Here is a 138,151-nt window from a genome sequence, read left to right as displayed (position 1 = left end):
CAAATTTAGACCAATTCCAAACATGATTTTCTAAAGAGGACTTCCTTGCAATAGCCTTTCTATGCACTCTTAGATGAGCTTTCAAAAGAGTTCCACTAATCCTCTGAAGGCCTTCTCAGGTGGCTCGGCGGTAAACAGTCTGCCTGCAATGCAGGAGACGTGGGTTCGATCCCTGAGTCAATCCCTGGAGAAGGAAATGGCAACCCACTCTGGTATTCTTCCAGGGAAATTCTGTCCTGGGAAATCCCATGGACAGAGGAGCCTGGCGGGCTGCAGTACATCAGGTTGTAAGAGTTGGATGTGACTTAGTGACTAGCAACAAGCAAACACTTAAATGCGAATGGAAGACGCAAAAGGAAGGAGGCCCGTGTTCCCATCATCACTCTACAGGGACATTCACTTGCTGCTCAGAGATACTCACTTGCCCACTGTGGTGAGGGGGGGTCTATGCTCTGCCCCCTCCCCTGTCCCCTAGAGCACTGAAGTCTGCCGACAGTGCTAGGTCTGCCAGGATTCATAATCCAAGGACCTAAAGGAGACCACTCGCCTAGCAAATAGGCAGTGACACTTCAATGTTTCCCTTCTTTCCTTGAGGACACTTTTGTACTTGAACATGAGCCTGTCTGGCACACTGGAAATCCACGAGTCTTCCAAATCAGCACAAAATGTGAAATCTGATTTTAGAGGGGTGTTTGATTTGGCAGAAAAGCTTTGCACCTGGAGGAGAAGTGAGTTCTGGCCGTCACTTTGCCTGAGGCTGTGGACCTTGGCTGAGTCACTTCCTGTCTTGAGTGTCCACTTCCTCACCTGTGAGAAATGGTGTGAGCCTGGCTGCAGCTTCCTGCCTTCCAAGGCTGTGGCTTCAATCAGGGGGCTAGAAACAAGACCATAGTTAAACATTTCCTGAAAAAGTAACATTGGGTATGTTTGAAAGCATATTTGTGAACATGTAATTTATGGGGTATAAGAAAACCAACTGGGGGATAGGAGGAGGAGGGATAAATTGGGAGATTGGGATTGACATTTACACTCTACTGTATATAAGTAGGAACTAATAAGGACCTACAATACGGCACAGGGAACCCTACTCAGTACTCTGTAATGACCTAAATGGGAAAAGAACCTTAAAAAGAGTGAATATATATATATGTATGTATAACTGATTCACTTTGCTGAATACCTGAAATTAACACAACATTGTAAATCAACTGTACTCCAATAAAAACGATAAAAAACAAAACTGCCACAAGCCCACAACTATGCTCGGGGACCACCTGTTCTCACAGGCCGCCTCCCCTCCCCGCCCACACTTTCCTTCTCGTGTGTAGTTTTTGCTCGTCAGAGGTGGGCCTGGCCGTGTTTCCTCACTTCACTGGTGAGACATTAAGGCTCTAATGAAAGATGAATCAATATTTCCAGTCCTTCTTCTCCTTCAAAGAAACCATTATCAAAATACCTTAATGAAAAAATACTTTGCTTAAAATTATTCAGCACATTCATATTAAAGCAAAATTATTTGGTTGTCTTGCTGAGGAATATGTAAAGCTGAATTGCACATTTCCAGTCAGTGAAAGAGGTAGAATAGATACATTGCAACAGTTTGACAATTTCTAGTTTTCTCCTTAAATCATTGAGTTTGTGGGGGGAGGGCAGATTTTTGCTAAGTATCTTCCATATGCTTTGATACTAATTTTGCAATGTTTGGAAATAAACTCTGGAAATGAACTGCTGTGCTGATGTATTTATTCAGTCTTGAAACAGATGGGATTCTGTTTGAAAGGGATAAGTGATTTTTAAGAATCTTTCTGTTTTAGTAAAAGATTAAAAAAGTCCCTGTTCATACTGAATTTTGTATAATTGTATGCAAACTATTTTCAACACTTCTGTTTAAAGATGGTTTACAACTTCCTGGGAAAATTCCTTTGCACTGATAAATAATAATACTCATTTTAGTGAGTGTTTCTGTTTTGCTATTTAATATCATTTTTCACAACAAATATCAGGGAACCCAGACTGACTTCATAATTAAAAACATATGTCACTTATACCTCTCCTATCCCCAGTAGAAATTTTAAAACACTGGTTTTAGCATTTCTCCCCCTTGTCACTTAAAAGTTGGGTGCATCAGTTCAGTTCAGTTGCTCAGTTGTGTCCGACTCTTTGTGACCCCATGAATCATAGCACGCCAGGCCTCCCTGTTCATCACCAACTCCCAGAGTTCACTCAAATCATGTCCATCGAGTCGGTGATGCCATCCAGCCATCTCATTCTCTGTCATCCCTGTCTCCTCCCACCCCCAATCCCTCCCAGCATCAGAGTCTTTTCCAGTGAGTCAACTCATCGCATGAGGTGGCCAAAGTATTGGAGTTTATATTTACTATCTTTTTTTTCCTGATCCAAGGTACTCTTTCAGAAGTTCCTGGGTTACTGTTGTTAAGTTGTGACTCTTTGGCAACACCATGGACTGTAGCCCGCCAGGCTCCTCTGTCTGGTCCATGGGATTTCCCAGACAAGAATACAGGAGTGGGTTGCCATTTCCTCTTCCAGGGGATCTTCCTGATACAGGGATGGAAACTGTGTCTCCTGCATTGCAGGCAGATTTTTTTTTTTTTTTTATCATTGAGCCACCAGGGAAGGCCTTTCTTAGCTTAACAGAACAATGGAATTCTCATATGCACAGATAAAGTGAAAAGTGAAAGTTGCTCAGTCATGTCCAACTCTTTGCAACCCTGTGGACTATACAGTCCATGAAATTTTCCAGGACAGAGTACTGGAGTGGGTAGTACTTTTCCAGGGGATTCCCTTCTCCAGGGGATCTTCCAAACCAGGGATCGAACCCAGGTCTCCCACATTGCAGGTGGATTCTTTACCAGGTGAGCCACAAGGGTACAGGGGTTAATAGCCACCTGTTGCTCTGCCTAAGCCATGAGAAAATCACCATGGGAAAAGAATAAAAGCAAAATAATAGCAGTACAGCATAACCCAAATAAAAGCACATCGGGTTGATCAGTTGGCGTTGTCATGCCCTGCTAAGCTAAGGAAAAACATAGTGTGGACCTTGGAACGTTGGGTCAGCGCAAGTTCATAACACTGCTTGTGCACACACGAAGATGTTTTCCCAAGGCAACCTCCAGCTCTGACCTCCAGCTAGGTGATAGCCCTTCTACAAGAAAATAACAAAGATAGTTTAAAGTAATCAATAACCAGAGATCAAATTGCCAACATCCATTGGATCATTGAGAAAGCAAGACAGTTCCAGAAAAACATCTACTTCTGCTTTATTGACTATGCCAAAGTCTTTGACTGTGTGGATCACAGCAAACTGTGGAAAATTCTTAAAGAGATGGGAATACCAGACCACCTGACCTGCCTCTTGGGAAACCTATATGCAGGTCAGGAAGCAACAGTTAGAACTGGACATGGAACAACAGACTGGTTCCAAATCAGGAAAGGAGTATATTGTCAAAGCTGAATATTGTCACCCTGCTTACTTAACTTCTATGCAGAGTACATCATGAGAAATGCCAGACTGGATGAAGCACAAACTGGAATCAAGATTGCCGGGAGAAATATCAATAACCTCAGATATGCAGATGACACCACCCTTACGGCAGAAAGCAAAGAACTACAGAGCCTCTTGATGAAAGTGAAAGAGGAGAGTGAAAAAGTTGGCTTAAAGCTCAACATTCAGAAAACTAAGATCATGGCATCTGGACCCATCACTTCATGGCAAATAGATGGGGAAACAGTGGAAACAGTGACAGAGTTTATTTTGGGGGCTCCAAAATCACTGCAGATGGTGACTACAGCCATGAAATTAAAAGACGACTGCTCCTTGGAAGAGAAGTTATGATCACCCTAGACAGCATATTAAAAAGCAGAGATATTACTTTGCCAACAAATGTCTGTCTAGACAAAGCTATGGTTTTTCCAATAGTCATGTATGGATGTGAGAGTTGGACTAAAGAAAGCTGAGTGCCGAAGAATTGATGCTTTTGAACTGTGGTGTTGGAGAAGACTCTTGAGAGTCCCTGGGACAGCAAAGAGATCCAACCAGTCCATCTGGATCCAACCAGATCCAACCACTGACTAAAGGAAATCAGTCCTGCATATTCATTGGAAGGACTAATGTTGAAGCTGAAACTCCAATACTTTAGCCACCTGATGTGAAGAATTCACTTATTTGAAAAGACCCTGATGCTGGGAAAGATTGAAGGCAGGAGGAGAAGGGAATGACAGAGGATGAGATGGTTGGATGGCATCACCAACTCAATGGACATGAGGTTAAGTAAACTCCAGGAGTTGGTGATGGACAGGAGGCCTGGCGTGCTGCAGTCCATGGGATCGCAAAGAATCAGACACGACTGAGCAACTGAACTGAGGTCTTGAGTCCCCTAGTCCTATCTTTAAAACTTTAATTCTGTCTCTAGGTTTTTTTTGCCAAACTGTGCATCAACCACTCTCGATCCCTACCTGCTGTGCTGGCTGCAGCACAAGGGAAGCCCAAGAATACTGGTGTGGGGAGCCTATCCCTTCTCCAGGGGATCTTCCCGACCCAGGAATCGAACCAGGGTCTCCTGCATTGCAGGTGGATTCTTTACCATCTGAGCTATCAGGGAAACCCCGCACAGATAAAAGCATTTGCTTAAAATAATGGGCTTTGGGACTTCTCTGGTGGTCCAGTGGCTAAGACTCCATGTTCCCAATGCAGGGGCTGTCCATCCCTGGTCAGGGAACTTGATCCCTGATGCCTCAACTAAAGATCCCATGTGCTGCAACTAAAAGCTAGCACAGCTAGATTAATTAATTAATTAAAGGGGAAAAAAAAACCACAGTGTCTATGGCAGAGCAGGTGCCCTGTTAGTTCTCGTGAAGTCTGGATGCTCACCTGCCTCCCCATGAAGCCAGGAGAACTCTGAGGGAAAGACCCAAGCCTGGCATTTTGCTTTCTCCTTTCCTGAAACCTGACACAGGCAGGATGAAAAGGACACGTTCAGAGCCCTGAAGCTCACCCCTGCTTGAGGCCAGATGCAGCAGAGACCCGGAAGTGGGCTGTGTTTCTTCCTGCTTTGGTGACAGGTTGCCGGGCTCTCATCCACGCAGCCATCTGGAAACCTGTTGATCTGGTTACTGCTCACTGAGCGTTTCCCCTTTGTGTGCTTTGTCACTCTGTCATGTCCAGCTCTCTGTGACCCCGTGGACTGTAGCCTGCCAGGCTCCTCTGTCCATGGGGATTCTCCAGGCTCCTCCAGGGGCTCTTCCCAACCCAGGGATTGAACCCATGTCTCCAGCATTGCAGGTGGATTCTTCATCACCTGTGCCACCAGGGAAGCCCATGAATACTGGAGTGGGTAGCCTATCCCTTCTCCAGGAGATCTTCCTGATCCAGGAATTGAACCGGGGTCTCCTGCATTGCAGGCATATTCTTTACCAGCTGAGCTACAAAGAAAGCTTTGGCCTTCTGCTGATACTCTGTCCAACTCCACTGCCTGGAAACACCTGACTTACCCTTAATGCTGCAGGAATCAAGGCACCGGGACCCCTTAGAAAAGGGGGATAAAGCCCCTCCCACGTCCTGCAGCAGCTGGCGTAGTGCAGAGCCTGAGCTGCAGCTGAGGCTGAGGAACCCCATATGAAGGGGACTGTGGGTCTTAGGAGAAGCCAGCCACCAGTCTGAGGGATCTGGACTGGGGAGAGCCCTGCAGCAGGAGGCGGGCCAGGTGATGAAGGGCTGGGACTGGCACATGTTGGAAAGAGATGGGAACATCCAGGAAAAGGATAGGGAACCCAGGCAAAGTCCTCCAGGTCTGTCCCCAGATACGACGGCACACTTGGAGCCATCCAGGCCGGGGAGGCCTTTGGGCAATAACCTGATAAAACACCTAAGGAGGATCAGCCAGATGGAGGAGACACACGAGGCAGGGTGTGGGGAGGGGTGCAGAACTGTCATGCCCTCCCTGGGTGTGCCACCCCCCAGATGCTCCCTGAACCCCTGCATTCAGGGTTTGAGTGTGAGTGACTAAAGTGAAAGTGTTAGTCACTCAGGCATGTCCGACTCTTTGCCATCCCATGAACTGTGGCCCACCAGGCTCCTCTGTCCATGGGATTCTTCAGGCAAGAATGCTGGAGTGGGTTGCCATGCCCTCCTCCAGGGGATCTTCCTGACCCAGGGATTGATTAAATAGGGATCAAAAAACAAACTCTCAGCTGCACATTAAATGCTACATTTTTCAGAGTAGAAGGTACTGGCTTTCATCAGATTCTCAAAGGGTCCCTCTCCAACACAAAGGGTAAAGAACCATAATGTGAGGGATCCTCGTATATACATTCGGAGAAAAATGCAGACAACTCATGTTTGGGGGCACATCTTGGGGGCTAGGCTGGCCTTCTTCCCCACCCCCCGCCAGTCTGCCCCGGGTACCAGGTCACAGCCGGACAATCGTCCACAGCCCTAGCTGTGGTCGGCCAGAACAAAGCATGATAGGTCATGTACCTGTGCCTGGCGCAGTTCCCAGGCCCCACTTAGCTTATCAGCCTCTCTGCCCTTGCCTTGAGGCTCAGACCTTGTGAGCTGATAGCATCCTCCCCTCCTGCCAGAGTCAACATTGCCTATGAAGCTGGTGGTGCTCCAGAGAGGGGGCTGAATGCTGTCTTGTCGCCGAGGTGCCAGGTGTGTTTGGCCTCACCTCAACAGGCCCCTTTGACTTCTCTCATCTCCCTGCTCCCGAGGTCCTGTAGTGCTTATGTGGGTCAATGGATCCAAGGATGACAATTCTTCCCTGTCTAGGGTCCCCTGGGGAGTTTGTTGTCAAGACCCACCATTTTCAAATCTCGGCCCCTTGGACGTTTTGTCTCACTGGTGGGAACCCTGGTAGAGCCTGTGCTTGCAGACACCAGAGCCGTGTGCAGAGGTGTAGCATCAGTTCCCAGGGCAGGCAGCTCTGAACCTGTGCTTAGCAAATGTCCCCAGCTTGTGATGGGACATAAGTGGAGAGGAGACGGTGATCAGTCGAGCATCTGTGGGCTCAGTAATTCTATGAGCTGTCAAAGCAGCCAAGGCCTCCATCTCGTGCCAGCCCCATGTCATACAATAGAGATTTGCAAAGATGCCACTCCAGCATTCCTGCTGTTTAACCCTGGAAGAAAGAAGCAAGTTCTGCACGTGGTTAAGACTCAGAAGGCATCTGTCGAGAAGTATGGACTGTGCATTGGGGAAACTGGGTCAGGCTGGCTGGGCCAGTTATTACAGGAGTAGTTTACGGCAAAAATTGCAGCTAAGGAACTTAGAAACATGAAAGCCCCGACTTCTCATTCTCTGTGCAATTAATTTTACAAGCAGGAAGGAGGGAAGCTATGCTGGTTGTTGTTGGGGAATGAGAACAAATAACCAGGTTGGAAGGGTGGCACCAGTACTGGGGGTAGACGCGGTGGGTGCAACCCAGCAGCCTCGGGTCAGATCAAACAGAGAGTGGGGTTACCAGCTCCTCACCTCTGATCAGAGAGCAACCTGAACCCTGAACCAGTCTGCAAGTACGCCTGTGAACAAAAACACTCGAGCAGGGCATCAGTAGAAAGTGTGGGAAAGGCGCATCCTGGAAAGGCAGGCTGAAAACCTCTACCCAGGGCTTTTCACGGGGTGCTGGTTCATAGACGGCCGTCTTCTCGTTGTGTCCTCATGTGGTGGAGGCAAGGGGTCCCTCGGGGGGTCTCTTTTATAAGGACACTAATTCCCCCCAATGATGGCTCATCCTTTTAACCTAATCACCTCCCAGAGGCCCCGCCTCCGCATCCCATCACAACCTGGGTTAGGATTCAACATGAATTTTGGGGAGACACAAACATTCAGTCCATCCAGTTTAGCTGGTGCACCCTTAAATCAGGGAGACCCCAGTGACTCCCTGGGTTACATGTATGCTTGATTCTGCCTGTTCTCCCGTCTTGCTACTCAAAGTGAGGTCCACAGGCTGCAGCATCATCCCTGGGAGCTTGTTAGAAATGCAGACTCTGAGGTCACAGACCTGTGAGTCAGAATTAACAGGAAGCCAAGCAACTCTCAGGCACGTGGACATTTTGGAGAAATGCTGGTAAGCTTGATCCCAGGAAAGGTGTGGCCAAGGGAGACACACGGTCGTGGCTGCAAATCCTGACTCCACCCTCCCACCCATGTGACCCACTGCAAGTTACTCACCTCCTCTGAGCCTCAGGGTCCTCGCCTGCAAAATTTGGACAATCACAGCCCCCAATCTGTAGGACTGGAAGACGAATTGCGTAGGCTGGTGTATGAGAAGATCCTGGTGTGTAGTAGGTGATTGGTGGGGAAGAATTCTTTTTCTGGAGCTTTCCTCCTGGCAGATTCTTCAGGAATGGAGCTGAGAAAGCAGTGTATTTCCTCAAATGGATGAATTACTCCCAGAAGAATGGATGCTTTTGAACTGAGGTGTTGGAAAAGACTCTTGACAGTCCCCTGGACGGCAAAGAGATTAAACCAGTCCATCCTAAAGGAAATCAACCCTGAATATTCATTGGAAGGACTGATGCTGAAGCTGAAGATCCAATACTTTGGCCACCTGATGTGAAGAGCCTACTTATTGGAAAAGACCCTGATGCTGGGAAAGATTGAGGGCAGGAGGAGAAGGGGGTGACAGAGGATGAGATGGTTGGATGGCATCACCGACTCAATAGACATGAGTTTGCACAAACTCAGGGAGGCAGTGAAGGACAGGGGAGCCTGGCGTGCTGCAGTCCATGGGGTCGCAAAGATGTGGACATGACTGCGTGACTGAGCAACAACAACACTGCTGTGAGACATCGCTTTGGATCATCTACAGGCCCTCGCACCTGGGATTGTGCCCGGGGAGCGCCTTCGCGCACTGGGATGAGGTTGGCTACTGTTGGGAGGTGCGCTTCCTGCGGTGGGGAAGGAGATCCGCCCCCTCCCCCTGCCCTCGACCATGCGGCCAGCGGTGGTCCAGCCCCTCAGAAGCCCAGTGGGTGATCAGAGCTGTCCAGGCGCAGCCTGACACCACGGCAGCTCAGAGAAAGGACACGGTGAGACAGGAGCTGAGGTTCACATCAGCAGTTTTAGGAGCTTGGCTGGAAAGGGAGAGAGATCTGTGATAGCTGAGAGTCAAAGGATTTTTAAGAAAGATGAGAACTGAAATGTTATGGGGGTAGGGGTAACTAAACTAGCATTTGTTCAGCACCTGATATTGTTTCTATAGCTTTATTTTTTTAATTGTTTATTTTATCAATTCTTTTTTAAAAAAATATAAATTTATTTATTTTAATTAGAGGCTAATTACTTTACATTATTGTATTGGTTTTGCCATACATTGACATGAATCTGCCCTGGGTGTACATGTGTTCCCCACCTTGAACACCCTCTCCCACCTTCCTCCCCATTCCATCCCTCTGGTTCATCCCAGTACACCAGCCCCGAGCATCCTGTATCATGCATCGAACCTGGACTGGCGATCTGCTTCACATATGATAATATACATGTTTCAATGCGATTCTCCCACATCATCCCACCCTCGCCCTCTCCCACAGAGTCCAAAAGACTGATCTATACACCTGTGTCTCCTTTGCTGTCTCACATACAGGGTTATCATTACCATCTTTCTAAATTCCATATATTTGCGTTAGTATACTGTATTGGTGTCTTTTTCTGGCTTACTTCCCTCTGTATAATAGGGGAAACTGTATGGTAGAACATATCTATAGGAAAGTGCATACAATTCAAAGTCCAGTTTAAGAAATAATTATAAAGCAAAGTCCTGTGTGGCCACCAACCAGCTCAAGAGGCAGAACCATGCTGGCGCCTGAAGCCGGTGTGGACCATGGCCTCCCAGCAGGAGACCACGCATGTCCATGGTATTTGCTTAGTGTCCCTGTTTTAGGCAGGAGGTTCAGGCAGGTTAACTACCTTCCCCAGGGTCACACAGATCGTAAGCAGTAGAGCCAGAATTCAAACCCATGCGTGTCTGACTGCAGAGTGGGACTAAGGAGCAGGGCTCCTGCATGGGAATGGGCCCAGGCCAAGGTGAGGTGGGCAGGACAAGGCAGGGACCCAGGGCCAGAACTCCCTGAGCAGGGGAGGTGAAGGGGGAGCCCGCCCCACAGGTGTCTGTCCTCAGGTCCCCCGACTGTGCCTAGAGTGGTCACCCCTCAGTAAGGCTGAGGGGGGAGCATCCTTGAGTCTTCCCGAAACACAGAGAGTTTGGCAAGCAGGTCTGGCCCATCCAGATCACCAATGAAAGAGCATCCATGGGAGTGACAGAAAGCCCAGGGGAAGGATGGACCTTCCCCCCAGAGGGAAGGGTCCCAGGAGCTTCAGGGCCCCCTGCTCTCAAAGGAGCTGGGCTGTTTCCAGAGGAAAATGCTCTGCTGGTTGGTCTGAGGTTCATGCTGGGTTTCAGGTGAGATAAGACAGATAACAAGGCACCGATCAATGGCAGGTCAAGGTAAACCCCACTAGAAAGAGTTAGCATTCATAGGCGGCCACATGGCCATTATGCAACCTTCGAATCTGATTTCTGCTTTTCCATGAGCACCTGGGAATTTCCGAGACTTGTTTATATAAAATTAGAACCTCTTATAAGATATGTGACAAGTGTCACACCCTCCTTTGCCTTCCATCTGCCCAGTTCCCACCCAAGCCCTGCAAGGTAAAGTTTATTTTTAGTTTCTTATGCATCTTTTCAGAGCTTTGAAAATGCATATCCATGCAAATAAAATACTGGAGTCTTATCCCCTCCTCCCTCCATTTAACATGAGTAACCAATTATATACTGGTTTGCACCTTGCTTTTTTCCCCTAATTAAGAAAAGGTTTTGGCAAAATACACATAACATGCAATTTGCCATCTTGACCATTTTTATGTGTATAGTTCATCGGCATCAGGTCCATTCACAATGCGCAACTGTCAGCACCATTCACTGCCCAGCTTTTTTCATCTTGCAAAACTGAAGCTAAACTATAACTCCATTCCCCGTTCCTCCCACCCCTGGCGACCCCCCTTCTACCTTCTGTCTGTATGCATTTGACTCCTCCATGTACTTCATGGAAGTGGAATCACACAGTATTCGTCCCTTTGTGGCTGGCTTATTTTGCATAGTATACGGTCTTCAGGGTTCATCCATATTGTAGTATGTGCTAGAATTCCCATTCGTTTAAAAGGCTGAATAGTATTCCGTTGTATGAGAGACCACTTTTTGATTATCTGTTCCTCCATCAATGGGCACCTGGCTTACTTCACATGGTAGCTCTCATAAATAATGCTGAGTATACAAACATCTGTTTGAGTCCCTGCTTTAAATTCTTTTAGTTTAACACCCAGAAGTGCAATTGCTGGACCATCTGGCAGTTCTATTTTCAAATTTTTGAGGAAACTCCACACTGTCTTCCACAGCAGTTGTAACTGCTGTTACATAGAATGTAACATACTATGTTACATTCCCACTAGCAATGCATGCGGAGAAGGCAATGGCAACTCACTCCAGTACTCTTGCCTGGAGAATCCCAGGAATGGTGGAGCCTGGTGGGCTGCCATCTATGGGGTCGCACAGAGTCGGACACGACTGAAGCGACTTAGCAGCAGCAGCAGCAATGCATGAGTTCCGATTTTTCCACATCCTCTCCAACACTTATCATTTCCTGTTTTTCATAATAGTTATCTTCATAGGTATGAGGTGGTGGTTCACTGCAGTTTTGATTTGCAATTTTCTAATATTTAGTGATGTTGAGCATCTTTCCATGTGCTTATTGACCATTTGTATATCTCCTTGCAGAGAAGTGTAAGCCCTATGCTCATTTTTAAAAAGGGTTGTTGTGGGTTTTGTTATTGAGTTTTAGGAGCTCTTTAAATATTCTGGATATTAATCTCTTATCAGATATGTAAATTGCAAATATTTTCTCCCATTCTCCTAGCCTCTTTCATCTGTTGATCATGTCCTTGGACTCACAAAAATCTTTACTTTAGATGAAATTTATCTTTTTTTGTTTGGTCATCTGTGCTTTTGGTGTTGTAGCCAAGAAATCATTGCCAAGTGGAAAGTCATGAACTTTAAAGAAAATCAAAATTAATACAAAAAAGTCCATGTGAAAAAATGATCAAAACCTGACCAAGATGGATATTGCATGACTTAACCTTCTTCACCTCATTGGGATCTCAGCCTTGTTCAATCCTGTCTGCACTGAAATGTTGCTATTTTCTTCATATAGAGCTTGGGGGCATTGATTTTGACCTTTAAAAATATTGTGTTAAAAATACCAGTTGTCTTGATTACTGAGGTTCCTGATGCCCCTAACATTTTGTGCCTGAGCCGAGTTCCTCCCTCCCCTCACCCTAACACAGCCCTGCTCCGGACACAGAAGCTAGCCAGGCTCTCTAGTCATCTTCACATGGGGCCAGCTCTCCTCTAAGGCTGGACACCCACCTCTGCAGAGAAGCCCTCTGCTCTGCCAGCAGTCAGTGGACAAGTGTTCACTGCACTAACTCATCCTGATCTCCACCAGGGGCGTGTTGGCCAGTGTTCAACAGCTGGCTCTTGGCAGAGCAGGGATGGGCAGGGTGAGCAGTTTTCCATGACGTAGTTTCTTCCTCGAAACGAAAGTTCAAGCCGCAAACAAAAAGATGTTGCTGAAATCAGAGCTGGGAAGAGCTGGCAACAGGCAGATCCAAGCCACAGGAGGTACTGAAGGGAAAACCCATGGCTGGTGGGAGGGGGCAGTGCCTCCCCACAGGATGTTATCACTGTGCTTTGAAATTGCAACACATCAGCCAAGGGTTAACTGGGATAGCAAAGGAGATTTAATGCAGGAAATCGGTTCCCCAGGGGATGGAGAGGTTCAGAATCACCCAGGGACAATGTAAGTCCAGGAGCAGAGGGAAAGCCCTCCATCCCTGGGCTGAGAGAGAGGAGGAGGCGATAGTAGGTACCAGAGCCAGGGGCTTGCATGGCAGTGCTGGAACTGCAGGCGAGAGGGAGTTGCTGTTGGACATGCTGCCAGAGGGAGGGATGAGAGAAACACCCTGGTTTCTCTTCTCCTGAATTTCCATCCCCACCAGCACCTCCCATTGGGCTGAACACAGCTGACAGCCGAGAAGGGGGTTTGCAGGCTGCAGGCTGCCCCTTCGATACTCAGCAGAGCAGAGAAAGGGTGAGGAACAGTTCTGAGGGCATCCAGGCCCAGAACGGGCACGTCCAGGTGCTGGGTATCTAGTGCTGGTCCATTCGCATAGTGCCCATTGCCAGAGTCAAGGGTACCGATGGTCTGGCTCTGTGATTCTGAGTATTGAGTGGTAATTAGATTATCTACAGAGGGAAAGGAGTGTGGGGCTTAAACAGCTGAGGACTTTATATTTAAATGTGAAACTTAGATAATTCCTATAGAGCAGGAAACTGAAATGGGAGTGATTAAATATTTGGGGAAAAAATTTTAAATTAGAGACTTGGCTTAAGTATCAATAAATAATATTCAAATTAGACAAATTAGAGACTTGATTCAAGTAAATAATATTCTAACTTACCTCAAAACTTTGTTTTGTTTTATAAGAAAGAATATTTCAGTTATTAAAGCTGAAAAATTATTTTGATGAATGATAGAGTTGTTACACTTATAAACCTAAATATAGAAAGTAAGAAAGAGCAGCAGAAGATAATGAGAAAAGATGAGATAATTAAAAATATAAAAGTGAAAGTCACTCAGTATAACTCTTTGCAACCCCATGACTGAATTCTCTAGGCCAGAATACTGGAGTGGGTAGCTGTTCCTTTCTCCAGGGGATCTTCCCAACCCAGGGATCAAACCCAGATCTCCCTCATTGCAGGTGGATTCTTTACCAGCTGAGCCACCAGGAAAGCCCAAGAATATCAGCATGGGTAGCCTATCTCTTCTCCAGCAGATCTTCCAGACCCAGGAGTTGAACCTGGGTCTCTTACCTTGCAGGTGGATTCTTTACCAGCTGAGCTACTAGGGAAGTCCAATGAAGATATAGGTCATATATAAATATGTATAAAGAAAAAAAATAAAGAATATTTAAAGTAATGAAACATCAATTGTAAGAGAAAATTATTCATTTTTAAATAAATTATATATAAATGCACATTTGATGACAAGAGTAAAAACCATCATGGAAGTTCCTTCCACGTGGCTGATTGATATTCACGAAACTTCATGGGTTGCAGGTGAACAAAAGTTGATAAAATTAAACCAATTATTTAATAGGACATTTTGATAAACATTTTTATGACTTAGTTGGTAACAGAAATATTGAATAAATAGAAGTATCAAGCAGTACTATAAAGGCTAAGAAATTCTTTAGTGAAATTCCTTAGTTCAGTAGAAGATTCAGCACACAAAACAAAACCATTGACACTGAGACATTTACTTAGGACTAAAGTCACCTACCAAGTATCATGGTTGAGAGTCTGATATGATTCTGTAAGTCAAATTATGGTTCAGACAATCACATTTTCATCTAGCAGGTGACAGCTTGCCAGTCAAAAAAAAAAATGGCGAAAACTTTAGAAGGTCAATACTTGAAACTGCTAAAATGATTTATTGATTTATTTTCTCAGTCATTTTATATTCCTAGATATGTCATTGTAGCAGCTCTATTAGTTTATTTTGATATTAGACAGAATACATTTTGCTGATTTGATTTGCATTTGATTTACATGCCCATTCCTACTGCTAAATAATATTTTCAGATCACGTGGGGAACTCATTTATAAAGGAGAGGCTGCAGGTGAATTTCAATTGATAAGTTGGGAGGGGGCTTCAGTCCATAAATATGAGCATAAACCTTGCCCATAAATATGAACAGGGACACGTGAAAGAGCCTGTGTGCTGTGTGCTCAGTCGTGTCTGACTCTTTGCGACCCCATGGACTGTAGCCCACCAGGCTCCTCTCTCCATGGAATTCTCCAAGGAGGAATGCTGGAGTGAGTGCCATTTCTTCCTCCAGGGAATCATCCCAACCTAGGGATCAAACCCGCATCTCCTGCATTGGCAGGCAGATTCTTTACCACTAAGCCATCTGGGAAGCTAAACAAGTTGATGCAGGGGCTCATCTGGACAACCAAACGTGGGCAGGGAAAGCTTACTCACCATCATTCATTCTACAAATGAATATGCCAAAACTTTAAAAAGGATTGAAATGCACAAAATCGAGGGGTCCTTCAGGAGAATGCTTCTCATCACGGAAAAGAAGAATAACCATCTTTGCTTTCTTTCCTCTGCCCTCAAAAGGGCAGAACATGTGTAAATAAAAGGTATGTATCACAGAAGTGCCCCTACCTACACCACCTCCTTCCCAGAGAAATGTTTATAATTGGAGGTATTTGCTATGATTTATAAAAGTTGTTTTAAAATTTGTGAAAAAAGGCAAAAAAGACCTGTGTTTGCTTGATTTATCAGATTTTATAATTAGGTTAAAAAAAAAGCATGTCAAAACTCTAACATTACCAATTCTCAAGCAGGCTAGGGCTGTCAGGCTGGAGGCTGACAGCCCTATTAAAAACGGTTCTGTGTGTTCTGGATCCCGCAAGCCAGGTCTGATTTAAATTGCTCTTTCCTACTCTGGGCATCAGCGCCCTTGTACTTGTCAGTTTCTTCCTCCATTTGACTTTGGAAAATGCCACTATACTTCCTGGAAAGCAAGGCAGTCCAGGTGTGGTGCCCTACTTTGCGCCCATTCAGTGAGTCACTAGGAGCCGATGGGATTTCTGTCGGAAGTGATAGCTGGTGTGAGGGCCACACACAGGAGAAAACAGGCCTGAGCTGAGCAGGGTTTAACACTGGCTTTTAAGTTCCTGGAAGGCCAGGACTGTGTCTTAATCCTTTCTGAATGCCACGTTCCTAACAATGCCTCAGTGTATTGTTGTATTTGTTGAAACAAAATACTCATAAATAAAGCATTGTTAAACACAACAGTAGGTGTTATAGTCATTCTATCATTCGAAAAACACGTGTGGACTGCTCTGAGCAAGAACATGAATGTTACAGCCTAGTTCTACTTCTTAGATCTGTTACTGTTGTTATTGATATGTTATTACTCACAGTGATTTCAATTAATTAACATAGTAACCCAGTTACATTTCCTGGGGCACAAAAAGTGACAGAATTCAGAAAACCAAGTTCCTTGGCACTTGAACTTGAATCCCAGGTCTATCATCTTCTCTGTGGTCCTAAAAAAAAAAAAAAATCACTGATTTCTGAGCCTCAGTCTCCTTTTCTGTGGTGATGGAGACAACAATAATATCTAAGTCAAGAGTGGATGGGAGTGCTGTGTCTGGTCACAGAGCATAAAATCCAGTGTGGATATGAAAGGCTCTCTGCAATTATTGTAACCGTGTGTAGGCACGGCTGGCACCCGATTCAGAGAAATAACCAACTGAACCTACTGGGGGCAACATATGAGTTTGCTCCACATCATCAACATTTAGTGTTACTCGTCTTTTTTAGTATTTCTCCTGGGTGTGAAGTGGTACGCGTGCGTGCTAAGTCGTTTCAGTCATGTCTGACTCTGCGACCCTATGGTTTGCAGCCTTCCCGGCTCCTCCGTCCGTGGGGATTCTCCAGGCAAGAATACTGGAGTGGGTGGCCATGCCCTCCTCCGGGGATCTTCCCAGCCCGGGGATTGAACCCACTTCCCTTCCATCTCTTGCTTTGGCAGGCGGGTTCTTTCCCACTAGCGCCACCTGGGAAGCCTGGGAGGTGGTGCACCATCGTGGTTTCAGTTTTCTTTTCCCTGATGACGGGCGGTGTTGAGCATTTCACATGCTTACTGGCCATTTGTTTTCCTGTGAAGGGTGTGTTTGAATTTTTTTGCACATTAAAAAAATTAAGTTGTCTTTTTATTACTGAGTTCTAAGAAGCTTTTTTAAAATTTTCTGGCTATAAGTTCTTGGTCAGACATATATATTGAGAATATTTTCTCCAAGTTTGTGATTTATTTTTCCATAAGCAATCTTTCCTCAAAGATCAGAAGTTTTACATTTTGATAAAATCCAAGTTGTTAAAATTTTTTGGTTTGGGTTTTTTTTTTTTGCATTTTTATATAAAAAGATCTTTGCTTATCCCAAGGTCATACAGATTTCTAAAATGGACACAAAACATGAATCTCTGTTGAGATGGCATGAATAAAACCAAAGAACCATATAAACCTTCAGCTACTAGTCACCTTGCTTTCCTAGGATTGGCATATTGCCTGGCACATAGTAAATACTAAAAAGTATTGGTAGAATTTAATTTAATTGTGACAGTGTATTCCAACTAGAGATTTCAGTTTTTTAATGATGGAAATAGCATTTGAACTTTGAATTTTCCACCAAATAAAGTGATGACAATCACAAATGAAAATATCAAGGTGTAAATTCTTGACAATGCTACAGTCTTTGGAAAACAAACCATGTATTAGTAGATTCCTCTGTTTCTCCAGCAGGGGGCATTTTAGGATTTCCTTAACTCAGTAAGTGTTAGTGGCTCAGTCCTGTTTGATTCTGCGACTCCATGGCCCACCAGGCTCCTCTGTCCATGGGATTCTCCAGGCAAGAATACCGGAGTGGGTTGCCATTCCCTTCCCCAGGGGATCTTCCCGACCCAGAGATCAAACCTGGATCTTCCACATTGCAGGTGGATTCTTCACCATCTGAACCACCAAACTCCATGTTAAAAATCTGAAAAAAAAAAATTATTTACAGTACTGGGGGAAGAACTTCTCAGATTTGTTTTCTCAGACCTCCTTCTCCGTGTGGGTCCGGAGACAAGGTTCTGCAGGGAAGAGAGAGTGCTGGGAAGAGCCAATATGAGGAGTTAGGAGGCCCTGGTGCATTCCCAGTTCTGCATCACCCAGACGGTGACAGTGGCCAGCCACTCCAGCTCTTGGACCTGCTTCTTTGTCTGCAGGACAGGAGAAAAAAGTCGCACTCAGATTGCTAAAGCCACCTGACTCTGACAGCATATGGTGTGCCCCACCTGCAGCTTGGGGTTGATATAAAGCCATACTCTTCCGACATATTATATGATTGAATTCTAGCCCCATTTCTTCAGGGCAAGTCTCTCTCCTGTCCCTTCTTCCCTAAGACTCATCACTCCCCAAGGCTGCTTCTTGCTCTCTGCTTTGTCCCTTGAAGCAGTGCTGTCACCTCCTCCTTCGGCCCAGCCCCTGGGATGCATGTCTCACTGTACATCTCTGTTCCTATGAAAGAGCCAGGCATTCAGCCTTAGAGGTCCTTTTGAAGCTGTAGAGGTGTCAAGGTCATTTTCTTCAGGAGGCTTCTTGTGTGGGTACAGTTTGCCCACCCCTCCCAGGCAGCCAACAGCACAGAGACTCCTGGCTCTCCTCCCCCAGGGGAATGGTCAGTGAGTCCCTCTGATCCACTTTTCTGAAATGGACCACTCAGGAAGACTCTGTGTCTCCTTTGCTAGAAACAGAAGTGGCTGAAAACATTTAACAGAAACCTGCTTTCAGAGCATCGCTTTTCACTTCCTGGGCACCATGCCGCATCTTTAGGATGGTATATTCAGTCTTTCCTTAGGGAGAGGTGTAGACAGCTGAGCTCAGAGGCTACTATGGTTGGGAGTGGGGGATATAGGGAACGACATTTTGTGTGTGGACAGTGTCAAAATTAAGACGTAGAACACCCAGTTGGTATCCGCAGAGAACTGAAGAATTGATAGGGGTGGGAAGCACACATCTTTTGTTGGTGGGGGGCGGGTGTTGTGTGAGTAGAAACCCAGCGTGGCAGCAGGCAGAGAGGCAGACAGAAGACCTCTTGAGAATCACCCACTCAGGTACTGCCAGAAGCCCACAAGTTTGCCTGCTGGAATCCAGAGCAGCTCTGGGAATCACGTCTTAAAACAGCCTGGCTCTTCCAATGGTTCTGTGAGCCCGGACGGCCTGGGCCAAGTCCTCTGACTTGGGATGCTGGGACAATTCCACGCCCCACCCACTCTGACTGGAAACGGGATAGGAGAGGGCACGCCCTTGTTCTACCTCAGTCTTGTTCCACCAGACGGGGCACCCTGACCATGCGAGGCTCGAGGGGCAGTGGGTGGTGCCCAGGTGCCCCTCGGGAGGGAGTTTCCTTGAGGGAAGCAGAGTCCCTTGGGTCCTTTCTCAGGCTTCAGTTGTCCCCATGTCGGGAGGAAGGGATTGGAAGAAGCATGACTGAGGGACTCCCCATCTGATAAAATGGTCTAGGAAATAAACACACTCCGGTCCAGCAGAGCTGAACCATGCCTTGGCGGATCCCTTCCCAGGGAATTTCCACCCACTATAGGCGCCTGTCCCTGCCGGTTGGGAAACATCCCCAATGGACTTATCTCCTTGCTGTGAGTATGGGTGACTACTGTCCATAGTGCTCCAATGTCTGAGGTTTCTCTTCCTGAATCAACTTCCCTCGGAGACCGCCTAGCTGTCTCCACCAATGTTTGCTTTGAGCCTGTGAACAGGGTATTTAAAAATAGCCTCGTCTGAAACCTTCCATGTGTCTCAGTGGTTCCAATCAGATTCCCGTCAGATAGGAATCAGGCTGTCCTTGGCCCGTGTATCCTGGCGGGGCCGCCACTGCTGTGCTCCCCCAGCCCTTCTTCCCCAGCCATCACAATCTCAGACCCAGGGCTGTGACAGGGAGTTAGAGTGAGAGATGCTCTGCTGTTGCAGAGAAGCCAAGGGGAATGCTGTCGACTGAGCACAAAGGCCCTTTCTAAAATAAGCCGGGTGAGGTCCACATGGGGTCTCTCAGTCTTGACCGACATCACCTGTGCATGCAGCACACACTTAGCCAGAACCACCAGGCAGCTAATGTAGCATCAGGCTGGGTCCCTGAACTGTCACTTCCACTGTCCCCACACTCTGATCGTGACCTGTCCAGCCTTTCTCCACCAGCCCTGTCACGCAGGGAGTTCCAGATGGCACCTAGACCTCCAGCTGTGGACCCAGAGCTCTGGCACTGGCGCGCCTGCACTCCAGTCCTTTATCTCCGTGTTCCCTCTTCCCTCCTTACTCAGTTGGGACTCCTCGATTCAACACTGGTTGCTCTTTTGCAAAACATTTTAACTTTTGCTTCTCTATCCTCCCGTGTACCTGCCTGGCACAGCCCCTGCCTGCTCTCTGTGTACGCTAACCATTGCTGGAGGGAAAAAACACACACATACAACCATACAACCTCATTCACAGGATTTGCATCACCCTGAAAGACCACATGCCTCACATGGGGAGCCAACACCGCCGGATGGTTCCACTACTCTTCCTAATAAATGAACACGCCCACTTGATGAGATAATTATTTCAAAACTTTCTTCCCAGACCTTCAACATTCCACCAACTCCAAGTCACCCTCCTATTTTACAAGGACAATAGGAAGGATCCAGTGGAACTCTCCTCCTCTTCCCACCAGAGATTCCTTAAGCCACTCATCTTCAATCTTCCCTCTTGTGACAATGAAAGGAGTGTCTGCTCCCCTCCCAGCCCGGCTCCCCCACTTACACGCTGACATTCCCCTCCTCTCCTCCTTAAGAACTTCATTGTTACAATTACTTTCTTCTCTCTCCTGCACCATCCATTTCTTCTTTCCTAGTAGATTACTCCCATTGTCAGCACCTTTATTATACATTTTATTATGACACACTGTTAATGTACAATTAACACTCTATTATGCATTTATTTTGTTATACACTGTTTCAAGGAAACCAAAAATTGTTTCCCTGACTTTGTGACTTTGTCCATCTCCTATTTCTCAGCTCCCTTTACAGCAAACCAACTTGAAAGAATCCATTTCCTCACTTTCCATTTTCTCCCAACCCACACAACTGGACGTCTGTGCTACCCCTGATCTGAAAGGGCTATTGTTGCTGTAATAAAGGACAAATGGGCTCTGTCTTGCTTGAAAGCACTGTTTCTCTCTGTGTACCTTTCCTTTAATTTCTCCACAGCAGTCGATACTGACGACACTCTCCTTGACACATTTTCCTCTTTAAGGGTCGCATACCTCCTTCATCTGTTTTCCCCTGTACTTCACCAGCTGGTCTTTCTAAGTCTCCTTGGACCGTTCCTTCTCTATCAGAACCCTAGACGCTGGAGTCCCTAGGGTGCTGTACTTTTGTCAACACTTGCTTCCTATATCAACCAAACACCCAAATCCAGGTTCCCGAATTTATGCATCCAACATTGGTCTTTTCCTGAAGTCCAAGTTCTTGCAGCCTACCACCTGCTCACTTCCTGCTTGGATGTCTGATAGACATTGAAATATAACAGAACTGAGATGGAACCTTTAATGTTGCCCGTCTCCTGACTTGTGCGCCCCTCAAATTTTCTCATCTCAGTAAACAGCAACCCCCATCCAGCCGCTGGCCAGAAAGTCATACTTAGTCTCCAGCTACCAATGGGCCCTGCTGGTTTTACCTCCAAAGTATCTAACAGGTGTCCCGCAGTAGGTCCCAAAGTAAATCAAGACATGCCTTCCCTGCCTGCTTTGGTCCTTTGCAGGTTTCTCTAAGTGTCTGTGGACCACCTACGCTGGTCTCACTGGGGTGTTTGTTGGAGCAGATTCCTAGGCCCTAAGCCAGAGCTGCACGCCAGGGCCCTTGAGCAGAGCCCAGGAATTTCCTGGGAATATGCCTTTGCATCGGCTGCTCCAGGTGATGCTTCATGCGGCTTCATTTTGAGGACAGCTGCTTGAGATGTTGGATGAGTTTGACACAAATTCTCCACACGGGACAGTAATGCGAGGCAAGCTACTTGGATGATGGAATTGTGATTTGAAATATACGTCCTGTGGGTCCACCATCCAGCTGTGCTCTGAGTTTGACCCAAGTATTCTGAATCCAGTCACCTTTGAAGTGTTTAACGTAGGGGAGGGGCTTCCCAGGTGGCGCTAGTGGTAAAGAACCCACCTGCCAATGCCAGTGATGCATGAGACTTGGGTTCAAGCCCTGGCTCGGGAAGATCCACTGGAGGAGGGAACGGCCCCCCGCTCCAGTGGAGACTCTCAAAGGAGCCTAGTGCACTACAGTCCATGGGGTCGCAAAGAGCCAGACAGGACTGAAGCGAGTGAGCGCAGAGCGCTGGAGGGCGTGGGTCTGCTTTGGCTCTGGCTTTGGTCACACTCAGGAACGATGCTGGGTATCTTAATTTCACAGCCTGAGCTGGGAGGCTCCTGATGGCATCCCTACCAAGCAGCCCTCCGCGAGGGAAGGCACCAGGAGGGGAGGACAGCAGATCCCGCAGCTCCTCCTCCCTCCCCTCCCGCCTCCCCACTCCCTCCTGACCTTCCTCTTTGCTTCTCTTTCTTTCAGTTCAGGGCTTGGCCCTGCGTGTGCTGAAACAGGAACAAGGTAAAAGGAAGCACATTTCTCCTCTTTATAAAGATGTCCTTTTCAAATATTTTAATTTCACTTTTGCTAACAGCAATATAGAAACAACCATAAAAAATAAAATTGTAAATTGTCCATTGATTACATAATAGCACTTGGTATTGCTGCAGGGAGGAGGCCTGGGGCAGGGGCAGGTCATCTCAAGCCTTCCCCGGGCTTCCCAGGCCTCTGGGATCACTGCTGAGTCCACGAAGCTGTCAGACATTGCCCCGCTCAGCAGTGTCGATGGAGACTCTGAGTTTTACACCCAGGGGTTCTTGGAGGTGTCAGAGAGACGGGCAGATAATGAGGAAAACTGCAGCAGTATTGTACACACGTGGTAGAGCTGGAAGTCTGCTCTGAGGCAATGAAGGTCAGGCTGTGCTGACTCAGACATCTCTTGACCACACGAGGCAGGGGCTTCACAGAGCTGAACTGACCTGGTTGGTTGTTTGCATTCACCTTGGAAACAAGGCTGCTAAAGATGCTGTACACCTGGTCTTTTCCCTGGGCTTCTCTTCCTGATCCCTCCTCCCTTACCCCGAAGGAAGATTCTCTTGGGATGAACTAAGCACAGTAGCTCAGACAGCTAACCTATTCCAGAAGGTGTGTGCCTCGATCTCAAAGAACGAATCGTGAGGTTAACTGAGCACCTCAACTGCCCAGTGGACTCCTCCACTGACTTGAGGCCATTCAGCGAGATCACTCAGCTTGGGTTGATTCCAGCTGTTTCAGCTACTGTAATGACTGGTTTCTAGAAAGAAAAATAACCAGTTTGGCACTTTTCTTCCAGAATGTGGAATGGGCTTGCCCATGTGGGTTGGGTGTGTATATGTTCACGTCTCTGTGGAGTGGGTGTGAGCGTGTGCAGGCCAGCCTGATACCCCACGACCTCAGGGTTCTTCTGGAGGAAGCCTGGCAGGCGTGCCTCCGTAGGGCTTGGCAGCATCTGTACAGAACCCCCGAGGAAAGGCATTGCTGGGTTGAGGACAGGAGTGGGGCTGCCTGGCCTTCCACCGAGGCCTTCTCCATGGACCTCGGGGCCTCAGACTTCTGCCACTGCTCAGAGTCAGCTTGAAACAGATCTTGGCTATGTGGTTGTAGCATTTTTTGAAGGAAGCATAAACCCTCCGGCTCTTAGAAATCACAAGAAAACACCAAATTATTCTCTGTCTAACCAGAGACCAATCATTTACAAACTCCTTCTCCCAGCCCACAAGAGAAAACCAACCTTTCCCCAGCGTGGGTCATGGTGTGTGTGCAAGTATGCACGGGCCTTGATAAAACCCTACAGGAGGACGAAGCATGAAAGACAGAGCAATAGAATACCTCGCTTCAATGACGGAATGCTGACGGCAAGCAGAATTTTAACTTGGGAGGTGACAGGGTTGAGTGAGGCAGAGTAGAGAGGCTGGCAGTCCGTGGTTTGCCAAAGCCTTAGTACCATCTTTGGAATTCAAGGTCATTGATACATGATCGGTGTAGGCATTATTAATAATGGTTGTAATTAACACATCCATATTCTACAGCCACTAAAGAGCTGAGGAACCTCGGGGGGGCCCTCCCCTCCATTAGCCTCTTTTACTCCTCTATGAACCAGAGGGCCTGGCTAGAAGGATCAAAGCCTTTGGGTCAAACACCCAAAGCCCCCAGGCACAGCGCATCCCTCTAGGTTAACTTCCTAAACTGTGGAGGCCTCCGTCCTCAGCTTGCCGGCTCTCCCACCCGTCCTTAGGGAGAACCTTTTAAAACCAAGCCCGGAACCTCTGTCAAACTTGACTTACCCACTGGTTTGCCATTTGGGCAAAAATCAAACAGTTATAAACAAGCTGGCCACAGGTTAGTAACAGTCTGATTCAGTTAAAGTTAGGTGTTTAAATCAGGCACAGAATCTCAGAGGAGGCTCAGGGCGAGCTTCTGCGGAGGGCACAAAGGTGACGGAGGTAACATCAGAATCCATCAGGAGGCCTCTGCTGGCCCCCTGGGGAAGCCCACCCCTAGGCCCTCCCAATCCCAGGTTGTGGGGTGACAGCAAAGGGGTTCTTTGGAGGTTGGGACTGGTGTATGTGGCCAGAGCGGGCAACAGTCTTGCCTGTTCTACCCTGGCTACACTGGCGGGACCCCACATACTGGAAACAATTGACCTGGCGCCTGTGGGGCCAAGGTCCAAGACCTTGCCCAGGGCGCTGGCGGCAGGTGGGGCCTGCTGCCCCAAGTGCCACCTGTTATTCCTTTCGATTTTCCTTTGCTGGTGGGTCCCTGTTGAGGTTGCTGAGTCAGCCACTTAGGGTGAAGCGAGCCTCAGAGCACAGTGACAGTGTCATGGGTGCCACTGACGTATCTAATCACCTCCCTTCCGGGGTTCGGTGTCCTTGGGGAAGCCTCCTGCAAGAATCACAGTTTTGGGCCCCCCCACCCTTTGGGTCCCCAGGTCATAGCACCAGTGATTCTGGGAAACAGGAATCTGGGTTACTGAGTTGGGGGATGAGAAGTGTGCGTGGGGTACCCAGGGCTCACTGAACATCGGATGGAGCAGCCCTTCTGCAGGACTCTGGGTATTAAACCAGGGTCAGGCATGGGGACACTGGGCTCCACAGCTGGGCTCCGAGAGCACCTGTCCCGGGGACACCCTGCCTCCGGAGAGACCCACCGGGGTAGCCGGGGATCAGCTCCCTTCCTACATCCCCGGTCCACCTCCCAAACCCTCGTTCTGGCTCCACCGCCCCATCCAGGGCTTCTCAGCACAGAGAAAACCTGCGGGAGTTGATGTTCATCTTGGTGACCCCGATGAGCCTGAGTGGTGCAGAGAGGCTGAAGGAGGCGGCGAGGGGAGCGTCGCAGAAGAGGTCGGACAGCTCGTCCCGCTCCTCGAGCTCGTAGGTGGCGTCGTTGAGCATGCGCCGGTGGAGGTCGCAGGTCTGCTCGATCTTCAGCTGGTGGATGTCACTGCGCAGGCGCATGAGCTGCCGCGCCAGCTGCTGGTCCTGAAGCCGCATCTCCATCTGCAGGGGGAGCGGGGAGGGGAGGCGTCAGCGCCACGCCGGAGGGGGAGCTGGGGCGCTGCGCAGCCCCGGACCGGCACAGACCCCGGCTAACAGACCTAACGAACGGCTTGCACCATCATTTGGGGTCTACCTAGGGAGAGCAGCCAGGATTCCCTGGTGGCTCAGACGGTAAACAATCCGCCCGTAATGCGGGAGACCTTGGTTCGATCCCTGGGTTGGGAAGATCCCCTGGAGGAGGAAATGGCAACTCACTCCTGTATTCTTGCCTGGAGAACCCCCATGGACAGAGGAGCCTGGCAGGCTACAGTCCATGGGGTCGCAAAGAGTCGGACACGACTGAAACGGCCAAGCACAGCACAGAGACAGTAGCCTGTTCTGAGGTCAGGGGGGTGAAAAATCAGAGACTGAGGTGACAAATGAGGACACGCTTGCCGCACAGCCCTTTGCGCTAAGCTAGAAACTGTGTCCAAATCCTTCTGGAAGGCCCGTGTGTCAGTCCTGGCTTGGAAGCATTTCCAGCTCAGTCTCATTGTTTACAAATGGAGTAAGGGTATAACGAAATGCATGGGAATGATAAATACCAAGTTGAGGAACGTGGTTACCTCTGGGCAGGAAGGAGAGACTGGGGAAGGTATTCAGGGCTTCAACTCTGCTGATGCTGTTTTATATTATATGCTGGGTGGCGGGTATGCTGTTACCTTATTTAAACATTTAAGAGTATTTGCAGTGCTTCTTATTTCAAAAGAGCCAAGCGTAAATAAATGCTAATATTTATTGAATGTTTTACTGTGAGCCAGGCACTGTTCTAAGCTTTCTGAGTAGGTATTAGTCAGCCCAGGCCGCCTTACAAAATACCATAAACTGAGCGGCTTAAACAACAGACATTTATTTCTCACGGTTCTGCAGGCTGGGAAGTCCAAGTTCAAGGCCTTGGTGTGCTGATTCAGTTCCCAATGAGGACACTCTTCCTGGCTGACAGGTTCTTCCACCTTCTGACTGTGTCCTCACGTGATGCGGAGAGAGTGCTCTGGTCTCTTTTCCTCTCTAAGGACAATAATCCCACCAAAAGGCTCTACTCCCATGACCGCAACATCTAATCATCTCCAAAGGCCCTGCCTCCCAACACTGTCACACTGGGGCCTAGGGCTTCAACATAAGAATGGGGTGGGGGGAGGCAGACACGAACTGGGTATGTTGATATGCAACACTTAATCTTCACTACAACTCTGAAAGGAATATCACCATCCTACTCACAATTTCTGAGCTTCTCAGATGGTGCTAGGGGTAGAGAACCTGCCTGCCAGTGTAGGAGAAATAAGAGACTCAGGTTCGATCCCTGGGTCGAGAAGATCACCTGGAGGAGGGCATGGCAACCCACTCCAGTATTCTTGTTGGAGAATCCCATGGACAGAACACCCTAGCGGGCTACAGTCCATAGGGTCGCAAAGAGTTGGACATGCCTGAAGTGACTTAACATGCACACATGCACTCACAATTTCTAGATGAAGAGGCAGAGGCTCAGCAAAGTCAGTCCTCATGACAAGTCACAAAGCTCACAACTGACCTAGCTGGGATGAGGCGCTCGGAAGTCAGACTCCACAGCCCAAACCTCTGACCTCTAAGTTCGACCTCTTCAGGTAGAGCTGGAGTGTGGGGCATGGGGCCCGTTTTGTGCTCATGACCTAGGAGAAGGTTCATGATGTATTTAGTGGTGTTTTTTTTTTTTTCCCTACTGAGGAAGAAATGGGATAATAACTCCTCAACTGGCCACACATTTACAGTTTCCAAAATTCACTTATAGGTTAATTTCGTTGGAACCACACAGCCAGCCCCAAGGTATCAGTGTGGCAGTTTGGTTGAATCCAGCAGAGTTTTAATGAGCTATTCAGTGTCGCGGCTTCGCTCCCGGGGTCTCCTCAGGCTCCTAGTGGAGTGTTTTCCACTAATAACACTTGGTCACTGAGGTCACCAGCTGCTCTTACTTGGCAGGAGATCTGATTCCTTCTCACTGTTTGCTCTGCTTGCAAGTGGTTAATGTTTGCGCACTTCTGTTTCTTCACACTCAGCTGTGTTGTTCAGCCAGTGCTGGGAGCCAAACTGATTTAGAAAGACCAACTGTTAGATTCCAGAGGGACTTTCCTGCTGGTTATGCAAATGAACGCTAACATTCTCACTTTTCCCTCTTCAGGCTTAAAATCAAGTGCTTTGCAGAAAAATTAGTGACTCCACCAATAAGCATTTCATTGCTCTATTTTCTCTCTTTCACTGTTTGATGTACTTCTACAGATCTCTTTTATCAAGATTTTATAGATGAGAAAAATCAAGATAAGGAAGTCTTGCATGGGGATCAGCAAAGCATTTAATGACCATCACCACCAAAGTATTTAACGGCAAGTTCATAGCATCCAGATCATCCATTTACTTCTCAATCCTTGAGGATCACAACCCAGATGCACTGCCAATCAGACTACTCTAGTAGAGCCAAATTAACGATGGCAGGCTTGCCAGAGGGTGACTGGTCATTCATTCACTTAAGCCCTTCTGAAGGAGATGGGGGTCCAATTTGTCTGAAAAATAGCCCCAGCTCACATCACTGCTTTATTTAACATGGTATTCTGGGAGTTGGCTTGAACCACTTCTTTTGGGGGTTTCCTGTAATTTGAAGATCGATCTCTTTGAAAGCTAGGTAGCCTATGGGTCAGATGTAAACCCAGAAACTGGCCTCTTTGGATCCTCAATCTGAAAACATCCTTTAAAGTTGGAGAATTTCAGTTTCGACCAGGTGTCTGCAAGTCTCTGTGAGATGTGGTGGGCGGGGATGCCTGATGGGAGAAAGGGGCTATTTTTCTATAGCAAATAGATCTGGTCAAGAGTCTGAGAACAATTTAGGGTTAAAAAACTAGCTGAAAGAGGGGTAATAGTAAGGCAGCTGTCCAGTTTCCTTGGACCAGTCCACCTTGGTGGAGCCACCTGCCACCCACTGAGCTTGGAGGTGTTCACCTCTGCCTAGAAGGAAGGAAACCGGTTCCAGTGGGGGTGGTGACCTGGTCACTCCCCTTGTTGGAGCCCCAACACTGGAAGGGGCTGGGAATTCTGTTTCTTCCACTGCCTTGGTCCTGAGGGCACATCATCACATGAGCAGCCCATCCTAGGACTCGCCTGCAAGACATATTTTGTTATGACTCCTGAATATAAATCCACTATTTCACCCGATGCTCAAAGAAATAGTGTTTGTTCCAGGGCTTCAAGGAAAAGCAGCAGTGCTGGCCCCATTCCCACCTACTCTGCAGACCACACAGGAGTTTTCCAAGGGGGACTCCACACCTTAAATCCTAAACTGAGTCCTCAATGAAGAGGTAACTTCACTGCAATCAAACCAAATCCATATAGAAACACGTTTTATGAGCCCCTAAAGAAACCTGATTCATGGGGTCGCAAAGAGTCGGACACAACTGAGCGACTGAACTGAACTGAACTGAAAGAAACCTGAGTAAAATGTGCAGAGCTAAGAGGCTCTTCCCCCTCCCCAACTAGGATTTTTTCAATTGTGTTCAAATACACAGAGCATAAAACCTTACTGTTTAAACCATTGTGAAGTGTGCAGTTCAGTGGCATTAAATACTTTTACATTGCCGTGCGACCATCACAACCAACTATCCTCAGAATTCTTTCCATCTTGCAAACTTGGAGCTCCATCTCCATTAATTAATAACTCCCCATTTCCCCTCCCTTAGCCCCTGGCAACTACCATTCTGTGAATCTGACTATCTGGTTACCTCGAGTAAGTGGAATCAGTACATTATTTACTGTTTTGTGACCGTCATATTTCATTCATTCAAGATTCATCCACACTGCAGCGCGAGTCAGATTTCCTTTCTAAAGCTGATGTATATTCCACTGAGTGTATAGCTCACATGTGCCTGATCCGCTCATCCACAGAAGAATGGGTGTCTGGGCTGCGTCCAGTTCTTGGCTCTTGTGAATAATGCTGCTGTGAACACAGGTGCACAAGGATCTGAGTCCCTGCTTTCACTTCTTTTGGGTGTAAACTAAGGAGTGGGATTGCTGGATCATGTTGTTATCCTATGTTTAAGTTTCTGAGGAACTGCCATACTGTTCTCTGCACCATTTTACTGCAGCTCTTGTTTTTATTCCTGCCAGTCCAGAGGCAGGAGTAGTTAGTTCCTCTTTTAACTCTCCAGGAAATCACTAATGACCCATGAGACTCGGACAAAGAGACCTCACAGCAAACCACTTACACACGCAGATTCTTCTGTTTCCTGAGTCTCCTTGGCCGCCACCCTCCTTGATTCTCCCTTTCTATCCCCCCACCCTGGAGCCTCACCACTCATCACACTCTCTCATCTCATCAAAGAAAACTGCAGAAATCTCCCTCCTCCTCTTGCAGTTGTTGAGTTGCTAAGTTGTATCTGACTCTTTTCTGACCCTCAGGGACTGCAGCCTGCCAGGCTCCTCTGTCCCTTGGATTGTCCAGGCAAGAATACTGGAGTGGGTTACCATTTCCTTCTTCAGGGGATCTTCCCGACCCAGGGGTCAAACTTGAGTGTCCTGCATTGGCAAGTGGATTCTTTACACCTGAGCCACCTGGGAAGCCCTTCCTCTTGCAAAGCAGCTTAATGACCACCTTTAGTTACATCTTCCCTCCCTTGGAATTTCACCTTTCACCTTAAGAAACAACCAATCTCTCCAAATAAGATCATCTATACCATTTTTCTAAATTCCACAAAACATATGGATACCAAGGAGGAAGGGGGGCCAGAATGAACGGGGAGATTGAGATAGACATTGATACACTATTGATACTATGTGTAAAATAGATAATAAGGCCCTACAGTATTTCACAGGGAACTCTACTCAACACTCTGTAATGACCTATATAGGAAAAAAATTTTTTAAAGAGTGGATATATGTAAATATATAGCTGGTTCACTTTGCTGTATACCTAACACAATATTGTAAAGCAACTCTACTCCAGTAGAAATTAATTTTAAAAATCCCCTTTCAATCAGGTTGACTTCAGATAGATAGTCAGTGGTAGCTTCTGTTGCCTGAGACCAAGTTCCATGACTGGTACAATAAAAGTTTTTCCTGCCCCCAAAAGGAAGAAAGAGAGAAAGAAACAGGCTCTCCTAAGAGCCATTCTTATCTGACTCAGAGAATCAAACGTGTGTTGCCCGCAGCCAAGCACTCAGAGCAGCACAGCTGTTGTGACAGGGCCTGGGTCTGCGGCCACCCAGCCCCCCGCTTGGCTGCTCACCCCGTGGGAACACACCCTTTCACTATGCCCTAATTATAGGATTGCTGGAGTTACAGGCCGCGCCTAAGTGTCTTTATCCTGCAGAGGCCACAGGCCACCCTGGGAGGGGGCACTACAAATCACATGTCCCACAGCTGAGCCTTTGCCACGGTGAGCGTTAGGTTTTAGGGCCAGTGTCTCTGTCTTTTTAATAAAGGCTCAAAACTGGAAGGCCCTGCCCAATCTCCATATTCCGTACCTAGAAGGACCTAGATGGTGGAACTCTTGCCTTTATTTGACCGGCATTGCTCAGCTTATATGGCATATTACTTCTGATCTACTTGCTTCCTACAGTTCTTGGAAGGGGCATTATTCAGGCAGACAAGAAAAAAAAAATCCCAAGGTGATCAAGGACATTTTGTTCAATCCCTGTTTCTAAGGCTGGTGTCTAAGCTATTCTAGCCTCAACTCAGCTCAGTCGTGTCCGACTCTTTGTCACCCCATGGACTATAGCCCACCAGGCTCCTCTGTCCATGGATTCTTCAGGCAAGAATACTGGAGTGGGTTGCCATTTCCTCCTCCAGGGGATCTTCCCGACCCAGGGGTCGAACCCAAGTCTCCTGCATCTTCTGTAGTGGCAGGCGGACTCTTTACCACTGAGCCACCTGGGAAGCCCAGCATAGCAGTTACAATTAATCTTTGATTGATGCTGGAAGGGAGACTGGGTATAAAGTCCAAGCCATTCCCTCAGAAACATGTTCCCTTCTCTGTGGGACTTAATGCTGGGAACTTGGGAACAGTTTTTGTAACCTGTCTCATGATTTAACTAAAGGTCCAGTTACTGTTTTAATCAGTGTTGTTCAGACACACACTTAGAAGCCTGGATAAAACATGACATTATTTGATCCTGGCCTCTCAGAAAGAGCCAGAATCATACTGTGAGGAAAGAAAGCAAGGCTTGTCACTGAAGTGTGCTGCTGGTTGGCAATCTCAGATGCTGGGAAGAATTTAAAAACTTTTTTCAGACACCCCCTAGAAACCAAACTGTGTTTGTAAGTTGATTTCCAGGAGATGCTGTCAACTCGGGGAGAGGGTGGAACGTGTTTCTCAGCCTCTACTTACTCTGCAGCCCGCCGCCTTAGGGCTGGGGCAGGTACAGGCTGGATGCAGGGTCTCCTGATGTCGCTGGCCGGGGGTGTGGGTGGGGGCAGGTACCATGGCTCCCATCCTCTGTCTGGAGGGGTTCCTCCGAGGTGCTCTCCTGCTCCCCCTGGAGCCATCGTCTGCTGGGAGGGGAAGTCGGAGCAGAGCCCCGGAGCTGAGACAGAGAGCAGGAGCTGCTTCAGGCCCCACCAGGGATTCTTCATCACCAGTGGTGAGTCATACTCTACTTACTCTATGATAAGGTCTTTGATTTTCAAACTTGGAAGGTCCCAGGCCAAATTACCACCTACATGGGTGAGGCCCTTTGAGAAGAATGTGGTGATGCATTCTGCGAGCCTCCAGGTCTGTACCCAGAGCCTCTGAGTTCTAGTCTGCTTTGATCTGAATATTTGTATCCACCCCTTCCCCAGATTCATATGTTGAAACCCTACTGCCCAACGTGTTGGTATTAGGAGGTGGGCCTTTGGGAGGTGGTGAGGTCATGAGGGGTGTGGATCCTTCATGAAGGGTTTTGTTGTTGTTTAGTCACTCAGTCGTGTCCGACTCTTTGCAACCCCATGGACTGTAGCGCACCAGGCTCCTCTGTCCGTGAGATTTTCCAGGCAAGAATAGTGGAGTGAGTTGCCATTTCCTTCTCCAGGGGATCTTCCTGACCCAGGGATCAAACTCACGTCTTTCATTGGCAGGTGGATTCTTTACCACTGAGCCATCAGGGAAGCCCCATGATGGGTTTACTGGTCTTATCAAAGAGACCCTAGAGAGTCCCCTTGCCCCTTCCATCGTGTGAGGACATAGCGAGAAGTCTTTAACTCAGAAATGGATCTTCTTCTGACCATGCTGGGACCTTGATCCCAGACTTCTAGCCTCTAGAACTGTGATAACTGAATATCTGTGGCTTATCAACCACCTAGTTGGAGAAGTCTTTAACTCAGAAAAGGACCCTCTCCTGATCATGCTGGGACCCTGATCCCAGACTTCTAGCCTCTGGAACTGTGATAACTGAATATCTGTGGCTTATCAATTCCACCTGCAGCGGCCGGAATGGACACAGTCAGTCCCTGTCCAGCTGTAAGGAGATGAGGGGCTCTGGCAGGTGATGTGACCCCCTCTGTGGAAAGGGGATGCTCGTCCCCTTCCCCCACCTCATAAGAGTGCATCCTGCGCAAGAGGGAGCCCTGGAAACCGTACGCCCAGGAAAGGAATTCTGTGCCCGAAAGTGAGAGTGGGGAGAGGCGCACTGCTGCCAGGGGCAGGCGAGCACGCCCACACTCACCTCTCACCTGCTCAGCCACCTCTCTGCCCCTCTCCCGCGCTCTGCACTCAGCCCTTCAGTCAAGAGGCCAGCGGTCAGGTTTCTCCCCTCCTGCAAACCCTTCAAAGGTACAACGAGCCCTCCTGGCTCCCTCGCTCTCTCCTTGCTTGGGCCCCCATTCTCAGCCCCTGGCCCTTTGAAGCAGCCATGCTGGGTCTGTGTCCCCTCTTTCAGAATCAACCCTTCCCATGCCAACATCCTCAGGCCCAGCTCAGCCCTTGTCCCCCAACCGTGAAGGGTGAGAGAGACTCCCACGTTGGACTCCTACCACAGCACCTACACACGGCACTGGCTACCTCCCCATGCTCAATCACTCAGTCGTGTCCCACACTTTGTGATCCCCTGGACTGTAGCCGCCAGTGTCCTCTGTCCATGGAATTCTCCAGACACGAATAGTGGAGTAGGTAGTCATGCCCTCCTCCAGGGGATCTTCCCAACCCAGGGATCGAACCCTTGTCTCCTGCATTGCAGGCGGATTCTTTACTGCTGAGCCACCAGGGAAACACCTTTATCAATTCTTTAGTAACAACTAAAGGGCAGTATCCGGCCAGATTAACAGGACAGTCTTCCTCCTGCAGGAACAACAGGCAGAAAGCCCAGTTTCATGAAGGAGCCTTGAGTAAAGGTACACTGGAGCTAGAAACCCTTTGTGCATCAAACCTCATCTCAGCCAGCACCCAGCCTGGATGGCTCTGAGCAACTAATTATTCTCATCATGCTCCAGGCATGGCTCCCCACATCCTGCTTTAGGGTTGGTACAAGACGTTGCTAATAACATGGGTCCCGTTCTGAGACCAGCAGAATTTTAAATGCAGGCTTTTCGACAACTCCTGGCCCCAATGACTTGAACACCTGATGTGGGCACGGGTACCCAGTACACAGGAAAGAGATCTGGGTCCAGAGCCTGGAGCTGCGGGTCTTAGCTTAGTCGCATCCTTGTGTAAGACCTTGGAGAAGTTACTTAAACTCTCTGACCCTCAGGCTCATCATCGTTCTGAGCCTCAGTCTTCTCATAAAGTGGGAAGAGCAAATACCTCCAATTCTTCTCACTTAGATACTGCATGTAAAAGTGCTTTGGGGACCATAAGATGCTTCCTAGGTGGGCAGGGTTAACGTGGGTATCACCTTCAAGCCTCTTACCTCATCCCCATCAGAAGATGCTCAGTGAGCCTGAACTGTCATTTGGCCACGATCATTCAGTGGCAATGGATAACACTGGCCTCAGCGGGCAGTGTGTGGACACCCTAGTCACATGCTTGTCAAGCGGGCAGCACAGGCTGCCTGGAGAAGGCTAACCTGGAGAAGCTGGACCCGAGCTGTGGCCACAGAGGGGCCAGCTGGGCCCACAGCTACAGGACTCCTGCCACAGCAGGCCTCACAGTTATTAAAACCTGTCAGGTTTCTTTTCCTTTTTCTAACAACCATAAACACCTTTTTGGCGGGAGGCTTTGTCTGTGGGGATCAAACACCTGCGTGAGGCTAAGAGAAAAATATCTGTTGATGCTCAGGGATTCTTGCCACAAAGACAAGCACTTAGGAAGCTGGGATTTTTATTTATTTATTTTTTTTGGTTTTAGTTTTGGCTCTGCACAGGCCAAGGAGATGATTTCTCCCTTTCCTTTATCCTTCAAGCTGGCAAGGGGAATGTTTTAGGATTGAAGACAGAAGGCAGATGGGAGCATCTCTTCTTCTCTTGGGCTGTGAACTCTGGGGTCAGAGGTTTGTGACGTTCTGAATTTCAGGCTTAGCTAGAGGGCTGAGTCCCACAGCTTTAGGGCCATGCCCTTTCTAGCTGACCCCTTCTTGAAGCATTGCCTGCCACCCCCCACCCCCACCAACTCCAGGCCCCTTGGCCACCTAGTGAGGCTACCCTGGAGGTGGAAAGCTGGAGGCTGTGACCTCTGACAGCGGGAGCAACCCGGATCAAGCCGAGTCACAGAGGGTCATTTTATCCGGCTCCGAGTCTGTCTTCCCAGAAAGCGAACCTGTAGAGTCAGGGGGCTGAAGCTGCCAAGTACAGAGCTGGCAGCCCTGCCTGCCATGGCTGGGTGGCGCCACCTCTCCTGGACAGTCGGGGAACCAAAGGTCAGGTCTTGCTGGCTAGAGAAATAGTGCCATCAGGGTTTTTAAGTATTTCCACCTTCCTTCTACCCACAATGAGTGACTCTGAAGGAAAACTCACTACTTGCAAGTCCCTGGGGGTGTCAGAAGTGCCTGAACTTGCCCTGCAGTCAAAGCTGAGAGGGAGGGCAGACCCTGATGGCGCTGCTAGGATCCTCTCTGGCCTTGGAAATAAACCAACATTCAAGCAGTCACTCTACCTTTGAACTGGCCTCCTAGGAGGCAGGAGAGGACCACCATCCTTACAGACCCAACTTCACCTGCCTCTAGGAGGGTCAGCAATTGACAACAAGCACCTCACTCATTCCCTGGGTCAGGAAGATCCCCTGGAGGAGGAAATGGCAACCCACTCCAGTATTATTGCCTGGAAAATCCCATGGGCAGAGGAACTTGGCAGGCTATAGTCCATAGGGTCCCAAAGAGTCGGACATGACACATACACACCTCACTCTCTGCATCAACTGTCTCAGGATAAGAGAGAGAACTGTTCAGGGAACAAACCCACGACTGAACCCAAACGCCTAAGCAACTGAATTTGGCATCGTGTAGGGGAAACAGCCACACGGCTGACTGAATTGCAGATTTTTAATTGGTTTCCTTGGCCACATCAAGAGAAAAGACATATTTGCAAGTGAGCCTGACAAATTGCCAGAGAGAGTCCACCCAGGTATAGAGAAAACTTGACTCAGGGCTTAAAATAAAACAAAAGTTATTGAAACCAATTTTGAAATGACTATTTTTTTTTTAATGGGTTAATTTTTAATGACACCTTCAACAAGTTAACAGATGACAAATTAGGGAAACAATGACATGAAGTCTGATGTTTGAGACTTAAAACTAGAGAACAGGCATGTTGATCAAACGTTCGACCCTGTTTTCAAGTCATCAAAGGATTTTACAGGTCACCTTTGTCAGTGTTTAACTTTAGAAGCAGGCAGAGGTGCATGTTTTAGCTGGCCTGCCCACCCGTCTGCACCAGGGCTGCTCTGGCCTCAGACTCACCGTCTTCTGAAGAAACTCGGCTCGTGGGCCACTCAGTGTGGGGTGCTGTGACTTTAACTCGGGACGCCCAAGCGCATGGGTAGATGCGGCAGCGGGGCTTAGGGCTCAAGCCTGTGGGTCCTGGGACTTCCCTCTGAGGTCCTGCCTTGGTCCTCTGACCCCAGGCTTGCCTGCGTTTCAGTCTTAGAGCCTCAAAGTGTGGTCCGTGGACCACCAGTGCAGCACCATCTTGGAGCTTGTTGGAAATTCAGAATCAAGGGTTCCCTTCCTGTAGAATCAGAACCTTCATTTTAACAAGGTCAGAATCCTCCCATTAGAGCCGGAGAGTCTCTGCCTTGAGAGTTTCTCTACCTGCCGCCCGAAGAGGCCTGCCCGATGACAGGGCCCTGTGGGGGCGACCCCCTCACCCACAGCCTCTCTCCCCAAAGCTCTGCTCTCACTGGTAAAGGCTGAGTTCACCACTTACTAGTCATATAATTCTGGGCAGGTTGTCTGACTCCTATGAGCCTCAGTTTACTCATCTGTATCATGGAGGCAAAAATAGCAATTGCACAGGTCTGTTCTAGGATTCAAAGAGACCCCAGTGTAAGGGCCGGACTCTCACCAATTTTGTTTCTCCCTCTGCCCCATCCTACACATTCTGTTGACTGCCTGCAGGCATCTCTTGTGAGTTGACATTTTTAGGAGTCACAGAAGAAAATCAACTGCCTTCGGAAGACACCACATAGTATAGTGGTTAAGAAGGGCCAAACGACGCAGCTTTGCACGCCCACCCCCCGTCTCATGTGCTGAGCGCCACCACTGATGGGAGTCTGCCATGACCACGGGCAGAAAAAGGGTTGAGCTGCTGGTCCCGGCTCCCAGTGCACGCCCAGTGCTCACACTTACCCCACCTGGATGCCCTCTCATCCAGTGTGTCAGTGCTCAGTCACGTCAGACACTTTGCAACCCCATGGACTGTAGTCCACCAGGCTCCTCTGTCCATGGAATTCTCCAGGCAAGAATACTGGAGTGGGTTGCCATGCCCTTCTCCAGGGGATCTTTCTGACCCAGAGATCAAATCCTTGTCTCCTGAATTGCATGCAGGTGGATTTTTACATTCTGAGCCACCAGGGAAGCCTTGGTTTCTTGGCAATTTCCTACTCAGTCTCCAAGGCTCAGCCCAGAGCCTTCATCCTCACCAGACCAGATCAACCATGTCACCCGAGGGATCTCCCTATTCACTCCTCAATGTGCACAGAGCACTGCTGGGCTGAGCCCAAGCTACACAGCCCCACTGCCCAGCACAGCACCGTGGGGAGAGTGGCTGCCGAATAAAGGATCACAGGGGCGGATGGCAGGATGACGGGCTTTCGGACAGGAAGAGGCACAGTCACAGTCCAGGAAGGAGTGCATGAGACTCTTCTGCCAGACCCGACTTCACCTGGCTCTAGGAGGTTCAGCAATTGACAACAAGCACCTCACTCATTCCTTGAACTACTCAGCACTTGGACCACTCGGTGTGGAATGCTGTGGCTTCGGGGTGGCATCAGGAAGGCTGGGGACACCTTCAGAACGTGGGCTCAGGCTCTCCATAAGTACCTGTGGTTGGGGTCTGAAGGACACACGGACCCACATAATAATGAGGCCCACCCTTGACTGCATAGGAAGATGTGAAATCAGGGGGAAGAGACAGAGACAGAAAGGCTTCTCTTCTGGGGCTTCCTGAAGGGACAGCCACTTACTTACCAGTTCCTTCCTGAGCCAGGCTATAGCTTCGTCGATGCTCTCAAAGCCCTCCAGCTTGCCAGTGGGCGGGGGCCCGTCATCCTGGTTAGCCCTCCCATTAGGTGGGGGATGCGGCCTGAGTGCCCTCGCTCGCAGAAGCGAGGGTTCCTCCTCCGCAGAGCCCCGCTGCTCGGCTGCCGGCCTTGGGAAGGGCCACGTCTGCTCCTCCAGCCTGGCCTGCCACTCCAGGTAGGAAGGCCTCCGGGTCTCCAGCCTCAGTTTCTCCGTGAGGGCCTTCAGGCTCCGGAGGTGGTCATCTGGAGGTGGGGCTGTTCCTGCCGGCCCTTCTTCCCCACCGGCCACTTCTTCTACTTGGATCTGGGGCACAGACATTCTAGAACCTGCCCGGACAGCCAGACATGAGAGGTGGTGGTGGAAGGTGCTGTGGGATTCTTGGTGGGCAGCAAGGTCGGGTCCTGCTCTGGAGGGGTCTCATCCAGTGGGGTCCGAGGCTCCCAAGGGCATCGCTAGGAAGGGCGCGGCTCCTGGAGTCCAGAGTGGGTGGAGGGGACCTGTACAGTGTCCACTGGAGCAGCTGCCAACGTTCAGGGCTTAAGAGGCTTCCTGGAGAGCTGTGGGCGCCATGATTTGCAAGAGGCAGGAACAGACAAGCATTAGCAGGAATCTTTGGGGGCAGCTTTGCCAAGAAGATCTATCAGTGCTGGAGGGGAAGGCAGATAAGGCTCCAGTAGGGATGCATGACGGACCCCGTCCCCTTTGCAGGAAGTGCAGGAGGCGGCGGGAAGCCGCTGGCTGGTGTGGGACCTGCAAGAAGGATTGGAATGACGTCAGTGCTGACCCCTCCCTTGGACGCAGCCTCAGGAGGGGACGCCGAGGCTCAGAGAGGCTCAGTGCTTGAAGTCGATGCAGGAAAGAATGGACTTTGTACAGTGTCTTACCATTTAGGAAATGGTTCCACCCCTATTATCTCATTTAATCCTCCTTATAAGTCTATAATTACTTATTTTTGTCTCCGTGTTATGCATGAGGAGTCAGAGTCTCCAGAGGTTACATGGCTCACCCAAGAGCTCCCAGTGATTAGTAAGGATGCCAGGCTCAGGTCTTTTTGAGCTAAGGCTGCCAGCAGGAGGGAAAGGGTGGCCCCCAGGCAGACTCAGGTGAGCCTTGGGTCCAGAGACCCCTGACTCCGCCCCACCCTGCCCACTACAGCCCCTTCCTAGGCTCTGGTTCCTCAGGGCGAGTCCTACTGCACACCCTCGGCTTCTTTCTCCAAGGACAACACCTTACCTCACCTCATCAGAGCAGGAAGCAAAGCAACCTACAGAGGGAGAGCAGGCTGCTCTTGGGTGGATTGTTAAACGGAGCGAGGCCATGACTCACCTTCTACGAAGATGGTTCTCACATTCACCTAATATGCCCACACAGCAGCACCTCCCGGGCTGGGGCTGCAGTTCTCTGATCTGACTTGGCCTTCCCACCCTCACAGAGGAGGTGAGAGCCAGGCCCTTGCCCCATCACAGGGAGGCAGGGAAGTAACTGAGCCAGAATCAGGCCAGCCTCCATGCCCCACAGGGTCTGGGCAGGTGGAGGTGGGCCATCAGAGTGGGAGAGCTTTCACTTGGGCAGAGAAGAGGAGTCCTTGGTTTTCAGGGTGAGTTTTGAAAATTTGTGTGAGGGCATGAGGTTGGGCAAAAGACTGAACTGGTATGGAACACCATCCAAGATAAAGCTTACATGAGGCGGGGGACAGAAAAACAAGACATCTGCAGCCCAGAGAGGACACTTGATATGGAAAAGGTAGGGAATGAATAGATTTGTATTGACCTGGATGTGCCTAAGGAGAAACGGAAACTAAGAGTTGTGATTGTGTGTCTAGGGTGGTGGGAACCAGGCATGGGGCGATGGTGTGAGGGCTGGGCCACTAGGGAGGCTGTGGGCTCATCTCCACCTGGGCTTGGAGTTATTCAAGAGCTGAGCCTGCTGTCTCTCTGGACGGTTCCTGCAACCCCTTCCTGAGATCGCATCTGATCAGAGGGATGCACTGCACTTGGCTCCAGGAATGAAAAGAAATCTTCCCCCTACTGATGGCAGAGAAACCTAGCTTTCAACTCCAGTCACACAGATGAGAATCCCCTGAGGAACCTCCACAACATGAGTCCCAGGCCTGTCCCAGGGGTCCCGATTCAGTTAGTCTTAGCCAGACTCAGGCATCAACACATTTTAAAGCTCCCCAAGTGATCTGAGAGGACTGGGGTTGAGAACCATTAGGTCTTGAGACAGAAGCACGAGACTTGGAATCAGATCGCTCAGCTGTAGGTGCTTCCAGGCTTGCTGAGCCTCAGTCTCCTCATCTGTAAAATGGAGGGGGACAATACCAACCCCCTAGGTTTGGGACGTTGGCAGAACTAAGGGTTGTGTGGACTTTCTGTGGGCGTAGCACACCCTGCAAATGTGGGGGTATTCTCCTGGGGGCCTTCTATGGAGCCTCACCATCATCCAGGCTTCTCAAGAATCTCTCCAAGTCTAAAGACCCATTGGCCTCTGTCTGGGGCCCCTCCGGGGCACCATCCGCCTCTTTGCTGAGGTGCCAGAGTCTGGCTGGAGTGTGCCCAGGGTGGTTTTACCCTCCAGGGCATCATCCGCTGACAGAGGAGCGCTGGCGATTTCCAGTGAAGCCTTTTAAGGAGATGAGCCCTGAGATCTGTGAGCAGAAGAAGCTACTGGGACGTCTGCCTGCCTCCCTTTCTGCACCCTCCCTGCAGAGGGAGGACCTGTTAGGAGGCGTGCTCTTTCTGGGGGAAACAGCTCTGACCGCTGTCGCTGTCGTGTAGCTGCCTCCTGGGGGCGGGGAGCTTATTTTAATCAGCGGTCTCTGCATCAGTTCCAAGAAGACCTGCGCAGACAGTGTCAGGACGGCTTGGTGGTATGGGCAGGAGCGCCTGCGGGAGTCAGCCCCTGCTGATCCCTGATCTGCTGAGCGTGTGCGTAGACGGCGCCCCTGTGTGTCCATCCTCTCCCTCAAGCCTCATGGCTGCCCTGAGGAGCAGGTGAAAAAGTGAAAGTGAAAGTCGCTCAGTCATGTCTGACTCTTTGCGACCCCAGGGACTATACAGTTCATGGAATTTTCCAGGCCAAGTACTGGAGTGGGTTGCTGTTCCCTTCTCCAGGGGATCTTCCCAACCCGGGGATCGAACCCAGGTCTCCTGCGCTGCAACTGAGCCACAGGGGGAGTGAGGAGCAGGTGGTGTTACCCTATGTCAAGAATGGGAAGATCGAGCTCAGGAAGGCTGAGGGACTTGGGTCAGCCTCCTCCTACTCCAGGGGGCACAGGCCTTGGCGTCAGTCCCCCAGGGGCCCAGCTCTGTGATCTTTGGCATGTAGCTTCAGGCCACTCCGTGCTTCTGTGTCTTCCCCTGACAAATGGGAAGAATCAGGACTCCCTATGTAATTTCCTGGGCTTGGGGAGAAATGTAATAAGGGAGCCTTGTTACAACGCACTAAGGTTTGGGGACTTCTCTGATGGTCAGTGGTTAAGAATCCACCTTGCAATACAGAGAATATGGGTTCAATCCCTGGCAGGTGAACTAAGATCCCACATGCTTCAGAGCAACTAAACCGGAGCCGCTACTACTGAGCCCGCGAGCCTCAACTAGAGTCCTTACAGCGCAATGAAGGATCCCACACACTACAACTAAGACCTGAGGGGCAGCCAAAAAAAAGTACTAAGATTTTCAAGACAGGGACAGCAGAGCAGGAACCCAAGGACAGGGCCCTGTGGGGCTGCCCAGGTCCCTTGCTCGTGAAGCTGGCCCCGAGGGTAATACTATCAACTTTGTAGGTCATTTTGAAAACTAGGCAAGGTGACAAATATCAAGCCCTTAACAGTGCCTGGTCTACAGTAACCCCGAGACAAAGTGACATTCGTTGGAGACTTGGCAAAGACAGAGAGTCCCAGGAGAGAAGCCAGAGAATGCTGCCAGATCTAGGACCCGGGACATCCAGAAAAACAAGGCTGGACGGTAATCCCACCAGGCCTGGGCACGCCCCGCCAGGCAGCCACTGAGCTGCGGGAGAACGTGAAGTTCCTGAAGCAGAAGACAAGCCCTGGGGGCGATCAGCTCCTGTAGTAGTGACGTGTCAGCGCCTGGGACCCACACCACACACAGGACTGCTGTTCAAACACGCTCCTGGCTCGCTCTGGGCCCACAGTGGCTGCTACAAAGGATGCCGTGCCAGCCATGAGCTAATGCCCCGGCTGCTGGGGGAGTCAGGTGGGTGCAGCCCAGTCATGTGGCCAACATCTCATCCCAAGATGACCTAATCTGTCCTCCTGGACAACTTCCAAATCCACTTCCTAGATGGGCTCTGAGAGCAGAAAGCGTGCTGAAGACCCATTCTCTCTCATCGCTCTCTCTTTTTTTAATGCTTATTTTTATTTATTTGGCTGTGCCGGGTCCTAGTTGCAGCATGTGGGATCTAGTTCCCTGACCAGGGGTTGAACCCAGGCCCCCTACATTGGGAGTGTGGAGTCCTAACCACTGGACCACCAGAGAAGTATCCCCTTCCCTCCCTATTGCCCTGTGTTTTCCTAAGAAAGTCTCAGTCACTCTCTCCAGCAGTCTGGAACCCCAGGCTCCAGTCTGCTCCTTCTAGTCTGGGGTTCTCCACTAGAAGGGACTCATTTCTTCTCCGTGATACACAAATCTTTCCAACACTGAATCCTGGGCCCTCTCATGGCCGCTGTGACTTTGCACAAGCTGTTTCTCTCAGCCCAGAATGCCCTTTGCTCCCTTCCACATCTCACTTCTCAGGAATTCTCCCCCTTCAAGTTTTCCTCGACTTGCCCACGCTGCATGTGCCCCCGCAATGCCACGAGACCACATCGGGGAAACAATTATGTCATCGCAGCAGCATCAGGTCACATCTCCACAGAGCGGCTCACGCCAGGCATTGTTCTAAGAGCTTCCCGTGCACGAACACGTTCAGTCCTCACAATACCCTCCCGAGGCATGCGTTATCACCGTCTCCATGACCGAGATGAGGAGACCAAAGCCCTGAGAGGTAGAGTAGCCAGCCCCAGGCCACAGAACCAACTGAAAAGGTGGGAACTGAGCCCTGTGGTCTGGCTCCAGGTTGGCTCAAAACTGGGCTCAGTGGCCCTCTTAGACCACAGCACTTCTACGAGGAACTTTCTCCACGGTCTCCTCCACTGGCCTCTGAGCCTCATGAGGGCTGACTCTTGGAAATGAGGGAGACAAACAGTTCATTTGGGGAGCCAAAGCATATAACTGAGGGCTGAGCAGTGTCATAAATTAAGATGAAGACCAAAAGACACTCTCCCCCACATTTCCACGTGTCCCTTAGATAGGGTGGTGCCACCGCCAGTTGAGGCTGGATGACTGCTGTCCACTCAAAGAAGCTTTTACTGAGTCCATCTGGAGGGCCCTCCCTGGTGGTCTATTGGCTAGGACTTTGCCCTCCCAACACAGGGGCCCCAGGTTCGATCCCTGGTCAAGGAACTAGATCCCACATGCTGCAACTAAGAGGCAGTGCAGCCAAATAAATAAATATTTAGGAAAAAAAAAAAGACTCCACCTGTATCCATAGTTGATTGTTTCCTAATTTACAATCTACTATGGGTAATGCTTGATGAGGATGCAATAAGAATTTTCCGTATGGGTAAATTTACACTTCTGCCGCTCCTTCTAGTAGAATTGCCACCCATGGGCCCTTGTGCCTCAACTGACATGCTCTGGTTTTCACTGGGGTGATACCCGCTGCACAGGCTCTTCTGCACATGCGTGTGAGGCTGGCCCTGGCCTCCAGCAGCAGAGCACTGGATAACATGCAGGAACTGGAGTGGAGATGAACAGTCCCTTAAGGCATCCCATCCCGGCCAGATCTGCCTTGCTGAGGAAAGTCAGATCCTGTGAGGGCCTCAGCCGCAGCGTAGCCAGTTCTTCACTGTGGAAATGCTCCTGCAGAAGACAGACCCAGCTGCGGGGCCCACTCCCGGGGCCGGACCTCCGGCTCTGTGTCCACTGCTGTGCCTTTCACTGCCTATGCTCATCCACCTCCTACTCCTGGGTCAGGCCGGGCCCACCAATCCCTAAAAGAGAGCCTCCCTGTGGGTGTGTTTTATGTATCCTGAGGCCTAAAATCCCTATCAGAGGGACTCAGACCCAGGGCTGAGGGGCCACCTAAGCAGGAGGGGAGCGGCAGCACTCTGCCGGCCACCTCCCAGCAGGGCCACAGAGCCTCACCTTCCAGCCACAGGCGTGCCCTGAGAGCGGGTCAGAGGCCGCGGGCCGAAGACAAAGGGACCCCTGATTCCTGCTGCAGGTCTGTCCTCTGGGAGGGGGGAATCCCTCTCCAGCAGGAGCTGTGAGACTTGGGTCTCAGCCCCTCTTTTGAAAATGAAGTGGCTGCAGTGTCTGTCCCACAGCCACCCGCAGGGCTGGAAGGACAGAGGTGGGCAAAGGGCTCTGTGGTCCGCACTTCACATTATGAACTTCCAAGGTGGCTGAGGCCACGACTCACACCTGAATCTTTTTCTCTGCTAAAGCAACAAATCCCTCTTTGTTCCAGGTGAGTGACAGGTCAGGAGGTGTGGGACACGGAGGTGGAGTTGTGATGAGGCTGGCTTTTCAGTATGGGGTTTCATCATAAGACCCTAATGCTTATCTTAAATGGAGAGCCCAGGGCTGGCCCTCAGGTCTGACCTCCAGCGGCCGATGGAGGCTGGAAAACCCCATCTGCGCTCTGTAGACTCGTGGGATGAGAGGCTGGGGGACACAGCCCTATGCCCCATGGAGCGGCCCACAGTCTCCAGGGCACTTCCAGGAGCTGCCAGAGAGCACGTTTTCTCGCCTCCTCTGAGGTTGCCATGGTGACTGAAGCAGGAGGGGACACTGCTGGTTTGGCCCTGCACAGATCGTCGTTCCCAGCTCATCTTTATTCCTGGTCTTGCTCAAAGCTGGTGTTGGGCACACCTGAGCCGGGGAACACATGTGCAGAGACGGGACCCCGGGTGCCTACTGTGGGTTCCTGGGGGCGAATGAGTTGGGACAGTGTGTGTGTATGTGTCTATGTGTGTGTGTGTATCTATGTGTGTGTGTGTGTCTATGTGTGTGTGTGTGTCTATGCGTTTGTGTGTGTGCACGAATGTGTGTGGTGGGGCAGGCTTTATTGCGTGTGTGCTCTGGGCGTGCACGGTGGGGGATGCTGGTGAGGACAGTGGGGTGGCATTTGGGTTCCTCCCATTCACCCGTGATGCGCTCCTCAGGGGCCGCAAGGTGCCACCAGGAGAACCCTCCACTCCCCGCTTCCAGAAAGCCACCCCTTGGCTACCTAGATCACTCTTGCCCCAAACCACTGTGAGACTCCAGCCGTTTCCTCTAAGACTCTGAGACTGTGCCCCCGTCCTCATGCCTTGCTCTGTCGGCTGACATCTCCCTGATCTCACGCCACCGCTCCGATGCCACCTCCACAGACACCAGCTCTGACCAGCCCACTGGGATGTCCCTGCTTCCTTTTTCTTTGTAGCTCTTCCCACTCACATAACTAGGATGTTCCACATTGATCACAGTGTCACCCATGGGAATGTAAGCCCCTGAGTGCAGGGACTTCGTCTCGTTCACGACTGTGATCCTGGTGCTCAGAACAGTGCCTAACGCACAGTAGGTGCTCAGTACACGCGATGGACAAGTGAAGGGGCAATAGGACGGATGAAAGAAGGGAGACTCTCCGGACAGTCGGCTTTATCCTGCTGCCCACCGCGGGCCCTGGAGGAGCGCCCTTCTCCTCGCTGGGTCTAGAGCTCTGCTGTGAAGCTCATCGGAGGGCTGCTCTCCTCTTCAAAGTCCTCGAGGAAACCCCACCTTCCAAGCCATCCTCTGAATGTTGCCAGCACTGTCACTCGCGCTGCACCATGGCCTGTGTGACCTTGAACGGTGAGTGTCCAGGCTCCCTGACCACCGTCCAGCTCCCTGATGGGAAGGACCTTCCTTTCCCTTCTGTGTTCCGAGTTCTGCAAACAGCGGATGTTCATTAAATGCTGAGGATGGTGGTGCTGTGAACCAGTGAACAAATTCACACCTCCAGATGGTTTCCTGCCCAGTAGAAGACCCCCTGCAAGTTCAAGGTCAGAATGTTTCTAGTGAGTCTGAGTGGGGAGGGCAGAGGTGCTTTATGAAGCTGGTCTCAGCTTGATGTTTTAGCCTTTCCATGTAGCCTCTGCTGCTGCTGCTGCTGAGTCACTTCAGTCGTGTCCGACTCTGTGTGACCCCATAGACGGAAGCCCACCAGGCTCCCCCGTCCCTGGGATTCTCCAGGCAAGAACACTGGAGTGGGTTGCCATTTCCTTCTCCAATGTGTGAAAGTGAAAAGTGAAAGTGAAGTCGCTCAGTCGTGTCCGACCCCTAGCGACCCCACGGACTGCAGCCTACCAGGCTCCTCCATCCATGGGATTTTCTAGGCAAGAGTACTGGAGTGGCTTGCCATTGCCTTCTGCTGCTGCTGCTGCTGCTAAGTCGCTTCAGTCGTGTCCGACTCTGTGCGACCCCATAGACGGTAGCCCACCAGGCTCCTCCGTCCCTGGGATTCTCCAGGCAAGAACACTGGAGTGGGTTGCCATTGCCTTCTCCTGACAAGTCTCTGAGCCTATTTCAGACACCATCTCATTCTAGACTCTGTAGTCTTCCAGCCCAGTGGACGGGGTGGAGGGAGGCTGGGGGTGCTACATTCCTCACGCCCTCACTGCCTGATCCAGGGGTCCCAGGACTGCTGCTGGGGGAGGGGAACGGGCCCCCCATTTTGGTCAGATTCAGCCCGGGTGGGAAAGAGGCACCCCTGACCCGGGAGTCAGCTCCAGGAACCCTATCCCCACCCCACAACTCGAGTGACTGTGGTGGCTCACTTCCCCTTAGGGTTTCACTTCTCCGCTCTGAAGTGCACGGTTTGGGGGCAGTGGTCTTGACCCTTATTCCTTGCCAATAAGCGCAGAGTCTAGACCACAGCACCCCATGGGGTTGTCACCTTGTCACGAAGTCGCACTCACAGCGGGTAGGGACAGAGGAACCCACTCACCGCGCTCTCTCAGGCGTTTCTCCCAGTGAGGCTTGGTTTGCAAGTCTTGTGCTAATGGCTGCACCTCAGGTTATCACTCAGTGCTGCCTTGTCCACACCTGAAGTCACAGGAGCCGTCACAAACGCTGGGAAATCACGCTGCAGTTTATAAACGTTTCCCATACTCACTCGATGACCCAGGGTGGAAGGACCTTCCTGAGAGTATAACAGAGAAGCCGCAAACCAGAGATGTTGTAAGACCTGCCTGGGGTCACACAGCTCTGTTCGGGGAGCTGGCTGGGCTTGGACCCACATCTTCTGACTCCAAGGGGAGCTTCCAATGTCTAAACTACGGAGAAAGCTTGCTCTGTCTTGCTGGGACACTGTGAGCAGGCAAGGATCTATAAAAAATACTTGTCAGGACTTCTGTGCTTTTAAAGAGCTTGGTCCATGCTGAATAATTGATGGGCCTGCTCTCCGCTGCAGAGAGAGGCCACACAGGCCTCCCGCTGAGGCTGGGAATGGAGAGACCTTTCCTATCGTTTTCCCCGGTGAAAGAGGTGGCTGAGAAAACCTCCGAAAAAGACTTGTGTGTCCCCGTGGGTGGGGGAGAGGTCCTGGCTCCCGGGAGCCACAGATGCAATTTACTGCCGGGCTGAAAGGAGAGGAGGGGCTGCCGGGCCACACAGCATCCCCGCCACCGTGTCCCCTCCAAGGCTGCGAGGCCCTGGGAAAGGGCTGCTCGGCTTCGACAGGCGGGAGAAAGCTGCCTGAGAATCTGAGGGTCCCTCGGGGGGAGCAGGGGCATTAGCCATGGGAAACACAGAGCCCGAGCTGGAGGTTCTCCTCCGTGAGAACCCTGACGAGGCAGAGATACACAGGAGGGGTGAGGCAACCCTTCGTTGCCTGGCCGACCGCTGCATGTGACCGCGGGGTTCTTCTGGCCAAAGGCCATGGCAGCAGGGATTAGGGGGCAGAAGGCAGACACAGAGTGGCCTTTAGAGCAATTTGCAGAGATCAAAGTAGAAGGCTGTTTGAGCAGACACTCTAAGAACAGGGAACGTTTCACAGCTGAGGATGCAGGAGCTGTGCATCCTCTCCCATGGAGTGTATCCGCCCCACCCAAGGGTCCCCTAAATATCATTTGTCTCAGCTCCCAGACAAGTCAGAGTTAGGACTATCTGAGTCCACAGGATAATGGGCTTCAACTTCAAATAAGCGGAAGCAACCAGGTCAGGCTCAAATGGGAAACTATTGGGATGACTGGTTTTCTGTTTCACTCCGCATCGAAAGTTCCAAAGCCTAATGGTTTGGCAAGGACTTCCTAAGAAGTTTCACTAGCTTCTGCATAGTCTGTCTGGGCGTGCTGACTTCTCAGGGGGGGTGAAGGGTCCTCAGAGTTCCCCTGTGTTTGGGCAAGGCCTGTACTAAGGATGTGTGGGAGCTCTGTCTGCAGCTCCCTCAAAGCACAGCCCTGCACCCTCTGGGGCCCCGGGCAGAACAGAAAGTAGGATGTGTGACCTTGCTCCTCTTTGGTGTCAACATGAGCTGAACACAGCCAGATGCTGAGCTGCCTGAATTCACACTTCACAAAGGGCAGGAATCAGGAGTTGGAGAAAGAGATGGAACAGGTTAGGGATGAGGCAGGACTGGGTGTTGGTGGATGTGGGTTGATGGCTAAGCCCTGACACTAATTCTCTGACCTTGGGATCATAATGGAATCAACTGCAAAGCCTTGCAAGGATCCGATGAGTATATGTTAATTCTTAATTATGCCTCTAGTAGGACAGTCCCTTCCCGCCCATGACAGTGCTTGACTGGACTCTCCCTGGCTGCCAGACCACTGAAGTTAGCTCACACGTTTCTGTGTGCCCCAGAATTTGCAGAATATCACTCTGCTGTCAGCCCAGAACTCTGGGCTGCACAAATGGTCTGTTCTCTTCAGCAACTTTGATCAGCTCTGCATTCCTCGGGAACAGAGCTATCGTCTTATGCTTCCTTGGTGAGATGTCAATGATTGACCTTAAAACCCTTCACAGACATGAGATGTTCTGTGTGGTACTGTGGGGCCAGCTGCAACCAGCTGCATTCAACAAGGGACATCCCAACCCCAGCCGGGAGCCTAGTGTAGGGTTCTCTACTCCAGAAGGGGCTCTGGCAAATGCTTGAGTGTCTTTCTTACTGCTCAACACCAGACATTTGATAATTAATACAGTAAACATTAGAAATGCATTCTCGTTGGTGAAAACAGAGGTATTCAAGATATGCCGGCCAAATGAATTTTGACTCATGAAAGGGTAGGGAGAAAGAATCTGGCAAGACCTCGAGGGAGGTATGATCGGGCCTTCTAGAGAGATAGATGAGTGTGAGTTGAACCAAGCTCACAGAACAGGCCTTCTGACCTCTGCTGGACCCATTTGCAAATAAACAAGTGTTCAAAAAATGTCTAGATGGGTGGCAGAATTCAGTCTGAGGCTTATTTTCATTCAGCCTGATATTGAGGTTTGCTCTCACCTCATAGTTTTCAGTGGCTTCCATCAAACAAGTAAACAAACAACAACACAACAGAACCTGAGAGTCTGGACCAAAACCATAGGTCAGAAAAGCCATGTCCCCATGTCAAGACACATGTAAATGCTCACGGGATGGGTGTGCAGCTTTAACTTGATGATGGACAAGGATGACGAGGGCCTGAAGTGGCTTGCCCAGTCAAGGATCCTGATCTAGAACCTTCCTGTGTACTCCTCAGCATGCACCACCCTGGCTGGCCTCCCGGGGCTGAATTGGCCAGCTCACACTCAGGCCCGGCTGGCTTCCTGGAATGAGGAAAGGTTGCTCACCTTCAGTGAGCCTGAGCTGTGGCTGCAGTGGAGGTCCCTGTCTGGGCCCATAATGTCCCTGGAAACCAGCTCTGAGTTGGGCCTTCCAGGTCCCAAGGGACAAGCCTGACGACAAAGCCTCTAGGAATACATAAGCAGCTCCCACATCTGAATCTGGTTACCTGAAGGAATCTCTGGCCGTCCTGGAGAGATGGCCTTGAAGAAGTGGGGCTCAGTCTGTGTCTGGGAGGAGATGAACCCCACCCCTCCCCAGGGCTATGTGAAGGCTGCTGTGCAGGGGCCAGGAGTGCGGTGACCCATGATGGTGGGGAGTTCACTGTCCCCCTACCCTCCTGGATGGTGTGTCCACAGGGAGAACAGCTCCTATGCTCTGCACTTCCTTCCTTGAGGAGCTTTTCATGGGCTAGTGTTGCTGTGGGTTGGGACAGAAGATGGGTACGGGGCAGTGCGCACCGCTAACTTCTCTTGGCACTTTCTCTGTTTTCCTCTCTTCTCCTGCCTCTCCAGAGAGAAGTATGGAGGGGGGCGCAGGGGAGGGGCAGCGATGGGCTTTCCTGCACCAGGGCAGCTGTCCTAACCATGCAGAAGCTGCCATTTGCAGTCTCCCTGACTCACGTTGGCAACTTGACCCCCCGGGGCAGCTCAAACGCTACAAGCTGATGACAAAGTTCCTCCTAACCACCGTGCCCACCTCCAGAACCTTCCGGGTCCACCTGCCCACTGCCCTCTGCTTAGTCCATGCGTGCCCCCTTGAGCTCTGCTTCAGAATTTGCCTTCCCTTTCTTTCTCCTCGCCCCGGTCCAAATCCCAGAGTCCATGTGCATGCTGAGAGTCATCCTGATTAATCCTAGAAGATTTCCATCTCATGACTGAGAACTCCCTTCCCGCCTAGTCAGGAAACTGAGATCAGACTGCTCCAGTTGTCATTCATCTTCCAGCTATGAATGGACAGCTCTATGTCCCAGGCAAACAAACAGCGACTGCTGGGGAATGCACAGCTCCCAGAAGGTTCTGGGAATTCCAGAATTACTCCTGTAGGGCCAAGGGAGTTTTCCACGAGCAAAATTTACCTAGAGAGTGCCACCTGCATGCGTGAGGAGACTGACAAGCAGTTTCTTCCTCACTGGGCTGGGGCTCGGTGGATCTCTCTCAGCAATACTTAGGCACTGCCTGAATTTACTCCCCTGCCACAGTCCCTCTTGGAAAGAGGCCAAGCTGGTAGAGATGGAGGTGGGACTGTGAATTTAGTGGAATCCCATGCATGTAATTGGGAGGACAAGACAGGAGCAAGTACACGAGAAGTTGGGGGTCTTCAAGTGGGCAAAGAGGAAAAGGGGGTGAGGGAGGGCCCTTTCCTCTCTTGGCTTCAGGGGAGTGGGATTGAAGCCAGCCAGGTGGAAGGCAGAGACTGGCCTCTCTCCTGGCTTCACAGGGCCCTTGAGACGCCAGGGGCATTCCCAGGCCAGAGGACAAGACCTGCCACACCACGCAGTCCCCTTTTCAGCTGGTTACTTCCCTCTCTGCTCAGACGTTCAAAGTCTTCCTTTGAGATCACTGTCTTAGGAGTCAGGCATGTGGGGCTGAATCGCACTGCTCTTTCACCAGTCCCACGCGCTGCACCAAGTTACTGAACCTCTTGGAGGCCCGTTGGTAAAATGGGGGCAAAATGTCTCCTCGAAGGGCGATCATGAGGATTAAATGGCCAGTGGGTGTGCAGGGTTCTCAAGCTCGACTGGCAAATGCACTCAGGGAAGAAGAGCTGTCATCACTGTGCACTCTAAGTACAGCTCCTGGCTGCTTTGCCAAGCCCCTTAAAATCCCGCCCGCAGAAGCTCCCACCCCGCAGACACGGCTAGGCAGAGGCGCCCTGGCCATCTCCGCTCTCCCAGGACTTTGCCCAGCTCAGCATCCTGCCTGGAGGGCGGTAGCACTATCTCTGGGGATCGGAAAGGAAGCTGCTTTAGAACCACGCCTCCCTCCGGCACTCTAGGGATTGCCCTGTTGGCGGGATCTGGCTTGTTCCACTTGGGATTCACTGGGAACTGCTGGGAGCTGGTGGAAACAATCCGGAAGAGCATGGCTGTGGGTTTGAGACAGCGGTCTACCAACCTGGAATCAACCCACCTTCCAAATATTCTCAGGAGAAACGGAATGAGAAACAGATACAGGCAATATGGGATTAAAAAAGGCAGAACAGTCAACGTGACTTGGTGCACACAGACGTCTGCCTCCTGGCCACAGGCTATACAGACCTGCCCGCCTTCTCTCAGTGACCAGGAGTCAGCCACAGTGCTACTCATTCCCCCAGGCCCGCCTGGCTGCGCAGTGCCCGCTGACCACACTGACCTCAGCCTTTCAGAGCACTCTCAGGCCCAAGTGCCCTTGGGTCACTTCTCCTGAGTTGGTGATTGCATCCTTGGGACAGGAACACCCACATCACTGAGCCTGAAGTACACAGAGGGAACCAGGTGGGCTTGGAGGCGATCAGCGCTCAGGGAGTAGACCTGGAGAGACTGAGTGGGGCTCCTCCCTTTCACATCTCAAACCTCAAATCTCCACCCAGATCTTAGCCCTGGAAGAGGCCAGCTGGGATATGAGATGGAGGTCACCCACCCGCCCCACTCCCGCTGAGGGCAGCGAGCCCCCAGAGGAGGGAGAGGCAGGACCTCATCTCCTGCGGGCGGGTGCGGGGTGTCCACTCCAGGGTGCCCTGAGGTGGGTGCTCCCGCAGTCCCCGCTGCTCCCGTCTACTGCCAGTTCTGGGGACCTGCGGTGCCCCGAGAGCCCCCTCCCCTGGCGGCGCCGCAGGCCTCTAGACCGGCCCCCAGACCCGGGATCATCCCCCCACAGCCGCGAACCCACCTTCCCGTGCGCTCCGAGGCCCCCTCCAGGGCTGCCACCAGGTCCCCGCCTTCTCCTTTCGAAGCCGGCTCCCGGCTCCTCCGCAGCCTCTGGCCCCGGCTTCGGGGCTGAGCCGGCTTCTGCCTCCCTTTCTCTCTTGCCACGGTGAATTCCCAGCACTATTCTTTTTTTTTTAAAGGGACTTTTTTTTTTTTTTTTGCGTTGCGTCAGGGCGGTTGCTTGGCGACAGCGGAGCTATTCGGCCGCGAGTCCTTTCAGCCGAGATCCCCTCCAGCCTCTCATTCAAGCCGCTCCGCCCGGGGCTCGGGGCCCGCGGCGCGCCGGGTCCTAAAGCCCTTCTGGCTGCTCGTTCCCGGCCAGGACCTCAACCCGAGCAGCCGAGAGCAGAAGCAAACCGCACGCGATGGCCCAAACCCTAGACGAAACCAAACCCAAATAGACTTAAAAAAAAAAAAAAAAACAGAAAAGAAACCAAGGCGGTTTTCCTCCAAGCATGGCAACGTGGCTTTGCCACTGCCAGCAGTTTGCCTGCGTGGAGGGGCAGGAGAACCCCTTTTCCAGCGGTGTTGGCAAACAGGGAGCCTACACTCCGCCCGCCAGCGGCTTGAATTCCAACCAGCAGCAGCAAGGCCTGTATACTGAGTGCCCAGCACGTGCCACACCATCACAGCCCCTTGGTGGGTCAGCTTACAGGTGACGAAACTGAGGCTAAGTAGAATCAGACGTTCTTTCAGTCCGGGGCCTCGGCGGGGGGCAGAGGGCGCTGCCCTAGAGCTTGTGTTTGCCCCCTAACCACAGCTTGCCTCGAGGCACAGAATACCAGGTGCTGTGCCAGCCGCTGGAGCTACTGGACACGGGTGGCCCTGCTCAACCGCAGCCCAGAGCTCCAGGCACCTAAGGCACACACAGGACTGCAACCAGGGCCGCCCCGCCCAGGCCTTTAGGGTCAGTCCTGACTGCAGACGGGCTACTCCAGTCCCAGTGACGGGGGCAGGGCTCCTCCTCTTCCTGGGATCTCCCGTCCCAGGGCTGATTACTGGAAGCTAGCCTTACTCTCAGGGGCAGCCTGGACACCACCAGGTTCTTTTCCCAGACTCTTGAGTCTTCTTTGCGGGGTCCTTCAAAGTTATCTCCTCTCCATGCTCAAGAGAGTACTGGAGATGCAGGGCAAGCATCGTTGTTTCCAGGGTAGATGGACACACTGAGGAGTGGGGCTGCAGAGTGGCTTGACCCAAGGTGACTGGCCTTCTTCTCTATGGGACTCAGCTCCCAAGATGCTTGAGACCTTTGTGCTGCCCTCTGGTGCCAGTGACCCTCACTGCAATTCCCCATCTGAGCCCTGTCCTACTTCCTTTCTTCCTCTTTCACTAGGACATCCGCTGAGGATTTTGTCAAAGGAGACATCCCACTGATGGGAGCACCTCTTCATGCAAATAGGCTGACAATGCTAAACCCGCAAGTGTTCTTGAACAGGGGCTTTCTGGAGAGTCCCTGGCATTGACCCAACCTCTTGACTCTAGCTCTTAAATATGAAAAGTGAAAGTGAAAGTTGATCAGTTGGGTCTGACTCTTGGTGACCCCATGGACTGTAGCCTGCCATGCTCCTCTGTCCATGGAGTTCTCCAGGCAAGAACACTGGAGTGGGTAGCCATTCCCTCTTCCACGGGATCTTCGTGACCCAGAGAGCAAACCTGTGTCTCCTATATTGCAGGCAGATTCTTTGCCATCTGAGCCATCAGGGAAGCCCTTGTATGGATCCAGTCTTTCCACTTCTGTTCATTCCCTCTGCCACTGCCCTGGCTCATGTCAGCTCAGCTGACTTACAGAACTGTAGCATAGGATCACATGTAGCCATCCAAATAAAATTCTCAAAAAAAACCTGATGACACAGGAAAATGCTAATAATCTCACACTAAGCAAATAAGACTGGAACATCAAATGTCGAAGTAAATAAGACAGTATGAAGCCTTTAATTCTAATATTTAATCATTTTATACAGGTAGAAAAAAGATCTGGAGGAGGTATGCAAATATCAGCTGTGATTTTTTTTTCTGGGGTGGTAGAATAACAGAGAATTTTAAATTTCTCCTACCGTTCCGTTCCGTCGCTCAGTCGTGTCCGACTCTATGCGACCCCATGGACTGTAACCTACCAGGCTTCTCCGTCCATGGGATTCTCCAGGCAAGAATCATTAAATTTCTACAGTGATTGTTTTTGTAATTTTCAGTGTTGAAAAACACTGCTACAAGGAGAAGAGGGCTCTGAGCTTGGGGTATGAACCTGATGTCTCCTGCTCTGAATGCCTTTTATATGAGGAGCTGTGAGGCTGGGCTGGAGCTCAGAGCAGCATGGTTCCCTCGGGGCTCTTCCCCTCCAGTGGCTGTTTGGACCACGGGACACTGGGCTGGTTCAGGAAGTGCCTGTCATTCAGAGGCGTTGGTGCTGGCAACGGTAATGGCTCTCTTGTGCCCTTATCTCTCAAAAGGGATTGACTCAGGCCGAAGCACAGAAAGCAGATGAGGACCAGCTTCGCATCCTGTAGGGAGCCCAGCAGGTCAATGAACATTTATGGGTGGCTTGCTCTGTACCACCAGGTGTGGAGCCTGACACTTGTTGATGTAGGAATTGATTAACAAAGAGCATGCACCTTAGAACTAGAGTGGGGGGGGGCGGTGACAGAGGCCATCTAAGCCCAGATGAGGAGGATGAGGGAGTCGGCTAGGAGAGGAGATGGGAGGCCTGACAAGACCAGAGAAGGAACTGCATTTGCAAGAGTGTGTGCAGGCCAGAGGGGGCTTGACCACCGCTGAGAGGAAGAGTGCAAGACTGCATAATGAGCCAAAGTGAAAGTGAAGTCACTCAGTCGTCACTCAGTCACTGCAGCCTACCAGGCTCCTCCGTCCATGGGATTTTCCAGGCAAGAGTACTGGAGTGGGGTGCCATTGCCTTCTCCACATGATGAGCCAAAGTAAGGTCTTTGAACATGACCCTGAAGGCAGGGGGTTAAGCTGCTTTTGTGTCTTGTCACAGCTTTTATGTCTGAGAAAACCTGGCTGGGTGAGGGGACAAGACAGGAGGCAAAGAGACCAATAAACAGATTGTTTGCACCTTTCCAGGGGCGAGACATGTTGGGAGTTCAGGCCCCCAGCAGGGAGAGGCTCGTTGCATTCCCAGGTGATGCTGGACCATGGGGAGAGCAGCGTGGGGGAGAGGCCCAGCAGGGATCTGGAGGCAGGCAGGCTCAGGTGCAAGTCCTGGCTCTTCTGTGGCTGGTGTGTGCCTGTGTAGAGTCACTCAAGTTTTCTGACTGCAGCTACTTCATCTGTAAAATGGAAATAATTTTAATAATACTATCCTATACATGGGCAAGAGGGCCTGCCTTGGCTCCATGCTTTAGATAGCCCTCATCTGGTTCTCCTCCAGGGAAGAGGGCCATGAGGCCAGAGGAATCACCACTCCAACTCCACTCCTCCCCTCTCCTGTGCTCTAGGTATCCAGGACCCGGGAATTTCCTCCCCAGATGGCCTGCATTCGGGCTTATGTAGGCCTCTTCCCTGGACTTGGAGTGGACTCTCAGGGTTGGGCTTTTCCTACTTAAGCACAATGGCCCTCAGGTCAAAAATGAAAGAAGGAAGGCCACGGGTGGGGCTGAAACCTCACCTCTCTGCCCCGGTGATCTAGGTGTGCAAAGATTTGCAATTGAAACCTGCCTTTGAGGTTGTTATAAAGATATGTTTGTCCAGGAAAGAGGAAAGAACAAACATTATCTAATGATTTGTTAGCTTGGTTTACAACTCTCAAATATTTGGACACATGGCATGTGGGCCTCCATTTATGCCTTAGCTTTAGACCTCTCAAACAGTGAGGGTGGGCCTGATGGTTTGTTTAAGAAGTCCAGGACACCACACATATCTGTGAACTCTCGTCAGCCGGTCACTCTCCTCTCCACCATGGCATCTCCTGCAGAGTTTGCACTTTGATCTGATGAACACTTGTAAGAATCACCATCTGAAAGATGCTGCAGTGTATTTCCAGGTCAGGAGGAGAAGGGGGCAGCAGAGGATGAGATGGTTGGATGGCATCACCAACTCAATGGACATGAGTTTGAGCAAATTCCGGGAGATGGTGAAGGACAGGGAAGCCTGGTGTGCTGCAGTCCATGGGGTCTCAAAGAATTGGATACTACTGAGCAACTGAACAACGATAACCAGCACATCCTCAGCTGCAATGAGGTCTCCCTGGGCACTCCCAGCTCTGGAAGGAAAGCAGAAATGATAACATTTAATGACGGGCATGAAGCAGCCTGCTGCCAGGAAAGAACCTTCTAGATCCTTCATCTAGAATATCATCTCACTGCCTTTGAACTCTGGAGAGAGCCCTGGGTAGGAACCAGGAGATCCAGGCTCCAGTCCTGTCTCTGTAACTAATTAGACTTTTGTCAAATTCCTGGAATTCTTTTTAAATATAGTTCCCCATGCTATACAATAAATCCCTGTTGCTTATCTATTTTATTTTGTTTATTTAATTTTTTTTTGACCATGCCATGCAGCATGTGGGATCTTACTTCCCCAACCAGGGATCAAACCTGTGTTTACTCCTACATTGGATGCATGGAGTCTTAACCATTGGACTGTCAAGGAAGTCCTGTGATCTTTCTATCACTAAGAAAACCGAGATCATAAACATGGTCTTTAGAGGCAGAAACAAGGCCAAGTCAAAAAAGATAATGCTGTACTTATTACCCATTACTGGGAAGGGTTTCTGGGGGAAGAAGTTCTCTGGGTCTTCATATTCGTCCCCTTTCCAAGAATTATATACCTCAAGACAGACCTCTCTAACTTCCGTATACTAAACTGCTCAACCAAAATCAACACAAACTGATTGTCCCCATGGAAGTTGGAGCAAATGGGATGCATGCTTTCCCTGCCACCCCATCCTGACCAGCAAGTTGGGGATGAAGGGTACCGAATGCCCAGTTCTGGTTTTGGGGACCTTGGATCTGGTTCTGGCTTTGCCACTTGTTATTGGGCTGCTTTGGGCAAATAACTACCCTTTTGAGCTTCCATTTGCCCTTCTACACATCAGGGGTCACAATACCTATCACCATGCTATCACAATACCTTGTCATGGCAAGGATTTGAATGAATGTGAATACTTGCCTGTAAAATGCCTGATGTGACGTTTGGCACAGAGTAGGCACCCAATGAAGAATGTTTTTTTCACCATGTCTGTGCACCAGCTAATCTTCGATTGTGCCCCATCTGAGAAGGGTCATGCCTGGTCTAGGCTAGTCTAGTCTGCTCATTCTAGTCTAACCCACAGCACAAGCAAATATTAAACAATCAAGCTGACGAGGTTCCCGAATGTCTTAGCTGCCTTATTCGCCTTCCTTGAACATGAGGTAGTCCTGTAAGGAACCTGACACTAGGAACACAGGATGGGGCACAGGGCAGATCACACACCCCGTGGTTCAGCCGCAATCCTCAGGCACAGACTCAGGGCACTTCCTGGCAGGGATGCAGCCAGGATGCAGCGTGGGTGGCTGCGACTGCCCTGACTACCGTCTCATGCTTAGGACTGTTTCTGGTCCACAGAGAACTAGAAGCAGACAGGGAAAGGAAAATAGATGCAGGCACCCGGAGATGGGCTTACTGATGCTCTCAGGGATGAGGGAGACCACAAGAAGGGTGACAGGTAGTAAGCACACAGAGCAATCACTTCTGCAGGACGCCCTGCAGAAAGTGAGTCACCTTTAGATTAGTGTTTCTTCATCAGATCAAAATGTTTGGCGAACAGAGTCAGCCCTCCTTGAAAATGGTTGGTTGCAATGATGCTATAGGCTTATGAGAAGGAGGAGGAAGAAACTGAGGGTGGGGAGGGAGGAGGAGGGAGAGGAGAAATGAGGAGGAGGAGGGGATGGAGGGGAGGAGGAGAAGCAGAAGAAAGGTGGAAGAGAGAAAGAAAATATTCGGAATAGTGCTGTGGCTTGAGACTTGTATGTTGAAATCCTAATTCCCACTGTGACGGCATTAGGAGATGGGGCCTGGGGGAGGTGATGAGGTCATGAGGGTGGAGCCCTCATGAATGGGAATAGTTCCCTTATAAAGAGACACTGCAGAGCTTCCCTCACTCCTTCTGCCCCGTGAGGACACAGCAAGAAGACACTGGCTACGAACCAGGAAGCGGGCCCTCACCAAACACCAAATCTGCTTTGATCTGGGACTTCCAGCCTCCAGAACTGTGAGAAATAAAAGTTCTATTGTTTATAAACCACCCAACCTGTGGTGTTTTCTTAGAAGAGTGTGAATGGACTGAGATAGTGGGATACATTCTTCCTCAGTGGCCTGGCGTCTCGGAGTCAGGGGCTGTGTGAGTGACCAGGACTCTGCCAGGGTGAGCTAACAGTCTGACTCTGCCCCCGGCCCCCCAGGAAGGCAGCCCTCGGTCCATGCAGGCCAGGTGGTCTAGCTGTCCCAGGAAGGGTCAGTCAGCCTGGGGCTGGGATCCTACACCCCACCCCCTGCAGTGGGGCACCCCAACCTCAGGCAGACTCACCATACCATACCATCTCTCACCATACCATCTCTCGCCATACCATACCATCTCTCACCATACCATCCCATCTCTCACCATCCCATCCCATCTCTCACCATCCCATCTCTCGCCATCCCATACCGTCTCTCGCCATCCCATCTCTCGCCATCCCATCCCATCTCTCGCCATACCATCTCTCACCATACCATCCCATCTCTCACCATGCCATCTCCCGCCCCACCCTCTCCTGCCGCGCCGTCTCTCTGGAGGACCCACTCTGTTCTCTTTCTACCTGACCTCAGTTTTCCAAGCCACTTTCCCCCGTGGGCATTTCTGCATCCTTGCAAGCTAGGGCTCATACGCTGAAAAGCATGGATTATGTTTGAAGTTTCACAAGGGAGAAAAGTAACCTACTGGCAGTTGGGAGAGAAGAGCACCTCAGAGGAACTCTAAAATCCTCCCACTGCCCCCGCCTTCCACCCATGTCCACAAAAGTAGCCTTTCTTACCCTGAAGTCCAGGTATGCAAGCCGTGCAGGCCCATGGGACTCAGAGTCTAAGAGAGATCAGATGGAGCCCAAAAGAAGTCAGGCAGAGGCCAAGTTCAAAAAACAGCTAACGATCCATAGATAACATAGATAAATAGGGAAATGTATGGGCACCAAGGCGAAGAGGAGGCGTGGGGTGAACTGGGAGATGGGGATTGACATACACATTCAGTTCAGTTCAGTCGCTCACTCCTGTCTGACTCTCCGCGACCCCATGAACCACAGCACGCCAGGCCTCCCGGTCCATCACCAACTCCCGGAGTTCACTCAAACTCATGTCCATCGAGTTGGTGATGCCATCCAGCCATCTCATTCTCTGTCGTCCCCGTCTCCTCCCACCCCCAATCCCTCCTAGCATCAGATTCTTTTCCAGTGAGTCAACTCGTCGCATGAGGTGGCCAAAGTACTGGAGTTTCTGCTTTAGCATCAGTCCTTCCAATGAACACCCAGGATTGATCTCCTTTAGGATGGACTGGTTGGATCTCCTTGCAGTTCAAGGGACTCTCAAGAGTCTTCTCCAGCACCACAGTTCAAAGGCATCAATTTTTCGGCCCTCAGCTTTCTTCACAGTCCAACTCTCACATCCATACATGATCACGGGAAAAACCATAGCCTTGACTAGACGGACCTTGGTTGGCAAAGTAATGTCTCTGCTTTTTAATATGCTATCTAGGCTGGTCATAACTTTCCTTCCAAGGAGTAAGCGTCTTTTAATTTCATGGCTGCAATCAGCATCTGCAGTGATTTTGGAGCCCCCAAAAATGAAGTCTGACACTGTTTCCACTGCTTCCCCATCTATTTCCCATGAAGTGATGGGACCAGATGCCATGATCTTCGTTTTCTGAATGTTGAGCTTCAAGCCAAACTTTTCACTCTCCTCTTTCACTTTCATCAAGAGGCCTTTGAGTTCCTCTTGGATGACTAATGAGGACCTACTGTGCTGCACAGGGAACTCTCCTCAATGCTCTGAGATGACCCACATGGGAAGGAAGTCCAAAAAGGGGAATATATGTGTATGTCTGTCTTCTCTGATGGCTCAGTGGTGAAGAATCCACCTGCAATTCAGGAGATGCAGGAGATGTGGGTTTGGTCCCTGGGTCATGAAGATCCCCTGGAGGAAGAAATGGAAACCCACTCCATTTTTCTTGCCTGGAAAAATCCCATGGACAAAGGAGTTTGGCTGGCTACAGTCCATGGGGTCACAGAGAGTCAGGTACAGCTGAGTGACTGATTACTTGATATGTACAGCAGAAACTAACACAACATTGTAAAGCAACAATGCTTCAATAAAATTTTAGAAATTAATTAATTTTACAAAGTTAATGACCCAAACTTTTAAAACATCTTAGTCTTCTCTGCATCATGTCTTTGCAAAAGACTTCTTGCCTTCAGAAGAACCATCGGCTTTCCACTCACATACAAACATCCCCATTGAAATACATCTAGTACCTGCAGATGTTCAAGCAGGTTTTAGAAAAGGCAGAGGCACCAGAGATCAAATTGCCAACATCTGCTGGATCATGGAGAAAGCAAGAGAGTTCCAGAAAAACATCTATTTCTGCTTCATTGACTATGCCAAAGCCTTTGACTGTGTGGATCACAATAGACTGGAACATTCTGAAAGAGATGGGAATACCAGACCACCTGACCTGCCTCTTGAGAAACCTGTATGCAGGTCAGGAAGCAACAGTTAGAACTGGACATGGAACAACAGACTGGTTCCAAATAGGAAAAGGAATATGTCAAGGTTGTATATTGTCACCCTGCTTATTTAACTTCTATGCAGAGTACATCATAAGGAATGCTGGGCTGGAAGAAGCACAAGCTGGAATCAAGATTGCTGGGAGGAATATCAATAACCTCAGATATGCAGATGACACCACCCTTATGGCAGAAAGTGAAGAGGAACTCAAAAGCCTCTTGATGAAAGTGAAAGAGGAGAGTGAAAAAGTTGGCTTGAAGCTCAACATTCAGAAAACAAAGATCATGGCATCTGGTTCCATCACTTCATGGGAAATAGATGGGGAAACAGTGGAAACAGTGTCAGACTTTATTTTGGGGGGCTCCAGAATCCCTGCGGATGCTGATTGCAGCCATGAAGTTAAAAGACGCTTACTCCTTGGAAGGAAAGTTATGACCAACCTAGACAGTATATTAAAAAGCAGAGACATTACTTTGCCAACTAAGGTCCGTCTCATCAAGGCTATGGTTTTTCCCATGGTCATGTATGGATGTGAGAGTTAGACTGTGAAGAAAGCTGATTGCTGAAGAATTGATGCCTTTGAACTGTGGTGTTGGAGAAGACTCTTGAGAGTCCCTTAGACTGCAAGGAGATCCAACCAGTCCATTCTAAAGGAGATCAATCCTGGGTGTTCATTGAAAGGACTGATGCTAAAGCTGAAACTCCAATACTTTGGCCACCTCATGCTCAAGTTGACTCACTGGAAAAGACTGATGCTGGGAGGGATTAGGGGATGGGAGGAGACGGGGATGACAGAGAATGAGATGGCTGGATGGCATCACCGACTCAATGGACATGAGTTTGAGTGAACTCCAGGAGTTGGTGATGGACAGGGAGGCCTGGCGTTCTGTGATTCATGGGGTCGCAAAGAGTCGGACACGACTGAGCGACTGAACTGAACTGAACTAAACCTGCAAAAACACTAGGCTCTGGGCCTAGATAATCACACTTGTATCATCCACGTACGGAGAAGGCAGTGGCACCCCACTCCAGTACTCTTGCCTGGAAAATCCCATGGACGGAGGAGCCTGGTGGGCTGCAGTCCATAGGGTCGCGAAGAGTCGGATACCACTGAGCGACTTCACTTTCGCTTTTCACTTTCATACGTTGGAGAAGGAAATGGCAACCCACTCCAGTGATCTTGCCTGGAGAATCCCAGGGACGGGGGAGCTGGTGGGCTGCCGTCTATGGGGTCGCACAGAGTCGGACACAACTGGAGCGACTTAGCAGCAGCAGCATCTACTTAAGCGTTGAAAGGAAGCAGAGAAAATGTTTAATAAATCTGGTCAGATGTACCTGTTGCAGGTCCTAGAACACATCGGTTCTCTAATCTTACGTGTATTGATTGTATCCCCCTTTCCCCAGTGATCACCCCTCCAACTCAGATCGCTGCCCCTCATCTATGCTTCCTATCACCCAAGACAAAATGTTGCTCTGATACTTCACCCTGAGGTCACCTGTCCTTATCTGTCTCGCTTAATCCTAGTAGAGTCCAAGCCTGTGAGGTCAGGGATGGCGTTTTATCTTATACTGGAAATGTACCTGGTGCCAGTTCTGGACTGGGACACACAGCGTGCACAATCAGTGATGCGTGCGTAAGTGAACAAACCAGTGAGTGACCACATGTTCTTATAAACCCTTGTGCCTAGTCTCCTCTGCCAAAGAAGGCATGGAAGGAAGCGAACTAAGCCAGGGGTGCCGGTGTGTCCAGGGCCGCAGGTGATAGGGTGGGTAATTTGAGACCTGGGTCATCTGTCCTAGGCGTGAGTTGATACGGCTCCCTTAGTTCATCTCCAACATGGTCTGGCCACCACTGGCCTGCCTGACGTTGACTTACAGAAACATGACAGGGGATCTCTTTCCACTGTTATTTTTTTAATTAATTTTTATTTGAATACAGTCCATAGGGTCGCAAAGAGTCAGATACGACTGAAGCGACTTAGCGTGCACACGGTTGTTTTGCAATGTTCTGCTGTACAGCAAAGTGAATCAGCTAAACATATACATATATCCCCTCTTTTTTGGATTTCCTGCCCATTTAGGTCATCACAGAGCACTGAGTAGAATTCCCTGAGCTATATGATAGATTCTTATTAGTTACATATTTTATACATGGTATTAAGAGTGTATATATGTCAACCCCAATCTCTCAATTCATTCCCGCCTCCCTGTTATTAACTGGCCTCTTTTCTCAGAAGCTGAAGAAAGGAAGTAGATTACACTACCTCCTTTCTTAGGAAATTAGCAGAGGCTCAGCTTTGTTCTGCCTTTTCTGCAGGTAGAGAGGTGGAGGTGAGAGTGGGCACTTCCGTCAGTGCCCTGCAGCTTGCATGGGAACCTGGCTGCTTGTCATCCCCCTCCAGCCCTGAGTGTGGGAGCACCGGACATTCAAATGTTTTCCATGCAATAGTTATGACTTGGGAAAGTTCCACAACATACCCCTCCTTCCCTCTAGGCCCAGGCAGCAGAGGTGTTTGTATCTGGGTATCTGGAATGTGTGTGAGCCGATGGGGGGAGGGGGACAGACAAGGAGGGCCCTGGTATACTCCTGGGCCTGAGGCAGGAGACAGATGGGCCCCATGTTGAAACTCCATAAAAGCAGGATGATGGAGGAGGCTGAGCCCTGCCCAGATAAGAGAGAAAAGATCACATATTCCTCACTCTCAAAGTCAAGGAGACCTCCTCAACTACACATGCGCAGAAAGGCTCCTTGGAGGTCAAAAAGGGAGGAGACGTCACCTCACAGTAAGTGATGTCAGCTACCCATAAGCCTCTTTGACAGAATCCATCTTGGCTGAGAGATGAGCATGCACAGTAGGAGGTTCCTGAGATACACCAAATATGACCTCAGGACCAGGCAAATCAAAGTGACTGGCCGAAGGAAACCTGAAGAAATGCCCAATCAAAGTAATTCAATCTTCCACAAGGATGCAACTCAGCAACTCTCTCTCTGGGCCTGCCTGTGTGTCTGTCCACACGTGCCTGCGTGCCAAGTCTCTTCAATCATGTCCTCTGTCCATGGGAGTCTGCAGGCAAGAATACTGGAGTGGGTTGCCATGCGCTCCTCCAGGGGATCTTCCCGACCAGAAATCGAAGCTGCGGTTCTTCCATCTCCTGCGTTGGCAGGCAGGTTCTTTACTACTAGCACCACCTGGGGAGCCCATATCAGCACATACCGTACTCTTTTCACCCCTAATAAACACTTTACTTGTTTCACTCCTTTCTGTCTCTGTGGGAGTTCTTTCCTGCAAAGTCAAGAAGCCAGGGCCTTGTCACTGACTACTGGTCTGGTGGCTAGGATCCGGTGCTCTCGCTGCTGGGACCTGACCTCAATCTCTGGCTGGGAACCGATATCCTCCTTCAAGCCTTTTTAGGCAGAGGCCACCCTAGATCAGGCCTGGCGTTCATTCCTCTTGAGGGGTGGTCGCTCCTGATGCTGGAACAGGGGGGTGAGAACTTAAGCCCATCTGGCTGTAGCCCTCTTGTGGGCTGAGAGCTCCTGTGTGTCCTGTTTGGGAGACGGTTTTAGGCTGGAAGGCTGAGGCAGGACCTGAGTCTGTGGGAAAGAAATGGGCTAAGTGGGGGAAACTGAGGGCAGAGCAGTGGCGACCCCCTCTCGGGAGCCTGAGAAGAGACCTGAGGCTCAAAAGGCAGCTTGAGCCTTTGCCCTCCTCCTCTGGGCCTTCAGGCTACTGCTCCGGGTTCTACTGAGTCACTCAGCTTGGTCTCGGCTTCTGCTACTGCCCTGTGAGTGGTCGGGACCTCTGAAAATAGTGCTAAGTGATCGTTGCAAAGTCAGCCCCAGCAGGGTGAGGAGGTAGAGGGCTGGCTGCTGAGGGCCCAGGTTGGACCTGGCTGGTGAGGTGGGCTGATACCTTAGGGGCAGGTGCTGTTGAGGGGAAGTATTTTTAGGATAGAGAAGAATAGGACACATCTGAGATTAAGGGAAAAAATCAGGGAAGAAGTCTGTATTGAAGGTGGAAGAAAAATTAAGGCAGGGACACCCAGAAAAGTGGAAAGAAGTGAGTCCAGGTTTGGATGAAGGAAGAGGAGGAAATGGGATGGGTGTAAGGTGGAGAGGAGAAGGAGAGGGAGAAGGAGAGGGATGGTAGCAAAGCTTGCGCCTTTCCTTAACAGAAGAGGAGGAAAGGCGGAAGATTAGGACCCAGGGTCTCAACTCTCAGCCCCAAAGAGCTTCCGCTGACTCAGCTGTGTCCCACCAGGGGTGACTCTGGCAGGCCAGGGGGCCCTCGGGAGTCTGGGTCTGGGGGCTACACAGAGGTGCCAAGCTGCAGATGTTGCTGACCTCTTCTTGTGGAGAAAGTCGATGCTCCCAGACCATCTGCTCTCAGCTCAAACAGGTCATTAGTGGGCTTGTGAGAAGGAGGTCTGGGAGGAGCTTGCTAAGACGCTGCATGCTGGGGAAGAGAGAGGACAGGACCACGGGTCAGGAGCACTGGGATCCAGTCCTGACGTTCCTGCTCGCCAGCTGGCAGCACATGTCTTTCCTTCTCTGAACCCTGGAAAACAGAGACAGGAAACGTGCCATAAGTGCCCCAGGACTGGTCCCAAACTTCCTCCGCCCTGGGGTTGTTCCCACTTCTCAGCATAAAATCCGTACCTGTTACCTCCTGTACCCATAGCCTGGTTGCCGCTTAGCTGACCAGTAGGAATGCAACTGCAAACAGTGACAGTATGTCAGTGACACCGGGTGACTTACTTTCTGGTAGGGCATTCTCCTCCTCTCTTGTTATGGCTGAGGGGCAAAGGAACATTGCCTCAACTCAACGGCATTATTGATGGACTTGTTGGGTGTTTAGATTGAGGTCCGGCAATCCTTCAGTCCAGCAGCCAGGATCCTCTCTTGTCTTCTACATTTCCTCAGGAAAAGGGGTTGTCCCCTGCCCCCTACCCTAGAAAACTCGTCACGCTGAGACCTAAGCCCTCAGAGGGTTCTGAATTGCTGAAAGCCAGCCCCCAGTAACTCCATCAATAATGCTGTTGGGCTGGGCAGAGCCAGCTGTCATTACCATCATCGCACAGCAGTCCCAGGGAGGTTTCTTGTTGGTTATGCCAGCGTCCCAGACTTCTCCATGGGCCAGTCTTGATTGTTGGAGAGGTGGGTATCATGACTTGTCAGGCGCTTCCCTGTGAGCAGGCAGCATGCCTCTTACCTGAAGAGGGAAGGGAAATCTGGGGAAGCAGATGGGAAAAAAATCAAAGAAACAAAAACCAAAGCAAAACTAAAAACAGCTTCCATAATCTTCCACAGATTGCCCCACACTGCTCGGTCTACTGACTCACAGGGAGGTGGTCAGCTTAAACTCAGTAACACTTAGCCTGTGGCCATCCACTGTTGAATGTCACAGGACTCTGCATGGTTCTGCTCAGCTGCCAAAGCAAAGCACAACAGAGTGATGGTTTCAACAATAGACATACATTTTCTCTTCATTTTGGAGGCGGGAAGCCCAAGATTAAGATGCTTGCTTCCTACAGAGGCCTCTCTCCCTGGCCTGGAGACAGCCACCTTCTCCTTAGGTCCTCGCGGTCTTTCCCCTATGCAAGTACACGTCCCGTATCGCTTTTGTGTGTCCACATTTCCACCTATTATGACGACGCTTGTCAGATTCGATTGGGACCCACCCTAAAGGCCTTACTCCGACTTGATCGACTCTGTAAAGGCCCTATACAAATCCAGACACACTCTGAGGCCCTGGCTATCAAGGCTTCTACATGTGAATGTTCAAGGAATATAATTCAGCCAAAACCTAACTCCATCCACAGAATTACACAGACGTTAGGAGGATTGCAGAAATCCCTGAGTCCATTCTCTGGCATTTGCAGTGACGCTCAGGGTCATGGAGCCTTTGACCAGAGTCACAGAGTCAGTCAGCGCAAGGCAGGGGCCTGGGTCCTGGGGCTGCCCTGCTCAGCGGCATGACCCGCGTGGCACCATCCTCACCTGTAAGAAGTGGATGAGGAGTTCACTCGCGCTGGGCTGTCTGTTGGGAACCAGAGCACAGTTACACTTGTAAACATGCTTTGTAAACCTGCACCCGGCCGCTGAACCATGTCAAATGTGGTTAAACAGTGTGCTTTATAATAAAAGACATTAAAGATAAAAGAAAATAAATCCGTCCAGCTACCGTCAAGAAGTATAAAAACAATCATGGTCTCCAGCCTGGATACGTTACTCTTGGGAATCTTTTTCTAAAAAATAAACCTAGCAGAAAGGAAAAAAGAAATAGAACAGAAAAGAGTAAAGTGCGTAGAGGAAAGGGGCAGGGATAGGAAAAGAGCACAGTAGAACAGCTAACAGGTAAGAAAGGGAATTGGGGGTGAAACTTCGGACTTAGTTATTTACATGTGTGTCCTGGTTGTAGTGTAGACTGTGGTTCACAAAGAGCTTCGGAAGCCAGTGCTGTGCTTTCCAGCCCTTTGTCTGTAAACGTCTCCTCTAAGACCCAGTAGTTATGACTTTCAAAACTTCAATGATAGGTCCTGACCCTGTTCAGTTTTGAATGGAGTTATTTCTGAAAAGTAAATGCTTTTCCTATTGGAGTTCCCAAAGATTAGGGATAAGACTGCCAATCTGGTGAACTTCTGGATGGCTGCTAAAAATCACGTTTCCTTGCTGCCTCAAGAATTTTTTCAGGGCCATACTCCCAGAATCTCCCATTGCTTCTGGGCAACATTCCACTTTGTAAATACAGAAGCTCCCTTACCCACCGATAACCTGGATCACCTGGCTCACCCCCCCAATACTATTTTTTTAAATCTAGTTTTTAGCGTCTATCTGGGTCATGTATGCATGCAGTTTGAAGACTCAGAGAGGCTCGCCGTGAACGAAGGGCTGCTTTGCGTCTGCCAACTGCCTCCTCTTGTCTGCTCTCCACAGGCCACAGTGGAGAATTTTTAATGGATACTTGTGACGTTTACCTCCATGTCAACAAACAGCAAGTTTTGACCACTGCTTCTTGATTTTTTCAGTTTTAGACATGATCTTTTTGTTTCTTATTATGAAGCCAATTTAGCTCTTTCCGGTTTCTCCAACACACCCTTCTTATCTCACCGTATCTCCAGTAGAGTTATGCAATTTCTATAAGTATTCAGGGTCTGTAGTATGATTATATAAATTCTACTCACAACTGAGCCATATAATATACTATGCTTTTTTCCCAAACACAATTTTAAGTCTTCCCTGAATAGAAATAACTCGATTTTTCATTTGCTTAATTATCTATATGTTTAGCATTAATTCTAGCCTTTAAACTAGCTGCCCCTAGTGTGTAAGTCTCCTGTGAATACCTTCGAACACACCGGGCAATGCAATAACACCACCTTCTTGAGGGAACCCCCCAGAGCCCTCCAACCTACTTCAAAATGTGCGGGTTGTTTCCTAGGCCTGTTTCACAGTTTTCATTATTTTCTTGAGAATCTCTCTCATCTTGGCTGTTTTCTTTCTCAGATTCCAGGTCTTTTTCTTCCTTAATTTCTTTTTTCATTTTTGCGATGTGAATCATGGAGTCCCTTTCTGAGAAAGGGAATGTGGAACCAATGTTTCAAGAGCTGGTATACCCCAAAATGTCTTTATGCTACTCTTTCCCCTGGCTTACGACAGAGTTCCAAGTTGGAAATAACTTTTCCTTAGACTTTCGAAGATATTGTTCTATTATTTTCTGGCTTCCAAGGTTACTTTGAGGAGTCCCAAGCTATTTTTTCATCGATCCTCTGTCCCCGGTTTCTCTGGAAGCTTGTGCATACATATTCTCTTTTGTTGCTCCGAAATTTTGTGATGCAGTGGGAAAGCATTATTTTATCTATCATGATGAATACTCAGTGGATGTGTATGGAGGTGGTGAGGGTTGTTGGGGTCTTTGTTGGAGAAGGCTGCTGGGGTGCTCCTGTTCTCTTCATTCCCCTCAGGAAGATGCTGTGGTCAGATCCTTCTGGGTGCTGGGTTTGGCCTGAAGGCATGTGCACCACTGAGGTGACTCCAGAGTGTGAGGTGTAGTTGTGTGTGGAGCGCTCATAGGGCCAGGCCCGGCACACCAATCTGTAGCCCCCAGATCCAGGGTGTGACAGAGATTGCTGTGCAGTTGCTCAGTCGTGTCTGACTCTTTGTGACCCCTTGGACTGCAGCCCTCCAGGCTTCCCTGTCCTTCACCACCTCTCGGAGCTTGCTCAAACTTATGTCCATTGAGTCAATGATGCCATCCAAACATCTCGCCCTCTGTCATCCCCTTCTTCTCCTACCCTCAATCTTCCCCAACGTCAGGGTCTTTTCTAATGAACTGGTTCTTTACATCAGGTGGCCAATGTATTGAAGCTTCAGCATCAGTCCTTCCAATGAATATTCAGGACTGATTTCCTTTAGGATGGACTGGTTGGATCTCCTTGCTGCCCAAGGGACTCTCAAGTGTCTTCTCCAACACCACAGTTCAAAAGCATCAATTCTTTGGTGCTCAGCCTTCTTTAGGTTCACCTCTCACAGCCATACATGACCACTGGAAAAACCATAGCTCTGACTAGACGGACCTTTGTTGGCAAAGTGACAACAATGATACCGGTGTCTAAGATGCAGGCACACGTGGGGTGACCGAGGCTCTGAGGTTCAGGGCACAGGTACACTTGCTGTGGTGATGGTGGTGCCAATGGCAAGTGTAAAACAGTGGTTTCTGAGCTAGGGTCTGGGGCATGTGTGCAACTGTTTGGTGGGGGCAGGAAATGGAGTGGGGGCATGGAAGCTCTGGCCCTGAGGGATGCAGTGGCAACTCCTCTCAAGGCAGGGAGCACAGTGATGGCTCCTTTTAAAGGAGTGGGGGACAAAGTAGTGGCTTCTTCTCCAGGAGGCACAGCAGTGTGGATTCCAAGCAGCTTGGTTTGCTGGTGTCAGGTCGGTGTCAGCAAACACTGCAGCAGTCCTAAGTGGTGAAAGCTTCGGGTGTCTCTGTGGTGACAAGGGCCGCTGTGGTCTTCTGACCTCTTTCCCCTGAAGTGGGAAGGTCCTGCTGAGGGCATCCGTCTTGGCACTGAACTGTGCCGGACTGGGAGATGGGGTGATCCCAGGAAGATGCTTCCAATGCTTTTCCATGCAGTCATCCTTGGGTTTTGTGCTCCACTGAGTTGCTGCAAGTTCTTTCATTCAGAGCTCTTTCAGTGCTATGCTATTTGATCTGCTTGGAGTTCTTCATCAGTGTGTGTGTGTGTGTGTGTGTGTGTGTGTCTGTGTCTGTGTCTGTGTGTGTGTGTCTGTGTCTGTGTGTGTGTGTGTCTCTGTGTGTGTGTGTCTGTGTGTGTGTCTGTGTGTGTGTCTGTGTGTGTCTTGTCTGTGTGTGTGTCTGTGTGTCATGTGTGTCTGTGTGTCTGTGTGTGTGTGTCTGTGTGTGTCTGTGTGTGTTTGTGTGTCTGTGTGTGTGTCTGTGTCTGTGTGTCTGTGTGTGTCTGTGTGTGTGTGTCTGTGTCTGTGTGTGTGTCTGTGTCTGTGTGTGTGTCTGTGTCTGTGTGTGTGTGTCTGTGTCTGTGTGTGTGTCTGTGTGTGTGTGTGTCTGTGTGAAGGACAAACACTGGAACTCCCTAGTGTGCTAGCCTCCCGAGATCACGTCTCCTCCTTACTTTTTACCTTTCTTTGATCTCTTTCCTTAGTGTTTGCTCTGGTGATTACAGCGTTACTGCTGTTGCTAAGTCGCATCCAGCTCTTAGTGACTCCATGAACTGCAGCAAGCCCAGCTCCTCTGTCCTCCTCCACCTCTCAGAGTTTCTCAAGTTCGCGTCCATTGAATCAGTGATGCTATCTAACCATCTGAGTCTCTGTCATCCTCGTCTCCTTTCACCTTCAATCCTTCCCAGCATCCGTGATTACGATATGCCCCTTCAGTGGATCATAATCTACTTTAAATTAATGTAGTTTTTGGTGAAAGGAAAAGGAAACTTCACACACGTACAGCTCCGTTTCCCACTCTCCCCTTCTCTGTGCTATTATTGGCACATATATTTATGCGTGCTGCAAACCCACAGCATGATGCTATAATTTCTGCTTGGGCAATCATATGTGTTTTTTTAAGTTAAGAGAAGAAAAGATAATATATTATTATATATTTTTAAATTTACTTACATGCTTGCCATTCCCAGTGCTTTTCATTTCCTTTTGTCTGCTGGTTAACATCTGGTGTCATATTATTTCAGTCAGATAGAGACAAATTCTCTGTTTTACTTATGTGAAAAAAGTGTTTATTTCACCTTCACTTTTTAAACATATTTTTATTGGATAGTAAATTCTTAGGCGATAGTTCTTTTTTTTTTTTTTAATTTTAGCACTTTAAATGTGCCATTCCAGTGTCTTCTAGCCACTACTGTTTCTGATGAGAATTCAACCACTAATTGTGTTGCTGCTGCCATAACTATGCTGGGTCACGTTTTTCCCTTGCTGCTTGAAGGATGGTCACTTTTCTTTGGCTTTCAGTATGTAACTGTGGTGTCTGAGTGTGGTTCTCTGTGTGTTTATATTATGACGGGTTCATTCTATTTTCTTACTGTGCTAGTCTGTTTGGGCTACTATAAGAAAATATCACAAACTGAGTGGTTTATAAGCACCGTAAGTTTATTTCCCACTAATCTGAAGGCTGGCAAGTCCAGGATCATGCTGCCGGTAGGTCTGGGGTCTGGTGAGCATCTGCTTCACTGATGACCGACCGTCTTTTTGCTGTACACTCACGTGGTGGAAGAGAGAGAGCTCTCTCTATATAAAATTTTTAAAAGGCTTTTTTTTTCATTTTTTAAGTTCACTAATTCTTATTCTTTTCCAGGTAAATAAAACTGAGGGAATTTGCTTTTATCCAATTTATATGAGGCCAGAATTGATGCTTTTGAACTGTAGTGCTGGAGAAGACTCTTGACAGTCCCTGAGACTGCAAGGAGATCCAACCAGTCCATTCTGGAGGAGATCAATCCTGGGTATTCATTGGAAGGACTGATGCTAAAGCTGAAACTCCAATACTTTGGCCACCTCATGCGATGGGTTGACTCACTGGAAAAGACTCTGATGCTGGGAGGGATTAGGGGCAGGAGAAGAAGGGGACAACGGAGAATGAGATGGCTGGATGGCATCACCGACTCTGTGGACATGAGTTTGAGTGAACTCCGGGAGTTGGTGATGGACAGGGAGGCCTGGCGTGCTGCGATTCATGGGGTTGCAAGGAGTCGGACACGACTGAGCGACTGAACTGAACTGATGCTCTCATGGCCTAATCACCTCACAAATGTTCCACTTCATAATTAGGTTGGGCACACTGAGTCCAACATACGAATCTGGGGGGGCACAAACATTCAGACCATAGCATTGACCCTTTAAGCTAATGTCATTCACTAACACTGAATAATTGTCAACCATTTTTTTCTTCAAATAGTTTTTCTGTGTCTTTTCTTCTTTTTTGGGGGTACCTATTACATTTATATTTGAACATTGTACTTCGTTTGTCAGTTCTCTAAGTCTCGCTCATCTTTCTTAACTCTTTGCTTCTCTCTTTTGTTTTTTGATTCAATAACCTTTATTGTTCTATCTTCAAATTCACAACACCTTTCTCCTGCCATCTCAAATCTGCTGTTGAGCCTATCTAGTTAATTTTCAACTTCAGTCTTTGTAGTTTTCAACTCCAGAAATTCCACTTGATTCTTGTTTATAATTTTCATTTTTTCTGTTGAGAGTCTCTTATTGTTGACATATTCTCCACATAAATTCCTTTAATTCTTAAATATATATTCTTTTCATTTCTTGAATATAACTATAAAAGCTGCTCTGAAATCTCTGTCTGCTAAATCCAACATTTGGGTCCATGTGGCATCAGAATATTGACTTTTTTCTGGTCACAGTTTCTTGTTTTTTTGTGTGCCTAGTAATTTCTAGTTGAAAACTGGACATTGCTGTGAATTCTATTTTATTCCTGAATTTTGTTTTATTTTTCTGAAAGCTGTTTCCTGTTTTCTTAACGTTTCTGAATCTGAATTGCAAAGTTGGTCTCCTTCAAGGTGTGCAGCCATTGCTATCCCTGTGTAGTGTTTACTTCTAGTATTTTGCTTTGTTTTTCAGTCTGGCTCCCTAAGGGTGTTCCCTGTTTGTGCACTGTTTAATCGTCAGGTCATTATTTGGATAGAAGTTCTGCTCAGAAACCTTGAACATGTGAGCCTTCTACCTTCTGCTGTCTAAGTTGATGTGGTTGAAGGAACAAATTCAAATCTTCAGAGCGTCCTTCAGTCTCCCTTGATCTTCACTTTTTTCTGGACTCTCTCTGGTCTCCCTGACTTGTGCATATTTTAGGAGTTGGTCAGGGATGTGGGGAGTTTATTATTTCAGCCCTTTTGTAGCTCTCTTACTTCCAGATTTCCCCCATTGCATTTCTGGGTGATCTTTAGGTGACTCTCCACAGAAGTTACGCTCTCAAGCCCAGTAAAGCTGCAGTTTTTCACTTAGATCTGAACTGTTCCATGACCTTTAACCCATAAACAGCAGATTTTCACCTCCTCACTCCAGACCACATCTGTTACCTCCACCTGGATGCTGGTTTTCACTAACAGGCCTCAAACAAGTTCATCATTCACAAGAGTAAAACTGTGGTTCTCGGGAGTCCGGTGGCTAAGACTACACACTCCCAATGCAGGGGGCCCGGCTTCGATCCCTGGTCAGGGAACTAGATCCCACCTGCCGTAAGTAGGAGTTCGCCTGCCACAACTAAAGATCCTGCATGCCACAGGGAAGATCACAGACCCCTCGAGCAGCAACTAAGACCTGGCGCAGCCAATAAGTAAAATTATATTTTAAAAAATAAGTAGTAGTTTAAAAAAAAAAGCTGTGCTTCTCATCAGCCAAGCTAAAGTGTGTGCACGAGGCACACAAAGTCCAAACAGGAAGACCACAGGCTCATGGCCGTTCTGATGCAGGAGCAGTTTTCCAAGATTAAACACTTCTCAGTCTGTCTGCCTTTGGTCAGGCTCCAGGGCCTTTAAATGGTGAACTGTGACAACTTCATCTGGCTTTATACTTGTTTTCTTCAGAGGGAACTTGCCCCACTTCTCACACCACCATTCTTAAGTGAATCTTGGACTGGATTATTTTAATGTTTCTTCCCTCCAACTATTTTATTGTCCACAGCTTTTGATTTTTTTTTTTTTCCAGAAATGTTCTGATGTCAGAAGGCTGTTGCAAACACATGGAAGGATAGCTAAGAATTTTGCATATGTCGCCTCAAATGTGCAAAAATAAATGGGGCAGCCAGTGAGGCTGAACGCTGAGCTGGGCGGGGGAGGGTCAGAGCTGGAGTCTCATCTCAGCGCAGCCCTGGGAGCCCTCTCTGAGGTTCTCCAACACAAGTTTCTGCTAAGGACACCCCTCGCCTCACCTCATATGTCGTGCTGCTTCTCATCTTCTCTCCCAGCTCCTCCCCTCCTCCCCCTGCCTTTCTTATGGATGCTCTGATCTGTCAGGGTGAAATGGCTGAAAGTAACTTTCACTTCTGCTTAGACAACTGAAACCCAAGAGTAAGGCCATTTCCTCCTTCTTTTCTGGGTGACTGCTGGAATCCATTTTTGGGTTCTTTTCCGATCCCTTTCTCTTGGGGGTGGACAGAAAGGTGAAGTTTTTTTCCCCAAAATAATAGAAAAGCCAGCTTCTCTGAACTCCTTTCCCTGCAAACCTCTCACGTCCTCTCTCCCTCTAACCTTGAATAGATAAGTCATTGGAGGAAATGGACTTTCTCTATAGAAAGATAGACTCCCTGTTTCCCACTGTATTCTCTGTATCCTCGAGTTCAAGTATGTGAAAATTCTTCACACCTCATTTATTTAAGTCCCATTAATTTTTTTAAAAATTAGACATAATCCAGGAGGTATCACTGGACCCTTGCTAAGGAGAAAACTCAATGTTGGCTCTGCCTTTGAGAGTTTGCAGGCTCCTTAGTGGCAAACCATGTTCAAAGCCTTGGCAGTGTCCTCCAGTAGTCCCTGATGGGGCTGCTGTTCCTGCCTCTGCTCTAATGCTGGGCCTTGTGGAGGCGCCTACGGCTGCACTTTTCATACCCAGTCATAGCTGTCTTTCTTCCAGACCCCTCCCAGACCGCTTAGACTGGCTCCCGCAGAGGACAGGCATGCTTACTTACATCTGTATCCGCAGCCTCTTGTGTGTTCTTGAAGCCAACAATCAGAAACGTTTGTTGCGTTAGCTGAATTGAAATAACAGGACTGAATAATCTCTCCTCAATTCAGTAACTTTTCTGTACTTAAGATTTTATTTTTTTTGACTGCCAAGGTTTGTCTCATTTTTTGCTGGAGGATAACTGCTTTCCAGTGCTGTGTTGGTTTCTGCCGTGCAGCGATGTGAATCAGCCGTCAGGACACATATTTATATCCCCTCCCTCTTGAGCCCCCTCCTACCGCCTAATCTCTCTCCACTAGGTTGTCTCAGAGCACCAGGCTGAGCTCCTGTGTAGTTGCTGCTGCTGCTGCTAAGTCGCTTCAGTCGTGTCCGACTCTGTGCGACCCCATAGACGGCAGCCCACCAGGCTCCACCATCCCTGGGATTCTCCAGGCAAGAACACTGGAGTGGGTTGCCATTTCCTTTTCCAATGTGTGAAAGTGAAAAGTGAAAGTGAAGTCGCTCAGTCGTGTCCGATTCGTAGCGACCCCATGGACTGCAGCCCACCAAGCTCCTCTGTCCATGCGATTTTCTAAGCAAGAGCACTGGAGTGGCTCGCCATTGCCTTCTCCACCTGTGTAGTTACTATATATCAAATCAGTAACTTTTAAATCATAAGTTTAAGCAGTTTGGGAGTCTTCAAACTAGAGCGTAAGTGCTTAGGTCCAACTCTCAGGTGTCAGGAAGTGAATACAAAAATAATAACACCTACGATTCACTGAGCACAGCCAGTTCTGGGCATGGTTCTGGGCCCTTTGCTGTCAAGGATGGAAGAAGACAAAGCAGTTTTTCTAAAAAATCAGATTTGGCGCTTGGATTAGGCGTATTCAAATCAGCTACCAGTTATCAGGAGTTCTCATGTGCTAAATACTGTAATAGAGGCTTTTTATACATTAATCCATCCGTTCTCACAAAAAATCTTTTGGGGGAAATAAAACAGATTGTTTCCAAGGGGTCTTAGAACCCAAGATCTCTATGTCGCTGCTACGGTTGCCATGAACACCTCTCAAAAAACTCTTTCCTGCCAGAGACTCACAGTGAATTACTCTCTTAATCCTAAAATCCAAGGGAAGGGACTCCATGAAGAAGCTGAGATTCTGAACTGTAGTCCCAGGGCAAGAGTAGAAGCCAATGTGTCTATCCGTGCCCCTCCATATCAAGGTTCCCAGACATAAAGGCAGGAGAGGAGACCACCCATTGGCTCCCTTGGGTCTGCAGGTCAGAAAGTGGGGGGCCAGTGGCTCACTATGCCGGGCTGAACCAATAAGTCTCCAGGGGGCATCTCAGCAAACCTCTTGGCCCCATTGGCCCCGCAGCCGGTGTGGTAAAGGAGCACCTCACCACTCGAGATGTTGCGGTCCTTCCCTGTCACCGCCCTCATTCTCTGCTCCTCTGAGTTTTCACAGTGGAGTGACACAGCACAGCTGAAAAGGCTCTGAGATCAGAATCAAGGACTGGCTAGAGTCAAGGGAATTCCCTTACTAGGGACAAGGGGATTAGCCAAATGTCTGTCATCACTCCATTCTATCATTTGTGCTCTTAGTATCCCATGAGCTGGGTATCATCAGCACTATTTGGAAGACAAGACAAAAGCAGCATGGCTGGGAGATGGCCACCGTACTCACACAGATGGCACAAGGCAGCGGAACCCAAGCCCCTTGCCCTGCAGACAACCCTGCAAGGCAGCGTGAAATACCTTGCAGGGGTAACTTGGAGGTTTACTAACTCTGTCAGGCTCGCTGCAGGAAAAACACCTCCGTGTTGTTAAACCAAAGCCCCTGGGGAAAACTTTCTGACGGCAGAGGGGCACGGTGACAAACGTGGCCCAGCTCCAGAGAAAGACCAGCTGCTCGTGGCCCTTGCTCATAGGGTTTTCCTGGGCACAGCGAGCCCACGAAAGCTTTTGGAGGGCCGGTGGGAGGGGCGGGGCTCGGCGGAGGCAGCTGTGACCACAGACGGGGGTGGGGGATAGCCTGCCACCTCGGCAGGGCGCTTGCCATCATTGGCAGGAAGCCACGAGCTGCCGAAGTGACTGAGACGCCTGGGATGGGCTCCTGCTTCAGGACTGTTTGCGAGTTGCTGGTTGTAGCGAGGAGGCCGCTGCCCCACAAGGCGCAGCGATTTGCAGAGCTATGGTGAGCAGCCACTGAATACTGCCAAGGTAAGACTCATCTTCCGCCTTCCTGACCATCGCATTTCCCCATACAGCGCGGACAGTGCTTAGGGACCTCTGGGTGGGAGAGTGGGCAGGAACATGGCTATGGGTGGTACAGGGGAGAGGGAAGACTTTCTCAGGATCTGAGCCCCAGCTGTGGATAGATTGCCCCGTTGTTTGTTCATTTCTATTTTAGAAGGGTTTTTTTTTTTTTTTAATTTTCATCTTATTTTTAATTGGAGGATTATTACTTGACAACATTGTGATGGTTTCTGCCCTACTTCAATATGAAACAGTCCCCCAAGAGAGTTTTTTTGATTGATAAAAGTTCTGTCCATCCAGGATAGAGTCTGCTGCTCAGGCTTTCAAAGCTGGAAAAGGTGGTCAATGTGCCACAGAAGAGAGACAGGAGGAGGCTGTGGGTGAGGTGAGGGTATGGATGGGCACTCAGGGCTGTGTCCACCAGGCAAGTGCCTCCCTGTAAAGGAGGGTAAAGGTACCGTGGTGCCAAACTGATGCAGGGCAGCAGTGACATGTGGAGGGTCTGACTCAAGGTCAGTGATTGGTTGTTGCTTTCATTTCATTTTGGTCTTCTTTTTAAAATCAAGTTTTCCATTTTTCAGACATTTGGAGGTAGGGTGATGGAATAGGCTTGTTGCTCTTTGGTTGCTAAGTCATGTCCAACTCTTTGCAACCCCATGGACTGTAGCCTGCCAGGCTCCCCTGTCCATGGGATTCTCCAGGCAAGAATACTGGAGTGGGTTGCCACGCCCTCTTTCAGGGGATATTCCCAACCCAAGGATTGAACCTGTGTCTCCTGCATTGGCAGGTGGATTCTTAACCACTGAGCCACTAGGGAAGCCCCGGAATAGGTTTAAAGATGGCCTGTTTGGCTAAGAGAGCTCTTTGGCCAACTGAAAAGGAAAGAAGAGTTGATATCTTGAGAGAATTTTAAAAATTCTAGGATTTTGACAACTTTTCCAGTCATTTCCTAACTGGCCAATGTGTTCACTCACCCTCAATTGCCACATGACAGAGGAACTAAAGCACTGGTATTATGGTGCTTCTGTCATTATAGAGAAGAATTCCACATGATATATGTCGACGTTCTTCCCTCCTGGAAGGGAGTTTGAATCCCCTCAGCTTAAGTGAGGACTGGACTTACCAGAGAGTATGGAGAAGGAAAACCGGTAACCCTGCAGTGGAGAATCCTGGCCCTAAGGTCAAGGTTAACATCTCCAGGGATAAATCACACTGTATTTATTGTGTAACTTTGGCTACAAGGAGAAAAGTACTTCATCTCCACACTATTCCTTCCTCAAACCCCTAATCCTAGTCTAGTTATGAGAAAACATCAGACAAACCCAAATTGGAGAGCTACAGACTATTTGACCTTCCAGATTCTCAAGGTCATGACAAACAAGTAAAGACAGGAAAATTTTCGCTTCAGAGGAGAGTAAGGAGAAATGACAACTAAATCCAGAATTCACATATGGGTTGGATTGGATCCTGGAACAACAACAACCTCAAAGTCATTAGTGAAGAATCAGTTCAGTTCAGTTGCTCAGTCGTGTCCGACTCTTTGCGACCCCATCAATCACAGCACGCCAGGCCTCCCTGTCCATCAGCAGCAAAGTTTGGAGTTTAACAGCCATCACTGATATGCCTTCCTTGGTTCTGGCAAGTGTACCATAGTTAGGAAAGACACCAACACTCGGGGAAGCTGGGTGCAGGATGCACAGCAAGTCTCTATCTTATCTTTGTAATTTTTCTGTAAGCCTAAAATTATTCCAAAATAAAAAACTAAAAAATAAAAGTCTGTGCTCATCCTGCCTTGGAGCAGAAATAGTCAACATCTGAACATGCTTGGGGAAACGGGTGTCCATGGACCCTCTCTTTGAGCATTCTGGAACCCGGAACGTCTCTCGCATTTTCCGTCAGCCTCTCTCTCGGCTCCCAGCTGATTCTCAGAAAGCGCCACATTTCCCTCTCTCCACGGTCTCCCTCGTCATTCCACACTCGTTCATTCCACACACCTTCTGAGCCCTCACCCTGTGTCGGGGGATTTAGGCCTAAGGACCGCACTTCTGTCTCCCAGTAGAGCTCACTATGCTGGTTCAGGCTCCTGGGCCTCCAGCACATGCCCAGCTACCACACCTGACCCCTCCCCATGAGGAAGCAGGAGGCTGAGTGTGGAGGCCAGTGAGGCCAAAGACCCGGCATGGAATACCCGGATGTACTCTGCCATCCTGGGCTCACCCGTCCCCGCAGAACCTGCGGCCAGCCAGGCAGCAGTGAACTGTGCTGCAAACACTTTTCTATGAGCAGAGCATCTCCCGAGAAATGCAGAGTCAAACTGGAACTCTAAGAGCCAGCTCCTGCTTGAGTGACGCCTGGGGGGCCTGGTCCCTGCACAGACCCTAGAATCTGCAGCAGCCAGACGAGATCACCAGGGGCAGCAGCCTTGCTTTAAGGATCAGGTGTTTGGAGAGGTACCAGGGAGACAGAGAAACCCAACCCAGCCCCCTCAACACACACACACATTCACATACATACACACACATACACGCACGCACGCTTGCACTTCACAGGCCTGGCAAAGCAGGTGTGCCCTTGTTCAAAGGCGATGTCTCAACCAGATTAGAGAAAGCTTCGGAAGCAGACATGAAAGAGGAAAGAATTATGAAGCTGTGGGGAGACAGCATTTACTTGAAAATCACAATGCTTAGATGAAGATCTACGCTGAAGAGTGGTGATTACCCCTGGGCATGCAGTCCCTTTCCTGTCACATCTCTTGCTCCCCCACCGCTTCTGGAACACACCAGGCCCCTCCTGCTGGTCACTCTGTCCGGTGCACCTCTCCTCTTTCTCATCCAGGCCAGTCCCTCTTGTCCTGGTTCTCAGGATCAGTGCCCATATCTTCTCTCCTGTCGTGTCCTGCTGTGCCATGCCAAGTCGCTTCAGTCGTGTCCAACTCTTTGCAACCCTATGGACTGTAGCCCACCAGGCTCCTCTTTCCACGGGATTCTCCAGGCAAGAGTAGTGGAGAGGGTTGCCATGCCCTCCTCCAGGGGATCTTCCCAACCCAGGGATCAAAACTGTGTCTCTTCTATCTCTGGCATTGGCAGGGGGGCTCTTTACCACTAGCACCACCCGGGAAGCTTACCAGAGCCCAAATCCATCCCTGAGTCCCCAAGGCCTCTAGCACACGCCTGGGGCACTTTGCTGGCAGGCCTGCTGCCCCTCTGGATCTGGGCTCTTTCAAGACAGGGACCAGCTCCTCCCTCCAAACACTGTCCAAAACAGGAGAGTATTTTAGAAAGAGCTTGAGGCATGATGAGGGTGTTAAACAAGAATTATCTTCCTTTCTGTGTACGAAACATAGATCAGTTCTTTATTTTTTCACCAAGAGGGCCAACTTATGGTGAGATATCCATCTGTGTGTATTATAGTTAGACAAATGACCTATGTTTCAGCTGTCCATTTTTACAGTGATTCTACCTTGTATTGCTACAGAAATTCTCTGAAATTATTTCACGGTAAGATTCTTTTTAGTCTACCATTTCTAGAGTAAATGAGACGTTTAAAAAACAAATTCTTTCTTTTTTTTTAATATTGCACTTGAAGATGGGATCAAAAGTAATAAACCATTTTATGATTTTATTTGGGTGGCTTTATGGGAAAGGCTGAAGTTTCCATTTCCTAATGGAAAGGAGCCATTTCCGTTTTGTGCTGTCTGTCTCTTTGTCTGTCTGGTGGACTCCCTGGCACCTGTCAGGGCTGTTGGGGATGTGTCAGGTTAAGACTGAGAACAGGGGTGTTCTGGCAAATGTGTAACCTCCGACATTTCAGGAAACACACGCACACACATAAATTAATCATCAGTTTTACTGGTATAAAGGAGGAGTAACACTCATTTACAAATATTAATATATATAATACCCATTCTTATAAATACCGCATAGCCAACTGATTCTCCGTAGAATGCTCTTGTGAACTTTCGCCAAACTCTTGGACCCACATGAACTTCACTGATATTTTCACTTGTTCTAAGAAGTAAGATCAGAGTGAAACCACAAAGACGTGTCTGAACTGCACTGGATAGTCTGTGGGGTGACCCACTTCTTTACTAAATTGGATAACAGTATTTTATTACTTGAAAATTTTCTCCATATTGGGGGGTGCTATCCACAGCTGCAAATCTTTTTAAGCGAAATCAACACTATTAACATTTTCTCCATCACCATCTTAAGTCGGGGAAATCAACAAAAATGCATCAACCACACATGTGTTCAGTTCAGTTCAGTTCAGTCACTCAGTCATGTCTGAGTCATGTCATGACTCTTTGCGACCCTGTGGACTGCTGCACGCCGGGCTTCCCTGTCCTTCACCAACTCCCAGAGCTTGCTTAAACTCACATCCATCGAGTCGTGATGCCATCCAACCATCTCATCCTCTGTCGTCCCCTTCTCCTGCTGCCTTCAATCTTTCCCAGCATCAGGGTCTTTCCCAATGAGTTAGTTCTTCGCATCGGGTGGCAAAAGTATTGGAGTTTCAGCTTCAGCATCAGTCCTTCCAATGAATATTCAGGACTGATTTCCTTTAGGATTGACTGGTTTGTTCTTGCAGTCCAAGGGACTCTCAAGAGTCTTCTCCAATACCACAGTTCAAAAGCATCAATTCTTCGGGGCTCAACTTTCTTTATGGTCCATCTCTCACATCCGTACATGACTACTGGAAAAACCATAGCTTTGACTAAACAGACCTTTGTTGGCAAAGTAATATCTCTGTTTTTAAATATGTAGCCCTTGCCTATTCCTGTGGTATAAACACTCCTACCATCGTCGATTTCAAGCTGCCAAAACATCTTGACTGAACATGAAGCTGGGAAGCCAGAAAGAGGGGGGCGGGGGTAGCATATGGTTATATTGTTCCACCCAACAGATACAACTGAGGTAAACAACTTCAGGATCAGAGACAACAGCAAAATATCCAGGAAGTTTCCACATATATGTGTTAACATATGGTTTTTGTTTTTCTCTTTCTGACTTACTTCGCTCTGTATGACAGACTCTAGGTTCATCCACATCTCTGCAAATGACCCAATTTTTTTCCTTTTTTATGGCTGAAGGAGATCCAACCCGTCCATTCTAAAGCAGATCGATCCTGGGTGTTCATTGGAAGGATTGATGCTAAAGCTGACACTCCAATACTTTGGCAACCTCATGCGACGAGTTGACTCACTGGAAAAGACTCTGATGCTGGGAGGGATTGGGGGCAGGAGGAGAAGGGGACGACGGAGAATGAGATGGCTGAATGGCATCACCGACTCGATGGACATGAGTTTGAGTGAACTCCGGGAGCTGGTGATGGACAGGGAGGCCTGGCGTGCTGCGATTCATGGGGTCGCAAGGAGTCGGACACGACTGAGCGACTGAACTGAACTGAACTGAATATTCCACAGTGTATTTGTATCATAGCTTCTTTATCCTATTGGCAGGGCAGGAAGAGATGCAGATGTGGAGAATGGATGTGTGGACATGGGGTGGGGGTGGGGGTGGGGTGAATTGGGAGACTGAGATGAACCTATATGCGTCGTATACATATATACACCCCTCTCTCTGGGGGTCAGCAGAGCCTCGGTGAAGGAGCTACTGCATGAGTGCAGGCCTGTGTGCTGAGCACTTTGGGAAGGAAATGCCAGGGGTGCAGGATGGTGGTTCTTGCTGTTCCTGACACCCCAGCTACAGGGCTGGGGAGATAAAAGGGAGGTGGTTAGGAGCTTGCCTGGAGGGATGGGAGCCAAGTCTGAGGTCAGAGTTGTGCTGCCCTGTTGCTCTTACTCAGGAGCCTCCACACTCAGGATTGGGGTGCTGTCTGACCGGGACCTCAAGAAGGTCAAGTCCGGATTGATGAAGCTGCTGCCTCCTCACCCCTGGCAGGTTGTCCTGCAAGAAGCTCTTTGGAAATTTTCTCTTGGTGGCTGTTTTGAGAGTAGCTAACCTCCCATGACCCAGGGGAGGGGTCTGTCACCTGAGTGGGTCCTTTACTTCTGACTCTGTTTGTGGGTGGTCGGGGAGAATCTAATCAGTAGAAGCTCACATGGATTTAGATATGAAATTCTTCGTGCTCTTTGAAGGAACCAGTGTCCCCCTCAGCCCAGACTCAGATGCCAAGGACCCAAGCTGTGCATGGTCTGCCAGGAGTGAGGAGGTGCTCTCCCTTTGCTCTTTCAGCCACAGGCTCAAGGTTTTGTGTTCAGTGGGGGTCTGTGGGGCTCTGACTGAGTCCTCTGGGGGTCTGTCTTCTCTACCTGCTCATTTAGAAAGCCTTCTAAGCAGGAGATCAGCCACAACCCTTTGGGAGAACAGGCTGAATCTGTACAGATATATCATGTATCTCCTTTCTTTCTAACTGTAATAACCATACAATAAAAAAAAAACACAAAAACAAACTTTTGGAAACAGATATGAGCCATCAGTAATTCCACCTCTGATTTCTACCCAAGACTTGCTTGCCTTGGTTTGTAGGCTGCAGCTTTTTATCACTGGAATCATAAAGGACAGAGACCTCTGCAGTCTATGTTTTTTCCTTGCTTTCTTTTTTCATCTTAACATAAGCATCTTCCCCACGGTGACATGTCTTCACAATGATCATTTTTTCTATTTTTTATTTAAATATTTAAAAAAAAATTCTTACAGTATTGTGTTGGTTTCTGCCATCAGTTCAGTTCAGTCACTCAGTCGTGTCCGACTCTTTGCGACCCCATGAATCACAGCACGCCAGGCCTCCCGGTCCATCACCAACTCCTGGAGTTCACTCAAACTCATGTCCATCGAGTCGGTGATGCCATCCAGCCATCTCATTCTCTGTCGTCCCCGTCTCCTCCCGCCCCCAATCCCTCCTAGCATCAGAGTCTTTTCCAGTGAGTCAACTCTTAACATGAGGTGGCCATAGTATTGGACTTTCAGCTTTAGCATCAGTCCTTCCAATGAACACCCAGGATTGATCTCCTTTAGGATGGACTGGTTGGATCTCCTTGCAGTCCAAGGGACTCTCAAGAGTCTTCTCCAGCACCACAGTTCAAAAGCATCAATTCTTTGGCGATCAGCTTTCTTCACAGTCCAACTCTCACATCCATACATGACCACGGGAAAAACCATAGCCTTGTCTAGACGGACCTTTGTTGGCAAAGTAATGTCTCTGCTTTTTAATATGCTATCTAGGTTGGTCATAACTTTTCTTCCAAGGAGTAAGCGTCTTTAAATTTCCTGGCTGCAATCAGCATCTGCAGTGATTTTGGAGCCCCCCAAAATAAAGTCTGACACTGTTTCTACAACAGTGCAAATCAGCCGTAATTCTACATGTATTCTCTCCCTCCCTAGCCTCATTCCCCCCATCCCATCCTCCAGGTCATCACAAAGTACCGGACTGGTCTCCCTGTGCTCCACAGCAACTTCCCGCCGGCTACCTATCTTACGTACATACATGCAATGGAATATTACTCAGCCATAAAAAAGGAGGAGTCTGAATCAGTTTTAGTGAGGTAGATGAACCTAGAGCCTGTTGTACAGAGTGAAGTAACTCAGGAGGAGAAAAACAAATATAGTATATTAACACATACAAATGGCATCTAGAAAAATGATATTGATGGACCTATTTGCAAGGAAGAAATGGTGACAAAGATGTAGTGAATGGGCTTGTGGACACAGTGGGGGATGGAGAGAGTGGGGTGAATGGAGAAAGTATTATCACAATGATCATTTTTGAAGCTGCATAATATTTCCTTATCTTAATTCTATTTCAAACTGGACATTTAGTCTCCTTTTTTTTTTTTGTCATCATAGAGGGTTATGATTGGGAACAAAATACCATGTAACTTGTAGAGTCCTTCTGAACTGCATTGCATAGCCAAAGAGTATTCTTCCCATCTTCCAAGGAAAAACAATTATATAGAGAGCCAAAAGGCTTGTTTGGGGGTGGCGTGGGGTGGTCTTGGATTTGCATTTGAAGTCTTGGTGATCGTGGCCTGAGTTCTCGTCTTCTCATCTGGCTCCCTTGTTGTCAACAGCTATATTCGTTGGCCAGGGTTACTGATGTGGTCTTTGGCAGGAGAACAGACTTTCCTCTCTGTGAGATGAAATGACTCAGAAGGAAACGAAACCCAATGATTTGGCCTCATTTGTCCCATAGTCTAAACCAAGATTCCTAACCAGAGGTCCATGAATTGTTGTGCGGGTCTGGGGGGAGAGGCGTCCTGAAACAACACAAAATTGGATGCGTCTGCACATAAGTGTACTTGGGGGTGACGGAAGTGTCTGAAGTTTCACCAGATTCTCAAAGGAGATTGTGGTCCCCGAAAATATTTTAAAAAACAACTGATCTTTCTTTCTCTCTTCTTCCCTCCCATTCCCTTTGGTGAGTCCAGTGTTGAAAGAATTCTAAAGATCTGTGCCCACATATAGAAGTCCAGATGTGGAATGGGGACCATATTATTCCCATCTGAGGGGCGTTTGGATTAGAACCCAAGTCTGTCTCACTGCCTGATCTGTGTGTGCGTACCCATTGTGTGAGGCTTCCCAGATGGCACCAGTGGTAAAGAATCCGCCTGTCAAAGCAGGAGACTTAAGAGATGCAGTTTCAATCCCTGGATCAGGAAGATCCCCTGGAGGAGGAAATGGCTATCCACTCCAGTATTCTTGCCTGGAGAATCCCATGGACCAAGGAACCTGGCAGGCTATGGTCCGTAGGGTTGCAAAGAGTTGGACACAACTGAAGCAACTCAGCACACACACATGCACACGCACCCATTATGCTAAAGTGCTTTATGGTAAAGAGAGTTGCTTCTCTTTTTACTTCTTTCAGTTTAGTTCAGTCGCTCAGTCGTGTCCAACTCTTTGCGACCCCAGACCTCCCTGTCCATCACCAACTCCCGGAGTTCACTCAAACTCATGTCCATTGAGTCGGTGATGCCATCCAGCCATCTCATTCTCCGTCGTCCCCTTCTCCTCCTGCCCCCAATCCCTCCCAGCATCAGAATCTTTTCCAGTGAGTCAACTCGTCACATGAGGTGGCCAAAGTATTGGAGCTTCAGCTTTAGCATCAGTCCTTCCAATGAACACCCAGGACTGATCTCCTTTAGGATGGACTGGTTGGATCTCCTTGCAGTACAAGGGACTCTCAAGAGTCTTCTCCAGCACCACAGTTCAAAAGCATCAATTCTTCGGCACTCAGCTTTCTTCACAGTCCAACTCTCACATCCATACATGACCATGGGAAAAACCATAGCCTTGACTAGACGGACCTTGGTTGGCAGAGTAATGTCTCTGCTCTTTAATATACTGTCTAGGTTGGTCATAACTTTCCTTCCAAGGAGTAAGCTTCTTTTAATTTCATGGCTGCAATCACCACCTGCAGTGATTTTGGAGCCCCCCAAAATAAAGTCTGACACTGTTTCCCCATTTATTTCCCATTCTACTTCTTTAACCGAAGCTAATTGCTAATGTGTTCAAGGTTCTGCCATGATTATGGCCATCCTTGATTCTTCACTAAACTTCACTAAATGTTTTGATTTTTTTTTTTAAAGCCTTGCATTTTTCTCCAGGGAGTCAGACTGACACAGAAATATTTGTGGTGGTTAATTGTTCTTTCCTTCTACAAGCATTGACCATCGGAGATGAGCTGTGTTTATCAAATGGAAATGTTATCATTTGGGGCTTAAAGAGCCAAGGAAACTTTGAAGTCCAAGAGATTGAACCCAACAGTCCAACCCAATGGGTGGGAGACTTGAGCTCACGATTTACTGAATACAAATGGACCTTTTCTCTCCAGATGTTTTTAGTAACAACATACTTGGCACCTGTTGGTGACTTTGGCTTCCTAAATGTGTTGATTTCCTTTCTCTCTTAGTAATCCTGTCCTGAATCTCCTTAAACTCAAGCATTCATGCTGCTGCTGTTGCTAAGTCGCTTCAGTCGTGTCCAACTCTGTGCGACCCTATAGAAGGCAGCCCACCAGGCTCCCCCGTCCCTGGGATTCTCCAGGCAAGAACACTGGAGTGGGTTGCCATTTCCGTCTCCAATGCATGAAACTGAAAAGTGAAAGTGAAGTCCATTAGTCGTGTCCGACTCTTAACGACCTCATGGACTGCAGCCCACCAGGCTCCTCCATCCCTGGGATTTTCCAGGCGAGAGTACTAGAGTGGGGTGCCATCACCTTCTCCACAAGCGTTCACACCTGGAGGCAAAAAAGTCTCCAGTCTCTCTTAATCTCCAGTCTCCTCGCTTCCTCTGAGAACCTCTGCTAAGTTAACCACTTATTATTATTACTGAAAACTGGCAGCCTTGAAAGGGGAAAGACTTCCTGAAATTTGGGAAATAATCATGCAGTAGAATAACGGAGAAGGCAATGGCAAGCCACTCCAGTACTCTTGCCTAGAAAATCCCATGGATGGAGGAGCCTGGTAGGCTGCAGTCCGTGGGGTCGCTAAGGGTCGGACACGACTGAGCGACTTCACTTTCACTTTTCACTTTCACACATTGGAGAAGGAAATGGCAACCCACTCCAGTGTTCTTGCCTGGAGAATCCCAGGGACGGGGGAGCCTGGTGGGCTTCCGTCTATGGGGTCACACAGAGTCGGACACGACTGAAGTGACTTAGCAGCAGCAGCAGCAGAAAAGAATAAATTATAATTTCATCTTGGGCATCTTATATGTAATACAACATTAAACGTTAGATCAGTGTGCCTTATTGGCCCTCTAGTTTTGGCCAGTGATCAATAATCAGTTCATGGAATAACACTGGCTTCTGATATAAGTGGCATCTTTCTACCGTTGCCCTAGAAAATTAAACTGTTTACCGTTTATGACAGTGGAATATTAAGGGGAAGTGGGTGAGAAGGCATTTTCTTTTATTTGTGTTTTCTCTTCAATGCAGAAGACCCGGGTTCAGTCCCTGAGTCAGGAAGATCCCCTGGAGAAGGGAATGGCTACCCACTCCAGTATTCTTGCCTGGAGAATCTCATGGACAGAGGACCCTGGTGGACTGCAGGCCAAGCAACTAACACTTTATAATAATATATTATCGTGCCATGGTTTAACAGTAATAACTCACATTTATTGAGTTCTTACTATGTGTTGAAGCACTCTTATAAGTGCGTTATATATTTCATCTTATTTAACACAAAATCATTCAGTAACTTGCTTTCATAAGAGCATTTTTGGCTTTTTTTGCCTTCGCCTCAACTTCTAGATGAGTCTAAATTATTCACTTTCAAGGTTTTCTGGGCAACAAAGCATGACTGCCTATCCAAAAACAGGAATTAATTATTCAAGAAAGACTGAAGCAAAGTCCTCACAAAATTTGCTGTATCCTTGATAGAATATTTTCATACTCTATCACAATTTATTAGAACATTCATCTCCACTGCCAGCTCTGGATTGAACCCAGGCAGAGTGTGCCTGGGTCCTGAGGTGCGTCCACACGTTAGGCCCCAAGGAGTCTGCTGCTGACTCCGTGTGTTTGGCTCCAGAACTGGGACCCCCAAATCTTAAAGGAAGCATCAGCAGTTTGGGGGGTGGGGATGGCAAAGTCAGAGGAATGAGGCTGAGGGCACAAAAGTGAAGACAGGTGATCTGTGGGCCGTGATAAATGCAGAGAGGGAGTTGAGAGGGGAAGAGAAAGCAGTCTCAAAGAGATATTTGCATACTGTACTTGTTTTCATGTGGCATTATTCACAATACCCGCGTGGTTGAGTGGATAAATTGTTGCATGTACATGCCATGGAATATTATCCAGCCTTAAAACAAAAAGGAAATTCGAACACATGCCATGACATGGATGAACCGTGAGGGCATTATGCTAAATGAAATGTCAGTCCCAGAAGGACACGTACAGTATGGTGTCACTTCTATGCGGTCCCCAGAGTAGTCAATTTATAGAGACTGAAAGTAGAAAAGTGGTTGTCAGGGACTGGCAGAGGGGGAAATGGGGAGTTTTTCTTTAATGGAGATGAAGTTTCGATTTTGCAAGATGAAAAAGTTCTGGAGGTTGGGTGCCCAGCAATGTGAATATTTGTTCCATTACTGAACTGTACATTTAAAAATTAAGATGGTAAATTTCATGTCATGTGTATTTACCTAATTAAAAAAAATTTTTTTTTGAGAAACAGAATAGGATAGAAAATACTCAAAGGCGTTGCTTGAGTAGGGACAATCGATATTGTGTGAGCCTTTGCTTCAAGGCGTGGGGGTGAGTGTGCTCGTGTGCACCTTGGCATGTTATGTCTTGCAGGTGTAACTGTGTTCTCACTGGGTCATACTAACCAAGAAAAAAGCTTCTGGTAAACACCACAGTGGACGGCCTCAGACCACATAGCCCCGTAAGGCTTCTCATGACCTGTGTGGTTGAGCCATCCCTCCCCCGGGGCACAGCAGAGGGGTGGTTTCTGCTCTATGGTTCTCACCTCCCAAGGCAGCTTTTCAACTCAGAAAATGCTCATTAATTGACAAACAGATCCCCTAGGCGGTCTTGCATTGATACTTCTCCATCTTCTCCCATTTCCCCAAGAACTAAACTCAGAAAACTGCGTGGATGTGGGAGAGAAAAGAAGTGCATGTGTGCTCAGTCGCTCGGTCGTGTCTGACTCTGAGACCCCATGGACTGCAGCCCGCCAGGCTCCTCTGTCCATGGGATTTCCCAGGCAAGAATACTGCAGTGGGTTGCCATTTCCTCCTCCAGAGGATCTTCTCAATCCAGGGATCAAACCTGCCTCCTGAGGCTCCTGCATTGGCAGGCAAATTCTTTGCCACTGAGCCACCTAGGAAGCCCTGAGAAAGGAAATGACAAATACTAAATTTATTCCGAAACTGCCAAGGGAGGGAGGAATGGAAGGGGAGAAGAAAAGAAGGAAGGAAGGACGATGGCTGTGGTTTTGATTTCTGAGACTTGCAGAGTTTAGATAAACCCTCTGTAACCTCAGGAAGCTCAGAGGCTCACCGGAAGCCTTACTAGGGCTTGGACAGGGGTCTGGGAATCAGTCCAATTCCAGGGAAGTGGCAGGAAGAAACACTCCTTCCTTCTGGGCCTTCAGGAGGGACATGGGCTCACCCAGAGGGAGACATTCGTTCTCTGGGATGGTTTTGGAGGGGAGCCTGTGGATAGGGGAGGGGTGGAGTGTGTGTTTCATAGGGCGGCTGCCATTAGCACCTGGCTTGTAGCATCTGTAAAGGGCTTCCCACGCGGGCGACTGTGAGCTCCGCATGGCAGCTCCTAGAGGAGGAGAGGGCCGTTCAGCTAACACGGGGCAGAGAGCGGCTGAAATGAGTCCCTTGTGATTTAAAATCCCTCCTCTTCTGCTGCCTCGGGAAAGGTGGCGCTGTAGTCCTGGGCCAGGATCGGAAGTGAGCAAGGCAATGGACCGACAGGAGGAAGAGGTTTTCAGCCTGGCACAGCATGTGATAACCCTGAAGCCTCGAGGGCTGTGGCAGGGATGGAACCTCACGATACGGTCAGCCGCCTCTGTCGATGGTAGAATGGATGCCACGTTGGAAGAGGAGCTGTCCGTGAGCTTTTCCTGAGGCACTGAGTCCCATCCGTGGACAAAACAACGGCCTCTTCTTGTGCAGGACGACGGACACCAAACACATTTGGAAACATATGTTGTGTCAGGTGGCAATCGGGGGAGCAGTGACACGGCCTGACCTGCATCTTCCGACATCAGGCTGGTGGAAGGGCAGGAAGAGCAACGGAAGAACAGCTGGGAGGCCACTGCAAGGTCCTGGCTTTGACTGGAGATGCAACAGTGGTCCAATCCTGGCTGCATGTTGAGCCCGCAGAACTTTTTGTTTGTGGGAAGTAGGAGAAAGAGCATGAGAAACTCCAAGATGGAGTCACTGTTTAGCAAGATGGGAAAGCTTTGAGGCCTCGGGTTTGGGGGAAAAAACAAGGGGGTCCTTTTGGCCATTTCAAGTCTGAGCTGTTTACTAGAAATCCAAGTGGCAGTATGATTGGTGATGTAGTCAACTGCTTCTCTGAGCTCTGCCAACCCCTCCTCTGGCTCTTTTCCCCCGTGAGCATCACGGACCTCCTAGCTTCCAAGCAGACGTGAACCTTTCAGATGCCGCCAGGCTTCCCAGAGCCTCCTGCTATTGCAGCATAGGCCTGGCTCCTCTGTGCCCCGCCTACTTGCTGAGTCAAATTTGATAGGGAGCTTTTCCTGGGCATGAGCAGTGCCTTGTGGGGCAGGAGGAAGCTGCCCAGCTCTTGAAGACCGTGCTGCATTGCTGCTGAGCCCACCGTGGTGAGACCCTGCCGACTGCTGGTGCAGCCCCAGCTCTGTGGTCAGAGTTCTCGGCCCCATTACATGATTAGGTGCAATTCCCCAAGGTCCCACAACTGGATCCTGAGCCCAGGGCCCTCCCCCTCAGCTGAGAGTGACTTCTGGGAAGCCAAAGAGGTACCTTTCTCCTGTAGCTGCTTCTAGAGCAGCCCAGCGCTGAGCCCATGGTTCAGGAGGGTAACCTCCGAGAGGAGGAAGCTGAGCACCCTTCGATGTTGATGACAGTGAGAGCGATGCATGCCGGCTGCTCAAAACTCACTTGACAGGGGGGGTTCCCGAGGCAGGGAGCAGGTGGGGGAAGACACAGTGTCCACAGCCAGCTGATGGTTGAATCCCAGTTCTCCCAGTTGCCCAGAAGCTGGCAGCCTTCCCCCCAGCACCCTGCACTGAGCAGCCCTCTGGCTTCACACGGGCACTAGGATCACTTTATGCTAAACAAGGCACAGACGATCTTTCAGATCCAGGCTCCAGCCAATGCTGTAGAGAGCAGGTACTCCTGGCAGAACTTGGCTTCGGACATCAAACAGCCACTTTCATGTGTGTTTACTTGGCACATTCAATTTTTGAAGACAAAGCTGTTGAATCCCTGCTGGGAACTGGGTTCCAATTCCGAGGACAGACATCCCCAGGTGGAGGAGGGTGAGAGGTTCTGATCTGTAGGAGGAGCATGGGGCGGCTCTTTCCCTTCCACGCGCAGCCCCTCCCACAGCTGGAGGTCATCGTCACCCTGTTTGGCATCTCCCCATCTCCCTCAGCATCCCCCTTCTCCCATCTCTCATCCAGCATCTTTCAGAGAGGCCCCCTGCGGCTGCCGTGGTCTTTCGGTCAGGTGAGTGGGTCCACTTGAAGCCATCTAGAGGTTCATGTGGCCTCTTGAAGGGAAGCCCGGTTCCCTCACCTCCCCCATCCTCCCCACCGACTCTGCTCCAGGCTGAGCCCTCATCCCCGCAACCCAGGATCTTCCATCCTGCCATCCCCCTGCCCTTCCATTGTCAGGGAGCTGCCTCTGGTCACTCAGACCCGGGAGGTCTTTCCTCCACTGAATAACCTCATGCTTCTGTTTCAAATCCATCACACGGGCTCTGCTCTCTGCACAAACTCACCTTTCTCAGAAGTGACTAGCCATTTTCTCTGCTTAGACGCTGTCTGGTCTCCCTTTGGCTCACCTCTCTGCCAGCCAGCACGCAAGCTCCAGAGTGCATCCCTGGTCTCTGCTCCCCATAGCATGCCAGGACCTGTGCTCACGGGCCTCTGTCAGGGAGAACAGGCTCTTCCCAGGAAATGAGGGAGGCAGGAGCACGTCAGGGGGCCACGCTGCCCCAGGTGGGCCAGCTCCCACACAGCTGCTGGCAAACTGGGTTATCACAGGAAAGCATTTTGACAGTTTGGATCAGGAGTCTTGAAATAGTTCCTAGGTGTTGAAGCAGAATAATTTTCCTTCTGAAGGCCTGAACAGAAGGGGGAAATCTGAAAAATAGGCAATCCAAATACTATTGATTATAGTAATGAGCTTTACATTGCATCACGATGACATTCATTTTTTAACTGGAAGTTTATACCTCTTATAAATGCATTCCTTTTATTTTTCTGATTAGGGCATATCTTTCTTTTATTTACACAGCACTGAGGGGAAAAAACAACTCTGAGAGTTAGACCATGGCAAGTTGCTTTCATGATGGTGTTGATCAGTACATTAATCTGTTACACGAACTTCTCTTGCCTTTTAAATTTCTCTTATCCAGTCTAAGGAATTTGGCAGTTGTCTTCACGTGCATTGCTTCAAATGTGATAGCAAATCCTTCTGCACATATCTTGGTTACAGACCATAGCAAAGTTTCATCGATTTGTAAATAGTTTCCATGGTAGAAAAAAAATCAATAATAACTGAAAATAAATGAGTTATTTTCTAAAAAAGAAAACTGCAATTTTTCTAAATGGTCAAAGGATATGAATGAGCCATCCACAGAGGGGAAAACCCACATAAATCAATAAACATCTCAAAAGTAATCAAGAAAAAACAAATAACAAAAAGATTCCAATTATTACCCATCGGATTAGTAAAAAGCAATGTCTCATAACACCGGTTTTGGCAAGCATGTGGGGAAATGAGAATTCTTGGGTATTGCTGGGAGGAGGACAACTTGGTGCCTTGGAGACAGTTTTGGGAATCCGCAGCCAAACTGAAGGGTCTCACCCTCTAGCCCTGTGGGTCCTCACAGTACCCTGGAGCCATGCTGTTTGGAGACAGTCTCACACGTGTGCAGGGAGACAGGGGCTTCTTACCAGGGAGCTTGTCATCACGAAAAAGAGGAGACAACTCAATTGCTCCTTAGCAAAAAGTGATTAAAGGGACAAATAATATGTGGTTTATTCACTTAATGGAATAAGATTTTTTAAAAATAGAAGAATTAGGGATCTGTATAGTAAAATAAATAAACCTCAAGAATTAGTTTGGGTTAAAAAAAATAAGTTTCAATAACATTACTTGCATTATGAGGCCATTTTTGGCAAAACATACAGAGTATATATTGCTCGTGGCTGTTTATTTGTATTGCATAAATGTGCAAAATCATATGTGGTAATAACACCCAGTCACTTCAATATAATGACGACTTTGGAGACAAAGAAAGGAGAAAATTATGATCAAGCTTTAGTAACACTGGTGACATAGAGAGAGGAAGAAAAAGAGAACTGAAGGAAATGCGGCAAAATATTAATGCGTGTTTGATGTTAGTGATGTTACATTTGTTTCTGAGTTTTTTATGCATATAAAATATTGTGAAAAAACTAATAGTGAAAGTTAATAAATGTATACGTAGGTGTATATATCTATAATCTTAGGTTGGGGAAGATATTTCTAAGGGGGAACACCAAAAGCAAAGATTGGTAAGAAAGATTAGTAAACTGACAAGATGAAGATGATAATCTTTTGTGCACAGTAAATACTGTAAACAAAATTAAAAAGCAAAAGACAAAATGAGAAAAGTATTTAGAATATATTTGACAAATTAATGTATAAATTAAATATATCTATGATATAAAGAGTTCTATATGTAATTAGGAAAAACGATAAACACCTCAACGTAAAAATACGCAGAGAATGTGGACAGCCTATTCATCACATGAGAAGCACAAGCAGCTGATAAATACATGATAAAGGTTCATAGAAAGTAAATTAAAGCCATGTTGCTTTTCACTTAGAGGATTGGCAAAGGTTTGCAACTTGACAAAAGCTTGTGACAAAGATCAAGGGGAATGAGCTTTCTTCATTGCTGTGAGAATGTAAATTAGTATCCTCTTTGCAGAAATTAATTTAGTATCAAGTTCAAGATCCTTAAAAATATGCATCTTCCTTGACTTCATAATTCCACTTACAGAAATATAGCTTTAAAAATACTGGGCAAACAACTCACATTTATCCTATAAGGCTGCTTACTCCAGGTTTATTTAGCGTCATCAAAGGTTGAAAATAACTTATTTGAGCAATAGTGATTAAATAAGTTAATGTTGTCTGTAGATGGCATGCAATTAATAAATTGGTTCCCAAATTATACTTATGTATATATAGTTTACACTGTACTGTTTACTGAAATAACCACGTTATTATACTCCATAAACAGTCTGGTTCCATTTTCTTAAGGGTATATGCAAATATGAAAGCTCTGGAAATTCATCACCAAAGTGTTCATAGTGTGTTTTCATGCATGGTGAGAGTTTGAGTCTTTTTAATTTTTTTCCTTATATAGACCTTAATTTTCTGATTTTCAACATGTGTATATTACTTAGTCCAGGGAGTTGCAAAGAGTCAGACATGACTGAGTGACTGAACAACAGCAACGAAACAAAAAAATTAGTTTAAAAAGTAACAGATAACTTTTTATTTTTTTAGAATTTAAAGGCCACTTTACATATATTGCAGCAAACTTGTAAAATAGGTTACAGTATTGTTAACCATGTTTGATGGAAGAAGAAACTGAAGCTGTTTGAGGCTGACTGGCCTATTTTTTTTTTCTTTTTTTCTTTTTTATTGGAGGCTAATTATTTTACAATATTATATTGGTTGGTTTTGCCATACATTGACATGAATCCAATAAATTAACTTAGTAAGTATAAAAAGAACAATAACCTTTCCTAGAGAAAGCACAGGGAAACACATATATCCAGCTGTGTGAAAATACCTGAAGGACAATTTGGCAAAATATATATCAGAAGACTTAAACATATTATGCTCTTGAGCCCAGTAATCCCACTTCTAGGATTTTTTAACCTCAACAAAGATTAACAGGGGACTTGAACAAGGGTAGGGTACATGAGCAAAGGACATCTTTGCAGCACTATTTCTGATACTAAAAAAATGGAAGTAGCTTGGGCATGGAAGCAGAGGAATGGGTAAAGCAAGTATGGCACTGCCTTCCAATAAGGAGCCCCACAGCCCTGCGTGTGATGCAGCAGGCAAAGGGGGTAAATGACAGGAAAAGGTAGCATGATACAGTCTTAAAAACAGGTCACAGAACCGGACATAGATAATGATCCCAGTTTTGCATTTTTAAAAAAATGCCAATGGAAAATGGCATACCAGACTGTTAACTAACAGTGGTTATCTCTAAATAATGGTGTTGTAAGTAAATCTTATCTTCCTCTCTACTTTCTGAATTTCCCATAACTGCAAGCAAATTACGTGCGGAAAGAGGAAAGTATATTAATGTGATTCATCAGAGGCGGCCAGGTCCTCCAAGCGTGGCCTGAACCCATAAAGGATACAATTCCATCACCCCTTTCATCCTTTAGAATGTTGCTCAGGGGCACGGCACGTGTCCCATATTTTTTAGGGTAGTTGGCAATTCATTTTTTTTTTCAAATTCACATTTAAAAAACAATATTTAATGGTATTGGGAGAAAGAAATGGCAACCCACTCCAGTATTCTTGCCTGAAGAATCCCGTGGACAGAGGAGCCTGGCAGGCTCAGTCCATGGGGTCGCAAGAGTCGGACACGACTTAGCGACTAAACCACCACCACCACCACCATTTAATGGTATTACATATTTAAGCATATCGTTCTATGTTTAATGCAAACCGCACCGAAGTATGTAAAGTACAAATGTAAAGTCTTTTTTGGTCGTGAATTTCACTCTCCAGAAACAGCCCTGTTGGCAGTTTTATTTATACCAAAGGGCTTTCAGATATTTTTTTTTCATTTGCAAATATATTTTATATACTCCCCTTTTTTTCTTTTCCACAATTATTTTATACAAAGTATTCTGCAATAAACTTTTTCACCTAACAATAATGTATTCCAGGCGTTTTTGGTCAGTTAGATCTTTTATTATTTTCCTAATTTATTTGTCTACCCATTCATTTGCCGAGTTAGATTTTATCACTATGTAAGTTATCCATAAACATTATTTCTTAAAATGTGGAAAGCTCCAAAGGGTCTAAAGTGAAAAATAAAAATCTGTCCCACTCCTCCCTCTATCACCCCAGAAATAAGGGATGCCAACAGTTTTTATTTTTAAATCTCCTTTTCGTCACCTTTGTAACTTTAAAGAATACCAATACTTTGATTTTAAATATATCTCTGGGCTAATTATATCAATTCCTACTATGAAAGATGCAGAAGCCCTTCCTTACCTGCCTCCCACCTGTACCCTCTCTTCTTTATTGAAATTTTCATTTGTGATTGGTTCAATCTGTAAATTCAAAAACTGTAAATATGAAGGGCAGACTGTGACCTTGAGAACAAGGAGGTATTTTGGCAAATGTGGGGGACTCCTGGAATCAAATCCCCATGGATATAAGAGGGCTGTGCATGAAATCAAGACAGTATATATTCTTTGTGTTTTGTTTCTTTCTCTTAGCATGGTGCTCTTGAAGTTCACCATGTTAATATAGCTAGAGTGATCAATTACAGCTGCATTTTTGAAATCCACTTATCAGTTAATGGACCTTTGTGTTGTTTCCAGTGGGAGCTAATGAGTAAAGCTGCTAGGAGTGTATGCCCACAAGTCTTTGTGTTAGATGTGTCCACTGCTGTTTGATAAATAACTAGAAATGAAATCTCTGGATCATAGATCCAGATCAGCTCCCAAACTGGTTTCCTGAGTTTCTGTTCGATTTCACTTTGCCTTCGGCATTCAACGTTGTGTGAGAGCTGCAGTTTCCCCAAAGCCTGCCCAACATTTGCTTTGGTTGGTCTTTTAGCAGTAGCCATTCTGGCGGGTATGTCGGGGTATCTCTTGGTGATTTTAATCACCGTTTTCTCTAATGATTGATAATGTTGAGCGCCTTTTCATGTGCTTGTTTGCCAATCATATAATATCTTCTTTGTTCAACTATTTAAGTTGAATTTTTGTTTTCTTTTATTGAGTTGAAAGAGTTATTTATATATTCTCACATCAGATGCATGTTTTTCAGATAATTTGCCCAGTCTGTGGTTTACCTCTTCATTTCCTTAATGGCGTCTTTTAAAGTGCAGACATTCTTAATTTTGAAAAACTCTGATATATCAAATTTTCCTTTCATAGTTCATGCTTTCATGTTCTAAAAGATTTTTTGCCTGTCAAAATCACAAAGATTTTCTCCTACGATGTTTTCTAAAAGTATAATGTATCTTTTTAGCAGTTTTTAGGATTCTTTATCGCCAATTTTCAGCAATTTGATCATGATATAACTTGATGTGGTTTTCTTCATCCATGAGGTTGAGTGACTTTCTCGAATCCTTGAGTTTCTAGTTTTCATCAAATTTGGAATTTCCATCTTTCACTTCTTCCAATTTTTTTCTCTTCTGTCCCTTTTCTGATAATCCAATGGCATGTTTCTGACCACATAGTACTGTCTCACAGGTCACCATGCTTACTCTTTTCCCACGTTTATTTCTTTTTTTATTTAAAGTGCTTCGCTTTAGTTTCTTTTTCTATTGCTGTGTCTACAATTTCCAAAGTCCTCATCTTGTTCTGAAATCCCACCACAATCTACTTTTACTTGTTTGTCACTTATTACTTACTTTTCTAATCAGTTTCATGCTTTTCACAGGTGTCACCTCGGTGCCTTATTTTCATTACTTCACATACTTTGGAACAGAGTAGAATCAGCTAGATTTCGAAGCTATAGGACTGATCTTTAAATATCAGTCTGTGACTCCCTGTATGGTCTTAGTCAAGTCTTTAGACGTCAGTGAGCCTGTTTCTTTGTCCATAAAATGGGAAGGAGTGTGTCTACTGTCCATACTAGACGCACTATCTGTAAAGCCCATGGCAGCGTGACTGGCTTTGAGCAGGAAGGGACACAGGCACTCTGTTAGTATTCACTCTCCCATTTGATGGGCAAACCCTGCGACAGAGAGCTTTTATACGTTAACTTTAGATTTCTGTGCCTGTCAATCCGTATCTGTCGATTATTACAGATAATTACAATAAGTGAATGCAGAGTTCCAGAGAACAGCAAGGAGAGGTCAGAAAGCTTCCTCACCCGTCAGTGCAGAGAGGAGAGGGAAACGCAGGATGCGGGAGACTGAAGAGCTCGTCAAGAGAATCAGAGATGCCAAGGGAGCATCTCATGCACATGTGGGCTCGATAAAGGACAGAAATGGTATGGACCTAACAGAAGCAGAAGACATTAAGAAGAGGTGGCAAGAATACACAGAGAACTGTACAAAAAAGATCTTCACGATCCAGATACTCACGATGGCGTGATCACTCACCTAGAGCCAGATATCCTGGAATGTGAAGTCAAGAGGGCCTTAGAAAGCATCACTATGAACAAGGCTAGTGCAGGTGATGGAAATCCAGTTAAGCTGTTTCAAAGCCTGAAAGATGATGCTGTGAAAGTGTTGCACTTAATATGCCAGCAAATGTGGAAAACTCAGCAGTGGCCACAGGACTGGAAAAGGTCAGTCTTCATTCCAATCCCAAAGAAAGGCAATGCCAAAGAATGCTCAAACTACAGCACAATTGCATTCATCTCACACGCTAGTAAAGTCATGCTCAAAATTCTCCAAGCCAGGCTTCAGCAATATGTGAACTGTGAACTCCCAGATGTTCAAGCAGGTTTTAGAAAAGGCAGAGGCACCAGAGATCAAATTGCCAACATCCGCTGGATCATGGAGAAAGCAAGAGAGTTCCAGAAAAACAGCTATTTCTGCTTCATTGACTATGCCAAAGCCTTTGACTGTGTGGATCACAATAAACAGTGGAAAATTCTGAAAGAGATGGGAATACCAGACCACCTGACCTGCCTCTTGAGAAACCTGTATCCAGGTCAGGAAGCAACAGTTGGAAGTGGACATGGAACAACAGACTGGTTCCAAATAGGAAAAGGAGTACGGCAAGGCTGTATATTGTCATCCTGCTTATTTAACTTCTATGCAGAGTACATCATGAGGAACGCTGGGCTAGAAGAAGCATAAGCTGGAATCAAGACTGCCGGGAGAAATATCAATAACCTCCGATATGCAGATGACACCACCCTTATGGCAGAAAGTGAAGAGGAAGTCAAAAGCCTCTTGATGAAAGTGAAAGAGGAGAGTGAGAAGGTTGGCTTGAAGCTCAACATTCAGAAAACAAAGATCATGGCATCTGGTCCCATCACTTCATGGAAAATAGATGGAAAAACAGTGGAAACAGTGTCAGACTTTATTTTGGGGGGCTCCAAAATCACTGCAGATGCTGATTGCAGCCATGAAGTTAAAAGACGCTTACTCCTTGGAAGGAAAGTTATGACCAACCTAGATAGTATATTAAAAAGCAGAGACGTTACTTTGCCAACCAAGGTCCGTCTAGTCAAGGCTATGGTTTTTCCCGTGGTCATGTATGGATGTGAGAGTTGGACTGTGAAGAAAGCTGAGTGCCGAAGAATTGATGCTTTTGAACTGTGGTGCTGGAGAAGACTCTTGAGAGTCCCTTGTACTGCAAGGAGATCCAACCAGTCCATTCTAAAGGAGATCAATCCTGGGTGTTCACTGGAAGGACTGATGCTAAAGCTGAAACTGCAATACTTTGGCCACCTCATGCAATGAGTTGACTCACTGGAAAAGACTCTGATGCTGGGAAAGGTTGGGGGCAGGAGGAGAAGGGGACGACAGAGAATGGGATGGCTGGATGGCATCACCAACTCTGTGGACATGGGTTTGACTGAACTCCGGGAGTTGGTGCTGGACAGGGAGGCCTGGCGTGCTGTGATTCATGGGGTCCTGAGCGACTCAACTGAACACCTTTTTTTTTTTCCTTTCTTTTTTGCTGTCTTTACCTTTCCCAAATTCCTGTTTGCAAGCATAAAATAGAGCCAGCTTTTTCAGTCCAAATGTCCCCACCACCCCCTGAAACCTGTGGAGGTGCTTCTCTGCACAAGTCTCCTTTCTGTTTACCAATTCCACTTCTGAGTTGTGCTTAATAAACATTGGAGAGGAGGCTCTCGAGGACCAACGATGGATAATGAGAAAGAAATTCAGGCTGTGAACAGACGTGCGTTTGGGAACACAGCTGTGCGCCTCAGTGTGAGAAAACACGGCTTCACGTCAGAGACGAGACTCAAATCCCTGTGCAGTTTCTTCTGCTTCGTCCCCTTGTCTTCAGCCTCCGGAGGATGAAGGTGAGGAGTCTGCTCACAGGGTTGTTCTGAGGCTCCTGAGATCTACATGTGAAAATGCTTCGCCAATTGGCAAATATCAGAGTCATGCTGGCTGTTGTTGTAGAAAGGAAAGTTATTTCCCCCATGTCCAAAAACTATATAGAAATATATCAATATGGAAGGAATATGTGTATGGAGGACAAAAATTGTTTTTTTTCAAGATAAGAGGATCAGTAGCAGGAAAACTATCGGAGAAGGCAATGGCAAGCCACTCCAGTACTGTCGCCTAGAAAACCCATAGATGGAGGAGCCTGGTAGGCTGCAGTCTGTAGGGTCGCTAAGGGTCGGACACGACTGAGCGACTTCACTTTCACTTTTCACTTTCACACACTGGAGAAGGAAATGGCAACCCACTCCAGTGTTCTTGCCTGGAGAATCCCAGGGACGGGAGAGCCTGGTGAGTTTCCGTCTATGGGGTCACACAGAGTCGAACACGACTGAAGTGACTTAGCAGCAGCAGCAGCAGCAGGAAAACTATAAGCATTATTTATGAGAGTCTCTTTTCTGATTTTATTTATTTTTTAGAACTTTTGTGTTGGGGTGTAGCAAGTTAACAAACAATGTCATAGCTTCAGGTGAACAGTGAAGGGCCTCAGCCAAACATACACATGTATCCATTCTACCCCAAACCCCTCTCTCATCCAGACTGTCACATAACACTGAGCAGAGCTCCCTGTGCTATACAGCAGGTTCTGGTAGGTTATCCGTTTTGAATACATCAGTGTGTATATGTCCATCCAAACTCTCTAATTATCCCTTCCCTCTCATCCTTTCCTCCAGAAAACATGTGTTCATTCTCTAAGTCTGTGAGTCTCTTTCTGTTTTGTATGTCAAGTTATGAGGGACTCAAGTGAAGGTCTGCCTGCAAACCGGGAGACCCGGGTTTGATCCCTGGGTTGGGAAGATCCCCTGGAGAAGGAAACGGCAACCCACTCCAGTATTCTTGCCTGGAAAATCCCATGGACAGAGGAGCCTGGCAGGCTGCAGTCCCTGGGGTCGCAACAAGTTGGACATGACTGAGCGACTTCACTGTGAAGGTCTGCAAGGCCATCTTTTAATCCCTTTTGCAAGTAATACTCTGGAAGTGCAGCCAAATAAAAGAAAGAGTCTTCATGAAGTGGGGTAGGTGAACTTGTCTGCATCAGCATTATCTGGGAGCTAATTAAAAATGCAGACACTTGGCCCCAGGCTGGACCTCCATGTCAGAACTGCTGGGGCTGGAACTCAGGAATCTGCAAACTCCCATCTGTGATAATGCAAGTTAAGCAACTACTATGCTAAGAAATCATAGCTGACTCCATTAGGAAGTAGTGAATTCATGATTTAATTTTGTAATAAAAACAATGCAAAAAAAAAGAAACAAAAGTAGATTAAAGTCCACAGTCCCATCAATACCGAATATACCAGTAGTTGTTTTCATTTTGACATATGGGCAGCATGTTTTACTTATCACTACTGTGGTTTTTTAAATAGACGTGTATATGGTGTCTCCAAATAAAAGAATTTTATTCGCAAGCTAGTAATTATCACAAGAATTTAAATATTATCCTGGTGCCATTTTTACACATAATTTGCCTAACAAATTTCAAGCTTCGCTGTGTCAGCAGAATCAAATGTAGGTGACACAGTAAGCTTGCATCTGTATTTTAACACATTTTCACAGAAATGCTGTCTTCCTTCCTGAAGTTTTGCTCAGCACCCTCAAACGTTTCACCACCTGAAAACAGTTTCCATCAAATTTATCATTGTGGGGAGTGAATTTCCACTGTGGAAACATTTTCAGTTTACAAAATTGAAATAACCACATGTGTGTCTACTCACCACTGAGCCTAAGTTGGCAGCCACTTTGGCCAAGGGCACACACAAGTCCAAGTCCACCTCCAGCTTGCCCAGCAGCCCTGACATACCCCGGCAGGAGTTAAGCTCTAACAGTGGGTCCTGTGATAGCACTGGGCAGATATTCCACTAGTATTGAAAATACTGCACAGGGGATTCACTGTGGTTTCTTGACTGATCCCATCACATGCTCTACAATCTAGCCAATAGAAAACCTGTTTTCTGAACAAGGTTTTTGTCTCCATGTCTTCGGGAAAGCACTATTTCTCTATATGTGGATACTACTTAATCCTGGTGGAATTATGCATGGCATTTTTTTCTGATGTTCTCATTCTCATCCTTTACTCTCTCAACTCCCAACTAACAAATGTGAAAGGAATGCTGGAATTAAAGCATCAGTATTCAGTGACCTCTTGTGGAACCATTAGCTGAAAATGTTGATAAGGAGCTTTTCAATGAAAGGATCAGGCTGGCATCACCTGAACCCAGATCTATCTTAGCATCTCTGAAGTGGTGCAGCTGGATATTTGAGCCTCCTGACAGATGAGCCGCCACATGACGTGAAGCACATGTCATTCCTATTAGGCATCCCTATCAGAAAAAGGTGAACCTGAGTGTAGTGAATCCTGCAGAGTTAGTTCTGTGTACGAGAAACACCAACAGCCTCAGACATGTGGATGATACCACTCTAACGGCAAAAGACGACGAGGGACGAAAGAGCCTCTTGATGAGTAAAGGAGGAGAGTGAAAGAGCTGGCTTAAAATTAAATATGGAGAAATTAAGATCATGGCATCCAGCCCCATTAACTCACAGCAAATAGAGGGGAGGAGGTGAAAGTAGTGACAGATTTTCTCTTCTTGGGCTCTAAAATCACTATGGATGGCGACTGCAGTCATGAAATCAGAAGACGTTTGTTTCTTGACAGGAAAGGTATGACAAACCTAGACAGTGTGTTGAAAAGCAGAGATATTACTCTGCCATCAAAGCTCCATATGGTCAAGGCTATGGTCTTCCCAGTGGTCACGTACACTTGTGAGAGCTAGACCATAAAGAAGGCGGAGAGCCGAAGAATTGATGCTTTTGAACTGTGGTGATGGAGGAGACTCCTGAGAGTCCCTTGGACAGCAGAGAGATTAAACCAGTCAATCTTACGGGAAGTCAACCCCGAATACTTATTGGAAGGACTGATGCTGAAGTTGAAATGCCAGTATTTTGGTCTTCTGGTGTGAGCAGCTGACTCATTGGAAAAGTTCCTGATGCTGTGAGAGATTGAGGGCCGGAGGAGAAGAGAACGAGATGGCTGGATGGCATCATCGACTCAATGGACATGAACTTGGGCAAACTTCGGGAGATGATGAGAGACAGAGGGGTCTGGTGTGCTGCAGTCCGTGGGGTCGCAGAGTCGGACACGACTGGGTGACTGAACAACAATGAGACACGGGTGATAGAGGAGCACGTTGTGAGCCGTTATGAGGAAGCAGACTCCAGAAAGCAGGACGTTCCACAGGACCACCAATCTGGATCCGACAGATCAATGGCATGAAAAAACCCAAGCAGGGGCTAGGGTGGGCGGCGGTGGGAGGCCACTCCAGTAAAGGAGACCCAAGAAACTCAGCCATCCCATATAATGTGTGAAGCTTGTCTGCATCCTGAATAGGACAAGCCAACATCAGGAGGCCATTTTTGAGACAACTGGGGGAAACTGACTATAGATTGGATGTTAGATAAAACCATAGAATTACTGCTCCTGTTGTTATGTGTGATAACGGCATTTTGATTATGTGAGAAATATGTCTCCATGTTTTAGAGATGCATGCAGAGTATGGAGGTGACACAGCACATTTCAAGCCATGAGTTTCATTTCAATTTAAAGTTTAAATCCTTTATAAAATGATTTGTCTTAAAATACTTAAAGTATTTCCATCAAGAAAATAATTTCTAGGCCTTCCCTGGTGGTCCCGTGGTTATTGCTCCATGCGTCCAGGGCAAGGGGTGTGGTTGATTCTTGGTTGGGAAACTAAGATCCCACATACTGGGCAGTGTGGCCAAAAAAGGAAAAAATACAATACGTAATAATAATAGTATCTAAAGATAATTGGTGAATCTGGGAGATGTGTATAGAGGTGTTCATTACACTCATGTTTTATATTTTGAATTTTTTTGTTCAAAACAGTTTCGATGTTTTCTAGTGTTTTCTCACAGGAGAAGGCAATGGCACCCCACTCCAGCACTCTCGCTTGGAAAATCCCATGGACGGAGGAGCCTGGTGGGCTGCCGTCCATGGGGTCGCTAAGAGTCAGACACGACTGAGCGACTTCACTTTCACTTTCCACTTTCATGCATTGGAGAAGGAAATGGCAACCCTCTCCACTGTTCTTGCCTGGGGAATAGCAGGGACGGGGGAGCCTGATGGGCTGCCGTCTATGGGGTCGCACAGAGTTGGACACGACTGAAGCGACTCAGCAGCAGCAGCAGCAATGTTTTCTCACAGGTGGCAGTGATTTCTTCTTGCTCCGCTCACAAGTCCTCTCTTCTGCACGTCATCTGCGTACCCCGCTTACTGTGACTTGACTGTGCGTCTCTCGTCTTATCTTCCCTCAAGAACAGACATCCTCCTTTTTTCATATCTGTGTCTTCGCTGTGCCTGACACAGTGCGCAGTTGACTGTGACTGAGTGAACACAAGAATATAGTTTCTAAGAGCCAGACTGTTAGAACACTTGTGACAAGTGGAGGGAATGATATGCACAGGTGAAGTACCTTCATTCAGGTTGAGTTATCCTGAACATGAGACTCGAAAAAAGTTGTTCAGTTTAAGCTCTTTGGCCTCTTTTTAGATCAGAGTCATAAGTCCATCACTGTATTCTTCTCATCTAGGAAATGGGCATTGCACCAGAGGATTCATGGAGAGGGGCAGGACTTGGAATGCTTCAGTTCAGTTCAGTTCAGTTCAGTCGCTCAGTCGTGTCCGACTCTTTGCGGTCCCATGAATCACAGCACTCGAGGCCTCCTTGTCCATCACCAACTGCCGGAGTTCACTCAGACTCATGTCCATTGAGTTGGTGATGCCATCCAGCCATCTCATTCTCTGTCATCCCCTTCTCCTCCTGCCCCCAATCCCTCCCAGCATCAGAGCCTTTTCCAGTGAGTCAACTCTTCGCATGAGGTGGCCAAAATATTGGAGTTTCAGCTTTAGCATCAGTCCTTTCAATGAACACCCAGGATTGATCTCCTTTAGAATGGACTGGTTGGATCTCCCTGCAGTCCAAGGGACTCTCAAGAGTCTTCTCCAACACCACAGTTCAAAAGCATCGATTCTTCGGCACTCAGCTTTCTTCACAGTCCAACTCTCACATCCATACATGACCACTGGTAAAACAATAGCCTTGACTAGACGGACCTTGGTTGGCAAAGTAATGTCTCTGCTTTTTAATATACTATCTAGGTTGGTCATAACTTTCCTTCCAAGGAGTAAGCATCTTTTAATTTCATGGCTGCAGTCAGCATCTTCAGTGATTTTGGAGCCCCCAAAAATAAAGTCTGACACTGTTTCCCCATCCATTTCCCATGAAGTGATGGGACCAGATGCCATGATCTTTGTTTTCTGAATGTTGAGCTTCAAGCCAACTTTTTCACTCTCCTCTTTCACTTTCATCAAGAGGCTTTTTAGTTCCTCTTCACTTTCTGCCATAAGGGTGGTATCATCTGCATATCTGAGGTTATTGGTATTTCTCCCAGCAATCTTGATTCCAGCTTGTGCTTCTTCCAGCCCAGCGTTCCTCATGATGTACTCTGCATATAAGTTTAAGCAAGGTGACAATATATAGCCTTGACATACTCCTTTTCCTATTTGGAACCAGTCTGTTGTTCCATGTCCAGTTCTAACTGTTGCTTCCTGACCTGCATATAGGTTTCTCAAGAGGTAGGTCAGGTGGTCTGGTATCCCCATCTCTTTCAGAATGTTCCACAGCTTATTGTGATCCACACAGTCAAAGGCTTTGGCATAGTCAATGAAGCAGAAATAGATGTTTTTCTGGAACTCTCTTGCTTTTTCTATGATCCAGTGGATGTTGGCAATTTGATCTCTGGTTCCTCTGCCTCTTCTAAAACCTGCTTGAACATCTGGAAGTTCACAGTTCACGTATTGCTGAAGCCTGGCTTGGAGAATTTTGAGCATGACTTTACTAGCGTGTGAGATGAGTGCAATTGTGCTGTAGTTCGAGCATTCTTTGGCATTGCCTTTCTTTGGGATTGGAATGAAGACTGACCTTTTCCAGTCCTGTGGCCACTGCTGAGTTTTCCAAATTTGCTGGCATATTGAGTGCAGCACTTTCACAGCATCATCTTTCAGGATTTGAAATAGCTCAACTGGAATTCCATCACCTCCACTAGCTTTGTTCGTAGTGATGCTTTCTAAGGCCCACTTGACTTCACATTCCAAGATGTCTGGCTCTAGGTGAGTGATTACACCATCGTGATTATCTTGGTCGTGAAGATCTTTTTTGTACAGTTCTTCTGTGTATTCTTGCCAGAATACAGTATTCTCTTCTTAATATCTTCTGCTTCTGTTAGGTCCATAAAGCACTTCTGTCCTTTATCGAGCCCATCTTTGCATGAGATGTTCCCTTGGTATCTCTAATTTTCTTGAAGAGATCTCTTCAAGAGTGTCTTTCTTATTCTGTTGTTTTCCTCTATTTCTTTGCATTGATGGGTGAGGAAGGCTCTCTTATCTCTCCTTGCTATTCTTTGGAACTCTGCATTCAGATGCTTATATCTTTCCTTTTCTCCTTTGCTTTTCGCTTCTCTTCATTTCACAGCTATTTGTAAGGCCTCCCCAGACAGCCATTTTGCTTTTTTGCATTTCTTTTCCATGGGGATGGTCTTGATCCCTGTCTCCTGTACAATATCACAAACCTCCGTCCATTGTTCATCAGGCACTCTGTCTATCTGATCTAGTCCCTTAAATCTATTTCTCACTTCCACTGTATAATCGTAAGGGATTTGATTTAGGCCATATCTGAATGGTCTAGTGGTTTTCCCTACTTTCTTCAATTTAAGTCTGAATTTGGCAATAAGGAGTTCATGATCTGAGCCACAGTCAGCTCCTGGTCTTGTTTTTGCTAACTGTATAGAGCTTCTCCATCTTTGGCTGCAAAGGATATAATCAATCTGATTTCGGTGTTGACCATTTCGGTGCTGATGTCAAGTTGGCAAACACTCCATAAGGATGCAAGGAACTCACCAATGGGAGGCTGGTGTCTCATCGTTTTGGGCAGCCAGTGTCCAAAACGAGCCGTGGCTCTGCTCAGAGGCTCACCTGTTCCACCTTGAAGTGGCCCCCTCACGTCTGTCAGGGGAAGTCACAGAGTTGAGATTTTGGCCAAGAACACAACAAAATTTCCACATACCAGACTTAGGAACCAGTCAGAGGTAGGTGGAAGGCTGTCCCCACAGCTCACTAGCTCAACTAGGCTTCAAGTCTCAAGTCCGTCTTATCTGTAGAAAGAAGGTGGTGCTGCCCGTTTCACAGTTACTAAAGAAACTGTGATTGGTAGTTATTTGTATATGTGGAGTAATAGTGAAGTATTTATTAAACACTTACTTTATGGGCCATGCACTGTTCTAAGATGTGCCAGTAGCATGAGATAACTCATATAATCCTTACAGCAATGTTAAGCAACTTCCCCAAGGATACAGAGGCTGAGCAGAGCAAGACTGGAGTTCAGACCTCTGCATTCTTGTCTTCCGTGCTCTGTGGTCTCTCTCAAACATGACAGTGTTCGTGGGGTGGCTGGCTCAGTATCTGGCACAGGAAGGCCACTTAACACCTGAGAGTACCTGCTATTTAACAAATCTTTTTGTTGCAAGGCATGCGGGATCTTAGTTCCCCAACTAGGGGTTGAACCCGGGTCCCCTGCTTTGGAGGCAGAGTTTTACCCACTGGGCTGCCAGGGAAGTCCCTGTACCTGCTCTTTAAAAGAGTAAACCAGAGCCACACGTTGTACTTTAAGTGTACCTCAATTTTTAAAAATTAAAAAAGTAAACCAGCGTCAAACTGATTCTTCTATCTTGCCACCATGTGCATTCCAGGATTGACTTCATGTAATAGAAGATATTTTCCCACTACATCCCCCTCCTGCCTCTCAAATAACCTGCTTCTGGAGCAGCCAGTGCAGTTGGAGGGACTCAGAGCCATCAGCACTTCGGGGGCCATGTGGTGACCTGCCATTCACGCTGGCCTCTGTCCCCTCTGACCGCCGGGGCCCTCAACCCAGGAGGAAAGGTTAGGGACTTCAGGGGATCCCAGGCCAGCTCAGAGCACCGTGAAGCCCTCCTCTGTTGCCCAGTTCATCTTCCAGTTAGGCTCTATTTATGCCCTGTGTGCTCTGGTTCTTTCATCTGGTTTGGTCTGCATAACAACCTTATGACTTACACGCAGGCCCTGGGTCCTTGACCTTCATAAAACCTAGGTAGCTGCACATTGTGCGTCAACATTCCCCAAACATTTTCCATATATTCATTTGGACTTGAGCACGTCAGCTGATGAATGAACTGCCACCTGCATGCCAACAATTCCGTCTTGTCCGGATCAGCACTTTCACCTGAGTAATAGTGTTTGCACAACTGTTTCCATGTTTTGGTGCCTTTTCCCCTAACTTTACACAAAAGGACAAATAGTCATTGGAATTACACCTGTAATTGTGGGTGAGTGCCTAATTAAAAGACATCTGTGAAAGGCTAAAAACAGACCAAGTTTTTCCAAATAGGCAAGACATAATTGACAGGTTATCAGTATTTATTTAAAAACATGCTAAAAAATGAAAAATGGTGTTCCACCATGCCAGGACGAGGATGAAGGGAGCGCACAGACAGGGCAATGCGAGCAGAAAAGGGCATTGCAGCCTGGCTTAATTCTGCAGAAACCACTGCCTCCTCGGCCCCAAACAGGAAAGCCTATTGTTTGGCTTTTTTGGCATTCATCTTTGAGTGTGTTTGTTCAAAAAGTCTTTATATATGAAAATGAGGAATAGTTTCATACTTCCCCATTTTATAGATGAGGAGACTGAGTCTAGATGAGATGATTTGCCCAAGTTCACACAGCCAATTGGTCTCTTGCTTGGACCACCCACTTCCCCTGGACCAGGGAGGAGGGAGACTGCTGCGCCAGGCTCTCCCTGGAATTCCGCACCTCCCCTCTCCATCAGCTCTCGGAAGGCTTTTCCTCTGGGCTGGAGGGCGTCAGAGGCAGGTGCAGTCCCCACAGAGATGACGATGAGGTGTCAGAACTCGAGCTGTGAGCCCTGGTGATAGAGCCCAGGCAAGGCACCCATGCACCCTCTTTGGGCAGCGAGGTCGGGGGCAGGATAGGCTGAGAACCCCCTCGGGCGCCTGACTCTGTCACCTTCAGTGTGATCTTAGCACGTCACCTGGCCACGCCATCTCAGCTGTGAAATGAGAGTAACTGTAGCCACCCTATGCGCTGTGCTAAGTCACTTCAGTTGTGTCCAACTCTATGCCACCCTGTGGACTGTAGCCCGCCAGGCTCCTCTATCCGCGGGATTCTCCAGGCAAGAATACTAGAGTGGGTTGCCACGCCCTTCTCCAGGGGATCTTCCCAACCCAGGGACTGAACCCGCATCTCTACGTCTCCTGCATTGGCAGGCGGGTTCTTTACCACTAGCGGCACCTGAGAAACCCTATGGATGCTACATGAATATCCAGTAAATCACATCTATCAAGTCCTTTCAACCTGTGAAATGCTGGCAACTGTAAATAAAAGGTTCTAAGGTTGAGGCTGTGCTTCAGGCTGCAAGCGTCTCCCCTGGGGCCCACATTGATCTCCCTGCTCCTGTCAAGGTCTGCATGGGGGCCTAACCTAGTCCAAATAAACAAGCATGGGCCGCCTCCCCAGCCTTCCCCACCCTCTCTGCACTACACATACACTCATAGCATACACACGGTTGCTGTCATGTGCACGCACACAGGTGCACATGTGTGCGCTCTCTCACACACACATACCCTTCTCCCATCCGTCCTTCACCACTGGAAGGAGGCCAGTATCCTCCAAGTGCAGCAAAGCCCCCTGAAGCTCCTGGGACCTGCACATGTTGCCCAGGGCTTCTGCACGGACCCTGCGTTTCCTGGCTCCACCCAGCCTGAAACTGCTAAAATATCACAGCAGGGTGACAGCCCGAGCACGGGACAGGACGCTGCTCATCACATGCCCTCCTGATTAACTCGGGCTCCAGTCAGAGCCCCTGGGGTGGAGGGACCCTAGAGAACCTACGTGTTTAGAAAACCCATGGAAAACCATCTGCATACACATTGCTAAGGAGCTGAAGGACAAGAAAGTGTAAGTAGTCGTGATTTAATCGGAGGAATTGTACTGATACTTCCTGTCAAGTTATGTGGATGTTCAGTTCTGTTGTTTAAGTGGACAGAAAGATTTGCACAGAAAGTTTCAAACTGGTGGCAATAGGGTTGACCAGACAGGGTTGGTCATTTGGGCAGGCACAGAACCAGATGTCCATGTAGGGGAAATTCTAGAAGCTGCTGCTCGCTGACCCTTCGTTGAGCCAGGAGGCTGGAAGAAGGAGGAAAAGCCTGAGACCCAGGGAGTTGTTCCCCAGTGCTGGGGCTGACCCTGGTCCGGGTTCTATACCCTATCTGGTGTTGAGCAAGTCATTCACATCTCTTTTCATTTTTCTACTTGTACCAATAAGTTATGCTTGCTGTTAAAGAATTCAAGGAATATATAAAATCATAAGAAAGCAGTTAAAAAGTCACATGAGGCCCTATTATTTGAGATAAACAATATTAACATTTTAGGAAATATCTTTTTGGAGCCCTACTTTGCATCAACACTCCTACACACGCCCACACACACATTTTTTAAAATTTGCTTTTTCTTTCTGTTGGAGGTTGGAGGTGGGGGTGTTCTACCTCCTTTTCTGTCTCTACCTCCCCGCCAATAACCAAAGTAGACATCTTGGTGTTTATCCCCCCAAACCTAACCCTAACCCTATACAGGGGTTTCTTGTCTCATTCTTTTGTTTTTCCGAATATGGGCAAACCTCACCCGCTTCGTTGCATTCTGCCTTTCTCATCTAACAATATGTTGTAGAAATTCCTCCTAGCCTTGCTGGGAAAGATCTAGCATATTCTTTTTAATAGATGTATCATATTTTAGAGACTTTTAAAGTCCAGCTTTACAGTCAGTGAGCCGTTACAAAGTTTTTTATGTTCTGGTTTTTGTTGCTCCAACTATTGCTGCAATAAAGCATGTGTATCTTATACATTCCTATATACACTGTGAGATTCTTGGAAGAGGGATTGTAAACTGAAAGGTATATATATTTTTTCATTTTACTAGAACTTGAAAGATTTCTTTCTAAAAGTTTGGTAATATTTAATATCTTATTTGTTCAAAAAATGTTTTATTAAGCACTTATTCCATGCCAGCCACTGTTTTGGTAATTTAGATTTAACAATGTATAATACAAAAATCCTAGTCTTCATAAAGCTTTCAACCTAGAAATGGAGTGAGAAAGAACAGATGAAATAACAATAGTAAATACTTTTGTACCGAAATGTAAGAAATACAAGTTTGCCTTTATCATCAACAATTGGTATTACCATTCCTTGTATTTGTTTCCCAATCTTATTGATACAATATAGTGTTTCCTTGATACTCTGATTTGCATTTTCCAATTGGGAAGTAATTTTAGCATTTTCACATGCCTATTTAGTGATTCACACTTGTGTTGGATGGATTGCCTATTTATATTTTTACTGATTTTTCTATTGAGTAGATTATATGCTAATCCCATACTTCTTATCAATTTTCATGAGCTCTGTGTATGTTATAAATAGACATTTGTCTGCCATACAGTTTGCAAATCTTTTCCCTAATCTATTGCTCATCTGCTGACTTCACGATGGTTTCCTTTACCGTGGAGTACCCTTAACATTTAAGAATTTGCTTTTTGTTATGAATATGCCTTTTTACTCTCTCTTGGTTTCCAGCTACTCTATCTTGGATCATTGTTGTCTCCAGCTCTGAGTAATATGTTATTATTGTTGCTGTTTTTGTTGTTCAGTCACTGAGTTGCATCTAGTTCTTTTGCAGCCTCATAGACTGTAGCCTTCCAGGCTCTTCTGTCCACTGGAGTTCCCAGGCAAGAATGAATACTGGACTGGGTTGCCATTTCCTTCTTCAGGGGATCTGACCCAGGGATCAAACCTGCATCTCCTGTGGCTCCTGCATCAGCAGGTGAATTCTTTACCACTGAACCACCAGGGAAGCCTGGGTCATACGTATTAGATTTCTAACTTTTCTTCCAAATTTTTAATTAAAAAAAATTTAAATATATTTTTTCAGTATACCTGGAACTTATTTTTAACATGGTGTGAGATTGGGGTCCAGTTGCACTTTCTTCTAAGTAGATAGAGATCTTCTCAATACCTTTTATTAAAATAAACCCTCAGCTCTCCGCTGAATTAAAATGCCACCATTGTCATATATACTGGAATCTGTCTGCATGCTTATTGTTCTGTTTCACTGGTGAGACATCTATTCCTATTCCACTTTCATGCTAGTTTGATTATACTCTCCTTTCTCGTAATTTTAAAGCTGGTATAAAACTTTATTTGGTCTTAGAAACTTTCAGATAATTTTATCCAATTAAAAACTCATGCTGATTATTGAAAGTAGTTTTAATGTCTGTTGGGAACAAGAAATAAGCCACAATCAAGAAAAAGAAGAAATGAAAATAATCACAAAACAGTATGATGTAAACCTTCATTGCAATGAATTTGAAAAGTAAAGGAAATCAAAGATCTCTTATAAATCATATAAATTATCAAAATGGTGTAAGAAGGAGGAAAAATATCAAGAGACAAATTTCTGTAGAAGAAATTGGAAATTTATTTAAAGATCTATTATTTAAAATCCCAGGAACAGAGGACTTCCCAGCTGAGTTCCATTTAGCCTTTAAAGAACAGATAGCCCCAATGTTGTTAACTTACTCAAGATTATAGGAAAAAAGATGAAGAGCTCCCTGGTATGTGAGGAAGCCAGCATCTTCTTAATGTTAACTACTCATAGACTAATCACACTTGGGAATATAGACTTTTATTCAAAATAAAATATTAACAAATAGGATCTAACCATGAATCAAAAAGACTAATGTACTGTAACCTAATAGCTTTTATTCCAGAATGCAAGGATGTTTCAACAGAAAAAAATTATCAACATAATTCATTACATCAACAAATTAAAGAAGAAAAATTACTATATTAATAGATATTAAATAGGCACCTGGTAAAATTCAGCAGCCCTTACAAGTACAGACCCACTATCCCTCATCCAAAATGTGGATCTCTGAAAACTGAAATGTTGACCTGTCACTTTGGCACTATATTTCATTTGATGTTAAAGGTGATCTAAACTAACAAGAGAGACTACTTGAATACAAGTAAATACAAAAAAAGGGGCTTTGCTGGTGGCTCAGTGGTATATAATCCGCCTGTAATACAGGAGACCCAGGTTCAATCCCTGGGTCAGGAAGATCCCCTGAAGGAGGGCATGGCAATCCACTCCAGTACTCCTGCCTGGAGAATCCCATGGACAGAGGAGCCTGGCGGGCTATAGTCCACAGGGTCACAGAGAGTCAGACACGACCGAAGCAACTGAGGATGCGCACACACAGACACGAGAAAAAAAGTGTTATTCTTAGAAATGCGAAGTAGCAGAACTGTTTACATTATTAGTAACTAAAACGAATCAGTAATTAGTTTACATTATTATTACTAATAATAATTAGTCATTAGTATATTACTAATATAGTTTACAAATGTTCTGTATGAGAAATATACTAAAAAATACATGTGGGTTATTTGTTACTATGGTTCTCTATCCATTATTCACAATTATTATAGTCTTTTCTTTTTTCAAGATGATTCTGAAGAGAAATAATACGAGGTGTGTGCTTTTAACTCTGAAAGAAACGCTTTATAGTGTTTCTTTGCGTCTAAGACACCGCTGCTTGGAGGGCTAGCGTTTATGTATCACTAAGAGAGGGAAGGAAATGCTGCTAATTACCTCTGAATCATCATTAACTGCAAGACACTGAGAAGTGGGAGAAGGGGTGCACCCTAGAACACGATGGATATATCCAAGGGCAGTCAGGAACACCGTCATCCACGCACCCTTCAGACAGGAGCCCTTTCCTCCATGAGCCCCTGCCTGTTGGGGTGGGCCGGCTGTGAGCTGGAGCGTGGTGGTCTAGGGTTAGCCCAGGCCTCAAAACTGGCTCTGTGTTGGTTAACTGTCTGACCAGGAACCAGCTATTTACCAGCTCAGACCTCCCACTTGCACTCATTTTGGAGAACTGAGGGATGATATGACATAGGTGAAGTTCTTGGTCAAGAGTAAGCTCTCCCCGAACAGCCACCCCTGGAGTGAGGGTGGTGGTGACGTGGCGGGGATGCTGGGGCCTTCCCCACATCTGTCACTGAGGCCTCTTTGTTCAAGAAAAATCTTGATCATCTTTCGTTCGCCTCTAGAGAACGTTCCCCGACATTACTGAGAAGTTGACCTTAGGGGCTGTGCTCTCATGCTGTAAATTACAGCATCTTATCTGAAAACCTGAGCTGGAAAGAACCTCAGAATGTTCTAATGGTCCAAGAGAGGAGATGTGATCTTCCCAGGTAAAGACTGAAACCCAGACCACCAGATGCACTGGTCACCTCTTTCTAGGTAGCAAGGCTCCTGTCCCCAGGACCTGGGACCCACCCCAGCAGGTTTCTGGCATTTTCCTCAGACCAGACCATCTCTGAGTCCTAAACCCAGGCATCTCTCCTCTCTGGGCCACCTCTTCCGGCTCTTGGAAAAAGTTGCAGAAAAGCTTAGCCCGCCCCAACCCCTTCTGAGCCCATGTTCTGACTTTGACCTTCACGCTCCCCACTGCTGCCTCTCTACCTTTGTAACCGGCCACCGGAAGGGATTTGGGGGTTTTCCTGTGCACAGAGGTTCTGAAAACTGACATCGCTGATCTGCTGTGTACTCTCTGACAGGATGGGAGTGGTGAGCAGCAAAAGGCAGGTCAAGGAGAAGGGTAGGAGTGGACGGAGCCCTGTGCAGACCAGACCCCAGAGCAGAGAGCCCCCGCCACTGCCGCCCCTGGTGAGTGACCCAGGGGCCCCGCTGGAGAGGGGGGCGGCGAGAGAGCAGAGCCTGCCTGTGCAGCTCCAGGGCTGCTGCTTGCCTCCAGCCAGGGCCAGCACCATCTCTAGGTAACTCAGGGCTCTGACAAACAGGCCCCCTCCCATGGCCACCCTGGCTCAAAATTAAGCAGCCAGGTTGTTGAGTCAAAATGTATTAGCTGTGTGCTTCGAAGCAGGTTACTTACCTCCCCTATGCCTCAGTGTCTGCATCTGTAAAATGGGTACAGTCAGAATGCCTTTCTGATGGGGCTGCGACTGTATGCAGTGTATATACAGGTATAGAAGGCAATAACATATTGCCTTTAGCGCAGGACCAGGCCTGGTAGGTCCGCCTGTTAATTCTTAGCCAGTTTTCAATGGGCAAGGGCAGCCTGAAGAGAAAAGGAAATAAAAAAAATGTCAACTTGAAAAAAGGAAATTGGGGGAGTCTGGAGCATTTAGCAACATCTGCTGCCCCCATCCCTGCTCAGAAGCTCCTGGAGATCATTGTCTCCTTTTGGTCTGCTCACAAAGCACCATTTGACGGTACCATCCCCAAAGATGCACTTTTAGATGACTATTCATGTCTCCTCCCGTCTGGCCACCTACCCCCTTTTCATTTGGGGCAGCTGGGAGTCAGGCCTGGATCCCCCACTCCAGATCTCTCTACCCCCATCAGCATATCTATCTGGTCACTGCTTTATTCTGACAGTGACCTGAAGCAGTTGGGGGAGATGGGATTGCTAATCCCATTTTCTAGAGAAATCTTCTCCATCTATGTCCCAATTTAGTGCAGGGCTTGGCAAATAATGAAATGTTTGTTGAATGAATGAATGATTCACTGGGCAAACTCTGACTTAAATTGAGTTTATTACTTGCTAATAAGTATTAGAGTTTGGAAAGTTTTTAATTTTTTAAAAAAGTCACTTAATATATATTAATTATGGAGAAAAATTATAAATACTCATTTGTCCCAAAGATACCGGGATTTTTCACTTCAGAGCTCCTGCCTCCAGACCCCTTTCCTGTGTGTTATTTATGTGTTTATATTTTCAATGGAACCATGCGATACATGCCGTCTGGCAAAATGCTTCAAAATTGTGTTCAGTAAATATAGAAAACAAAAGGAATATTTGTAACACATACACCAAGTTGAAAATAATAACAAAATGAACACCCAGCACAGCACCCCTGCATCCTCAGAAGCAGAAAGTGACCAGCTGAGACTGTCTGCTGCCCCCTGTCCATCCTTGTCACCTCAGGTCTCACTGCCCTGAGTGTTTATGGCTTCTGAGCTTCACTTTTTCGGTGTGATCACATATGTATGCATTTCTGTACACTATTCAGTTTGATTTTGCCCCTTGAATCGGATGGCACATGTTTGTCTGAGATGTGGGGTCTTTTTTTATGCTTATTTATTGGTTTATTTTTGGCTGTGCTGCGTCTTCGCTGCTGCTCAGGCCCTTCCCTAGTTGTCGCACCTGAGCTTCTCACGGTGCCGACCTCTCTTATGTCAGAGCACAGGTCCTAGGGCATGTGGGCTCAGGAGTTGTGGCACACAGGCTTAGTTGCTCCTCGGCACGTGGGATCTTCACAGATCAGGGATCGAAGCCATGTCTCCTGCACTGGCAGACCAGTTCTTTACCACTGAGCCGCTAGGGAAGCCTGGAGACCTAGGTTTCTGATCTCTGTTACATATGTGGGTTTTATCCACGTGAATGTGTGGGACTATAGCTACAAACTCCTAGCGTTGTCCAGAATTTCATTGCATGACTTTCCAACCAGTTTGTCTATCTGTCTGTCTTTGGTCAAAGAGTGATTTCCACACTTCAACAAATTTTTTAAAAATTTTATTGGAGGCCAGTTACTTTACAATATTGTATTGGTTTTGCCATACATTGACATGAATCCGCCCTGGGTGTACATGTGTTCCCCATCCTGAACCCCCCTCTCACCTCCCTCCTCCCCATCCCATCCCTCTGGGTCATCCCCGTGCACCAGCCCCGAGCATCCTGTAACATGCATCGAACCTGGACTGCTGATTCGTTTCACATATGATAATATACATGTTTAAATGCCATTCTTCCAAATCATCCCACCCTCACCCTCTCCCAGAGTCCCAAAGACTGTTCTATACATCTGGGTCTCTTTTGCTGTCTTGTATACAGGGTTATCGTTACCATCTTTCTAAATTCCATATATATGTGTCAGTATACTGTATTGGTGTTTTTCTTTCTGGCTTACTTCACTCTGTATAACAATTTTTATTTAATTTTTTTGGGGGGGCTATGAGCATTCCTGTATAAAACTTTCTCTACAGGGTACATATCTGGGAATACATTTGTTGAGTTTTAGCAGAGAAGGCAATGGCAAGCCACTCCAGTACTCTTGCCTAGAAAATCCCATGAACAGAGAAGCCTGGTGGGCTACAGTCCATGGGGTCGCTACTAGTCGGACAAGACTGAGCGACTTCACTTTTACTTTTCACTTTCACACATTGGAGAAGGAAATGGCAACCCACTCCAGTGTTCTTGCCTGGAGAATCCCAGGGATGGCGGAGCCTGGTGGGTTGCCGTCTACGGGGTCGCACAGAGTCGGATACGACCGAAGCGACTTAGCAGCAGCAGCAGCAGCGAAATATGCTTTTAAAATAATTTTCCGTGAGAACAAATACTCTTTTGAAACTTCATCTTTAGCAGCAGAGCCAGGCTTATAACCTGGCTGGTGATCCAGTTCCCCACCCCCAGTTCCACAGCTGCTTCTTATGAAGTTGGGGTATCCCCATGTACCCCTCCTCCAACTCCGTGTGTGGTCTGTCAGATGGTGAGGGAGTAATGGGGGTTGGTGCTGGCACCTGGGGAGTTTCAGCAGCTCATGCAGAGTTTAACTGTGCAGCTCGGCTCCCCCAGACCCTCCCGCTGGCAGCCTCACCCCACGGGGCCCGCCCAGACCTCAGGGTGTGAGCTGAGATACAGCGCCTGCATTTCCGTTCTAGGTTGTGTTTAACCACCTGGCTCCCCCACCTCCCGACAGCACGCACCCAGATCAAGGTAAGAGGGGCTGCAGCTGAGCGCCCCCGGCCGCGTCCTCTGGCCCGGCTTCGTGCAGCTGGGACAGGGGCTGCCTGGAGAAGCTGCCCTCGAGGGTTTGAGGGGAGAAGTCTGGAGGGAGGCTGAGCGAGGTGCCCCAGGTTTCACCTGTCAAAGGGGATCTCTCCAGGAGTCTAAGCACCAGCTCCTTCAGTATCTGAGCCTCAGTCTTTGTAAAAGACTTTACAAACTATAAACAAACACCAAAAGAGTTACCGCGAATACAGACAGCATCATCAAACCCAGGCTTTCAAAGATTCTAGCAGCCAGCTTCCAAGGGGGAAGGCTGATGTTCTGCATCCCAGCCCCTACTCTGTTCCACACATGGAAGCACCATCTTGTTTCCCAACCTACTTTTAAAGGCCCCCCGCCAACCTTCTAACCACCCCCAGCCTCCACCTCACTCTGATGGGAGGGACTGTGGAGACCACATAATGAATGACCTCGGCCGTCCTGCGTCAGAAGCTCAGACTCGGGCAGGGGGCTCACAGGGTGGGGCCTCCAGGAGTGCCCCACCCAGCATCCTCATCTCCCACCTGCACCCAGCGCCTGGGGTCCTCAGGCTTCAGCAGTCACACCACTGCACCAAGCAATCCACCCAGAGCCCAGCTCTGCCCAGGACTGCGGAGGACGCCAAACTAACTACAACATGGCCCTCCCCTGAAGGAGCTCAGAGTCTCTGCTCAAAAGAGCTGGAGCCCAGTTAGGGGCCTCGCCTGGTGCCTGGTTTTTCTTATCCTGCTGTGACCTTTTCCTGAAGGGGTCCTGGCTCCCCAGAGCTGTGCAGAAAAGTAGTGGTCACCGGAAAAATGCTAAGCCAAGCTCCAGAGCCCCCTCCCCACCTCTGTTCTGGGACCCAGCTCGTCTGGGTACTGTCAGGCTGAGCACTGTGACCCTGGGCTCAGTCACAGGTCAAGGTTACAGCTGCCGTGTTCTGAGACCACTGCTCCCCTTGGAACAGAGGCGGGGAGGGCAGGAGCGGGGCGGGGAGGGAGGCTCACGGCCTGCAAGGTGCTGAGAGATCTGCCAACGCTGGTCCCAGACTTGGGTCTGCAGCCCTCAGGTCCACAAAGCTCCCTAGATCCTCGGGACTCTCCCAGCCCCTACCATGGCTCCCGTGGCCATGTCTAACCTGTTCCCTTTAGAGAATCACTTCGTGGTGGCCCTGTATGACTATAAGGCCATGAACGACCGGGACCTGCAGATGCTGAAGGGGGAGAAGCTGCAGATCCTGAAGGAGTAAGTGTCCAGGACACCGTCCCTGTCACTGCAGGATCCCCTCCCCTTTCCCCACCCCGACACCCCACAGCTGCCTCCTGAATATCTTCTCCAGTGCCCTGCCCCCCACCCCAGCCCAGTCACCCAGCACTTTCTTAAACTTGGCCCAATCACCTTTCCTCCATATACTTTTTTAAAGTCTTTCTGGTGAGGTGGTTCCTATTCACTACCTCCTGCTCTGCTGTCAAACTCATATTCTTCCTTCAAAACCCACCTCTAATGTCACCTCCTCTGTGCAGCCCTCCTGACACCCACACCACTTGCCTGACCGCTCCATCACAGCTCTGGGTTGGAGTCAGTTGTGTCCAGGTTTATCCAAGGTTTCTTCTCAGAAACTCCTCCAAAGTCTATACTCTGCTTCAAACGTCTCGCTTGTCCTGTGGAGCTGGGAGTTGCTATTTTCTTGAAGTTCTACGAGGGCCTCCAGCCAAGAGCAGAACGGCTCTTGGTTCATCCTTTCTTAGCAGCCCTTCTTGTTTCTGTCTTTCCCATCCAGTGCAAACTTACTCCCTAAACTCTAAAAGTGCCCATTAATCGAGAGGAGGCTGCTCACTAGAAGACTGGGCCCCTCTTGGGTGAATCAGGCTGTGTCGATAAACCTCCCCTGGAGGCCTCATTGTCCCCTTCTTCCCTGGAAGGAAGCTTGCAAGTTGGAATGACCTGGATACCTCAGGGACTAAGCCCCTGGCCCCAGTCCCTTCTCTCTACCCGACTGTCTGCCTCTCGAATTTTCTGCCTGAGATGCTGCTGTGGGCTGTGGGCTACCCAGGGAGAGGCCCGTGAGAGTCACTGCCGTGCTATTTTTCCTTCCTTCCTAGAACTGGAGACTGGTGGCTGGCCAAGTCTCTCATCACAGGGAGAGAAGGCTACGTGCCCAGCAACTTCGTGGCCCGGGTAGAGACCCTGGAAGTGGAAAAGTAGGTGGACAGACAGCCCCACAGGTGTGCTGGCTGCTTCTGTTCCATGCAGGATGGAGCCAGAAAGCGGCTAAAAAGCAGAGCAGGCTGTGAACCCAGCACGGAGGGCACAGGACAGGGGTGGGGACTTGGAGTCGCTGGGAAAGGCTTGTCTAAAATCCCAGACAACGTTGAAACATCTGTGTGACACCAAGGACACTAGGGAGCCTCCTCCCATCTGTAAAATGAGAGCTGCCCATTTCCTAGCTAACCTGATAAGGACGCCCTTAACCAGCCAAGGGGGCAGGACTCAGGGCTCACACCTCGGGGGACTCACAGGATGGGGGCCTTACAGGAGAGCCTGGGCACAGTATCCTCATCACTCACAAGCACACGGCACCAGCCACGGCCTCAGGCATTAGAGCCCCGAACAACCAGAGCCAGAGCCCGGCTCTGCCCAGGACTGGGGAGGATGCCAAACTGACTATGACACAGCCCCTCCCCTGAAGGAGCTCAGAGTCTGTCAAATTCATGAGCTGGAACAGGTTAGCAGCCTCACCTGGTGTCCCTGTCCAGGGATGCTCACCCTCAGGAGGGCTCCTTGCCCAGCACGCCCAGTCCTGTGCCTTTCCTTGGACCAGAGGGAGGCTAGGCCAGGTCCACCTCAACCAGCCACGCTCAAGGAGCACTGGAGACCTGACCCCAAGGAGGGTGGTCTGTAAGGAGAGGTATCAGGTGCGTTTACGAGAGCGAAATTAACAAAGGGCACCAAATACCATTCTCATTTCTTGTCAAGGAAACACCAAGTCCATTGCTGACAGGAGGGAAAGGGACTGAGGGGATTTCATGTATCAAGATACGGGGGTTCAGCTCAGGGTCAAGTTGGCAGCAGGAACACATTGTATCTCAAGGGAGAAGGGACTTGGGTGACAAGATCCCCAGGAGCATGGCCACTCTCAGCTCTGCCTGCCTTTTCCTTTCCAGATGGTTCTTTAGATCAATTTGCCGGAGAGATGCCGAGAGGCAGCTTCTGGCTCCAGTCAATAAGGCTGGCGCCTTTCTTATTAGAGAGAGTGAAACCAGCAAAGGTAAGCCTGGGACCCTGCTGCCCTCGCCATGCAGCTGGGGACCCCCACCTATGGCCTTCCTTCTGGGAGTTGACTGGGGGATTAGGGGAGGTGCCAGCCAGGAGAAGCTGATAGCTTCCACCTGGGTGTCCCTGCCACATCAGGCCAGCCAGGACAGCCCATGAGTATCCAGTATTTGACCTTAAGGCTGTGCACACAGACAGGTCTCCCAAGACCTGGCTAGAAATGCACCTACCACGGGTGGGGGATCGGAGAGGGAGTTAGAGAGCTGCTCCAGCCACTGCTGGCTGGTCTCACACCGCCTGGGTCAGCAGGAGCGCTGCGGCTGGCAGCAGGGGGTGACCCCTCTGGAATCAAAGGATTTGGGAGCTGAAAGAATCTTTAGAGATCATCTCAGTCAGAGGCTGTGACTCAGACACTTGCAAAAGCCTGGGAGGCATCGAAAATTTGGGGCACAGCCTGTGATTCAAAAGAAGGGGGTAGTGATCATGAGAACTGGGGGGGGGGGCGCCTAGATTTAAACCCACTGACCGAGCGGGATGTTTCTGCCACTGCTCTCAGGCCACTGGGTTTTCTCTTTCTCTGTCATTAGTTTTCTGTCTTTCCTTCTTAAAGTGCTTTTGGCTATCAAGTATAAAACACATCTAAAAATTGCATAAATTATGAACAAGAGCAGAATTATAAACATAGAGTCATAATAAGTAAACATCTGTGTAACCACAAGAGCGAGAATATTCCAGATGCCCAGAGCCCCTCTCACTGCTCGACTGGTGCCCCTTCCTGATTCACCTTCCCACCCCCAGAGAAGCCACCACTGTCCTGACTTTGATGGAAGCCCTTCCTTGCCTTTCGTTATAGTTTTACCACCCACGTTTTGTCTGTTTTTCACCTTTATTATACAAATGGGATCAAGCCATGTCAGTTTTTGTGTCTTATTCCTTTCATTCAACACTGTAAAATTCTGTATTTGTTTGCTAGGGCTTCTGTAGTAAAGTACCAGGAACTGAGAGGCTTAAATAGCAGACCAGTGCTTTCCCACAGTTCCAGGCCAGAAATCTAAGGTCAAGCTGTCAGCAGGGTTGGTTTCCCCTGGGGCCTCTCTCCCTGGCCTGTAGGTGCCCGTCTTCCCCCTGTCCTCATGCGGGCGTCCCTCTGCATATGTCTGCATCCTCATCCCCTCTTATAAGGACACCAGTTGCGTGGATCAGGACCCACCTCAATAATGTAACCGCCCCTTTAAAGACCCTATTTCCAAAGATAGTCACATCACTGGGGTATAGGACTTGAACACAAGAGTTAGCAGGGAGGGGGACACAATTCCGTCCATCACAGATGCATTTGCATGGTCGAGGCAACAGTAATAATCTGTTCACTTTGACAGCTATACAGAATCCAGGATGTGAATATTCCATAAGCTCTTTCTCCATACTGGTGGAATTGGGGTTGTTTCCAGTTGAGGGCTGTTATAAAGGTACTGCTATGAACCTTGAGGCATATGCTTCCTGGTAGGTTTGCCTCTAGCCTTCCATCTTTGAGATACTGGGCCAACATCCCCATTTGAAAGATGGGGAAACTGAGGGAAGAAGTGACTCATTTTAGACCAACAGTGAACAAGCATCTGAGAGGCTCTGAAAACTTTCACAAACTCTAAAATGTGTCAAACAGACCTAACACTGGGCAGATGGAGGAGAACTTCCCAAACAGGGTGAAGATGACTAGATGTTTTGTTTGCTGCAGAATATTTCAAACACATACACAAGTAAAGCAAATAGTAAATGGAACCCCTGTACTCAACACCCAGCTTAAACAATAATCAACCCAGCTAATCTGATTTCATGTACATCCCCAGCCCCATTACTTTGAAGCAAATGCCAGACATCACGTCATTTCACCAGGAAATGATGGTTTAATGGCTGCCTGTTGCTAAGGGGCCTCTAGAGGGAAAGCCACCCCAACCTCAGAGTGAAGGAGGAAAGGATCTCTAAAGGTGGGGTGTCTCCTCCTGTCCTTGCCCCCCACCCCATAGCTGGTCCAGGCTGGGATTGGCCAGTTGGAGCAGGGGCTAGAAGACCCCTCCCAAGTATAGGCACCTCTATACACAGGCACACACGCTCGGCGGAAATACAAAGCCTCTTCAGGTGGGAAGGAACGCTGCTCCCAGAAGGCGGGCAGCGAGTTCTAACCTAAGAGGTCTCCAGGACATCCCTTAGCTTCTCGAGACTAATTTTATTGGTATGTATGTTAGAACTGACTAGTTTCCCAGTTCAAGGACAGGTGGCCTTTACGAAAATCTCAGTTTCTGGGAGCCCAGCCCCGCATCCCAGCGCATTCCAGCCGCAGGTGGAGGCAGGACAGGGGATCCAGATGTTGTGAACAGGAAGGATTGAGACCCGCTTTAAGAAGAAGGAATGCCAGATTGTAAAAAGATATTAGGGACGGGCCCTGAGAGGAGCCCACACAGCAGAGAGGCCCTAAATAAGAGCTCCTCCTGTGGCACTGGAGGAAGAGACTCGGGTCTCCTTGGCTGATCTGGAGGCATCGCAAGCAGGGAACAGCAGAGGGAATGGAGAAGATATCTCTTCTCCTCACTAGGGTGGTGCGTGGATGAATGTACTCACTAGCGCCACTCTCTGGTTCCTGCGATGCCCGAGCTTGCTGTACTCACCACAGGGGCGAAGTTGGGAAGACACTTTGCAGCATGCAGGTTGGGCTGGGGCGGGCTGTGTCAGCGGCAGGGCACGCCACAGGACGCGCGGCCTCTCCACTTCCTTTTGCAGGTGGGCGATGGGAGAGGCGCAATGGCCAAGGTAGGGGAGAAGGGATTTGCGATGGGGTGATAGGCTGATGAGGGAGGAAAGACGCCTGAAAACAAACAGCGCAGGGCAAAAATCAAGCGCCCACGCCCAGCACAAGAGGTGTCCGAGCCTGACACCTGGTGGTGGAGGGTGGTACTGCCCGCGCCTTTAGTACGGTCACGGAAGCCCCCAAGCCAACCACTTATCAGCCAAGGGCCCTCGGGCAAGCGACATCCCCCTTCTGGGCCTCAGGTTTCTCGTTTAGCTAATAAAAGTGGAAGTAAGTGGCACCCAGAAAGCTGAACAGAGGCGCCTTATAAAAATATCAAGTTCATGGAAAATTTCTCAGCTGGAAACTGTTGCCTCCTAAATTGCTCTTAACCCTCGGCATCTGCAACCCAGAATACGTATATGTGTGTATGGATTTGAACAGAAGCCCTGGGTTGTGTCTTATTATGCTCTTCTCCATGGACAGGAGTGTAATTTGCTATTGCATGTGGGGCAGAGTCAGTCTTTCATCAGAATGAAGGAATGAATGAGTCTCCTAGTCCCTCCAGAAACTCTGTATTTCTCAATAGTCCAGGGCAAAGGGTCCTCAAGTCCCAGGTGCCCAAGCAGAAGAACAGCCTGATGGCTCAGAGAGCACTCTGCCTGTCCCAGAGCTCTGGAGCAGTTTTAGGAGGCTTGGGGAGGAATGCTAAGGATAGTTAGAGTGAGCTGAGGGGAGAGGCTTCCAGGAGGGCGGAGGGTGTGATGGAGAAACAAGTAAGCGATGATGGTCAAAATGGAAAGCAGAATTAGGGGAACTTGCCTGCAGTGTGGGAGACGTGGGTTTGATCTCTGGGTCAGGAAGATCCCCTGGAGAAGGGAATGGCTACCTACTCCAGTATTCTTGCCTGAAGAATTTCATGGACAGACGGGCCTGGAGGGCTGCAATCCATGGGGTCTCAAAAGAGTCGGACACGACTGAGCGACTCACAGCGCTTTTCCAAGGCCTTGAAATGAAGCCCAAATCCCCATCCTGATTTTCCCCTTTGTGTCTTACTTCTCATGCATGTGTCTTTGTTAACCCTCTAGGTGCCTTTTCTCTGTCTGTGAAGGATGTGACCACGCAGGGGGAGGTGATCAAACACTATAAGATCCGCTCCCTGGATGAAGGCGGCTATTACATCTCCCCCCGGAACACCTTCCCCAGTCTGCAGGCTCTGGTGCAGCACTATTCTAGTAAGAGGGGGCATCTGATAGAGGGCTGGGCTGTGCCAGAGGAGCCCTCATGTCTCTCCATCACTGAGTTCTCAAGATAGCATGAACCATTGGTGCTGTTTTGGCAGAGGGGTGGAGGATTATCCCAGTGTTGATGACTGTCAGCATAATGATTCCCTGTCTGTCTCCCTGATCCTCTATGTTGGCTGTGACCACATGGAGAATAGCAAGTATTTTCAGTCTTAGAGACAGCAGGACAGTGATGGCATGCTAAGCTTATTTTATGTAAAACGAATGCAGAGCGCTGAGTGTGTGTGTGTGTGTATGCACTTGTGCACATTGAACTTGGGGTGGATGTGGGGCAGTCAAGAAGGAGCGGGGACACAGCTGGGAATGATACAGTTCTCGTGATCTGTATGGTCTCCACAGATCTATGCTTGTGACCTCCAGCTCATCTCTTCTTTTCTAATGCAGAGAAAGGGGACGGGTTGTGCCAGAGGCTGACCCACCCCTGTGTGAGCCTGGCCCCCCAGAACCCCTGGGCCCAGGATGAATGGGAAATCCCCCGGCAGTCTCTCAAACTGGTCAGGAAGCTGGGGTCCGGGCAGTTTGGTGAAGTCTGGATGGGTGAGTATGTGGTACTCCGGGAGTTGCTCACCCACTGCCCTGCATCCTGGAGCACAGAAGGCTTGGGACCTGCACAGGGCATCGTGCTTCCCCCAGAGGCTTGTGAAGGGGAAGGGACTGGGACTGTACACCCATTTTACAGACGAGGTAATGGAAGCACAGAACACTGAAGTCATCTGCCCTCAGCTGTTCTGACATGGTGATGAAGCAGGAGTAGAATCCAGCTCTCCCCCTGCCCTCCACCCCAGCCCGTTCCCACTTTCTTCACTGCCCAGAGCTGCCTTTGCCATTGACTCCTGTGTGACCTGGAAGAGGAGCCTGGCTAGCTCCTCCTAGCTTTGTCTCACTGGATGGAAACAGCATGTTAACCAGGGTGAGAGGTGAACCAGGGGCTCCAGGACCCTGATAACAAAGTCACCACATGCAGCTGTGAGACTAGCCCGTCCCTTAACTTCCCGGCCCCTGTGACCTCACCTTCAGTTACAGTGAATGGCGCTCCTCTGCTTACCGGAGTGTGATCAGAATACAAAAGATGCTTTGTTTTATCCCTGGAAAGGTCGGTGACTCTGGGGCAAGATTTCAAGGTGGGATCCTGCCTGCTGCTTCCCTGATTCCTCCGGCATCCAGGACTGATGCCTGGGGCACCCCTGGCAGGAGCTCCCCCGGGGTCTTTGCAAGTCTGAGCCCTGACTTATCTTTTCACTTCAGTGTGGACAGGGACCTAATGGACCTGGGGGGTGGGGAGTGTGCAGGAGCTGTAGGATCTGGAGATGAACATCGCAGGGCAGAGAGGGGGCATGGAGGCCCCGGCCGCCTCCACCTCCTCGCTGATTCTGCCGTGGGCTGTGGTGCTTACTGCCATACTGAAGCCATCAAATGGTCAAAGAGACTCATTATGCAGGGATAGGAGGATGAAAGGGACACACCCCAGACCTGCTAGGGAGCAGGAGGTGAAATGGCCCCCTCCCAAGCTGGGTAATGTCCTTAACTGCCCAAGGTTCCTGTCTAGCAGAGGAGGCCGGGACAGGCTCGAATCCTTCTAGGTAAGCGGGCACATCCGTCACCATCAGGAGCTATAATTCCAGCCCAGGACCACTTCCAGGGGGCGGGGCTCTGGCCTCAGTGCCCCATCTATATAGAACAGGGATGACTCCTGGAAGCTTGCGTAGATTTTGGTTAAGGGATCGCCTCCCCCTATCTCCAAGTCCTCTGAACATCCTCTTCATCTTCTTCCGTCCCCCGGGCTCAGGTTATTATAAAAACAACATCAAGGTGGCCATCAAGACCTTGAAGGAGGGAACCATGTCTCCGGAGGCCTTCCTGGGCGAGGCCAACCTGATGAAAACTCTCCGGCATGAGAGGCTGGTCCGTCTCTACGCTGTGGTCACCAAGGAGCCCATCTACATCGTGACCGAGTTCATGGCCAGAGGTGGGGCTCCCCTGGGGCTGCGTCCCTCAGACAGAGGCAGGAAGGCTTGAGGTGGGAGTCCAGACTTGGTGGCACCGAGAAGGATAAGGCTGATCTGCCGCTGTGAGTTTGCCTGGCCAGGGGACCTCTGCAGGGGACTACTGAGGCATGAGCTGGATCAATCAGCCAACATCCTACAGATCTAGGGTGTTCCATATGCATGGGTGGGGGCAGAGTGAAGGATGATGAGGCCAAGACAGCTAAGCGGTCCTTTTAGAGACGTTTCTGTAGCTCAGGAGACCCTGAACCAGCATCTTTGCAGGGAGCCTCCTGTGCCCGGGGCTGCTTGGCACCCCCTGGGGCAGACAGAGGTCAGCAAAGTCAAAAGAATAGTAGGCTGGGCATCCAGAGACAGTTCTAGTCCAGGAGACCTTTTACAACCCTATGAACATTTTCAACACGATGATGAGAGGTTGGGTGAGACGACCACTGAGGTCCAGAGGGTGGCCATTCTCTACTGGGGCCTGAGGAGTCCTTCTCACCCCTATGACCCTGACCGCACCCCGATTCCTTTCGGATCCTAAAATGCTGTGTTGATGCTGCCTGTTCCTTAAAGAGTGCCATGAAGGGGTCCCACATTGAGCTGGACGCATCCGGCTCCCTTGCTCACCTCTTAGCCACCCCTCAGGCAAGCGACCCCCCGCTCTTAGATACCAAATAGGAGCAGCGTCTGTCCCCTGTAGCAGCTCCAGGAGATGAGTCTTCGTAATTCTGGTTCTTTCTTGCATCCTCGGAGGCAGAATGTCTGCCAACAAAGTGTGAAGTGGGCGGAAGATGCTTTGTAATGTTGGCAGGGAATGAGCAGTTTCTGACCCGGTTCCTTGACTGTGTGACCTTGAACCTGACTGAGAACTCATGTCCTTCGAGCAGCTGGCAGCAGATCAGCCCCTCTTGGGAGCTGTGAGGGCTGAGATGAGTGTTTCTGTAGAGCAGAGGCACCTGCAGCCATGGGGGCACAAGAGACCTGAGAGAGTGCCACCCACCCCCCGCCCAGGTGGGCAGGAGCCCACACCCTGAGAGGCCGGCCCGGCCAGGGTCGGGTCACCCTGCGGAAGTTCAGCTGCAACTTCTCTTTCCTCAGGCTGCCTGCTGGATTTCCTGAAGACGGATGAAGGTAGCCGACTGTCCCTCTCAAGGCTGATCGACATGTCGGCCCAGGTTCGTGAGCGCCAAGTGCAGTGACCCAGGCCCCTGCGCCCTGTCCTCTGCCCTTGTGGCTCAGCGAGATCAACTCTTTGGAGGCCGTGTCCATTAGATTTAGGCTGGGCTGTGAGAGACAGAAAGCCCAAGCCGGCGCAGCTTCAATGTGTAAGCACCAGAGGCGGGCGGTCTGGGGCGGGCAGTGGAGCTGCCCTCAGAGTCACAGGGACCCAGGTTTCTTCCACCCTCTGGGTCTGAACGGATCATCTTCCGACCCAGGGAGCCTGCTCGTGCTTTAGCATCTTGTCCTCCTCAGCCAGGAGGAAGAAGTGGGAGGGAGGGGGCAAGCTGCACCCCCTCCCTTTAGAGCCAAGTGCTGGAAGTCACTCACTACACTTGCTCTCCCAGCCCCCTGGCCACCTGTCACCTTCCTGCACCTAGCTGCAAGGGAGCTTGGGAAATGTAGTCTTTCTCCTAGGCAGCCATGAAGGTTCCATTGGTGAGGACCAGAGGAAGAAAGGATGGTGTGGGGAACCCAGAGAGTCCCCACGAATTCCACGTCATATGGCGGGTCAACACTTTGTGGCAGCCTCCTCCATCCTCAGATGGTGCCCATCAATGCCTTCTGTAGACTCAGGCATCATGAGTGAAGAGCAAATGAAGAGGAGGGACACTTTCCTCCCGGGGGATTCTAGCTGAGGATTCTAACTGGCAGCAAAGCACATCTGGCAGCCCTGGGTGTGTGTCTGTTAAAACTGGAACTCTCAGAAGAAAAGCTCCGGTCTGTGGTCAGCCCATGAGACGCAGAAACACACACACACATCCTGTTGGAGGGAGGCACCCTCCCCTATCCCCACCACCCCTACCCCGCTCCAAGTCGTTATCTGCTATCAGTATCAGGGCGGGAACTGAGGTCACCCGTCTTTTTTCCACTGAGGTGCGCGCAGGCTGGGCTGAACAGGATGGTGAGGTGGTCTCGGAAAACTAAGCCTGGTAACTGGTCTCAAACCACAGCTCAGTGACAAGCCTGCCCACCCCCTTTTCCCCCTTTCTTTTCCTTTCCTCACTCGAGGTCAATGGTCTCTGTCAATCCTTTGGTCCATCTTGGGTCCCCGAGAGGCAAAGGATATGAAAAGTCACCTGAGTTTATGAGTTCACTTCAGTTCAGTCGCTCAGTCGTGTCCAACTCTTTGTGACCCCACGGACTGCAGCACGCCAGGCCTCCCTGTCCGTCACCAACTCCCAGAGTTTACTGAGACTCATGTCCATCAAGTTGGTGATACCATCCAACCATCTCAACCTCTGTTGGCCCCTTCTCCTCCTGCCTTCAATCTTCCCCAGCATCAGGGTCTTTCCCAATGAGTTAGTTCTTCCCATCAGGTGGCCAAAGTATTGGAGTTTCAGCTTCAGCATCAGTCCTTCCAGTGAACATTCAGGACTGATTTCCTTTAGGATGGACTGGTTGGATTTCCTTGCAGTCCAAGGGACTCTCAAGAATCTTCTCCAACACCCAGTTCGAAAGCATCCATTCTTCAGCTCTCAGCTTTCTTTATAGTCCAACTCTCACATCCATACATGACTACTGGAAAAACCATAGCTTTGACTAGACGGACCTTTGTTGGCAAAGTAATGTCTCTGCTTTTTAATATGCTGTCTAGGTTGGTCATAGCTTTTCTTCCAAGGAGCAAGCATCTTTCAATTTCATGGCTGCTGTCACCATCTGCAGTGATTTGGGAGCCCAAAAAAATAAAGTCTGTTTTCCCATCTATTTGCCATGAAGTGATGGGACCAGATGCCATGACCTTAGTTTTCTGAATGTTGAGCTTTAAGCCAACTTAAAGCCAGCTTTAAGCCAACTTAAAGCCAGCTTTAAGCCACTCTCCTCTTTCACTTTGATCAAGAGGCTCTTTAGTTCTTTGCTTTCTGCCATAAGGGTGGTGTTATCTGCATATCTGAGGTTATTGATATTTCTCCCGGCAATCTTGATTCCAGCTCGTGCTTCGTCCTACCCAGTGTTTCTCATGATGTACACTACAAATAAATAAGTTTATAAGTAGATGTGGCCAAGAATCTGAAAGTTAAGAAAGCAGAAAATCAGAACCTTCCAGGTGAACAGCTTCTGAAACACATTCTGATCACGCTAACGCCTTGCTCTGTGTATCAGCATACACACATGCATGCACACTCTGCCTTCTGCGTGCTCCTGATCTCACTCTGCAGCATGAAGGGCAAAGCTCCCCTCCACCCACAGCCCACCTGCCCCATTTTGCAGCTGCATGGCAGCCCCCCCGTCCTGTCGCACCTTGGAGCCTTCACCCCACCTGTCTCTGATGTCTGGCTCTGATGCAGAGGGTGGCCTAAAGTCCTTCCTCTCCCTGAGGGGGGCTGGCCTTCACTGTGGGGCCCCCTCTCTCAGATTGCAGAAGGAATGGCGTATATCGAGCAGATGAATTCAATCCACCGGGACCTGAGAGCAGCCAACATCCTGGTGTCTGAGGCTTTGTGCTGCAAAATTGGTGACTTTGGCTTGGCCCGGATCATCGACAATGAATACACCGCCCAGGAGGGTGAGCAGCACCCCAACTCCCCAATCCCCCTCGGACTTCTTGTTGTGCGAGTCTGACCTTGCTCCCAACTAGTTCAGCATTTCCCTGATGTGCTCCGCGGAGCACAGGTGCCTCAGGAGGAATGACTATGTGAGAGAGTAGGTTTAGAGGTGCCACCCATTCTGTGAGTCCTCTCTTGGAGATTCCCAGCCCATAGCAGCATAATAAAGGCACTGAGAAGGCGTGCAGCTAAGGAACAGTGCACATATGCTTCATGTTGTCTCCCAAAGTCATTGGAACCCCAGAAACTTTTTCCACGTAGGTTCTGTGAACCTCTCACAGAACCAGGGGTTCACAGAGCACACTTTAGTTCACTGCTCTAAATGCCTGCCTGCTCAGTCACTTCAGTTGTATCTAACTCTTTTTGACCCTATGGACTTGTAGCTCGCCAGGCTCCTCTGTCCATGGGATTCTCCAGGCAAGAATACTGGAGTGGGTTGCCATTTCCTCCTCCAGGGGATCTTCCTGACCCAGGGATTGAACCTAGGTCTCCTGCATTGGAGGCAGATTCTTTCCTGTCTGGGCCACCAGGGGAGCCCAACTAAGGCAAGGACAAGTTAAATGACTTGCCCCAGTCATGGGTTCCTGTTAGTAAACAAGGCTAATGGGAGGGGGAAACAACCTCTTTAGTCCCAGGTGGAAATACATGCTGGTTGCCCAGTGAAGCCAATCTAGGCAAAGACACAAAGCGGGCGATGGGGGTGGTATTTGTCCTTCGGTGCTGTGGACCCCCAGGGTCTTCACACTCCTGGTCATGTGTCCTGTGGGTCTGAATGACTCCCTGGAAGCATTTCTGTCTGATATAGTGACCCAGGCATCACCAGGCAGGGCAGGGGCTGGGGGAGAAACAGCAAGGAGTTGGGGGTGTAGAGGAAGTCAGTCATGGCCTCATGAAGTTGCTCGTGGCTTTTCTCGCAGGGGCCAAGTTCCCCATCAAGTGGACCGCCCCAGAGGCCATCCATTTTGGGGTGTTCACCATCAAAGCAGATGTGTGGTCATTTGGGATCCTCCTGATGGAAATTGTCACTTACGGGCGTGTGCCCTACCCAGGTAGGCAGCTGCGTCCTTCAGCGACCCTCCCAGCTCAGGGCCATCCTGAGACAGCTGTGATGGCAGATGTCCCATCCTCAGGGCTTGGGGCTGCCCACCCGCGTGTCAGAATGGAGCCCCATGGTTGAAACTGAAACCCAGGGTGCCACTCTGGGGGCGGGGCTTCCCTTCCTCCCCTCGGCATTGCTCTCGGAAACAGGACTGTGTCCCCTGCAGCCAGCAGAGGTCAGTGAGCCCACAAATCCGGAAATCAGTTACGGTCGGGGTCTGAATTCAAGTGCCCTCACTTATGGTCCCTCCCTTGGCCTTATACCGTGGGTACAGCCCCCAAACCTCCATCCTGAGAGTCAACCCCCAGGCGGATCTGAAGGGCTTGGGCCCTTAGCAGCCTGTGGGAGGGGCTGGGGCCTGTTCACCAAGCACCTGCTTGGTGAGTTATGCTCACCTGTGTGCCTGACAGTCCCAGGTAAGCAGGTAGCACCCCACCCAGGAGGAACTGTCCCGCACTGAGATCATCTGCACTGTTGTCAAAGCAATGAAAAATAAATAGAGGGATGCATAAAGGTGGCACCAACCGGGCTGAGAGGGCAGAGACAGCGGCGGATGCCTCACGGGTCCCCGCCGGTCCTCAGCCACGTCCCTTCCACCTCCAGGGATGAGCAACCCCGAGGTCATCCGCAACGTGGAGCGCGGCTACCGCATGCCCCGCCCAGACTCGTGCCCACCTGAGCTGTACAACGGCGTCATCGCCGAGTGCTGGCGCGGCCGGCCGGAGGAGCGGCCCACCTTCGAGTTCCTGCAGTCGGTGCTCGAGGACTTCCAAACGGCCACCGAGGGCCAGTACGAGCTGCAGCCCTAGGCCCGCGTGCCAGACTGTCTGGCCTCAGCCCCAGATGCACCTGGAAGGCGGGGAGAGGTCCGCACGCCCATTTCTCAGATGAGAATACTAGAGGCAGCTGGGTCACGGCCTGGACTTTGGAGCAGGATCCAGTCGCAGCCCCACACCTCTCCGGCTGTGCGCCCCTGGGCGACTTACTTAGCCTCGTAGTGCCTTCACCTTCGCACTGGCAGAAAAAGGGTGAACCACAATAGAACCTACCTCGCGTGTTCCTCACGAGGATGACCCGGTGAAATGTTCAGAGTAGTGCCCGGCACCAGAAGCAAGGAGCCGGCCACCGGCGACCTGAGTCCCGCGGCTCTCACCTGACCAGACTGCACAGCACTTTGGAGCTTTTCGGAAATAAAGTCGCGAGACCTGACGTGTCCCGGGTCGTTCTTGGCGACAAGCCTGCACATCGCATGCATGCCATTCGTGGTTGTATGAGTGGTGCCTCTAGGGACTCGCAGATGGCACTGGTTTCAAGAGGAAATCCAGGACCCCCGCCCCAAGACAAGGGCGCCATCACTGCTTTCAGGGCAGCTAGAGTGGCGCCAGCAGGGGGCGCTCTCACCTCAGCCTGGAGGTGAGGATTCAGCCTCCAGGTCTGAGTTGGGTGATGGGGAGAAGGGGGCTTTGCTCAGCAATGGCGCATGCAAGGGAGGTGAATAAGCCCTGGGCTCTGGGTCCCTGGACCGGGAGCCTGAACAGATGACTTGGGAATGGTAACACCAAGGAACGTTCCAGGCTCCGCACTGTTCATTGAAACTCCCCATTTGTCATGTTTTTGTTTTGTTTATGCTAGATTTTACTTCTTTGAGCTGTTAGGTTTACAGAAAAATAAATGAAAAGTATAGAGTCCCTATTTAACCCCTCACTCCGTCCCACCCCCAGCTTTCCCTATTGTTAACATCTTGCAATCGTAGCTATATGTTTGTAAGGACTGATGAGCCAATACTGACACATTATTATTAACTGAAATCCATAGTTTACCTGTGTGGCTTCTCAGGGGGCGCAGTGGTAAAGAACCCATCTGCCAATGCAGGAGATGTATGAGACATGAGTTTGACCCCTGGGTTGGGAAGATACCCTGGTGGAGGGCATGGCAGCCCACTCCAGTATTCTTGGGCAGCGGAGCCTGGTGGGCTACAGTCCATGAGGTCGCAGAGTCGGACACATCTGAAGCAACTTAGCACACGGTTTACCTTAGGATCCACTCTTTGCCTTGTGTTCTGTGGGTGTGGGCCTATGTATACTCCCATGCCTTCATACAGTGTTACAGAATAGCTTCATTGTCGTTCCCTGGGCTCAACCTGTTCTCTCCCGCACCCTCCCCCAAACCTCTGGCCAACAATTTGCCATGTTTCAACTCCTCTGATCCTGTGACAGTCTGAACTGAACAGAGCTTCATAACCAGTCAATATTTATTGGGTATAAACAGAGAGGTAGATCCTATGATCCTCGTTTTAGAGATGAGGAAACGGGCATACAGAGTGTAAGGAAGCAACCCAAGGCCACACAGCTAGGAAATAGCGGAGTGAGGCCTCACCACTCTTAACCATTCTTCCAGGAAGATTCTGTCCAGATGTCTCAGACCGTGCCCCCTCGAAGCCTTGGGCCTCCATGCTGGGCTCTCAGAAGAAGGAGGCTCGCAGCAGGCTGAGCGGTTGGGAAAAAGCCCCCGCACCTCAAGCACAGCAGCCCCTCTTGCTTCTGGCTCACATGCTCAGAGGCCTCACAAGGGTTATTTGAACAGAGTGTGATTTTTAAATTGTTTTGAAAATCAGTCATTTAGTCCAACCCTCACTCCATTCTCGCCCTCTCACGAGTGGAAACTGAGGCCTAGATAAGGACTCAGAGTCACACCAGGTCCACAGACCAGGGCCCAGCCCTCAGGCCCGGTCCCGCCTCTGCCCACCCCACTCACCCGCTTTCCTGGAGGGCAGATTTTAGCTTATTGCAGGCTTTTTTTTTTTTTTTGAAAACAGATATCTTTGTATTTGTGTGTGTATGCAGTTGCTCAGTCATATCCAACTCTTTGCAACCCCATGGACTGTAGGCCACCAGGCTCTTCTGTCCCTGGGATTTTCCAGACAAGAATACTGAAGTGGGTTGCCCTTTTCTCCTCCAGGGAATATTCCCAACCCAGGGAGCTAACCCATGTCTCTGGAGGCTTCTGCATTGGCAGGTCTGTTCTTTACCACTGAGCCACCTGGGAAGCCCTTCTTGTATTTGAGAATTCTCCAAATCAGATTAATTAGCTCCCCAGAAAAACCTCATTTCTTAACCAAGGCAAAAGAGCTATTCATTTGATGGAACAGAGTCCAGAGCCTTTAAAACATTATTCACAGCACCTCCCTGGTGGTCCAGTGGTTAAGACTCCACCCTTCTACTGCAGGGGCGAGGGTTCAATCCCTGGTCCAGGAACAAAGATCCCACATGCTCTGGGGCACAGCCAAAAGGAGAGTAATCCAATATTTTTTAAAAAGTTACTAATGAGAATGGGGCCCCCAGGGCACAGCACTTGACAGTTTACAAGTGCTCTTGTAAGTCCCTGGCTTTACAAGTCCCTGGCTGTACGAAGCCTCTCAGATGTGTGGCCGCCTAGTCCTGAACAGGTGGAGGTGGCAAGGCTGACGGTGCCGCTCACCATCACATCACTGGGGTGGACAGGCTGGCACGCTGACCCTGGCTTTATGCCCAGCACTTGAGGGATCCAGCAAATAGCACTGAGGTGAAAAGCAAGGACTGGGGTGGACCCAACTCATGCAGGGCAGGCTAAGTGGCCGTGTGGGGCTATCTTCTTAATAAGGTTAAGCAAACTGCTCCGAGAGGATGACAGGAAGGTTTTGTGAGTGCCTGGTGGAAAAGCAAGGAGGAGAAACATCTGGTGCTGGTGGGGCCGCGGGCTGGATGGAGTCTCATCCTTGAGACACTAACCGTGGTCCCCAGAGAGGTGAGGTGGCCAGAGTCCTTGCCCGTGAGATGGGGATTCTATTGATAATTCATGGGGTAAAGACTCCACCTGACAGCAGCCAAGAACATAAAAATAGCCATCGGGGAATGTCCAGCAGATACTGGGGAAACAAACTTTCTGGGCAGAATGGTGGGAGTGTGGAAAGGGCTGGCTGGCCCCCGCAGAGACTTTCTGACT

The 138,151-nt window shown here is 48.7% G+C and overlaps 2 protein-coding genes across 5 annotated transcripts; one reads left to right on the top strand and one right to left on the bottom strand.

Annotated features, from left to right (window-relative positions):
• Positions 1-22,230: 22,230 nt before the first annotated feature.
• Positions 22,231-53,118, bottom strand: FAM167A (family with sequence similarity 167 member A). The gene is made up of 3 exons (XM_055428039.2): positions 52,720-53,118; positions 37,952-38,755; positions 22,231-25,364 (listed from the first exon to the last, which is right to left on the bottom strand). The coding sequence occupies exons 2-3, from the start codon at positions 38,321-38,323 to the stop codon at positions 25,101-25,103; spliced, it is 636 nt and encodes a 211-aa protein (XP_055284014.1). The 5' UTR covers positions 38,324-38,755; positions 52,720-53,118; the 3' UTR covers positions 22,231-25,100.
• Positions 53,119-77,689: 24,571 nt separating this feature from the next.
• Positions 77,690-135,379, top strand: BLK (BLK proto-oncogene, Src family tyrosine kinase). 4 transcript variants are annotated; one of them, XM_055427829.2, is made up of 13 exons: positions 77,690-77,884; positions 116,752-116,860; positions 119,876-119,930; positions 121,115-121,208; positions 122,066-122,164; positions 123,128-123,231; positions 127,104-127,250; positions 127,704-127,856; positions 129,106-129,285; positions 130,406-130,482; positions 132,881-133,031; positions 133,989-134,120; positions 134,774-135,379. In XM_055427829.2, the coding sequence occupies exons 2-13, from the start codon at positions 116,753-116,755 to the stop codon at positions 134,977-134,979; spliced, it is 1,506 nt and encodes a 501-aa protein (XP_055283804.2). In that variant the 5' UTR covers positions 77,690-77,884; position 116,752; the 3' UTR covers positions 134,980-135,379. The 4 variants fall into 4 exon arrangements, with proteins under 4 accessions (XP_055283804.2, XP_088693944.1, XP_055283806.2 ...); XM_055427831.2 differs by lacking the exon at positions 77,690-77,884 and adding an exon at positions 111,877-112,027; XM_088837817.1 differs by lacking the exon at positions 77,690-77,884 and adding an exon at positions 113,900-113,947.
• Positions 135,380-138,151: the final 2,772 nt, after the last annotated feature.

The sequence above is a fragment of the Moschus berezovskii genome, chromosome 7, assembly GCF_049115385.1.
Source record: "Moschus berezovskii isolate FMDL1 chromosome 7, NW_MosBer_1.0, whole genome shotgun sequence".
NCBI classification, from domain to species: domain Eukaryota; kingdom Metazoa; phylum Chordata; class Mammalia; order Artiodactyla; family Moschidae; genus Moschus; species Moschus berezovskii.
This window is presented reverse-complemented; position numbering and strand designations above follow the sequence as displayed.

Coding starts and splice junctions, on each gene's coding strand:
- FAM167A (XM_055428039.2), bottom strand. CDS start 38,323: ATGTCTGTGCCCCAGATCCAAGTAGAAGAAGTGGCCGGTGGGGAAGAA. Junction 25,365..37,951: donor CCTGGCTCAGGAAGGAACTG/GTAAGTAAGTGG, acceptor CTCCCCCTGCAG/ATGGAGATGCGGCTTCAGGA.
- BLK (XM_055427829.2), top strand. CDS start 116,753: ATGGGAGTGGTGAGCAGCAAAAGGCAGGTCAAGGAGAAGGGTAGGAGT. Junction 122,165..123,127: donor GAGACCCTGGAAGTGGAAAA/GTAGGTGGACAG, acceptor TTTCCTTTCCAG/ATGGTTCTTTAGATCAATTT. Junction 127,857..129,105: donor GTTTGGTGAAGTCTGGATGG/GTGAGTATGTGG, acceptor CCCCGGGCTCAG/GTTATTATAAAAACAACATC.